This window comes from Haliotis asinina, chromosome 9, assembly GCF_037392515.1.
Source record: "Haliotis asinina isolate JCU_RB_2024 chromosome 9, JCU_Hal_asi_v2, whole genome shotgun sequence".
NCBI lineage: Eukaryota > Metazoa > Mollusca > Gastropoda > Lepetellida > Haliotidae > Haliotis > Haliotis asinina.
In genome coordinates, this window is record NC_090288.1 from 24,901,628 (window position 1) to 25,018,621 (window position 116,994).

The 116,994-nt window shown below is 39.7% G+C and overlaps 1 protein-coding gene and 1 long non-coding RNA gene across 11 annotated transcripts; one reads left to right on the forward strand and one right to left on the reverse strand.

Moving 5' to 3' along the window:
* Positions 1–1,059: 1,059 nt before the first annotated feature.
* On the reverse strand, positions 1,060–113,839 carry LOC137296931 (putative adenosylhomocysteinase 3). 10 transcript variants are annotated; one of them, XM_067828831.1, is made up of 19 exons: positions 113,661–113,799; positions 67,001–67,085; positions 64,968–65,036; positions 37,809–37,867; positions 36,156–36,243; positions 28,507–28,607; positions 20,173–20,244; positions 18,059–18,184; positions 17,661–17,837; positions 16,682–16,728; positions 10,553–10,616; positions 10,240–10,328; positions 9,875–9,945; positions 8,469–8,563; positions 7,933–8,031; positions 7,335–7,403; positions 6,235–6,313; positions 3,234–3,354; positions 1,060–3,095 (listed from the first exon to the last, which is right to left on the reverse strand). In XM_067828831.1, the coding sequence occupies exons 1-19, from the start codon at positions 113,766–113,768 to the stop codon at positions 3,089–3,091; spliced, it is 1,626 nt and encodes a 541-aa protein (XP_067684932.1). In that variant the 5' UTR covers positions 113,769–113,799; the 3' UTR covers positions 1,060–3,088. The 10 variants fall into 10 exon arrangements, with proteins under 10 accessions (XP_067684932.1, XP_067684937.1, XP_067684936.1 ...); XM_067828836.1 differs by lacking the exon at positions 113,661–113,799 and adding an exon at positions 83,770–83,936; XM_067828835.1 differs by lacking the exon at positions 113,661–113,799 and adding an exon at positions 70,343–70,479.
* On the forward strand, positions 83,960–110,501 carry LOC137296932 (uncharacterized). The gene is made up of 2 exons (XR_010957675.1): positions 83,960–84,348; positions 108,338–110,501. It is a non-coding gene; the product is annotated as an uncharacterized lncRNA (long non-coding RNA).
* Positions 113,840–116,994: the final 3,155 nt, after the last annotated feature.

Consider the following 116,994-nt stretch of genomic DNA (forward strand, 5'->3'; position numbering starts at 1 on the left):
TTCTCTGATGAAAGTTCTGTGTGGCCGTTTCCTAATACTCTGAAATTCTGGACCAATCAAATTGAAAAACGTCTGTATGAGTCCAAAATTTAACATGTGGAGTTACATATCTGCATTAGGGCAACGCCCCTCTGTGTATTTGAAGGGAATATGTACAGTGAGCAGTACACACATATTCTCAAGGGACATTTACTTCCATCTGCTCACATTTTCTATGGATATTTTATTTATTTTCCAGCTGGACCCAAAACAGTTCAAAGCCTTTACAGACCTGGTTTCAGACCCAAATATGGCATTAAAGGATTAGACAAGCTATTTCCCTGACCTAAATCCAAAAGAAAATGTTTGCAGATTTATGAAGGAAAGCGTCATTAAAAATAATCTGACAAATATTGCTGAAATGAAAGAAGAGGTCCCATATTGGGAAAGCATGGACTACAAGTTTCTAACTTCTTTGATCAGCAGTATGCCCAGCTGCACTGAAGCGACTTGACAAAATACTAACCTGTCTCTGAATCTGGAGTTATGTTCAGCAAATATTCACATTTCATACTTGAGTAATCATTAAATTCTCAATAATTTCTGGTCAGACTATATATATAAGCTTTTTTATATTATGACCTTTCTGATCTTAAATAATATTCCGTCACGATATCGCTGAAATATTGCTGATGTGATGTTAAATATTAACTCACTCGCTCTCTCACTTTAAATAATGTTCCAGAAGCTCAGTGGGCTGAGCCATGGGGCTCTATCAGTAATGTAATGTAAGTCACTGTTTGTCATAAAAAAACAAATGATGTATTTACAAACAATACAATAATTCCTAAACTAATAAATCTGAAGCAGTAAAGTCAGCAGTTTGTGTATTTCAAAGAACAAAGAACTCACATTGTCCTGCAAAACTGTTTTAATAATACTTTCAATATTATGATCACTTTTGTAGGACTTACTGAATCAATCAGATTTGTTCTTTTTATTTCATTCGGCATGGGGAATATGCCTTGAAATGAATTGCTCCACAGATCAGTAAATTTCAAAATAAGAACAACACTGGACAATGGTTTCTACTGTTTATTCTCTCATACTACAGCGTACATGTCTCCCGTACTCACTTTTCAGAGGATTATACATAATGAAATATACAGCTGCTGTAACACACTGGCGACCTGACTAGTGCCTCGCACGCACTACTTGACTGCAGAGAGATGGGAGGAGGGACAGACTTACTGGCCCTCTGGGTCTCGTTGTAGAACCATCTTAAGGCAGGATGAGCTAGTAAGTAGTTCAAAACAAATCCTATTCTGACATGAATAAATGTTATGCCAATAGTTAACAGGTCATCTGAATGCATTGTGTATGCTGTGGTGGAGGGTCCCTCCTCCCTGCTCCAAGCATGTGTTGGATTGTTGGAAGATTGTGAGAACAGGCATCTTACTAGTCCCCTTGTCACCACACATCTGAACATTTAGTATCTACAACTCTCCACATAGTCTGGGCGAGACTTGAGTGCATAGAATTGGAACATTGGGAACACAATCTGGAATCTGGGCTATGTCACGTCTGGGTTATGTGGTAGGTAAAAAGAGTTATTGTGAGCTGACTCCCATGCTGTGTACAGTATTGGGCCCAAACAGTTTACCAAATGTGGCTAGGTCATATACTCACGCTACTAACGCTCATGGAGGCGAGTCAGTGTAATCTGTCCTTGTTACAGATCAAACTACTGTTTTCATTTTCTCAACAATCTATTGTTTTGTACAACAATATCATCCTGTCTGGCAACCTGCTAGACCTCTTGTTACCTATAAAGTGGAGACAGGGGGCGGGGGTAGAAACAAACAGATCTATACATATTAATGGAATGGAGGAAACGGTCTGATACCTACTGATGGTTATCATCAACAGAGCTAGACATGAAATCTGCACAAGCAATCAACCCCTGCTGAACAAAGAATTGATGGACATGATAACGACGGCAGAATCTGTTGCTGAGGAAACAATGTGACAGCAGTATAAGGATACCAAGAAAATATATACAAGCCAACATCCATCTGTATCACAGCCCAGAGAAACACACTGTAGGTAAAATCCCGCTTTCTAAATAAAACTGGTCATTGATTTCTCAGCAACAAACTTTGCAAACATACAATTCCTATAGCTCCTTGAAAAATATTTTCAATTACGCTAGAAATCAAATTATACATAACCACATACACTGAACTAAAGAGATTATGTAATACTCGGAACATGCCATGTGTGATACAAGCAAATTAATACAAGTCATCTGAGTAATAGGTTTAAATTACGTGTGTTATATGCTCCAGTCGATTTTACATCTCATCTTGTCCTCAACCTTCTGCAGAGAATAGAAGCATAAATAGTACAGATAGTTCTTTATTGTTACAAATTTCAGGACCAGCCTTTTTCGTAAAACCATTCTTGGAATAAAAGAGCAACAGACATAAAGCTTGGGTTTGTCAAATCTCAAATGTACATCAATTTGAAGTTCATGGACAACTGTATGAAAACTACATGTCAGTGATCTAAAATCCAAAATTTTTCAAGATACTTAAAAGAATTTATACAACCAAATGAAGCACACTTGATATAAGTAAAAGAATGATTTCCATGAAAGCAATGGCAGATAACCTCCACACTATACATGAGGGTACCAGAGAAAGCAAAGACTTGAGTAGCACTCATCAAAGACTTGAGTAGCACTCATCAAAGAGTTGCATTTATTACACTGAGTATTACTCAAGACGGCTTCAACATGGTCCTTGTTTGTGAGAGACTGTGGAAGGTGCTTATTGTGGCGGTGGTTCGGCATCAATGAGATTATCAGTGATTGGCAAAAATGCTGAGATTTGTCGCAACACATTGATTCTGTTTGCGACACTTGTTTTAGAAACCTGAGTACTAGTCTAATAATTGATGTAGTTGGACATCACACTGAGGGCTGGTGCATAAGTATCTCCATGTAGATGTACAGTATTCCTGTTCAACTGCACCGTGTTGAAATGGAATGCTCTGAGGTTGATGACATCACTGGCATTGCCATCTTACTGATAAAGAGAGCACTGTTTTAATATCTGAAAAGAAATATAGTCATATTATGGATATAATTATAAGCCAGGTATATGAAGTAATTATTCATACATATATATTTTTGAGCATGCAACAACTTTCACAGTTTCTGCTGTTACAAAGAGTATAGCTGCTCCACTCACCTATAGTAATTTGGCTTGAAAGGACCCGCCTTGTTCAGTCCCAGATATTTGGCCTGTTCATCTGACAACTCAGTCAGGTGGGCATCAAATGTTGGTAGATGTAGACTTGCCACATACTCATCTGAAAATATAATAATATATCACTTAATTCTCAAAGAAATTTAATATGCTTCTTTGCCTGAGGACACTTCCTTGAGAGACAGAGTAAGGAGATTTCTGATTAACCAGTAAAGCTACACATGCTATTTGTCATCATTCACTTGATGGTCAGTTAATGAATTCATAACAGGTTTAATTAGTGGTGACACCACTCAGATTACTCGACAAAAGTTCCCATGTATTGTATGTTACGTAATATATGCATGTAAGTGATGCAAGAGGGTTTATCAGGTGAGTTACAAAAACAAACACTGATCAAAGGATAAACCTATAACACGCTGATTGATTAATTGCTCTTATGTTCTGCAGCTGATTTGTTAAAAGGCAGTGTGTGTAGATGTACTAATCTATTCTGACTACACCCTGTTGTAAAAACAACATCCTCCATTCAAAGAATTAACCACCTTAGTGTTGATTGATTGACTGCTCATTATTGGTTAACTAAATTACTAAGAATGGCAAACATTATACAATCAGTTGCCAGGTGTGATATCTTGGGTGACCAATGAGAGTTTTTTTCAGGTTTTCACCAATGTGAAAGACGTGAAACGATGTGTTACTTTTTCACAAATTAGAAACAAACACGACATACAGCAGGATTATTTACCAGCTTCAGATGAATGGAATATTGTTCTTTTATGTGGATTAAACAGGCTGAACAAGGTAGTAGCCTGACATGGTTGCTATAAAATTAGTCTGTTTTAAATTCATTATTTGCATTTTGTTTTAATTTATTTGTTGTAGCATTCAGCAGAATCTATATGACAGAAAACACACATTAGATCGCGTATGTGTGTGAAATAGGATCCACATTGGCAGTCCATACAATGTTTAAATGTTACAGGCATGTTAGAAATTTACTACAGTCGTGCCCCATTTATCCGAACCTCAGATATCCGGAAAACTCGCCTTCCGAACGAAAATACCTTAAAACGAATTCACAACGTTCTAAATTTACTCACATTACTGAGGGCCTTGCGTGCCGTAACAAAGAAGTTGGAGGTCTTTGAAGCTTGAGAACATTAATTACCTCTGAGTAGCAAGGTGACATTGAGTTAATTTTGAGGCGTGTCAATTTGTTGGTCACTATAATTAATTAATCTGGATGATCAAGCAAGCCTGGACAGCTGTGAGCGAAAAGACAATTGCTAACTGCTTTCGTCATGTGGATATTATCCAATCAAATGAGCACCCACAAGCAGACATGGCCTTGTCAGAACTTCGCGATGTACTACAATCCTGTACACAAGTTGCAACTGTGACTGCCGATGATCTTGTGAATGTTGACAGTGACGAACTAACCGACGAAAGTCCTCTCGCTTTTCTATACAGCCAGTGCAAAAGGCTATGACTGAGTTCTTCAAGCGAGCATAAATGCATGAACAGGTATGAGACACTGTATGTACTGATATTTGTTTATATGCACTCTAATCAATAAAGATTGTGCCTGATGCCTACTATGTTCGTTTCTTTGTACATCTCTTATACATATGGCCCGTGATTCAGATATCCGAAAATTCGCTTATCCGGACAATTTCAATTAAAACACAAGTGTTCAGATAAACGGGGCACGACTGTATAAGTATGAGCAGACCGTGTGTTCTTTTATTAATCTTCAAAATCATACAAATATGACAATAAACTAATTAGGGTTATGAGACAAAATATAGAGACATACAGTGGCTTCGTTATTTTTCCGTCCTAATAGTTTTTTTACCACTGGCAGACGATTAACCTTCCAAGTGTTTCATTTGTTTTCATAATACATTCGTAATGAAGTAAAAATAACTTCACCTTAGTTGATCTGTCTATAATTAACCTCTCAACTGCGCATAAAGATGGCACATCAGAGGTCACGAATGAGTCACAAATTCTGGGATATCATCCAGGTACTCATGGGAGAAAAACCATTAGAAAAGTTTCAACCAGTCCATGGAAATTGATCCGCATCAGTGCCTCTTTAAAGGCCTGACTGTACCCATGTGTACATGGAATGGCTGCTGAAGGCATGGATGATTTTTGATTTAGGTTACTATAGCAGTCTGTGGGAAAACATTTGGTGTTGTGTAACCTCATAAGGGCTGTGTTCCTGTCAGCACACCCAGGAACTCTTCCACTTCTGATTGTGAAGATACAAAATCCAAGCCACCCAAAACAATGGGGAATCAGAAAACTTGGTACTTAAAATTCAAGTGGACATTTTGTAAACAAGATCCACATATCTGTCAGATCTCTCCTAAGTTTTGTAAATCATATTTTATGTCAAATAATTTCATTAGTTTGTTGGCTTGGATACATCTGGGGCTGTATATGTCTACACCAGAGAAACTTTCAAAATGCCTCGCAAATTCTGGGTAAGATGTACCACATGAAGACAATAGTAAAAGGAAAGGGTCAGGCCATGACGTCACATAAGATACTGTGTTTAAGCAATGGGAATAGACCGATGTGGTGAATGGTCTAATTAAGTTTATTACATAATCTACGCATTATTAATTATATTATATATGTTTTGATAAAAGACATCTGTGTAGGCACACATTTGCCTTCCTCCACGTCATTTCTCAGAAGTCGGCCATACAACAACCACAGATTACATGATATCAAATTACTTTCTTCAAGTTGGAATTACCTATACATACTACCTTTAAAATACCATACCTCTTAAAACCTCAAACATGTCGACAAATTCATGAAGAAACACACTAACTGAACCACACCAAAAATGTCAACTATTTACATATTGTCCGTATTTGTTGAAGAAGTGTGAAGTGGTCACACCAATACCAGAAGCTGAAACAGTGCTTCCAGCAATATCTATGGGTGGGTTGAATTCACTTACCCATTTTCTTTGGCAACAGGTAGACATCCTGCTTGTATCGGCCTCCCGGGGCATTGAACAGCTCAATCAGAGCCAAGGCCTGCAACAAATCACTTACAGTCAATTAATGAGTTTAGTTTTATGCCAGACTCAGCAATATTCCAGCTATATGTGGAGGTCTGTAAATAATAAAGTCTGGACTGGACAATCCAGTGATCAAAAGCATGAGCATCAGTCTGCACAATTGAGAATTGATGACATGTGTCAACTAAGTCAGCTAGTCTGATCATCCAATCCCATTAGTTGCCTCTTATGACAAGCATAGTTGCCTTTTGTGGCAAGCATGGGTTGCTGAGGACCTATTGTATCCCCGATGTTCACTTACAGTCACTTATGGTCAGACACAGCAAAGCTGAACTGTTCTAACATTCACCTATCAGGCTTTGTCAAACCCTCAGTTGAATATATGATATAAATATCACTCCTAACAACACAACCCACTGGGCAACAAATGAAATGTGTCAGAAACTTGGTATTGTATGATTCACATGAACACATCACTGGATTAATAGAAACAGTCACATGATATGTTACAACTTGTTCAAACGTCATGAGGGGAACATGGGTTTATGTACCCTCGATGTTTGTTTATGTTCCTGAGTTCTTTACTAAGAAAGTGAAATCTCAAATATGACATATGTTCCTGAGTTCCGTACATCATACATGATTCAGTGTTATTCGAAGTAATTAGAATTACTATCACGAAGTACCAAATCAGTTCGGCACTGCAAGTGGGGTACATAGAAATGTTACTCGTTTGTAAGTGGGGTACATTGAAAAATAACATAAGAGCACTCAGCCAATCAGAAAGCAGCATTTATGTGTGAGGTAAGATAATGATGCTTATTAGGAGTAAGGTGATAAAAGAGGGACGAGCAAAAGATATTGTGTTGGCAGCCATAAGGATTATAGGCAACATATGCTACTGGACAAAGGATGTTGTGAATGTAGCCACAAGAAAGCAAGGACAACCAGCAGAAGACAACGCTCAGCAGACGTAACATATAGATAACAGTGTAAATGACTGTGATAAGGAAAGGTTGTTCTATACAAGAACCCACCTGAGTTGTGGCTGTGATGGACACAACAAATGATGGCACTGATGAACAGCTGAGGTTGACAAGACGGCCCTGCAAGAGTGACAGAAACAACATACCATCAACAAACTTGATCTGCAGCATTAGTAATAAGTCCAGTCCTTTATTACCCATGTATTTTAGGTCTCTTGTACCAATCCCGGAACATGTCATTCACCATCCCTTCTCTATACTCTTGCAGCACCAACCCTTCTATTTACCTTTGTGGTATCAGCCCTTCTCTCTAGTCTTTGCAGCTCCAGCCCTTCTCTCTACCCTAATAACACCAGCCCTTCTCTATACCCTCATAACACCAGCCCTTCTCTCTACCCTTGTAGCACAGCCCTTAAATCATCTGTAAACCCAAATCTATGACCCCTTAAACCCAAGTGAGTACCCCCTGTCCCCAAGTTCATACAGGCCTGTAGCTAAGTGTGAACCTCAATTCTGTACCAACCTGTCGCTGTGTACCCCTGTCCCCAAGTCTGTACCAGCTTGTAGCTAAGTGTGTACCCAATTCTGTACTCCGCTGTAGCTGTGTACCCCATGTCTGTACCCACCCGTATCCCCCGTAAAGACTGACCTCTGCAAGCAGTATGATCCTCTTCCCATCAGGCCAGATGATGTGGTCAACCTGGGATCTCACCTTCTCCCATGTGAGCTCAGGGGTTCGTAAGCTAGCCTGAAACAACCAGACATATACTGTCAAATACACATGCATAAATAGCACTGTGTGTGATTACGTGTTTATTAATACTGCAAAGCGAAACAGTGCAATGGTACTTTTGCGCACTTGGATATGCAGTATGTAACGATAAAGCTGCCGACAGCATTGCTATTCAAAATGTTTATGCCTACATACATATTGAGGATACAAATGTTAACAAAATATGAAACAAGTAACTGTCAATAATTTTTCTGTAGCTACAAGAATGAAGGTACCCTTCTTGGAAAATTTCAGATTTTAGAAAATAATATGCCATAATGTTTTTAGCAAGAGCCATAAAGGCCAAATGGTCTGCTTAAGTCTTGCAATGGCAGAGACGAAACTGCATTTTGTGAGAAATTGCTGATAAAGTCCCTTTGATAATTATAAAACACAAGAAATGAAGATCTTACCACGTCAATCTCCGTGTTAGAGTGACCCATATTACAAACGATACAACCATTCTTCAGCCTGTCCAAATGCTGGCGATTCACAACATTCTTGTTACCTGGAAGGTAAGAATATTATGTCTAGTCACCGTTCGATGGCGATATAGTGAAAGTAGATACTTTTTGTTACATGCCAGTTTACCTGTACATCATGAAGCAGTGTTACCCATACCTAACAGATGTTACCTGGTCATGATGTCACATGTTCTCAGCACCAAACATGCAAGCTTACCTGTACATCATGAAACAATGTTATCTGTACCTAACAGATGTTACCTGGTCATGATGTCACATGTTCTCGGCACCAAACATGCATGCTTACCTGTACATCATGAAGCAGTGTTACCCATACCTAACAGATGTTACCTGGTCATGATGTCACATGTTCTCAGTACCAAACATGCAAGCTTACCTGTACATCATGAAACAATGTTATCTGTACCTAACAGATGTTACCTGGTCATGATGTCACATGTTCTCAGCACCAAACATAAAGCTTACCTGTACATCATGAAACAATGTTATCTGTACCTAACAGATGTTACCTGTTCATGATGTTACATGTTCTCAGTACCAAACATAAAGCTTACCTGTACATCATGAAGCAGTGTTACCCATACCAAACAGATGTTACCTGGTCATGATGTCACATGTTCTCAGTACCAAACATAAAGCTTACCTGTACATCATGAAACAATGTTATCTGTACCTAACAGATGTTACCTGGTCATGATGTCACATGTTCTCAGCACCAAACAGGCAAGCTTACCTGTACATCATGAAACAATGTTATCTGTACCTAACAGATGTTACCTGGTCATGATGTCACATGTTCTCAGTACCAAACATAAAGCTTACCTGTACATCATGAAACAATGTTATCTGTACCTAACAGATGTTACCTGGTCATGATGTCACATGTTCTCAGTACCAAACATAAAGCTTACCTGTACATCATGAAGCAGTGTTACCCATACCTAACAGATGTTACCTGGTCATGATGTCACATGTTCTCAGCACCAAACATGCAAGCTTACCTGTACATCATGAAACAATGTTATCTGTACCTAACAGATGTTACCTGGTCATGATGTCACATGTTCTCAGCACCAAACATAAAGCTTACCTGTACATCATGAAGCAGTGTTACCCATACCTAAGAGATGTTACCTGTTCATGATGTCACATGTTCTCAGCACCAAACATGCAAGCTTACCTGTACATCATGAAACAATGTTATCTGTACCTAACAGATGTTACCTGTTCAGGATGTCACATGTTAGCAGCACTGGTAAAGTCACTTGTCACTACTGACACAGCAGCCTGTATGTATTAAAGGTAGTAAATGAGTGAGGGTTGAGAAAATTTACCTGTACATGTGATGAGGATGTCTATCTGTCTGACAACTTCATCCAGCTTCACAACACGAAACCCATCCATACTGAAAGAGAGAATATAAAAGGCATTCATCACAACTCATCATGCAGAACTCACCCTGTCTCCTCCCATGTATGACTGTATCTATGAATTATGCCAGTCACAGGGTACACCCTCTGTTATCCCCAGCATTAGGTCACAGTATCTCTCAGAAAAGAAAGAAGTGCAACATAACCTACACTTCATCACTCACCTAGTCATTAATTATGTCAACTATGCTGTCAACTCTAAAACAACCACGCAAGAAGACAATTGGAAACCCGCATGGTCCCACATATTCAGAACACTGTCAACCTACCATGCTTGTAGAGCACAGATGGGGTCAATTTCTGTGACCATGACGGTGGCGCCAAGACCCTTCAGTGCGGCAGTGCATCCCTTACCAACCTGCAAACAGAAACACTGGTTCTACAGTCAACCTAACACACAACTACTACAGTCAACCTTACAATCTGCTACAAGTCAACCTTACAATCTGCTACGAGTCAACCGTACAAACTGAACTACAGTCAACCTTACAAACAGCTACCGCAGTCAACCAACACACCATCACTTCAGACAACCCAAAATAGTTTTCAGCCACTATGTAGCTTTCGTACTTGAGCTCTCACCTCACCATAGCCGCAGACTAGAACCTGCTTTCCTCCGAACATGACATCTGTAGTTCGCTTCAACCTTAAAACAAAGAAACCCAGACTACAGCAGTGTATCAGTGGGGATATTTGTTGCTTGTGATACCACTGTATTCACATTTTGTGGAGGGAGTCCAGCATTTAACCATGTGGCAACCAACCATACACTTTACTAGCCATTTGCAAACAATGGCTATAACAAATGAAAGGGAGCACAAAACTCTGTTTACTACATCCATGTACTGGACTACACTACCAGACATCTGTTAGTTAAACACGTTTCCTATGACCAGTTTACTGGTCAACTCTTGCATTTAACTTACTGGCAACAACTTTCATGTAATCTCTAATTGGCAGCATACTTGCAAGTGTTTATAGATAATCTCTCACAAGTAACAAAATAATTAATGCCACCGTTAACAATATATATGGTTACATACCATACTTGCAACAGTTTACAAATGACAGGACCGGTAAGTTTTCATTGGCAGTGTACATCAAACGATTTACTGAGAATCTCTCATTGGTAATAACCTTGCAACAATTTAATTTGTTAAGCCATGCCATCGTGTATGAATATTCAATTAATCTTGTCTTGATACATAAGCAAATTATTATCAGTAGCTTTACATGCAGTTTTCCAGGTGACAACTGAACAAACATTTTGTTCCATCTTTTGGAAAACCATTGCAGAAAGTGAAATACTGTCACACGGACTACACATCATGTGCTGGGAATGATACACTAAGTAGTGACCCAGTGTTTGGAGGACTGAAAGAAAGGGTTTCTAATAATTCTGAAAAAAATATCCTGGAAAAAAAACCCAGATACATAAGAACAAATTCATTTAACTGTTCTCATTAGTCATTGTTTGTACTTTCACTGGACACTATAGTGGAGGATGGTGAGGGCTGAACTGAGGGGAAATAAGGTCCCATTCCAAGGTTGTAATACTTTTGCTTTCTTTCTTTGTGCCTCTACAGGCAGCATGGTAACAACACAGTATAAGTAAACTTTGTCTCAGTGTTATTCGTCAAACTCCACCACAGAGTCTAAAAAACCCCAGTAGAAGGTTGCGTCAGGTAACCTTTAAGCAGCCTATGACCATCCAATCAAATGCCAGACGGTTAAATAGATCTATCCAATCAGACATATTTAGGGATCGGAGGGACTTACAAAATATTCAGGTCACTGACACAGATCTCTCCACAAACAAAAATCTGCATATAACACAGTTATTGGACCTGCAGTATATACGCTTTGGGGTATCATAAGCTAATATTTCCGCAAAATGCTATCTTTGAATATGGCCCAAAACACTATTTTCAGCGACTGTTTACTCACCGTTGTCATGGTTGTAAAGTGCGCTGTGTGCATCACCCGGAAGTTAGCGTACGCTAAATAGCATTTGGAATCGTTCGGGTACAAGCATTTTTGAGAATAAAAAGTTCAAAAGGTATGTGCAAATGCCTGATTTCACGATTTGGTAAGTTTTGTTCTGATTGACAAATCTCAAGGGTTACCTGACATGACCTCTGAAAAGGTTCTGTTAGCCTCGGTAGTGGAGCGTAACGAAAAGTACTGAGGCTAAGTTTATTTAGACTTGGTAACAACAAGAACTATGTTGAACTGACAAGCATCAGGGTACATCACTATATCTGTAGTGTGTATGGGCAGAGTGCTGGTACAGAGATGGAATAGAGAGCATCAGTAGAGACTGAGAATACATGTAGAAAATATGGATAGAGCCTAAGGGTAGACAGCATGAGTAAGTGAGCATGGGGAAAGAATCTGGGAATGTGGGAAAGAGAGCATGACAAGAGAGCATGGAAAGAAAGGGTAGACAGAATGGGTAAGTAGTGTTGGTAGTATGTATGAGCAGAAAGAATGGTTAGGCAGTGTTGGTAGTATGTATGAGTAGAAAGAATGGGTAAGTAGTGTTGGTAGTATGTATGAGCAGAAAGAATGGGTAGGTAGTGTTGGTAGTATATATGAGTAGAAAGAATGGGTAAGTATTGTTGGTAGTATGTATGAGCAGAAAGAATGGGTAGGTAGTGTTGGTAGTATGTATGAGTAGAAAGAATGGGTAAGGAGTGTTGGTGGTATGTATGAGCAGAAAGAATGGGTAAGGAGTGTTGGTGGTATGTATGAGCAGAAAGAATGGGTAGGTAGTGTTCGTGGTATGTATGAGCAGAAAGAATGGGTAAGTATTGTTGGTAGTATGTATGAGTAGAAAGAATGGGTAGGCAGTGTTGGTAGTATGTATGAGTAGAAAGGATGGGTAGGTAGTGTTGGTAGTATGTATGAGCAGAAAGAATGGGTAAGGAGTGTTGGTGGTATGTATGAGCAGAAAGAATGGGTAGGTAGTGTTGGTAGTATGTATGAGCAGAAGGAATGGGTAGGTAGTGTTGGTAGTATGTATGAGCAGAAAGAATGGGTAAGGAGTGTTGGTGGTATGTATCAGCAGAAAGAATGGGTAGGTAGTGTTGGTGGTATGTATGAGCAGAAAGAATGGGTAGGTAGTGTTGGTAGTACACATATACAGATAGAATGGGTAGGTAGTGTTGGTGGTATGTATGGGCAGAAAGAATGGGTAAGCAGTGTTGGTAGTATGTATGAGCAGAAAGAATGGGTAAGTAGTGTTGGTAGTATGTATGAGCAGAAAGAATGGGTAGGTAGTGCTGGTAGTATGTATGAGCAGAAAGGATGGGTAGGTAGTGTTGGTAGTATGTATGGGCAGAGAGAATGGGTAGGTAGTGCTGGTAGTATGTATGAGCAGAAAGAATGGGTAGGTAGTGCTGGTAGTATGTATGGGCAGAAAGAATGGGTAGGTAGTGTTGGTAGTTCATATGGGAAGAAAGACTGGGTAGGTAGTGTTGGTAGTTCAGAATGGGTGGTGTTGGTAGTGCATATGGGCAGAAAAAATGACTAGGGATCATTGGCACTCAGCATGGACAGGGAGTATGAGCAGGTAGTGTTGGTAGTATGTATAGGCAGAAAGAATGGGTAAGTAGTGTTGGTGAGAAAGCATATTGAGAGTAAGAGTAGTGGGTATTATTTAGTATAGGTACATGATGAAATATGCAAAAAGTAGAGAGTATGATTTTAAGTATAAGGTGGTTTCTGTGTAATGTATAGCCAAAACTGATGCATCACATTATGTGAGTAGTGAGAAGCTGAAAGTAAGATTGTATTGTACATGTGTGAGTAGTGAGTAACTGAAAGTAAGGTGGTATTGTAGACATGTGAATAGTGAGTAGCTGAAAGTAAGGTTGTATTGTACATGTGTTGCTAGTGAGTAGCTGAAAGTAAGGTGGTATTGTACATGTGTTGCTAGTGAGTAGCTGAAAGTAAGGTGGTATTGTACACATGTGAGTACTGAGTAGCTGAAAGTAAGGTTGTATTGTACATGTGTTGCTAGTGAGTAGCTGAAAGTAAGGTGGTATTGTACATGTGTTGCTAGTGAGTAGCTGAAAGTAAGGTGGTATTGTACATGTGTTGCTAGTGAGTAGCTGAAAGTAAGGTTGTATTGTACACGTGTTGCTAGTGAGTAGCTGAAAGTAAGGTTGTATTGTACACGTGTTGCTAGTGAGTAGCTGAAAGTAAGGTGGTATTGTACACTTGTTGCTAGTGAGTAGCTGAAAGTAAGGTGGTATTGTACACATGTGAGTACTGAGTAGCTGAAAGTAAGGTTGTATTGTACACGTGTTGCTAGTGAGTAGCTGAAAGTAAGGTGGTATTGTACACTTGTTGCTAGTGAGTAGCTGAAAGTAAGGTTGTATTGTACACGTGTTGCTAGTGAGTAGCTGAAAGTAAGGTTGTATTGTACACATGTTGCTAGTGAGTAGCTGAAAGTAAGGTTGTATTGTACACGTGTTGCTAGTGAGTAGCTGAAAGTAAGGTTGTATTGTACACGTGTTGCTAGTGAGTAGCTGAAAGTAAGGTTGTATTGTACACGTGTTGCTAGTGAGTAGCTGAAAGTAAGGTGGTATTAAGTAGTGAGTAGCTGAAAGTAAGGTGGTACTTTTTTATAACTGTTTTATTTGTTTTTAGGCTATCGGCCCATGTACATCTGTGAACATTAACATTGTGATACAGCATTAGTGACAATGATTATGCACTGCGGAGAGACAAACAATGTACATGTGTTGCTAGTGAGTAGCTGAAAGTAAGGTTGTATTGTACACGTGTTGCTAGTGAGTAGCTGAAAGTAAGGTTGTATTGTACACATGTTGCTAGTGAGTAGCTGAAAGTAAGGTTGTATTGTACACGTGTTGCTAGTGAGTAGCTGAAAGTAAGGTTGTATTGTACACGTGTTGCTAGTGAGTAGCTGAAAGTAAGGTTGTATTGTACACGTGTTGCTAGTGAGTAGCTGAAAGTAAGGTGGTATTAAGTAGTGAGTAGCTGAAAGTAAGGTGGTACTTTTTTATAACTGTTTTATTTGTTTTTAGGCTATCGGCCCATGTACATCTGTGAACATTAACATTGTGATACAGCATTAGTGACAATGATTATGCACTGCGGAGAGACAAACAATGTACATGTGTTGCTAGTGAGTAGCTGAAAGTAAGGTTGTATTGTACACGTGTTGCTAGTGAGTAGCTGAAAGTAAGGTTGTATTGTACACATGTTGCTAGTGAGTAGCTGAAAGTAAGGTTGTATTGTACACATGTTGCTAGTGAGTAGCTGAAAGTAAGGTTGTATTGTACACGTGTTGCTAGTGAGTAGCTGAAAGTAAGGTGGTATTAAGTAGTGAGTAGCTGAAAGTAAGGTGGTACTTTTTTATAACTGTTTTATTTGTTTTTAGGCTATCGGCCCATGTACATCTGTGAACATTAACATTGTGATACAGCATTAGTGACAATGATTATGCACTGCGGAGAGACAAACAATGTTAAACATATTTTGCTACATTGAGTATGGTTTGATGATCTTTACTACATAATAGTTGCTTATATGAGTAAGCAGTGGGGTTATCGGAAAATAGAGATGGTATATATCTAGCCCTTACCAAATTATACATTGGGCACACAAATAAGAAGTGCATAACATCTTTAACTATCTTATCATTGCAATACTGACAGAAACACAATCGTTTATCGATACCATACCTTCATGGTATGTACATGTGTGAGTAGTGAGTATCTGAAAGTAAGGTTGTATTGTACATGTGTGAGTAGTGAGCAACTGAAAGTAAGGTGGTATTGTACATGTGTGAGTAGTGAGTAGCTGAAAGTAAGGTTGTACTGTACATGTGTGAGTAGTGAGAAGCTGAAAGTAAGGTGGTATTGTACATGTGTGAGTAGTGAGTAGCTGAAAGTAAGGTGGTATTGTACACATGTGAGTACTGAGTAACTGAAAGGAAGGTAGTATTGTACATGTGTGAGTACTGAGTAGCTGAAAGTAAGGTTGTACTGTACATGTGTGGCTAGTGAGTAGCTGAAAGTAAGGTTGTATTGTACATGTAAGAGTAGTGAGTAGCTGAAAGTAAGGTGTTATTGTACATGTGTGAGTAGTGAGTAGCTGAAAGTAAGGTGTTATTGTACATGTGTGAGTAGTGAGTAGCTGAAAGTAAGGTGGTATTGTACATGTGTGAGTAGTGAGTAGCTGAAAGTAAGGTGGTATTGTACACATGTGAGTACTGAGTAACTGAAAGTAAGGTTGTACTGTACATGTGTGGCTAGTGAGTAGCTGAAAGTAAGGTGGTATTGTACATGTGTGAGTAGTGAGTAGCTGAAAGTAAGGTGGTATTGTACACATGTGAGTACTGAGTAACTGAAAGTAAGGTTGTATTGTACATGTGTGAGTAGTGAGTAGCTGAAAGTAAGGTGGCATTGTACATGTGTGAGTAGTGAGTAGCCGAAAGTAAGGTGGTATTGCACATGTGAGTAGTGAGTAACTGAAAGCAAGGTGGTATTGTACATGTGTAAGAAGAAGGTAGCCAAAAATTAGGTGTCTGAGTTGTCCAAACAACAGTGTCAACACAGAAGTGAGTAGTTAGTAGTCCGAAACCAAGGTGCCAGTATACTTGTGTTAAAATCAAGTTCTTTTTGAGTAAAGTCAATGAGCGTATGAGATATGTACATGACAGTACATTCAAACACTTACGCATCCAAGATGGACTCTCTACAGCTGTACAGATTATCAAACTTGGTCTAGAAAGAAAAGAAACAATGGGTATACCACAGATGTCCAAGAAGCACTTGTCACCCTGACAGGTATTGATGTTACCCAGTAAAGCATTCAAATCTACAAGAGAATCCCTCAGTTAAACCTACTCCAAAGCCAGTATTATTAAACAAGTAAACACAGGGCAGGTGGAATGCGCTTATAAACTACTGATGCTGCACAAGGAAATGACAGACCTAGAGACATGAAATGCTTCATGGGCGAGTTGACTGCAGTGACCAACAGTTCCAGCACTGATTTACTGACAACGAGGAGTGACACTACTGGAAGTAAAGGACACGTTCCTCAAGCAACACAATTTTATAACCATCAGGACAATCAGCTGAAGACGTCTTCACTCTGGCCCAGGGAAACATACCAAATTGAACAGGACAAATTGAATTGATACTATTGAATTATTTCTTAGAGCGATGGTATGGACAAAGAGAATAGGTAGAACCTTACTACTTTCATATCGAGGACTGCCTTTCAGGTAGGTTTGTATCTACAACAACTTGGAGCATTTAAATATTCAAGGCCAGTCTAACAATCACACTTTAGCAGAACAGAAAGATACATTTAAGATCCAAATGCCAGTGAGTAGAGAATACACATTCTAAGGTCAGTGAGGCTTCAGCTGAGGACCAATACAGACTGTGTTTGAAGTGTGAACCACAATGTCTGTCCATCCAGTAACATCCCCTAATGATCTCACTTGCAGCATGCCCCAAACAATGTGGCAGTACATCTACATCAGGGTTGGACAGAACAGTCCCAGCAAAAATCCACAAGTCTGTAACGAATGTACCTGACAAAACATCAAGAACTACTGAGCCCCTATTTTCTTTTATAGTAATACCATTCAATTGTGATAATGTAGGTGATGTGAGAGGTCAAGGACACATGTAGTCATCATTACCTTGGTGACCGAGTCGTTGACATTCATTGCTGGCACAGAGAGTTTGCCAGATTTTGAGAGCTGGTACAGTCTGTGTACTCCAGTGACACTCTCCTCTACAATGCCCTTGATCATGTTGAACATGGCTGGGTACTTCTTCAGCATGAGGTGTGTGGCATCACCACCATCATCCAGGATCTATTAACACACAAAAACATTCCAATCCATCTAAAGCTTAAGCATATACTCATCTAAGAGAACACTGGCTGCAGAAGAACGCTTCAAGCATCACAGTCTCAGTGAGCAAAGATGCTTTTCCTCAATACTGTGTTATGATCTGTTGGGGAGATGACAAATTTCCAGAATGAAATGATGATGTTGCAAGCTACGAATCACTAACAAAGTGCACCCTAACTGACCATGTTTGGCTGCCACCCATCTGCATTGATACATCTGTCTATGGACCACCAGAAGTCTTCTTCAGTCTCTCCTTTCCAGGCAAATATGGAGAATCCTGCCTCCGCCAGTGCTGCAGCTACCTCATTCTAAAACAGAATCATCTTACTGCATTCTTCACATCAAGCAAGGACCTTTTCAAAATACTTCAAACATTTCTTCAAATGCAAAGTAACATAAAGTCATCTGCTCCTCCTTGCAATGATCATGCATTTGTCTGCCACCCCATGTGATACACCTGAGAGGACCTGACCATTGGGACAATGCAAAGTAACACCTTACTTTCCAAAATTCACTGACGTAATCTGAATCTGAATCTGATTCATCTGAATCTCCCCATGTACTGTTTTATCTGACATTGTTTAAGTCAGCTTATACAGATAAACTGTTTATAACATGTCAATCTGCAGTGAGTAAATGTGTGCAAGTGTAAGCAATAATCAGTACTGTGTAGAATCAAATATGCCATATAATTCCCCTGAGAAAAGCAGTGCAAACAAACAATGTAACTGCAGGAACAAGGTAGTATGTAGGTAGTGCTGGTAGTATGTATGAGTAGAAAGGATGGGTAGATAGTGGTGGTAGTATGTATGAGCAGAAAGAATGGGTAGGTAGTGCTGGTAGTATGTATGAGCAGAAAGAATGGGTAGATAGTGCTGGTAGTATGTATGAGCAGAAAGAATGGGTAGGTAGTGTTGGTAGTACACATATGCAGAAAGAATGGGTAGGTAGTGTTGGTAGTATGTATGGGCAGAAAGAATGGGTAAGTAGTGCTGGTAGTATGTATGGGTAGAAAGAATGGGTAGGTATGTATGAGCAGAAAGGATGGGTAGGTAGTGTTGGTAGTATGTATGGGCAGAAAGAATGGGTAGGTAGTGCTGGTAGTATGAATGAGCAGAAAGGATGGGTAGGTAGTGTTGGTAGTATGTATGGGCAGAAAGAATGGGTAGGTAGTGTTGGTAGTATGTATGAGCAGAAAGAATGGGTAGGTAGTGCTGGTAGTATGTAAGGGGTGAAAGAATGGGTAGATAGTGTTGGTAGTACACATATGCAGAAAGAATGGGTAGGTAGTGTTGGTAGTATGTATGGGCAGAAAGAATGGGTAAGTAGTGCTGGTAGTATGTATGGGTAGAAAGAATGGGTAGGTATGTATGAGCAGAAAGGATGGGTAGGTAGTGTTGGTAGTATGTATGAGCAGAAAGAATGGGTAGGTAGTGCTGGTAGTATGAATGAGCAGAAAGGATGGGTAGGTAGTGTTGGTAGTATGTATGGGCAGAAAGAATGGGTAGGTAGTGTTGGTAGTATGTATGAGCAGAAAGAATGGGTAGGTAGTGCTGGTAGTATGTAAGGGGTGAAAGAATGGGTAGATAGTGTTGGTAGTATGTATGAGCAGAAAGAATGGGTAGGTAGTGGCTGGTAGTATGTAAGGGGTGAAAGAATGGGTAGGTAGCGCTGCAGGAACAAATACTGACATATGCAATACAAGACACCCAGCACTAGGTGCTGTCATGTGGGACTCTGAATGTAGCCACTTCAGCATCTCTACAGGGCTTTGAAAGTAAACTCAATCAACTTAAGAATTATTCAGTTTTCACTGTTTTCTGTTGTTTTTCCAAACCAACAAGGCAAGTTTTGCATGTGTGTCCTATAGTATGTCACTATCCTCTGTACTATGCATCACACTCTGTGAAGGATCCAGTTTCACTACATCAGCCAGGACTATATTCACCAACTGTCTGCTCAAATTGGATCTCTGAATGCATGACTTCTATTTCCAAACACAATAAAAAGGACTCATGATCAATACCAAAACAAGTTTAATGCCTTTCCCTCGGCTTTTACTGTCATCACCATCATTGTTACTGGTACAGTAATGACTTACTCTGAATTAATCAATCCTTGTCCTATTCATCCATCAGTCAATTCCTACCCAGTCAAGCACCTGACAATTGCATATAATTTGTTCCACAGAAACCATGTCACACACGCTTCTCCTATATGGCCTATGCTGGAGTAGATGGTGTCAAAATACCTGAAAATAAACTTATTGACAATTCCAATGGCTGTACAACTGTACCTGTGTTGAGTAGATGTTGCATGCTGCCCATCTGACGGATGCCCCAAGAGCTGCCAATGTCTCTATCAGCACCTGAAACAGCCAAACAAGCAAGTCAAGCAGATGGACACATATCTGTAGCATTTACTGCCTGTTTGTTGAAGGATATCCTGCTACATACTCTCCCACTCATTAGGGTGATCACTAGGGCTGTCTGTTGACATATATCACAGAGATTGATAGCCATTCAGTAAACATGGACTGAAGTAACATCCAACAAATGAAAAAATTAGTCTGAGAAATTTACTGATATCATATTACTTGTGAGTGGAAACACATGAATGAATTACTTACAACAATAAGCAAGAAGTGTATTCAGCTGTAAAACATATTCAACAGATTGGATTCTGTTAAATGCAAAACCCTGTATGGGAAAATTACAAACTCTATATCATTACAATAGTTTATGTAAGACATTACCAGTGGCATAATTTTCATATTGACAATGTGTTTAATAATCATTCCCATTGATCATATTTCCAACTACTGATGTTTCTAGCCAGCTCTACATATCAGAGAATGTCTCAACATATAGTGCTCAAGACAAGAGTCATTCCACACTGTATAATATGATTACAAAGGTCGGTTTTCTGCAAACTGCCACACTTGATATTACAACCAGTGCCTCCCTTGGTCAGCAATACAGAGAGGTTGATAGAAGCAGCTGACTCATACCTTGGGGACATCCATACCATTACTACAACACTGAAAACAGGTAACAAATCTTCCAAACTCGAAAAACATTCAGTGAAACACAGGTCTAACAATATCTATCCTACTGATCTTGCAAAGTAACCAAAATACTAGCCCTAACTTCAAAGTCCCAGAGAACAAAAATAATCAATATGACAGGTTTTAGATATCAGGAAACTTGTGTACAACATATCTGATCTGTGGCAAATTGTCACTGTTGAGATGACCTTGCAAGAAAGCAAACATTTCACAATTGCCAAGGGTAATTACCAAGTTTGATAGGGAGCTAATAATAAGCCCCTTGTGCTTGACCAGTGCCGATGGAGCTCAGCCAATGTTACACATTCAATACCATCATTTAAAGCTACAAATTGTGGTCTGTCGTGCTGTAGCCAGACCAGTGAGAAGGAAGAATGGGCAAGGATGATTTGAGAAAGATGTGTGCGAAACAATCAATATATGGATCATTATCAACACATGGAATCAGGCCACAAGCGTACCACAACAAACCACAGGAGCTGACATCACATGAAAAGATGTGAAGGTAAAACCTCACTTGGAAACCATTCAATGAAATTGACAAAGTACCTTAAAATCGTGACTGCTTTAGGCATATTATTTACACAGAGTTCATGAGGACTTGCAAACAAAGAAGTGACTCCCTAAAGGCAACTGATCCTGACTTCTAATATCATTAGGAAGAATGTCTAACACCTCCAGTTTGGGGAAACACATTTCCAATGGAAGACAAATTGACAAAAGAAAGTTTTACTACCTAACAGCCACCCATGGAAGAACAAGACTATTTCTTGCTGAACATGAATGCAAACTATTACTAACATGTCATCATACAAACATGCATACTACGTGTGGTAGAGTCATATTTTTATATTTTATTTATATGTGTAAAAACGGTATCAATCTTTAAACAGTTTGGTAGCATTTTATTTGGAGTAGATTTTTTTATAGTATGTATGGTATTTGTTTCTAGCTTGACTGCCCCAAGCTGGATCTTGGCTCTATTGTGTCCTATTGTTCACAACTCACATGTGGCAATTTATTCTTTGATCTCCGCTTGGTTAGTTTAAAATTGTATGGTTCCTTTTAACTAAAATCAGCACATTCTACTTTGTCTACCACATACAGCCATATGAGAAGCACTTTTCATGACATTTCTCCTTATTTGACAGACGGCTAATCTCTGCTCTCCATTCTTGTCTGGCTACAACTTCTCTGTGTTTCAGGTTAGTAAACAATTATAAATATTTTATGTAGGATGTCAGGCCCCCCTAAGTAATTGAAGGAATTACAGCAAATTTGAAGGAATTGCATCTCAAATGTAAACAAACGCAGTCCACTCGCGAAACAATTGCAGCGATATCGGTAGTTTAGCGGTAATAACAGAAATACATCGGCCCTATCGGAAGCAATGTCGGTAATACTGGAAACACGATCGGCCATCTTCGGAGATTTTTCGGTCGCGAGCGGAAACTCACGCAGCAAAACATGGCGTCGTTGGAAGAAGCGCCCGTCTCGGTGAGATTTGTTTTTAGTTTCTACTATTACATTTTTATACTTATCCATCTTTGACCACCCGTGTTGAATGCGTTTAGGTATGAGGTGTTGTCGGGGCAATGTTTTTAGGAAAAGATAGTCACTCTAGGAGAGTGTCACAAGTCATGCCCCTGTAGTTTGTTTACATCTGAACATCGAAGTCGTGCCGATGATTACTAACGTGCGCCAGATATAACATCATTTTTTTGTAAAATGTGTTTAAATTTGTCAATTGCACTTCGTAGCAAGAAAAATTATGGCTCATAAACTTCTTCATGGCGCACGTTCATGATGTTCGTAATCATCGGCACGACTTCGATGTTCAGAAGTAAACAATCTCCAGGGGCATGACTTGTGACACTCTTCTGCAGTGACAATCTTTTACTAAAAACATAAGCTACTGCCCCGACAACACCTCATACCTAAACGCATTCAACACAGGTGGTCAAAGATGGATAAGTATGAAAATGTAATAGTAGGAACTAAAAACAAATCTCACCGAGACGGGTGCTTCTTCCAACGACGCCATGTTTTGCTGTGTGAGTTTCCGCTCGCGACCGAAAAATCTCCGAAGATGGCCGATCGTGTTTCCAGTATTACTGACATTGCTTCCGATAGGGCCGATGTGTTTCTGTTATTACCGCTAAACTACCGATATCGCTGCAATTGTTTCGCGAGTGGGCTGCGTTTGTTTACATTTGAGATGCAATTCCTTCAAATTTGCTGTAATTCCTTCAATTACTTAGGGGGGGCCTGGATGTAATATTTGTTAAATATGGTTATATTATAAATATCATTTATGCCTAGGTTACACTATTAATGTATGATGTGAAGGTATAAATGTGCAGTTTTAGTCAATGTGTGTTTATAGGCATTATGTTCATGTTTATTGAATCACATACCTGTAATAATTTATGAGATCAGGTGCCACAAGCATGTGTACCAACTCAGCAGTCATCTTTGTCGGCCATGTTTTGCACATGTTGGTGGTGCATGTAATGTTTGTATAATATGTTTTGTTAAGATAAGAATACGTTAGAATAATACAATTAATGGTATGTTATTATTTATAGATGGAACATGCAGCAAGAATATAATCTAAGGTAGACACTACTTCATCACTGTATATTGGGTAGGTATTTTATCCTTTCAGTGTATGTATATTCCATGTGTAATATTATCTTAAATATGTCTAGATACATGTGTTCCCTATCATGATATACATTGTGATAACTTAATGCCGGTCAGGTCAGTTTCCACAGAAGCAGGGCTATGTTATGGATGACCTTCCAGTGATCTAGACATAACCTAATCCCTAATAATAAACCTAATCCTAATTCCCCAAACATGTCCAAAATTTCACCCTTTTAAGATGAGCATTCCTTCAGTTTTCACAAACATTGTCCTAGAATATAACTGACTTTTGCAATATCTTGAGAAGTCTTTCCAGAATGTTTTGACATGAGATCTAGCATATGCTCTAAATGAGATGACCTTAACTGGAACCAAACAAAGACACCGAGGAGCATGCTAGATTACGACCCATCTTTACTACATGCTTGACTTGCCAAACCATAGCAACAGCTGGTACAGATGCCATGTACTTGACAAGGCCAGGGAAGAATGGCTCACTTTTCAGATCTGCATAATGTTGTTTAAGTTATTCCTTGGAAGCCTACATCATTTTGCAGGCAACCAGTTTGTAGCCATGACTTTCAAACCTCTTCATGATTTCTCCAAGGATTCCATGTTGGACTTGGATTTGACTGCAATAATGTGTGTTCTGATTTTGGTTTTGGAGAAGGCTGCAAATATAGACCGGAGTGGCGACCATACAGTATATGGTATGAATGACAAGCATGTTCCATGGAAGAAAAAGTTCTTTGGTTACAAGTCCCTTCGTGTTGCAGCTCTATGGAACTCACAGCCAGATTCTCTCAAAAATGCCCAGTCGGTAGAACATTTTAAGATTTTCTTTAAGACTCATCTTTTCTGTCTATATTTTTAAAGTGACCTTGTACTTCCACCAGTTTTGTTTTGTGTCATATAAATGGACATACATGCATCCATCCATCCATACTGTAAATAAAAATAACTTATGTGTGTATTAAATAATGCGAGCACCTATTAATGCGAGGAGACAAATCAGGACATGGCTGACCAGAATGGCTACACTCAATAATGACTACATTCAACAAATTAAGAAACATAATTAATCCGCCTCTAGTATAAAAATCTTTATCCCCCTGAACACATGGACGGTTTTCCTTTTAACTGTTAGTACTAGTAATCGAGAGTAGACAGGTGACAGTCTCAGTTTGTGACATTTCAAACTCAAAAGATGATAACGAAAGTGCTGATTTGATGATCAGCATCATGAAACCTGTTCATGCTTGCTGGATGGTAAGCAAGAAATCGTGACACAATCTTACGTGGATGGCAGGTGTGCTCGATGCAGTCCAGTGAGTCCAAACAATAACATTAACATCAATTAGTAATGACGATATCAAGTGCAAAACACAATAGATATAGCCACATTTTTTTGTTTTTTATAAGTATCTTGCATTGTTTTATTGATTTACAGAAACCATGGTACGTAATACTGACATACTTTACTAATAGTCTTCAATGTTTTCCTGACCATCTTATCAAGGCAGCATAATAAGGAAACACATTAAGATTTTCACGATCATCTAAGCAATTTTCTGATTGGTCAGAGAAAAGTTTGTACTTGTGGCAACCTGATTAATAGATTTATTATAGATGAATCTGACATATTCATCAGTATGAATATGCAGAGTGGCAAGCAGTACTACATGTAATGACAGTGGGGAACAGATGGCTCTGAGGTACAACTGCAGGTTCCATCAGGCTGCTGACATTTGCTGCTCACGAGGCAGTTCGTTAGGAGCTACATTCATGAATGTACATGATGTACCACATGCATCACAAGGACACATCTCAAGACATTGTACTTCATATATTACTGTAAACAAGATGAAAAATACTGGTGAATATCACAAACATTTCACTTGACAAACTAAATGCATTACTCCAGTTAAGGGCCATATGGGCATATGTATGGATAAAACTATGCACCATATGGTAGGAAATAATGTAGGAAACACAGCTGCATATATGCAGCACAGCAACAGTGTACGGTCTTAGAATCATTTACGGATATATTAATTTGAAAAAAAAGCATTGTTTTATTGTTTATTGACCTGTTTACAAAAGAGTATTAATGTTGGGGTGTATATATGAAACAAATGACTCTTAAACATGACACAATTACCACACTAGACAACATGTCTGTCTATGACATCGTCAATATAATTGAAACTTCCACATATCAATACTAGCTGCTACTGATGCCCTTTAAACTTCATGAACATATATCTGTCACAGTCTGAAATTATATTTCTATTCCTGGTAATCATCTCATTTAATAGCTCTGATAGGAAAACCTGCAACAGAGACGCCCCCTCATCAAATTAAGCTTCCAAGTAGAAGCTGACAGTGATATTTTTGTGCACCAATATACAGAGCTTCATTCAAGTCCTTGCTACTTCCGTTTGTTCACCTTGGGCAGTTACAAGTGACATTAATTCCCATCCGTTGGTATGTCTAATGAGCCCTCATCACAGCTGCTGAGGTTGGAGGGTCAAGGAGGGACTTCAGCTGTCCTTTTCTCACTGCTCACGTCAACTTAAAAAAAAGCACTACTGTGGTGACGTCAGGTAAAATCTAGATCGGCTATTTGTCATGATTTAGTAGCAATGTGATTTCCCCTGGACATCCTACTAAACAAACAAGGGTCTTGCTGACAGATTTAGACATCTCATTCCTCATGGTTCTCTGTAGTAACTGCTGGGTGCTCATCACTGGAACGCAGTAAATCAATGCCTATCTGTTAGATATGGAAGGCACAGGCAGACTCCAGAAAAGCTGATAAAAGGGGCAGGTAATGCCATAATGAAGGCCATGTCTTCTAATCAATTTTCTTGGATGGTAATGAAGGGATGTCATTCAAACCATAGTATGGCCTCATTATTTGGATGCAATTTAGTTGACTGTAGTCATTGCAGATGTAGAAAGAAATACTCTGTAACTAATATAGAAATTCATGTCTCATACTTTCATCTTCAGTGCTCTCATCATAAATCACAAGTGCTTTCTCCTAACCATGCTGCAACGACAGAGTCCGAGTGACATTACTTCCGCCTAATGTGCAACCACTGAATGTCACTTATTGATCCGTTCTATTGGTGGAGAGGTTGGAAGGAGTCAGCTAACTCCCAAATCCCAGCCAAGAAGAAGTGATGGAACCCAACTAGCGGCAATGTGATGTAGACACAGCTGCTGTGAGAAGACCCAAGTCATAGTTGAGCACACAGCAACACCTTTCATTGTCTGGCAGGCAGTAATCACTACCTCATCTATTCTCATTAGAGTCACTTACTGAAATGTTTAGATGAAGTATGTCCAACATACATCAAAGTCACGATTGTGTTTAATCAGAACTCCACCATGAGACATTTCCCTGGAAGCTTGAGTGAGTGAGTGAGTGAGTGAGTGAGCGAGCAAGCGAGAGACAATTTGGATTAAAAAGGTACTTTAAGTGATATCACAGCAGGGGACACCAGAAATGGAAGCTTGGACGATAGACATCAATGCAAATAGTTTGCTGCAATGACAGCATGTGTTCAAACAAAGGTCCAAACAAGCTGCCTACCCACGTAAAATATGCATAGAAAATTCTCAATTACGCATTGAAAATTAACTGTTGCGTACCAATTATGCATTTAAATTGTTAGATACGTAAAAAGTTTAAAACATGTGAGTACAGAGTACAGAATGAATTTATAAAAATCGCTTGCATAATAAAACAGACCTTGCTTGCTCTCAAGTTGTACTGTTAGTACAGGATGAGTGATTTTGTATGAACTCATTTACATTACATTATTCTGTGGACAACTCCAATTTAAAATGTTAATCCCTGTCAATATAAAGCTTTCACATATGCTTTTTGAAAGGTAGGTAGGGATAAAATTGCTAAGCGCAACATTTCACGCTATGTTGTTTCTATGAGGGGCGTTTCCATCATTATTAGTGCGAATTCAAGCATTTGCATGTCCTAGAATAGACACTGCTGGTTTAAAGAAAGTACCACATCAGGACAGTACCTAATTCATGAAAACAAAAAGTTGATAAAAATGCATTCATGAAAACTGTTATTTGATGATAGTACGTCCCACATTAACATGCTTCTCTCATGATAATGGATACTTCATGACAGTGCCTTATTCTATGTCATGAAACCGCTTACGTCACTGAAATGCCTATTTTATGCCAGTGACTTATTGTACGTCATGGAACTGCTTACTTCACTGAAGTGCCTACTTTATGATTTACCCATGCAAAGTTCAGTATAGTAGGCATAATGCCCACAAATCAATCCACTCTGATAATCTAAGCTGGTGTACCTCCCCTCAAATTCAATACACAATAGAACAACTGATCAATCACTGGGACATGCTAACCAGATAACCTTCCTCAACAGCAGAGTAACTTCTACAAATATTGATCTATAATTTCACATACAGCATGAAATCAGATAAACATTTTTTCCACTGTACAGTAATATCAAACCTCTTTATGATGCACCAAATTTACTTAAGTGTTTGTACAACAAGTATTACAGTCCATCATAGACGATAAATTTTCAAAATTGAATGTATGCATTTTAGAAAAACACGGATGAAGTACAGAGTTTGAAGAAACAGGACCTATGTTCCATTGACAGCTATATGTAGCTACATTATGATTTTAAAGCCACGGTAACTCACAAATCCTCCTCAATGTGAGCAAGCCTGCTAAACGATGGAAAAATGGCACTCAAGAAAAATATCAAAGCTGACTATATGTAGGGAAAGTAAGCCACAAGAATTAAACGAGATTAATCAAGATGTAAAGTCATATAAATACCCTTCTCCTCCATTAGGATGTTATTCTAGTAAAAGATCTGGAAGGCAAGAGGTTACTTACGGCAGTTTGCGCTGTGATATGTGTGCATCCAATTATTTTCGCTCCCACCAGAGGCTTATCTGCTTCAGCTCTTCTCCGTAGTGCCATAAGCCCTGGCATTTCTGAAATATCCAATATATCAAAACATGAATAAAATTCAAACCCCTTTGTTTCTGAAATATAAATATGAATGTACTGCCCCTAATGCTATGCAAAATGTGCTGCCCGTAACACTATATGAATGTACTGCCCCTAACACTATTACAAATCGGAAAATACTCTTGTTCAGGGCTTTTGAATGATACCCGCCATCAAACGAATTGCCGCCTCACATGTTATTTGTACAGAATTTCAAAAATGGAGCTATTTGCCAAGCGGAAAGCCATTGATACTGGGGAAAAGACAACCCTAGATGTTACTTGAGAAATCTATAGTAGCAATTTTCCATTTACGCGAAAGTGAAAATATAAAAGGGTGAAGGGAAACTTAGTGGTATCACATCGTGACTCTCAGCTGGGGGATATAATGACATGTTACAAAGGAATACCCCTATTCCAATAATCGCTCACTTCTTAAAAGTGCTTGTGCAAACAACAAAACAACAGCAATCAGGCCCTCTATCACTTGCGTGGCATCTACGAAACAACAAGAAGCAATCACAGTATGTGAAGTGACAGGAAAAAGCTGATCCAAATGGCACGTCAAATCCTGACTGGACAGGATTATAACTTTTTAAAAATTAATATTGTGTGTAAATGGGTAGGTACGGACCTTAATAATGACTAAGGGCAAAATAATTTGGAATAATGAAAATTGTATACTTCAATTTGTATTTTACTGATCATGTATAACAAAGTGGCTGTAATCGTCGTAAACTTCCTAGCAGGTGTACTGCTAACCTGTAAGATTGCCCTCACAGGGCAGTGACGACCAGAAAAATACTTTCGTAAAATTGTGCCTAATAGATAAGCCGATCCCCTTCTACAGACAACATTCTTTGGTCCTCAAAATTTGACTTATACATGGTAACATATGGTATATGAATGTACTGCCCCTAACACTATATGAATGTACTGCCCTTAATGCTATGTGAATGTACTGCCCCTAACGCTACATGAATGTACTGTCCCTAATGCTATATGAATGTACTGCCCTTAATGCTATGTGAATGTACTGCCCTTAATGCTATGTGAATGTACTGCCCCTAACGCTATGTGAATGTACTGCCCTTAATGCTATGTGAATGTACTGCTCCTAACTCTATGTGAATGTACTGCCCTTAATGCTATGTGAATGTACTGCCCTTAATGCTATGTGAATGTGCTGCCCTTAATGCTATGTGAATGTGCTGCCCTTAATGCTATGTGAATGTACTGCCCTTAATGCTATGTGAATGTACTGCTCCTAACTCTATATGAATGTACTGCCCTTAATGCTATGTGAATGTGCTGCCCTTAATGCTATGTGAATGTGCTACCCTTAATGCTATGTGAATGTACTGCCCCTAACACTATATGAATGTACTGCCCTTAATGCTATGTGAATGTACTGCCCCTAACACTATATGAATGTACTGCCCTTAACTCTATGTGAATGTACTGCCCCTAACGCTACATGAATGTACTGTCCCTAACGTTGAAGGAATGCATAGATCATATAGCTACATAAAAATATAGAGCCTAATGCTATATGAATGTTGACATCAAAACACATGATCACTATGCAATAACTTCCACAAGCCAGCATGGCCTCTGTGAAGCCATTAGCTAATGATGTACGTCAAGGCCTAGTGAAAGGTTGACATTGTTTTTAAATCTTGTACTTTGAATGGGAAGGAACTAATGGAATGTTAGCAGCTAGTGGGTTCAAAGAGCTGTCCTGGTCTGTCAAGGTTGTCTGGGTGTCCCTGCTTGTTCAGGGGTGTAACAGTTGTGTCCTGGGGTGTGGAGAACTGTCCATGTCTGTCAAGGTTGTCTGGGTCTCCCTGCGTGTTTAGGGGTGTAACAGTAATATCCTAGGGTGTAGAGAGCTATCCAGGCCTGTCAAGGTTGTCTGGGTGTCCCCATGTGTTTAGGGGTGTAACTGTAATGTCCTTGGGTGTAGAGAGGTGTCCGGGTCTGTCAAGGTTATCTGGGTCTCCCTGCATGTGTAGGGATGTAACAGTAGTGTCCTGGGGTGTAGAGAGCTGTCCAGGTCTGTCAAGGTTGTCTGTGTGTCCCTGCTTGTTCAGGGATGTAATAGTAGTGTCCTGGGGTGTAATGAGCTATCCAGACCTGTCAAGGTTGTCTGGGTGTCCCCATGTGTATAGGGGTGTAACTATAATGTCCTTGGGTGTAGAGAGGTGTCCAGGTCTGTCAAGGCTATCTGGGTCTCTCTGCATGTGTAGGGATGTAACAGTAGTGTCCTGGGGTGTAGAGAGCTGTCCAGGTTCGTCAAGGTTGTCTGGGTGTCCATACTCCTCTACAGGTTTAACAAGAAGGTGTCTACTTGCGTTCAGGTGGGCTCAGATGGGTGTTGTGTACAGATATCAGCTATCAATACATGTCAATCCAAGCAACAACATCAAATGATTGAACAAAGAAATAGGGGCAAAGAGTGAGTGAGTGAGTTAAAATTTAATGTCACATCGGCAATATTTCAGCCATATCGTGACGGGAACGGAACATTAAAATGGAATATATGAGTATTATAACAATCAGTCGACGAAGGACAGTAAAACAACTAGAACATCACAGAAATGAATGTAAAACTAGTAGCTATGCCTAAAACAATTTATCTATAGAGGACAATACAATATAAAACCGGGCTATAGATTGCCAACAACTGAAGGTAGATCACCATGCTAGGGACCATGGGGACTTACAGTACTTTTGCTACCTGCATGGACCCTAGCTGGATTTACATCATCCCCTCAGCCGTCAGCAATTTCGGAAATCTAGCCATACAAAAATACACTTATACTACCATTAAAAACGTGGAAATATAGAATTTACTTTGTATGTTTGTGGACTTACGTACCCTCTCAGGAGGACAATAATTTTACAATACTTCAACCCCCTTTGAGGGTACAGCCACCAACAATTCAAGTTACTAATTCAAACTACCAGTCATTAAAATACATCTATTTACAGAAACATATTATTCAAAATTCAACCAAAAAATCAATTTCTTTTAAAAAACCTATAATTAAATGAGAATTAACGCTGGTAAAAAGATCCTTAATTGTTTTAACTGTAAAATACTTATCCCTTGTGATGGAGAATTCAAAACAGTCAAGCAGAATATGCTTGACCGTGACACTCTCATCACAAGGGATACAAAATGGAGGATCTTCACCTTTTAACAGGTACGCATGAGTGTATCTAGTGTGGCCAACACGACATCGTCGCAAAATAACCTCTTCAAATCTGGACTGACAACAGAAGTGGGTATAACCAATGTAAGGTTTTGTCTCATGTAATTTATTGATACCCACTTGGGTGTCCCACTTCTTTTGCATCAGATCACGGATATAAGATCTAATGGTGGCTTTGTAATCACTATAAGGAATAAGAAGTGGTGTCACAGATTTGTTGAGTGCTGCTTTAGCAGCAAGGTCAGCCAGTGTGTTACCAGAAATGCCTACATGGCTGGGTAACCAACAAAAGACGATGTCGTATTGGCCAGTGGCAAGATCATTATACAATTCAATAATTTCTATTAAAAGTGGATGTTTGCAAGAAATATTTTTAATAGCCTGAAGGCAAGAAAGAGAATCGGAATAGATTATATATTGTTTACGTTGCGGGTGTCTTTGAATATATTTGAGAGCTGTTAATATGGCGTTAGCTTCAGCTGTAAAAATAGAACTATTATCTGGTAATCTAGAAGATATTGTTCTGGATCCAATGACAGTGGCACAAGCCACTGCGCCACCGTCCTTGGACCCATCTGTAAATAAGGGTTTGTAATATATTTATGCTTTAATTGATGATATTCTTGTTTATATTGTAAGTCATTTGTTTCTGATTTTTTAAAAAATGTTAATGTTAGGTCAACTTGTGGCCTAACCAACTGCCAAGGAGGAGAAGAAAGAAGATGGGAAGGCGATATACTTTCCAGCTCAATACCGGCAGAAGAAATAAATGGTTTAATTCTGTGCCCAAGAGGTGGAACAAGAGAAGACTTTTTGTTATACAAATCAGCATAAAAGGGATTGAACACACAGTTATAGGCAGGGTTAGATTCATTAGAATATAATTTAGTAATGTATTGTAAAGACAATTTTAAACGACGTTGAGTAAGAGATGGTTCATCGGCCTCAACGTAGAGACTATCAATAGGTGAAGTTCTGAAAGACCAAAGGCAAAGTCTTAAGCCTTGATGGTGGACAGAATCAAGAAGTCTAAGGTTGCTGTTGCAGGCTCCACCATATACGATGGAACCATAATCGAGTTTCGAACGTACGAGCGATCGATACAGGTGTAAGAGGGTTGCTTGATCCCCTCCTTGAAACGACTTTCAACAAGTCAAGAGCCTTCAAGCATTTAGTTTTAAGGGACTTGATATGAGGCAGAAATGTTAAATGGGAGTCAAAGATTAGGCCCAAGAACTTGGCCTCCTTTACAACTTTGATGGGAGTGCCATCTAGAGATAGTTCAGGGTCCTTATGTGGTTTATATTTTCTGCAAAAATGTATACAGCTAGTTTTGGATTTAGAAAATTTAAAGCCGTTTTCAAGACACCATTTATTTATTTTGTTTAAACACAACTGCAGTTGTCATTCAATAGTATGCATATTTTTCCCACGACAAGAAATATTAAAATCATCCACAAATAACGATCCATCAATTGAATCGTTTAAAACTTTTGATAAACTGTTTATCTTTATGCTAAAAAGTGTGACAGACAAAATACTGCCTTGTGGAACACCCTGATCCTGATTGTAATGATCAGACAGGGTAGAACCCACTCGAACTTGAAACTGTCTGTCCTTTAAAAAATTTGCTATAAATTGAGGTAAACGACCTCGCAAGCCGTAGTCATGTAGGTCTCTTAAAATACCATATTTCCAGGTTGTGTCATATGCTTTTTCTAGATCAAAAAAGATAGACACAGCATGTTGTTTATTAATTAGTGCATTTTTAACAAATGATTCTAAACGCACTAAGTGATCGACTGTACTTCTGTTTTTACGGAAACCACACTGTATATCAGTTATAAGGTTATTTGTTTCCAAGTACCAAACTAGTCGATTATTTATCATGTGTTCCATGGTCTTGCAAACACAGCTAGTTAATGAAATCGGACGATAATTGGATGGATCCGTATGATCACGTCCAGGTTTAGGTATGGGTACTACTATGGCGTCACGCCATGAGGGAGGAAAGTTACCCGATGTCCAAATATCATAAAAAATATTGAGAAGAGTTTCTAGGCAGGATTCTGGTAAGTGCTTCAGGAGTTGATAATGTATGTTATCAGCTCCAGTAGTAGTGTCATGAGCTTGATCAAGAGCAGTATGGAGTTCATGAATAGAAAACGTTTCATTATAATCTTCCCCATTATCAGAATTGAAATTAATAGTTTTCTTTTCTTCTTGTTTTTGATATTGCTGGAATTTTGGTACATAATTTGAAGAGGAAGAGTGTTTAGCAAGGGTTTCACCTAGTTTATTAGCAATATCTGATTTATCAGTAAGCAATTGATCTCCATGTTTGAGATGATGGACAGTAGATTTAGTACCTTTACCTTTGATTTTCTGGACCATGTTCCATACCTTGGACATGGGTGTCCGAGAATTTATTTTGGACACATAATTTTGCCAAGATTGGTGTTTGTTTTGTTTAAAAGTACACCACGCTTTAGCATTTAAAATTTTAAATTTATTTAAATTATGTACCATAGGATGGCGACGGAAATAATGTTCTGCCTTTTTCCTTGCCTTCCTAGCTTGTTTGCACTCATCGTTGAACCATGGTTTTCTTATGTGTGGAACTACAGAGGAATTTGGTATACACTCATCAGCTATGGAATTCAGTTCATCAGTAAAACATTTAATAGCATCAGGAACGTCAATAAAAAGTTCGGGTTTAAGTTTTTCAGCACACAGTGTTTCATATAAAGTCCAGTTAGCCTTTGTAAAATTCCGCCTTGATGATGGAGGAACATCAGATGGAGTTACAGCTTTTAATATAGTAGGAAAATGGTCACTTCCACAGAGGTCATCGTGGACTGACCATTCGAATTCATTTAATAGTTCTGAATTTGTAAGTGACAAGTCGAGAGCAGAATAAGTCCCTGTACCAGGGTGTAAATATGTGTTGGAACCATCATTATAAATACATAAATCATTGTCAGAACAAAAGTCCTCCAACAATTTACCTCTAGTGTTTGTATTTACACTACCCCAGAGTGGGTTGTGGCCATTTAAATCTCCCATTATAATACAGGGCTTCGGGAGCTGATCATATAGAGCTTGAAGATCGGTTTTGGCAAAAGCCGAAGATGGTGAAATATAAAGAGAGCATAGCATAAACGCTACATGTAAAATAATTCTCACTGCAACAGCCTGCATATTAGTATTAAGTGAAACAGGGCTTTGAATAACGTTTTGTTTGACTAGAATGGATGATCCGCCAGTGGCCCTATCACCCAGAGGTGAAAAACAATGATATGCATTAAAATGACAAAGGTCAAATGTATCTGTTTTCAATATGTCTCTTGGAGACATAACGCTGAAGGTGTGAAATCTTGGACTAATAGCTGTAATTCATGTAAATTAGTCCTCAAACCTCTGCAGTTCCATTGTACAATATTATTGGAATAAACTATCTTTTGGGGGGATTTTTTTGGGATCTACCTCGCACTCTTTTGGAGGGCGACAAGCTATGTGCCCTAGAATGGACGTTTTCAGAAACGTCCATATCTTCAAGAGACCCATGCATATTTATTAAACAACTGAATTTTATTTTGTGACCCCTTAGGAGCTCTGCCACTTTGTTGTTTTGAAGCATCAGACTTTGGTATGGGTTTAGTTTTAACAATTTGTTGTCTATCAGCTGTTGAATGAGACTCAGAGCGTGACTGAAGATGACTTATGATCAGAGGACTTTGATGTAGTAGGAAGTGATTCCTCAGTCTGGGATGATATAGCAGGGTATAAAACCTGTGGGGAGTCGGAACTGACCCAAGTCAAGGTAGTTTGGCATCCTGTGGATGATTTTGTTATTTTAGAGCTGGATTCAGATGATGATTTTGCTACTGTAGCATAAGTTTCTAGGAGGTCAGATCTCTTCACCAGTTTCTTTGCCTCAGAAAAAGAGATATTTTGGGTGAACTTTATTTTGTAAATCGCCATTTGCTCTTTCCATATTGGACACTGTTTTGACGAAGATGAATGGTCGCCAGAGCAGTTAGTGCATTTTTTAAAGTCACTGTCACAATCTTCTGTTGTGTGTGTCTTCTCACCACAGTGAGCACACACAACAGACAATGTGCAGGTAGATACACTAGGGGCAAAGATACAAACTGTTACAATGACAGAATATTTAGTAAAGAAATAATTAGAAACTCCTTGATAAAAGAATATTTTAACAGGAGAATGCAGGACTGTGATGCATTGCTACATAATCACACCCTCTATGCATGCTCTAACACAGCACATGACAGCACTGTCATTCAACTCTCACCTTGTTCAGCAATTTCAATCTCTCGCCTCCCAAAAGCATTGTGTTCCACATTTCTCACACAGAAGTCACTGAAACCTTTGGAATTTTTCTGAAATCACAAGAAATTTGGCATTAACACATTAATGATAAATACACATGTTTACTGTGAAAACATCAAAGGTTCTTGGCCTGTAATGCCATAACGTGTAGGATATATATATATCCTTCAGCAGTTGAGTCAGAGAAGGACTTTGTATCATGCAACTTTCAAACAAGCGACCTCTCCTGGGGCAATGTCAGTTTGTGTGTGTTCCAACACACTCCCTAAGATATATACTTGATCAATACAAGGACTTGCTTTCAGGCTGTTGGTGTAGATACATGATAAAACAAGACAGTGATCACACAGATATAACAATCCATGGGGTCATCTTTCAGTGCTTACTGCAGCAAGGGATCTAACTTACAAGACACAAAACAAACTGATGGAAAACTGACACTGATTGAATGACTTGAAGCAAAAGCTCCACCATCAAGATATTCAACGACAACAGCAGCTATTTGCCTGAGGCAGTGACAGTTGAATTCTAATCCAGTTCAGTTAACAACTTCTATTCATATTTTATTTGTTGATGGACCTGAGACAGCAATGTCATACATGAGATCTGATACTGTTTCCATTGGATCAATACATTGGAAATAGCATTCGGTATTAGTGGAAACATAAGACATTCATTTAGTTATGAAGTTTCCAGGTTATGATACGCTTGTTGGTGCAGTACACTACCTTGGCCAAAGTAGAGGCAGTACTCTTTACAAAAGATTCATTGGAAAACTACCAACAGAATCCTCGACTCTTTGGGAATGGTGTCCACGCCCACCTTGAAGCATGGCATTAAACCAATATGTGATGCTTGAAAATACAAAACGTTACACACAGGTACCATTTTATGGAGAATGTCATTCCTTTCAGACAAAAAATGAAGTGACAGACAGCAGTGTCACGGCAGCCTGTAAATACTGTCACAGCAGTGTCACGGCAGGTTGTAAATACTGTATCCAAACAGTGTCACAGAGCTCTATATAATGGACTGGTAAACCAAGGACAAGCATATCACAGAATCATCCTGACCATAATTCATACCCATCCCACTTTCATTTCAGTCTATCAAACAACAAGTTCCGCAACTGTCTTTTCCTGAGAATATACACAGGATGCACAATCAATAGCCCTGTACTATAGCCTTGTTCACACAGACAGGTGGTATTCAGAGGTCAGCAAACATCGCACATATTTAAAAGCAAGGAAGGGAGACTTGCCAAATCTTTCTGCACAAAAGGTACTTTAATTACAAAATACTTTTGTGTGTGTAATGGTATTTCACTTTCTGGATTTGATGCATTAATAAAACAATGATCATTATGAACATCTCAGTTCTGAAGTGTTGGTGATTCTGTCCACTCACACCTTACAACTCACACATTGTTACAGATATTCAAATGCCATGAAAACAAGTGAATATTTCATGCCAACAAACAACTGACAACTTGCTTCACTCATCAGGTAAACATTTACAGAGATACTGGACAATTTCTCTTCACAAGGAAATTCCATGCAGTATTCAGGAAAATGAACATTTCATTATTATCACCTTAATCAATCGGTTTACGTACCTGAGGTTTCTCCCTTGGACTGATATCTTCCTCATCAGATGAGCTGCCTGTGTAGGATGCTGAAAACCAAATAATTGCTTTTAAAATCTACATCCCTCAAGAAACAAGCTTGCTAAATTAATAAACTATCATTTGAATAGCTATGTGACGATGTAACATGTTGCCTCAGATCTCCAGAATGGAGATAACATCACATTAATTACACATGTAAAGCACAAGGCATCCATACATCAGCCATTTCCTTCAGATTGGATTCTGCTGGGATCTTTGACAAGATGAGATAAAATCCCTAAATCCTTGACATTTAGTTTGATGTAGTTTATCCTGCGTACTTTAAGCAGATCAAAGAGTCTTGAAATAAAGCAGCCTTGAACATTTGTGAGAAAAACAACACACAGCTTTGGGGTGTCCAAAATAGCATGGTTCACAATAAACATCAAAAACCCTTTTTTTACCAGTGCTTTTCATACCATACTAAGTCATAATTCAAGATGTCTGTTCCAAAGGGTACATTCCAGTTGCCAAAATATCCCTCATCCTGACAGATATAGTCTAATTACAGTAATAGAAACTCTACATATAGTCCTTACGCAGATTTGGTCCAGAAGGAACTGAATAGCCTAAGGGTCCCTGCGTAATTAATTCTAGTGGGCAGGAGAAGACTCAAGCAGTAAGTCTACACGCTCTGCAAGACAGAACTGTCAGGCATGACAAATACTCTGACTTAACACACACACAAAGGTGGAAAGATGAGGGCAGGTTATTTGTGTATGACAGGCAGCGTCTTTGGTTTCACCTTGGCAGAAGGGCGGTAGCCTATTCTAGCCCGATAGAGGACACAATTGACAGCCATTACATGTGTTGGGTTTCTTGTTGACCACAGGAAATTGGCCACCATATGAGTTCTTAAAGAGATGTCATCATTTTCCAAACACGTCTTGCCTTTGAATCAAATGTCAGTATATTTATCACAATCTAGCTATTATCCCCAATATTCTCTAAACTAATGACTTGACACTAATGACTTGTTCTCAAACAGTACCCAAACAAGATTCAAAGTATACCGCACAAAAAGAAAAAAAGAACAACCAAGTTTAAACGCTTTAGATTTTTTTGTTGACAAAGCCTTCTGCTGGGAAACAGAGCTTTACTACCATTCAACACACATGCTGAAAAACAACTAAATATGTCACTATGCCTTACAACACAACAGCAAGTAACATGATACACAATAATGATAAAAACTGTCCCAGTGCCATAATGCCTTTGGTAGATACTACCCCAAGACATTCCCATGCCAGCAGGGATATGAGGGCCCACTAGGTATGAGACTGGGATGGAGAATAGGCTCAGACAGTGGCTCACCACACGGCACCATCAATAAAACTACAAGCATGTGAAGGAGTATAACGTCACTATTTGATCACACAATATGCCAACACTAAAAACAGGGTGTTCAGAAACACTTTCTGCTTTAAGCTGGTCTAGCTAATATCCTTCAATGCACAATATGTGCATTGCATGATAATTCCGTCTCTAGTTGACACGAGATACTTACAAACACTATGGTCTCTCATTATGATGGGTGCTGATAGTGTACTCCGTTGTTAAAGAGTGTGACTGCTGTGAAAGCTGGATGACTGTCAGGTAAGTGTGGAATACCACTGTTGTCCAGTGACTGGCAGACAGCAGAGTGGACAACCTGTCTCTCCTCTACTGATGTCAAGCTAGACAGGGGTACAGGTCCAGCAACTCGGTTTGTATTTGTCATGAGTGATATATGAAAATATTAACGTCATTTCTTAGCTGACAGGTGTAATGTATGCATATTCCTCATAAACTTCTAACAGCCTTCAGGCACACACCTATAAAGGATTGAAAAGCTCCAAGTCACTAAGGTCATCATTCATAAGTGTCTGTTGTAATATCCTGATTTGTTGACAAGGGCTACCAGCACACAAGAGTTGGGACTGTTTTAGCAGGTAAAAGTATGGTCCAGTACGCAAATACAGCTTGAGGCTTGGCATCTCAAACACAGCTAACATCTCAATCTTACCCTCAGGGGCAATCTTACATGAGTGACGTAACAGGGCATTTATGCCAGATCAGACGTGTAGACATAGCTCCCCTTGAGGTAACATTGTTGGATAAAGGTCATAGGCCTTAACAGTTCATAAAGTATCTACAAAATGCTTGATAATGTTACTTTAAAAAGCAAGTATACCATGTGACTAATTCTGGTCAGTGTATTGACCTGCATCATTGATCAGTTTGATGGTGATGTAATGTGGTCATCAACCTCTGACTACTGCTTGTCTTGACCCTAATAACCATTTGCAACTATCCATTACCAGGACAGTGGAGGCCCTCTCCACATGCTCCAGCTGGTCGATTAATCTACATTTAACAGTGCAGGTCTGTATTAATCCCCACAATAACTTTACTGATCTCCAGTGCTCCAGAGCTTCTGACCAGGGTAAGGGCACAATGGTGTCCCTTCCAGTGCAACACAACAAATCAATTATGATGTCACCTACCCACAAAGTTGGCCTGAGGGACTGCTGATTGGATACACAATGTCAGTTAGATTAACAATGGTCATTCCCTAAGGTCAGTGGGTTACAATGTTGCTGAATGCAAGTCTAACAACTGACTGGCCATTTTGGTCTTTCTTAATCTCACCAGAGACCATATAATAGACACAGTCCTTCAGCCAGGTTATTTTCCCTTCTGCGCAACCCTATCTGCAATGCTGAAACTCAAAGTGAAGCAAGTCTAGATACCATCAGGTTCCTATCTCCATATGGCTTCTTCTCAATTTAAAAGAAATTATTTGTCTCTGTCCACATTAAGTATATTCAGGCATAAACATCTATCTTTTCATACTGTCTCAGTTTACTGTTTATGTATATTTTTTTCCAACAATAAAAGGCAGTTATTGAACCAGACAATACAGTGATCAATACTATGTCCAACACTGTCTACATTTGGGGTAGAGTAACAAGATATCACCCAAATCACTGACCCCAACCGCTCATTTAAGTCATCTCTTGCCATCAGTATTGGTTTATAGGAACAGGTTTCACTGTGGAATCCCATAGGATTCATACTTGAGACCCACATCAGCTGACTTTCCTGCTGTTTAACAAAAGACAGCTATTCATCACTAAACCAGCTTTTTACAAGTAGTGGAATATGAAAAAATTATCACTGGGAGTCATCATTAATACAACCTCTAGGTTCTTATATTACAACCTTACAGTTGGGCTCATCAGTGATGAGCTGACTCCTGTGTGTCTGCATTCACAACCATCAACAGACTGGCAGCTCTGGGAGTCTAACACTGCCATGACAACAGTCCATAGTATAGAGGGAATCACTCAGGGAGGTCCTATGTGTGCTCCAGTCAGTACATGCCACGGTCCTAGTAATCTAACACAGTGGCAAAACAGGGCATTTCTGCTAATGAGTTCCGTTTAAACAGTTATCATACAGTTATTCAATGTGCCTTAACTTCTGTCCACAATGGGCTCCCTGTGCATTGTGTTATATGTCTACATCATCCCTATACCAAGAGGCTGTAGGACAAGGATGGGTGGTTGGTCCAGTCATTGTATAGCGTTCCATCTCTTGAGCTTGCCAGAGGTCAAAATTTCTGTCAATTATGTTAGTAGGTTTCATGGGAGATGTAAATTCGGTCATTACAGACGTTAAATCAGAGGTCCCCTTGCAGGTACAAGAAATTTACATCTAGACTTGCTTCGGTATCCATGGGCTTGGCATTCAGTACAGCCTTGGAGCAAGGTATAAGGTAAGACATACATCAGTTTACTGTCACTAGAGACTGAACCCTTGTAACAATATCCACAATATGTCATACATTCCCAATGTAACTGAAACTGCTGGTGACTTAATTTCATCAATCTGTGGCTACATAAGCTAACAGTATTGACATCAATGTATGTTCAGGACTAATGTTTGCTTGGATTTACAAACATTATGTCATGACTGAATACTGACTTTTAGCTTCTTCTATATTTATGTAGTTATGTTATATTATGTTATGTTATGCAGAATTCATACATATTTGAATTTAGTATGATTCTGAATAATATATATACATTATTGCACTGCATTATGTTTTGGGATCCTGGGTTAGTAAACACCAGTGCTATTAAGCAGCCTTGGTGAGATAAATACATACTGTCTATTACATATACAGGAAACTTGTCTCAATCTCAAAATACACATGTGAAATAACATCTTTATCATGAAACTCCGAACAAGTGTCAAAAGAGACAGTTTTCACTTCCCAAACCTTAATTAAGTACTGCAAGTTAAGTTTGGATATGCCCAGTTTCTGGATCTCCCATCTCACATGGGCTCTTTTTCAGTTGACATGACTTTGTCTAAGCGCAATCACAGTACACCAAGTCTTGCCATCCCATCTATATAGTCACCAATCAATCCACATAGTCAGAACATACCTAGTCCATACAGAGTCGCCAACCATCCAGCTACCCACTCCATATAGATTTGCCATTCTGTGGGTACACAGAGTTGCTACCCATCCACCCAGTCCATAATATCTGCCATCCACCCAGTCCATATAAATGCACCATAACAAGGACTAATTGCTTTGAACCTAATTTAACCCAGAATTCCAATCTGAATGTCTTATATTTGATGTGCCTTACAGAAATATCAAATGGTTCATAAGTTTACAGTTCAAATGCAAGCTCCAATTGGAGATATAACTTGTTATTGTCTTAGAAACAAAATGCAGCAAATGCGTATACAAAGTTTCAAATCCAAGTCTTGAATGTTTAATATTAATGTTCCACACAGGTGGAGCTAGTAGCCCATAGGAGCAGCATTTAATGACTTGTTCACATAGCTGGAAGCATGGCAGGAACAACCAAGGCTTCTTGAAATGATGTGAATTATTCAGTATTCAGATGTGTTCAGCCTCAGAGCCAGGGAGCATAAAATCTACATCAGAATCCACATCCAGCTTGAATCAAGGTACATCCTCCAGTACACCTTTACTCTGCACAACGCTGATCTAGTTTCTATCCTGATGAGTTCACTTAACTGACTGATAGTGACAAGCTGTTAATGGCCTCCATTTCACAGATGTCAGCCCCTATTAACCAGTTGGCCATAACGAGACTGATCGTATGGCCTCTCATGACCCCTGGTCCTCATTCCCCTCTCTGCTGCCTTGAGGACATCTAAACCCTAACTATGACAATAACCAACACCACCATCAACATTGCATGGTCACTTATACAGGACTGTACAATGTCAAACTGAAGGTGAATGTCCTGAATGAAAGACATTCAACTGTTGTTGACAGCTGGTTACATGCAGATGCCGCCAAGAAAGGACAGTGTCTACACATTGTGTCAAGAAGGAAACTACAACCCCTGTCAGACAGCAACTAGAACCCCCTTGTCATATAGCAACTAGACCTTGTGTGGGACTGACAACTACTACAGCCTGTGTCAGACAACAACTACAGCATGTGTCACACAGCAAGCACACCCTGTGTCAGAAAACGACAGCCTGTGTCAGGACATGAGCTAATGCCACATGAACAATGTCGCACTTACACAGGTTGATCAGCAAACTTGTGTCACAACAGTTACCCAACATTTTTATTTTTTATCAGTCTTCTATTCACTTGGTAGTGAGATGGCCCATGGACCTACTTTCATAATATATGCATATGCAACATATGCAATGTAATTAATAAAATATTTCTAATAAACTATGTGATGAACCCAACCACCTTATCAATATATATGACAAGACATCATTAAGAACATCAGTCACTCAGGACTCATGTGTTTCTTCCTCTGTACATGTGTTGTGAGAACAGTTTGTATGTCAGAGGTGAGTGGGCCAAGCAACACATGTTCCATATCCTTGGAACCTTGACACAATGGCTCAGTGGAACAGTCTCATAGTACAACCAGCCTTTCTTCACGATTCTCAAGTTTAACATGCCTGGATATTAATAAGATGAAAGTTGGAATGTATTGGCTGCCATAATGTGCTACATCCTGTGTGATATACAACCATAAACATTTCCATGCCTGGCCTCTCAGTAGCCATGATCTATCTGCATTTTGGTTTATAAGATATGAATCAACAACAAAGTACAAACTATGAAACTGACAACTGGATTCTTTTCCTCCATATAACTTGTGCCAAGATGTGAAGTGAATAAAGATATTGTTCAACCATAAATGTTCATGCATGTGATGTTCTTAGGAACAGTATGTGGACTGCAAGGGTACAGACAGGGTACAACGTGAGGGACAGCGAGGGGACAGCAAGGGGTCTGCATGAGGACAGCAAGGAGACTGCAAGGGGACAGCAAGGGTCAAAATGAGGGACAGTATAGGACAACTAGGGGACAACATGAGGGACAGGATGGGGTCAGCATGGGACAGAAAGGGAGAGAAAGGGACAGCATGGGGACAGAAAGGGACAGCCAGCCAGGAGACAGCAGGCAGCATCCTTGATGTCGAAACAAACTTACTCTCACTCAGCAAGGTCACACAATGACAAAAGTACAAGACTTTTTCACCATAAAAAAAAGATGACGTGCAGTACCCTGACTGGAATCTGCTGAACTACAGATACTTCTACAGTGTCAGTTGTACCATAATCTATTTAGCTGGTATTTACACACAGTGTTATCTCTCTAGCAAACAATCTCAACTGAATGACTTGCCAGATCCTGTATACCTGCTGTCTTCATAACATTTTGTCTCGTTTAACAGCGGCAACATTTCCAACACCTACGTACCACTGACATTACATGAATATTGCAGTATGACTGCGGGAAATATGGGGCATTCAGTTACATCAGACCGAACAGGGCATATTTCAGCATTGTGGGTTGGCTTCGGGAATCTTGAAAACAGCCAGTTGTACTACATGTTCCTTAATGCAAAAAAAAAACTATTAATATTATGATGACTGATAAGTCTTCAGAGTCGGGTTTGCAACATCACGCACTCGATGGCCCTATTGACTAGAGTCTCATAAATATGTATGTGCATAACACTGTTCTTAGAATTCTTTGAAACATTCAATATACATATATTCCAATAATTCTTGTATACTTACTTTTTTACCTTTTGTTACCTATGATACCGATATGCCCCATATGCCCTTTCAGTCTATCTATACTGGATGTTTCAGGCGAGTCATGCATGAGGTATTGTACAGAGGTGAAATAGGTTGGTACAGGTCTCTCAAGGGTGTAGCTGTGGTGGAACACGTTCTATGTCAAACTGCCAGAGACTGTTACTTGTGTACACAGTGCACAGTGTATTGCAACATGCATGTAATGTAGCACCTAAAACAACTGTTACAAACATGACATCACCCAATACAAATATATAGTGGTCCAATGTGACTGCAAGCCTCAACCTTTTTGATATTTTAGCCAGGCTGAAAAGACTACTGTCAGTGAAGGTGAAGGTGTTTATCTCATCTCGTCTCAATGAACTCTGGTTTCAAACAAATCCTTCATGACTGAGTACGGCATAACTAGAACATGTAGACCTCACATTTGTCTTAACTGTACTGGCAACAGTCACTATATAACTGAGAATGGTTTCATGTACTCTCATGTTTGCATGTTTGTTTCCCTCGTAATTCTGGCAGGTGCGCTAATGACTTTCTTCATCTGCATCATGGCTAACAAACATTTCGACCAACACCTGTAGAGAAAGTGAAGCAGCTTCCATGGAGGTGAAAACCTTTACATTGTCAGCATCATACCAATTATTACATGTTTTTCAGTCAAAAGGGTAATGGGCATCCAATTTCCATGGTAACCATGAACAGGGTGGAACATAATACATAGTAACAGTCTGAAGGTTAATGTATGGTAAAGCTGAGTGACTGTGCACCATGGCCACGTTTTCCAGTCAGTATGTTCTCAAGGCAACCATTATCTCTGCATTCTGTATTTTCCCAGCAGACCTGATGTTCATCCACAACCAGTAATAATGTCCTTATGGACATGAGTGGTTGCATGTTACAATCGCACATTAGCACATGTGATGGCAGGTTCTCTAATAGAACACACTACTGAGACCCTTATCATCACTGTTACAAAGCTGAGCAAAATATTAATATACTTGACAGGCATATGGAAGTTGGTATTCATACCTAAGACAGCATATCATGGATGTTGACTTATTCTTTAATGTATGTACAATACAGAAGATATTGTAATCAATAATATTTTGTCTTATACCTCTTGGACTTGTATCTTTGGCCAGAGATTGAGCAAGTCATACCATGATAACTTAATCCATGAAGTCACAATACAGTTAGTCTGTGATAAGACTCATATACACCATGAAGCAAGTACATCTAAAAAAAGCCATGAAGTCTGTAAATTGTGGCAAATCTAGATTTCCAAAGCTTCTGAAAATGAAGACAGCCTAAAGGCTCCTTTTCATTAATATTTTTTACTATAGACTTTTTTCATGTAAAATATGTACACTTCAGTGACAAGTTGTTGGTAGAGCTGTGACAACATATTGTGGTAGTGACAATCTTGATACTTTATTTGATATATATATATATATATAGCTACATTTTCTGTAATACAATATGTATCGCTAATCTTGTCAAGAGTTATACTGTTACTTGATGTATGTTTTTACAGACAGCATATTGTGATGTATATCAATTCGATTCGTATTGTTCCAAGATACGCATCATATCATGAATTTTCTGTACAGGGGTTAAAAAATCCCATCGCCTGGTGCACACCACTCAATCAATGCTCATTTTGTGCAATCAAATAATGGTATCAATTACTTGTCCATGGACTACTAGATAATTTCCACTTATGGTTTCAAACTGCAAATAAACTTGGATTTCATTTCATATCTGCTCATAATGAAGCTATTACAGTTAGCACTAATAATAAAGTAGAGTTAGTAGAGAGTGATATCATCACTCTTCCATAAATAGTCCAGTAAACATTAACATCGTGCATTGTGTCATAAAATCATGGCAAGTGGAAAATTAGTCAGGACAAGTGGCTTTTCAACCCCTGCTGTATCATCACACCTCTAGTTGTCAAATATCAAACAATACAGTGTACCCCTGCCTGCCACTGATTCTGTGAACATACACTCCTAAAGCCAACATCAAGACACGATGGCCACATTATCACCTCCACTGGCCATGGTGTCAAGGTAATCCACACTGAACCATTCCAATGTCCTTACTGTACTAATCAAACTAAATCTTCTGATTAGCAGATTAGGTTAGTGGAACAACAAAAGGCTACATAATGACACCCCCTGTATATTGGAGGTGAAGATGTATGGTCCTCACTCTCACTTAGTATATTTCCTGCTGTTGTTTCCTCAGTGTGAATGGAATGTGACCACATCAGTGCCTGTCCCCCACACACATCCCAGGAAACAACACAGCCATATCCCAGGGACACGCCACACATACACCACTCAATCAATGCTCACAAATATGGCTATTGTTACCTTCATTAGAGAGAACAATGGGTTGCCGTGCAGGTATTTCCCACGGGATGAAGCTCAGATCTATATCATTTACGTCAGGAAACAAGAAGCATCTCTGCCTATGTTTAGTGCTGCAAACGGCAGTTTCATCAAACAATAACTGTATCAAGAATCACAGGAATAGCACTATTGTGCATTGTTGAACTGCAGGTGAGTGCAAAATGCAACCAGGGGTCAAGCACCACGTGAGAGTCCTGGGGACTTGATAGCCATTTCTGATGGCATTACGGGTGCTTCTGAACATAAACAGGAAATTCACTGACTGAGTTTGGTAGGAAAACAGAAATTAACCTCAACAGTACCAATCACACCATTACCAAACTAAAAACTCATGGATGTTTAGCCCATCACAACCTACACAACAAGCACAACAAACACTCAGGTGAGATAACAGAGCTTTGTTCATAGTAACACATCAAATCAGTAACTTCATTACAGTGACAAGTGAAAACACCTGTGGGGTGATGACTAAGGTGGCAGGTGACATGGGGAACACTGGTGGAAGTTGGGGTGATGACTACTGTGGCAGGTGACATGGGGAACACTGGTGGAAGTTGGGGTGATGACTACTGTGGTAGGTGACATGGGGAACACTGGTGGAAGCTGGGGTGATGACTACTGTGGCACGTGATGTGAGGAACACTGGTGGAAGCTGGGGTGATGACTACTGTGGCAGGTAGGGTGGGGAACACTGGTGGAAGTTGGGGTGATAACAACTGTGGCAAGTGATGTGGGGAACACTGGTGGAAGCTGGGGTGATGACTACTGTGGCAGGTGACATGGGGAACACTGGTGGAAGTTGGGGTGATAACAACTGTGGCAAGTGATGTGGGGAACACTGGTGGAAGTTGGGGTGATGACTACTGTGGTAGGTGACATGGGGAACACTGGTGGAAGCTGGGGTGATGACTACTGTGGCAGGTAGGGTGGGGAACACTGGTGGAAGTTGGGGTGATAACAACTGTGGCAAGTGATGTGGGGAACACTGGTGGAAGGAAGGATATGGAGTACAGGTGTGGTGAAGAGTACTGTAAAAGGTGACGAGATGAGTACAAGTGGCAGGTGGGGTGGGGAGTACTGTGGAAGGTGGGATAAAGAACGCTGGTGGTAGGTGGGGTGAAGAGCACTGGTGGAAGGTAGAGTGGTGAGTGCAAGTGGCAGGTGGGGTTAGGATTACTGTGGCATCTAGGGTGATGAATAGGGTGGTGAGTACCATGGCGGAAGATGTGGGACAGTACAGTAACACAAATGATCATTTTCCAGACCTATAGTACTGAATGTAGTTCACAATGAAAAAGTACACTACAAAATCCACATAATATGAGTAAAAGTGAATCAGATCAAAGCTGGTCAAATGTTGACAATATTGCCACAGTATGGGCTCACTTTAAGATGTCCATACAATACAACATTTGCAAGATCAATCACAAACATATGCAACAGCAAACTGAATTATCAGTGTTTGTATTGATCTACCGTGAAGCATGACAGTATATACAATAACAATGGCCCTAGGTGAGGTGACTTACAGAGAGAATCAAGTGTGCCTGTGCTGGTGGTGCTGGACCTCCTGTCCTGAATGGCCATCAGCTGCTGGGTGAGGCGCTTGTCCAGCTGGACACTGTGACGTTTACGTCCAGCACGAGCACGGTATGCGTCCTCACCTTCTTCATCCACCATGTTCTGCATCTTCTCACCTTCATGAAACTTGTCAAAGTTCTCACTGGAGTTTGTCTTGAAGCTTAGGAACTTCTTTGCTAGAATCTCCGACATAACTGTGAGTATTTACAAGGTTGAACTATACAGCTGAAATGCAATATACAGCTGGTTCAGGCGTATGCCTCAGTACTCTTGTGACAGCAGCACCCAGACAGGTAAACACAAGCTTGTGGGTACGTCCTCTATATGGGCGGAGGGGTGACTAGGACTATGACACTTGTCTTGCCATGACACTGGTCCCCTTCCTCTCACACCTCACACAGTGTCAGACAATAACAAATCTCCAATCAATTGAGTTGATCCCCTCAGCAGCCACAGCAGCAGAGAGAGGGAGGCTACTGCATGGAGGAATCAGAGGGCACCTTGGCTAGCAGAGCCAGTCTTCTCCCACTCACTGAGCACACACTGCCTTTCAGATGCCAGCTGACGTAGGGGTGGCCACGATCTGTGTTGTGGTTGTGAGCTTGCTTCAACTCCCTGACTGACTTCCTATAGCAATAGATAACAACCTGCACTCCACAAAGCAGGATCTCTCCCATCCATCTATGGTGGATCTCACACAGCCATGGAACAGTCCATTCACACACAGGGGGAAAATAACTAAGCTCTCAAATTGGCAGAGACGTTATGTTTGATCACATTAGTATTGTGAGATTAGTCTCGCCTTTTTTAACCTGTAAGGATTTGACGGCCTTTCATCACATAATACACATGATTAAGGCAAGCAAACAATGAGCTGTGGGTACCTATTTGACAGCCAATCAGCAAGACCGGTGATCGCCCAGTACACCAAACTCGGAATTTATTAGTTTATCAGTCTACACCAATTTCATCAGTACTCGCATTTAATCAATAACTTTAGGCGTACTGAGGGTTGAAGTCAAAGCTGTTTCCGTTAATAAACCATCCCCTAACAAAAATAGACAAGCACAAAAATAAACTTCTAAAAAAGGTCAGAAATAAGGTAAAATCAATATTTCACTGGGCAAACATTTCTGATGTAATAATTGTCATTCCACACCTGATCAAAGCCAAAGGAGCCTGTTGAAAACTGCGCTACCCACAAAACCTTGTTTGATAGGCACTGAAGAATCTACACTGTCATAACCATGCACCAGCTATAGCCTATTTCAATCTCTGATGTAACTGAGATAGTGTGACGAGATAGCTCACTCACAGCAGACATGATTACCTGCGTCCATTGTTGCCACTTTCCTGTAACCCTTGCCCAGACTTCCTGAACTGTACTCCTGTGTCATGAACAGTCCAGAAACACATTGACTTCCTGTACTCCTGTGTCATGAACAGTCCAGAAACACATTGACTTCCTGTACTCCTGTGTCATGAACAGTCCAGACACACATTGACTTCCTGTACTCCTGTGTCATGAAGAGCCCTCACACACTGACGCTCTGTACTCCTGTGTCATAATGAACCCAGAGACACTTAGTCCTGTACTCCTGTGTCATGAAGAGCTGAGACACACCAGCTTCCTGTACTCCTGTGTCATGAAGAATGCAGACACACACCAGCTTCCTGTACTCCTGTGTCATGAAGAGTGCAGACACACACCGACTTCCTGTACTACTGTGTCAAGAAGAACCCAGACACACACCAGCTTCCTGTACTACTGTGTCATGAAGAGCCCAGACACACACCGGCTTCCTGTACTACTGTGTCATGAAGAGTGCAGACACACACCAGCTTTCTGTACTCCTGTGTCATGAAGAGCCTTCACACACAAACACCCTGTACTCTTGTTCCATAAAGAGCCCAGAGATACTTAGTCCTGTACTCCTGTGTCATGAAGAGCCCAGACATACTGACTTCCTGTACGCTCTGCACAAAACAACCACTTGCTAAACCTACTGATCCCAAATCAAAGAACTTCAAACACAACTAGTGTCATTGTTTAATGAATCCATAACAAAAATGAAAGCTATTAATATCTCTGTTCACCCAAGTATTCAGATATTTGAAAAAAAGTGCAATATGCAGAACTTTCATGGGCACAATTTGGGGATTTTTTATGTTAGGGTCATTCTGCAAACTGTGCAGAGTCAAAATTACTCAATACAATCAGGAACATTACAATACAGATGCTGACAAAATTATTCAAAGGAAATGTAAACTTTGAAAAAAAACATCCCTTGACATTGATTTACAATGTAACTGTACTTCCTGTTCTGCCTGGCATTGAGTTATAAAAGATGTTATAAAGATTGTTATAAAGAGTGTTATAAAGATGTCTGAGTGCAATATTCTCTCCTAAATATGCTGGTAAGCCAGATTCAACTATCAGCGGAACACACAATATATTCTTGATCTTACTTGTGATTATACTAATTGTTATAAACGAAAAGAATGAGCAGAATTATGAATCTGTGTTTGGATATTCCGTACCAGCAACAGTAGGTTTTAATAGAAATTATATATTCTTACATTGTTTTTTAATTGTAGCTTTCATAATAAAATATTTCTGACAATAATAGTTTTAAGTGTAGCTGATTGGTACATCTGCTGTCCATTGTTTACATATGTAATAGTTTGACAAGGCTTACTTTGGAAGCTTCCTTCCGACTTCCTTCCTTCACGTAAAGTTATGACATACAATGTACACAGGCCTAGATTCACCTGTTCAGTACAGTGTTGCTGGCATGTTACTTTTGGTGTTAAATGCTCACGCATGCTAGCAAAACTTAGCCACTTGTGAGACAAATGATTCGACAGGTAATATTAAAGATACAACATCTTTTTCTTTTTCAAAGACACAACATCTCTTTATGTGGTAGATACAGGACAGAGATACAACATCTCATTATGGTAGACACTGGATACTGTGTTCACTCCAAGCAAGTTTTGGTAGAACATGCACTGCTACAGCTCCAATATGAACATTAATCATTAGCCATGGTGTAAGCATACAGTACTCATTTGGAGCATACTCTTTGAGGAAATACATTCTATCAATACCTGGAATAGTTTCTCAAGGGTCAGGAAATACATTCAGAACATGAAGCATTCAAACTATTTCATAATGCTGGACAGATGTACTGGAGCTCACTGATGATATGCTGTTCAAGGTTTCAGATTGTCACATCACCCAAATAGGCTGTCCATTTATCTACACAATACTATTCCATTGCCTGTATTGTAGAAGCACCATAAGACAACTGCAATGACTGTGACAGGACTGACTCACACTAGTACGCTGGTTATCTATACACGACACACAGGGATCATAGGAGAGATATTATTGTACTTGCTCTGTTGGGCATACAACATGCTGGAGACAACAATCATAATAATGACATCATGAAAATGACAAACAAACCCATTTATCATGTCATATGGGTACTTTACTATGGAAACATTTTTCTTGTGTATAAAGCACACGGTGAATTGCTTATTTCATCAGAAAAGAAGACAACTAAAGATAGACTTGAAGATGATTTAAGATCAAGAAAACCTTTACATTACATTATATAAGATATATCCTCTGTGAGGATACACAACCAAAGTCTTGTTTAACTGTAATATTTATGTAATGTGAGCTATCTAATGAGGATATACTACTACCAAGGACCTGTCTTCTGATTGTGTTAAATGCACAACATTTTTCACAAGCTATATACACACACTGTACAAATATTTCATGTTTTGATAAGCTATGCGTCACTAGAAGCATTAATAAATGCATGTGGTCTGTCTGACAGACTGTCACTGAAGGTCATGGGCCAGTCACTCTAATTGCCTGCTTTGAGGACGTCCAGCCAGAAAAACTACATACCAAACAAAAAATGGAAAGAAGCACATTCCTATGCCTGCTACTTGCACAAAACTTCCATACCAATCGTTGTGAAGTCAGGTGAATGATATATGTGAGTGGATGATAGTGTTTGTTCTGTCCACATCACTGGTTTATATAGCTGCTTTATTTGTACATCTGCTGGTGCAGCTGTAACTAGTTGCAAAAGCCCAAACTAGGTAACAGTTTGCAGGTGGGGCAATGTGGGACAGGGGAAACAGATGTGGCAGGGCCTGGCAGGAAGGGACAAGGTGTTGCAGGGCCTGGGCAGAGTGGAACAGGGCCTGGCAGGATGGGACAGGGTGTGGCAGGGTCTGGCAGGAAGTATCAAGGTGCAGCAGGGCCTGGACAGAGAAAGAAAAAGGGACAAGGTGTTGCAGGGCCCGGGCAAAGTGGCAGGAAGAGACAAGGTGTTGCAGGGCCTGGGCAGAGTGGCAGGAAGGGACAAGGTGTTGTAGGGCCTGGGAAGAGTGGCAGGAAGAGACAAGGTATTGCAGGGCATGGGCTGAGTGGGAGGAAGTGGTGTCAGCTACACAAAATAGGGCTTAATGTTACAGTTTATGACATCAACACAATGAGATCAGTCAAGCATGGACCCATAAGAATCACAGACAGATTTGGAAAACAGTCGCATATGCTTATGGCAAGTTGCTGCCTGTTGATATTTGCTGATCAATTGCTGATTTTGTTTCAAATTTCAAGGCAATCATGTCAAGGACAAGATAAGTTATTCACAGGTCATAGCAGTTCATCCATACCAAGCTGGAGTGTGGACACCAGATTACATGACTACAACAGTGTGCATACAGAACTTCTTACACCCAAACCCCCATGCCCCGCTGCATGAATCAAACACATTCTGACTGCCAGTAACAATTTGAAAAACAAAACATGAAAATTACATGTTTTCCTACTTGCTCAAAGTCAAAAGTTGCATATTTCTATTTTGCATTAATCAAATGGGAGCCTTCAATCTGTAGGTGAAGGTCAGAGTGTGACTTGATGGAACAAAGCAGAAGTGTCAACAACAAAATACTTCCATGACCTGAAGTGACAGAGACTGATCACCTAAATTGTTTGGGATATTTGCAACATTACATCATTACATCCTAATTACATGACCTGGGCAAACAGAAATGTTGAAAAAATAAACTGACCTTTATACTTAACAGGCATCCTAACTACATGAAATTTCACTTTGATAATTTAATGCCTGCTGAGTGGAAGAATGTGCATAATGCCAATGTTTCCCATAGCAGGCACCGTGATGAAAGGTCAAAGTAAAGGTCATGTCAAGTTGTGATCAAACAAACAGTACCAGGTTTTGAAACATACCACTTACTCAATGTCTCGATGTATATCAAAATTTAAAACATTATGACATAAAGAACACTACTAAATAAAGACATGGCTGAGTAACAGAGGCTGGGGGAGGAGGGAGGAAGAAGAGAAAAAGCTGTTTTCACAATGGCTTAGAATTCAACCAAGTCTAGAATTAAATCAGAATTCAGAGACTAACTGATGAAACCATCAATACAGATGCATTATTGTTTCTGTGGTGTTGACAATGTTAAGGATTATGACTGGTGGACAACAGACAACAGTCCATGACAAAACTTCTCTTGAATTGTATCTAACAATGCAATTTTGTGTCATAACTATCAGCAACAGAATACCAGACCATCAAAATTGTAGGACATATCCAGCTGATGATATCACAAAGCCAACAACCTTAGCACAAAGCTGAACACGCACAGTTGGGTGAACAAAGATTCCTTTTGAACTTTTTGTACCTTTAACAAAGGTAATCTTAATATCAACTTTAAACATGTAGTTACTCATGGCTTTTGGGGTCAATTCTTTACACAAAGCCTAATTTTGAGTGAGTGAGTGAGTTGAGTTTTGAGTTGAGGCGGCGGTCTGTAAATAATCGAGTCTGGGCCAGACAATCCAGTGATCAACAACATGAGCATCGATCTGCACAATTGGGAACCGATGACATGCGTCAACCAGGTCAGCGAGTCTGACCACCCGATCCCGTTAGTCGCCTCTTACGACAAGCTGAGTCGCGCCTAATTTTGAGGACCAGTATCTCTTATGTAAATCTGACTTGGTATAGCCATGTCCATGAGTGACAAAATGTTTCCTTCAGTGAAGATAAAACGTATTGTAGGAATTGAGTCTCCTCTTATCTGTACCATTAATCTTCTGCACAATAAACTACAATCCAAAGCTTCCATCAAATCTTGGTAATGATGCAGACACCTTGGGAAAATGAGCTGACCTAACAAGTCCCACACAGACAAATCTTCTGATACATGGATCCTTTAACATCTATTCATATTCTGTCTCTCTCTTTTGCATTAATCTTATTTCAAACAGCAGTATGAAAATGTCCCCAAATCCAGCCCACATGACAACCAAATGTTTTACAATAACCTCATCTTTCAACCTAACAGTGGTAACTTATATGTCTACAATACAACACAACATAACCATTCTAACTCAAATGGAAAATGGAAAACTTGTTCATTCTGTTATATTCCCTGGTCCTAATGAGCAGTTCTTTGTCAAAAACAAAACATTTTGCTGATGTACAAGCCATATATTTTGACAATGATAAACTGTTTGAAAATATGTAAAATAGGTACATGGGACTAGTTGTCTTGAAGCACAATCTCTTAGGTGTTGTTTATGGCTCTGGAAGAAGAACATCGTATAACTATAAACACCTCAATCACCATACCAAGAGCAGAAAAGGGGATCACCTCCCCAAATCAATCAAAAATATAGCTGCGAGCAGCGATGAGGGCTTCTTGGATGTTATGCAATACAGCCATTTGCATCTGTGACGTACTTCCAATAGTAGTCATGGCTACAAATAATATAGATACATGCTACTGTCAGTAATGGGAAATGTGTCATTGTTTAACTCTGAATTCATATTGGCTTTAAATACAGATGCTACCCGTATTAGGATATCAATCAAGCAAACATAATGATTGTCGCTTTCAATTCTTATAGGCTTTGAAACAGATGCTACTTGTAAAATAACATGAAAAGAGAAAAAACTTAGTGGTTGTCCATTCAGTGATCAAAGGATGCACACTTCACAACAATCTTTTCAAAATGTCTAAAACATAAAACTTGGTAGCTTAAGGTGAATGTGATTCAAGTTATGTTACTGAAATATATATATAATATATGTTGTATTAAGTAAATCTATATCAATGAACATAACAAACACGTCCAGTGATCTAACTTCAATAACATACAGGAAAAAACACCATTGATCTTGTTGACATACTCGTACTTGAATTGTTCCTGAGCTTGTGATTAATCTTGGAAATTTCACACTACCAGCACAAACGTAGTACTAGTCTAGATGGATGGACAACGCCATTCAGTGTGTTCACTTTCGTGGTTCAATTGATGTAAATTTGACTTATAATATTCATAACATCATACCAGTACCAGCTGAATGCTCAATACCATAGGACGATAGCACGTTACTATAGTCCAAATGATACTGGTTGTGATTGTGTATGAATTTAAAAACAAGTTAACAGCAGCTATACCTGCTTCAGTGACAATATTTCGCTAGATCATGAGCGCAAGATACATCAGGTTGTAGATATGCTAAATCACACAGAATATTTTAAATGACTAATAAAACCTGAACAAAATGGCTATTTAATCTTTCTATGGTTGATGTGGCGTAAGTTATGGTTGTGTATGTTTGAAATGTAGCTCTTCAGGCTGTGCCGTTAAAACCTGCTTTGTGATTTAAACAGGAAACCATAACTATCAAAACAAGACAGGTATATGGAACCGAAGGCAAAATACCGCGGTTCCACTTATATCTCGGTTTATTGTTTCACAGATGAGGAATTTCGAGAATGAACGCATATATGCTACTCCATGTTACACTAAAAAGTCTATGCATTAAGAGGTAACAATATCAGTCCAAACAACGTAAGATTTGGTTGGAGAAGTACTGCCAGACCTAGTTAATTTGCGTATTTCAGCGCCTTCTAGCACGTCGACCTGGCGCAACATTTTATTTTTGCCATTTTCAAAAGGATGAATGAAAACTCTATGGGACCTGTAAAAAATGTTATTTTACTTCTGTTACGATTCATACAATTAAACAATCACAGTACATAGATAACATGCATATATGTTATGCACCTTTAATACATTTTTAGACCAGCCACTGAGTTGTACAAATTGAGGGATTTTCAAAAATATATAATCTTTTGCGAGACGCATGGAATTGTTCCCTACATCTGTTGTTCTTTAAAGTGGAAAATAATTGTAGTTTAGGTTCGCAAGCTTAGAAGCGCCATCTTCGTAAGTTAACTTGTCAGAAGTTTAATAAACGCTTATATATCATAAATTTCATAGTGTGACACGCTACACAGTGTAAATTTGCTAACATGTGTGAACTCGTTAATTAAAGCATGGGCTGGAACTCAGTGTGAAAACAATGCCATTTGTGATTAATTACTTTAACTGACACCAGCAAGTCAGTCTATCGCATCGGTGCTTGGCGAGACGCTCCCGATTTGTCACCTCCCGGCTTGGAATGAATTTCACGTGCATTTCATGCTCATGCAGAGACAATGAGGGTGAAAAGGAGAGAGATGGAAGTAAACTTATTTTCAATAAGTCTTGATCTTGAAATCCAATCAAATGCATGTAAAATTATTTATAATATTAATAGAAAACGGAAGCTCGACCGAAAATATAGTATAAGTAATCATAAGTTACATTCATGGTTTCCTCGCTGCATCGGTAAATATCCACACTGTTTTAAGCAAGGAGACTCATCGGAGGCCCCACGCCAAGAACAGAAGCGATATTGACCGATACACTTCGGCCTTTGCTTGTTGATGAACGTAATTCTATAAATCCACGTATCCACTACAGAACACACAAAAACCTTTAACTTTTTCGCATTTTCAGTTTGTTGTCAGATAGATTCATAGGCCTATAAAAGGCATTTCAACAAATAACTCTACTTAATTTCAATTGAAGCTCAGATCAAATGTATCTGCTAAGCGTTAGTACTTTTGACATACACAAAGGCAGGTTATACTTATATACACAGAACTCATACATATCGCCAACTTTGAACGAAACGACTGAACTTAGAGACAATAGTGAGTGCTGGTGTGCGGTCCTGTGAGACACATGTTTGAAGGAGCGGCCGTCATTGTCCTCCCGCTTTCCTTCAGATTTTCGTGCTCTTTCCAATGGTTAAACGTTAAATGTTGCACCAACTTTTGACACATTCCGCCGCGTATTCATGGGCCGTCGGTGATAAAAAGAAGTGCCTATTTCCTTAATAAGCAGAAACTTGGGGATTTTGATGGCTAGTATTGTTTATGGTGATGTGTACATAGAGGCAAGCACTTTCGGTAGATATTTAAAGCGGTCTAAGCAGAAATATTAGTAAATTTGCTTCGCACTCTTTCCTTTCATTAGGGGGCACGTCTCAAACGTTGTGTCTTCGTTTTAGCTAATACAGTCTGTATCACCGTCAAAACGGAGCATTTTAACAATGATGTCGTTGCGCAGGGAGGTGCCTAGAGACAAAGTATGGCAAGTTTAAAAGCGGTAGCTGTTGTAGTTGTAGTGCAGCAGATTTTGGGAGCAAAGTAGTCAGAATTGGGCTGAAAAACAGCAGCAAAAACTTCAATCGCAAATAGCGGCCAAACGGTGCATTTTAGCGACTCGACCCGTCCAGGCGAAATTGTAGACATTTTGATTGCGCATCTGCTCAGTTTGGTAGTCATTGCAGCAGTAGTTTCGGAGATATTTGCATTTCAAATTGAAAATTTCGAATTAATTTTGATTTATCTGCCCTTTGCTATTGGGCCCACAGCCTAGAGATTTTAATGGGGAATATCTACACCTCGGTGCGCATCTGCCTGATTTTTTTCAAGCGATTCTGTCCACTGGTGCTCTTTGTAGCGCTGGAACAAAATCCGGCGGAAAAATAAATAATAATAATAATAAAAACATCAGTAATTACAATAGGTCTTTTGCCTTATGTCAAGAAGCCCTAATTAAACCCTTTACCTGGGTGAACTACACTTAAGGTTTTATCAGTAATAGTGGAATGGTTGATCAGGCTGGTGAGTATACAGATGGGAGACATGGTGCATCCAGGTACTACTTGCCAGCACTGAGGAATCAGTGTGTGAGGGATTCCTCCAGCTGGAAATGGGAAACAGAGTATAGGTAGTGCTGAGACTGACTGTCCAACCAGGATCTTCACTACAGCAGTATGCTGTGTGGGAGGCTGAGGAAGGAGGGGGAAGAGAGAAAGCCCAGGGCAGTGATCAGCTGATACTGGGGGTTCCAGTTTCACCCCCTCACCTTGTCTCTTCCCTGCTACCTGGGGCACCAGCCATCGAGGTGAGTCGTTCATTCTCACTCATACATATTGCATGTTTACATTTTCCAGGGTCACCTTTATTGCAGCAGGTAAACTTGATGTGATGTAACAATTCAATATTTATATCCCAACAGAAAGTAAGAATGATTATAGCCTGATATTAGATTATCTCACAACCACATCAGGCATTTATAAAGACTATGGCAGCACAATCATTGTGAACCCACAGTAATTCCCATACATGTTTGTCAAGTGAGGAGAAGATGGGGGATCAGATGTCTTGGCCATGGGTAAGAATGGGACGGCTGTCATAACTACAGACCACAGTTGTCAGCCAAACCTGTCACTGATTGCCAGAGATGTGCCCAGCTGATGGGCTGTCACTGAAAGACATCTTCCTCACACCAACCACACAAGAGCCATAGACTATTAGCAGAAAAACCACAGGGAAACTTTGATTAACTAATCAATAATTCACGCCCTGTTATTGGTCTGAGTTTGAGAGAGTTACTCTAAACACAACAAACTGACTTAACATGTACAATCAATGTGTCCTACGTAAACACAGTATATGACTGTATGCATATCAGGTGCACTTTGTATGTGATGTATTTTCTCGACAGTCTGGAGGTAATAAAATGAAACTAATATGAAAACTAATTCCCACTGATCAGACCAAGAACAGATGAGAAATAACACAGCTTGTTGTCACTGAAATGGGTCCAGAACAACCATTTATCACCATGTACTCAATGTTAACAAGTCAGCTAATCTACAATGTGAACAATCAATCACTCCATACTGAATATTGATATGGTCACAGCCTGTGAACACCGACCTCATCATCCATGAGGCTCTATCAAAACAACAGACATGTGACCTATAAAACACATGAGCTCTCATGGCACCCTTGATTTCACACACAAGCTGAGTGTTTAGGGAAACCAAGCAACAAGACCATGTACTTGCCAGTGAAGTTTGTTAGTGATCAATATTTGGAAATATGTTAGCATAAGAAACATCGTCATTTTAATGATGATAAAGTATGAATAAACATGACTGTCCGCAGGTCTGGCTTGGTGTTGACTTGCTCTGAGTCACTGGATGCACTTGAAATACATTTCCCTTGTGTTCATAAAGAAACACCTTGAACTGCTGTGATCACTGTGCAAAACATCTATGCAACTTGCAGAAAACAAACAAAGCAGAATTATATGACAACTCATTTAAATGGGTTACAACAAGAAATATAATTGCAGAAACACAGTTGTGTTTGTTGTGTTAACATCATGTCAGTATTCCAGCTATACGGCTGGCAGATGCTCCGTGCTTATCTTGAATCACAACAGTCACAAATACACAGCAACAATATCTGAAATGAACTATTTCACAGTGTAAATATGTGAGCCACTGCTTGCAGACATTAGGGTGTCTCCAGGAGGGGTTGGTTAGGCAGTTGCTAGTGGCTGGGGAGGAGTAGGTCAGAGTTAGAGAAAGAACCATGTGTTAGAGTGTAGCAACGCATAATATGATGATGTCACAATGAGATCAGCCAATCAAATAATTTGTTCATCCTCAAACAATTACAGGACTCAGTGATAAGACATTAGGCTGGACAAAATCATCACTTGAAATCAGAGTAATTGCTTTCAGTTGAAAAAATGTTGCATTATTATAATGTGTTTTAATGTTATGTTTACAGTGTGTATGATATATAAGTGTGTGTTATAGTCATGCATCTTGTTTATACTGGCTGTGTTTTCATGGACATGGCTGTGAACCTCATGGTCAAGAATTAGTGAACAAAACATTTTGCCTTACATACACCTTTCACATTAATGTGAAATGACAGGGTACTTTCACATTCCTTGGAATGTTAGCACAAATTCTCGTCATTAGGACATATGACCTTGAACTTAGCTTTTTATACAACATTGGGATAAGAGTCCATGACACAATTCACATATATTCTGTTGTCACCCACCCAGCGAACAAAACGACTAACAGAACATGTAGACAACTGACTCAACCCAGCAATCCTTGAATATGCTTCATTATCTTCTTGTAGGGTTGTTGATAATCATCTTTCAATGATCGACCCACTGATCACTGATGACCAACACTTGTAATCAGCACCCTTTCATTAACAAACTGGGAAATCTCTCTCATCAAGCCTATCCTGTCAGACATTTTGACATCTTGTACTTGATATAAATGGAACTGACTTAACAAAGTAGCTGAAGACCTTTATCCTGTAATGATGTTATTATGGGTGTAAGTGAAGTACAAAAGATCATACTGTAGGGCAGTTTGAAGAAACATATGCTTGTGTCAACTCTCTTTTTGATAAACATTACATACAGTCTGTAGTATTGCTGGTAGTTGTATGGCTCTAAGGCTAAAAATGGAGTCATCCAAACAAATGATTCTGTGTACACCATCCTTCAAGGTGTAACTAGTCATATCAAAATGACTTCACGTTCATGCAGCTCAGGCATGTCAAAACTCAAGTTAACTGACACAAACTGAAAGTCTACTTTAAAACAAAACTGACCACAAACCCTGTATTTGAAATATCTGCTAGTTAATATTTAACAAACATTTGACATAATGACGACTTCTGTACTGAACTTGAACTCGGTCAGGCTACAAAAAAAATCCTTAAAGGTCGCATGCAACGTAAAACACAACTTTGCAGATTCTGATAACTTTTGGTATGCACTTACCGAAATAAATCACAAATGCCAATTCAACCTAAAAAGTTGAAAAAAGAATGTGATGAAAAAAGCCTGCGAAATCAGAGTTCAAATGATTCATTAATTTTCCTCCAGTGCTGCGGGAAAAAGTGGTTTCAACAACTGTGCTGTGCTGTGCACCCATATACAGTAAATAGATTCGCGGAGCTTGAAACGGTATGAATGCCCAGAGTTTGAGGCCGTGAGCAGTAGTCTAATCTTGGTTGTGTAAATAATGTACTTGTTACCAAAGAATAAAAAAATATGTTGATTGTGACAAGCAGCCTCTGTCACAGAGAAAACTCAGTGTCTGGTTTATTGACACCTATATGTCTGCCATACCTGTCTGCTAATGACTGTGCAATGCGTAACTTCAATCATTGACCACATCCTATCCGGCTTACACGCCATAAACAGACAGCTTGCTCATGAGCCAGCCAATGATACACTTGAGTGCACACCCAACGGTTTTGACTGGGTTCGATACCCCAGGTCCATCGTTTCAAGCTTAGTAGGCCCAAGTACAAAATATTCTTTATTTGTCTTTTCATAATCGGCAATGCATATTATATGTCATGAATAAGTGATAATTGTGTTTTAATTATGTTTGATTTTTCAGTTGCATGTGATCTGTAATGAGCTACACTTAATCTTTTGTTGTTATTCACTATGCAAAATATTTTTTTAAAAACCTGCATAAACAGCAAATGATTTACCTTTATTATTTACTAGACTGTTACTGTATACATTCAATGTCCAGCATAAACAAGCACAATGTGCTTTAGACACCATTACAAACTTGACTGGTAATTACCACTGAGAAGGCTTGCTGGACACCATGTAATGGAATTGTTATGGTGGAAGGACTACATATCAGTCTACAGACTAAAGGTCTGGAGAACAGGACAGGGAGGAGCCTGGTGTGATCTGAAGTATGTTCTCATTTACATACAACTAGATGGTCACTTACTCTGAACATGCGGGACAGATGGAAAACCTGTACTGAGATAATTCTTTCATAAAAATATTACACATAATTAAACAAAGTCTTGTTAAGGAACTGATCTTTCTGGAAATGTTATACTGTTAGTAACCAGGTCTATTTTCAAAAAAGTAATCAGATCATTTATTATTTAATACATACACTGATATCTTCAGCTCAATGACATTCCAGCCCACTAGATATCTGTTTTATTACACTAGAGGTAAACATGCTCCTGTTTGAACAAACTGGGTATGCCTCCTACCCATACTATCTTCCATGCCGTTCTTTACTGTGCTATGTTTCGGAGTGATTCAGGCTATGTATGTAGACAAGAACCACGTTTGCTGGGCTAAACCTGAATAATCAGTATTATGACAAGTATAACTGCATGAAAACTGAAAAAAAGTTGTACTTTTACTATAAATATGAGAATGAAAAATTAAAGAAAAACAAACAAGCCAAAAATTGAATGAAGTCAAAAAAGCTTGTCAAAAATTGCCTGCAAAATGTAACAATCAGCCCCATGCAGCATGCAGCAACAAGTCTGTGTTACCAACACTAAGCTCACACCTCATTACATCAGATCATTGTGAGCTGGCCTGTCCCTGACCCCTTTAGTTCAGCTTTACCACCAAGGACTTGAATAGGTCACTGGGAATTTGTCATAACAGAGGCCATTGTTCTGCATGACTTTATTGCATATACTTAGTGTTTTATCAGCAATCTGCCTGTTTGTATTTTTGGTTGACCAAACCAAATGTGACTAAGATAGGTTCCAGTTATTATATAACCTTTGGGCACTTCAATATAATGGCTGAACCAACGTTTAATGGTGTGTAAATGTAACTGTTACAAGTTAGGTGTGAAGATACTGTGAGTTTGCACTAACAGTCTAAAATTAAAAAATGATGAAAAGGCTAATGGAGGGACTACGAACAAAAGCTGCAATGGAATGAACTACTATAGATTTGTGTGATGGTTAACCAGTCCTTCAGTTTGACACTGTGTTTATAAAGGCAACAACAGCCATTTGTGTGATTTTAGTGCAAAGTAGGAGAAGAAGTAGTGTTTGTGTCCATTAAAAAACAGAACTCAGAAACAACAAATGAGCACAGACAGGACAAAAGATCTGAGTAAGTATAAGGGTATTGTCAGGGTACTCCACATGTCAGGGTACTGTCTCCCACATGACAGGGTAATGTCTACAAATGTCATGGTATTGTCTCCCACATGTCAGGGTACTCCACATGTCAGGTTACTGTCTCCCACATGTCAGGGTACTGCCTCCCACATGACAGGGTACTGCCTTCCACATGACAGGGTACTGTCTCCCACATGTCATGGTACTGTCTCCCACATGACAGGGTACTGTCTTCCACATGTCATGGTACTGTCTCCCACATGACAGGGTACTGTCTTCCACGTGTCATGGTACTGTCTGCCATGTGTCATGGTACTGTCTTCCACATGACAGGGTACTGTCTACAACATGTCATGGTACTGTCTACAACATGTCAGGGTACTGTCTACAAGATGTCATGGTACTGTCTCCCATGTGTCATGGTACTGTCTCCCACATGTCATGGTACTGTCTCCCACGTGTCATGGTACTGTCTCCCACATGTCATGGCCCAGTCCAATACTTCAGCATTATCATTAGACTTGTGTCTGTGATCAGCTTCCTGTATGGCTAGTGTCTTGGACATGACACTCCAGTCTATGGGGTCAACTGTTGAGAAGTTCCATGGTTTAGCACAATGTGAATACCATGCAAACAGTAGCATGTAAGCTTGGACCACACAAACAATTGGGGAATTGGCTCATCTCAAGAAAACAGGCACTACAGAACAGCCAGAACTACAAGTACCAAAGTAAGTAGTGATAGGCAGATACAGGCGGAGCAGGGAGCAGACATATACAACCTGAATCAGAGTCAGTGATGGGCTCGAGTTGCCCCCCACGCCCTCCTCGCCCTCCGCCGCCCCGCCCTCCTGGAACAACAAGACTACTACTGGCTCACCCACATCAACACCACATACAACACCCCACTGACATCTCCAGCCATACATCATGCATTCTTGACGAGCAGTCATGATATAGTAATGATGCCTTATAAAGAAAAGAAACAATGAGAGTAACTACAAAGTAACTGTAAACATAAAATGTGTCAACCATTTATTATACATACATAAAAGTGACATGAGATTAGTCCAAAGTTTGCATGGGCATACTCACATATTTACGTACACTGCATGTCCATGGCAGAAAACACTGAGTACAGGCTTTCACTTCTAAAATCTATGTGCATATATATCTATCAAAATCAAATAGATATATCCTAATCTGTGCCAGCTGGCCCGGCAAGGGAAATCAACAAGTATGCAAGAGTTACATCCCTTTGATCAACAAATTGCTTGATTCCAACATATTCCTTTTATCAGCCATGCCTGAATATTTGTAACTAGTCACTACATAACAGTAACTGAAGATGTCAGCTGTATTAATGAACAATGCAAAACAGTAACCATTCAGATCTGTTATTATGTGACCTTCCAACTGCTGACGTTACCTCCCTTGTATAAGCGTCCCTAAAATGCTCCAACAAGTTCAAGGTTTATCAATGCATTGGAATAACTAATCTCCCAGTATGAAGATGAATATTGTTTTAAAATCCTGGCCCAACTATACACATAAATCTCCTCATGACATCCTGCTTCCCCAACTATAGCCACACACCACCTGATGACATCCTGCCCCAAACTATAACCTCACATCACCTGATGACATCCTGCCCACCAACTATAGCCATACACCACCTGATGACATCCTGCCCCCAACTGTAATCACACATCACCTGATGACATCCTGCCCACCAACTATAGCCACACACCACCTGATGAGATCCTGCCCCCAGCTGTAATCACACATCACCTGATGACATCCTGCCCCCAAATGTAATCACACATCACCTGATGACATCCTGCCCCCAACTATAGCCACACACCACCTGATGACATCCTGCCCCCAACTGTAATCACACATCACCTGATGACATCCTGCCCACCAACTATAGCCATACACCACCTGATGACATCCTGCCCCCAACTGTAATCACACATCACCTGATGACATCCTGCCCACCAACTATAGCCACACACCACCTGATGAGATCCTGCCCCCAACTGTAATCACACATCACCTGATGACATCCTGCCCACCAACTATAGCCACACACCACCTGATGACATCCTGCCCCCAACTGTATCCGCACATCAGCTGATGACATCCTGCCCACCAAATGTAACCACACATTACCTGATGACATCCTGACACCCACATATCTCATGGTCAGAACCGTTAAAAGTAACCAAACATCACCTTGTTAGATGCATCCTCAACTATACCCAAACACTGCAGCATTTTGACCAGCCACATGGCAAATCGCTGCTTTTCCAGCAACAATGATTTCATGTGTGTAAATGTATTAAATCAGCTGCTCACCTGAGCATGGTACATGTTTAAGACCATATGCTCACCGGAGCATGGTACATGTACTAGACCAGCTGCTCATCTGAGCATGGTACATGTATTAGACCATCTGCTCTCCGGAGCATGGTACATGTACTAGACTAGTTGCTCATCTGAGCATGGTACATGCATTAGACCTGCTGCTCACCTGAGCATGGTACACGCGTTAGACCTGCTCCTCATCTGAGCATGGTACATGTATTAGACCTGAGGCTCACCTGAGCATGGTACATGTATTAGACCTGCTGCTCATCTGAGCATGGTACATGTATTAGACCTGAGGCTCACCTGAGCATGGTACATGTATTACACCTGCTGCTCATCTGAGCATGGTACATGTATTAGACCTGAGGCTCACCTGAGCATGGTACGTGTATAGACCTGAGGCTCACCTGAGCATGGTACATGTATTAGACCTGGGGCTCACCTGAGCTGTAGCTATCTGTTGATGACTGGGATACTGAGCGGCTGTGGATACGTGGCCTGTTCGGTGTTAAGTTGTATTTAATTTCCTGAAATTGAAATAAAGACCTTTTGTAAAATGCATCAAAGATAAATATCTGAACCTATGCTCAACCTATGCTTAAGACTCATCTTAAAGCAATACTTGCATGATAAATTCAGTGAATGCTACAAAGAAATTATAATTTAGGCTTACATAGTTAAGATCACTATAGTCTATGAACAAGGTAAAATGGTGTGGGAGATAGAGCCTGTTCTGAACAAGAGTCATCAGAAGATCACATATCCCCCTGCCCCCACGTTTGAAAGGACAAATCATCAGACAGTTACTTATTGTGTTTTTAGACCAAATCTGAATTGTTTCCATTGAATTCATGAAAAATATAAATGCCATATATCTGTAATCAGAAAAGGTCACCATTTCAAGATGTGTCTCGTATATCTGCCAAGATCTTTTGAAAGATATGAAATGGTTTTCGAGTTGTGCTCCGGAAACGAAGTCAGCAACGTGTTCATGGAACCGAGAAAATAATGCATCATAAAAACCTGTAAATAGCAAAAGGCACCACTTATGGGTCTGCCACACATATCTACCAAGTTACACTGACAGATATTAAGAGTTTTTTTTAGTTCAGCTCCAGAAACCAAACACACCTCTCACTTTTGAGAAACGCTTGAATGGAAAGCAAGAAACTAAATGAATCACAAAAACCTGTAAGTAGCAAAAGGCACCACTTTAGGTTCCGACTGGTATATCTACCAAGTTTTGCAGCAAAATATTGAATAGATTTTGAGTTCTGCTCCGGAAACGAAACCCAGTCGAAACATTTCCATGGAAACTGAGAAAATTATACACCACCATTTTGGGGTCTGCCATACATATCTACCAAGTTTTGCAGGAAAATATTGAACGGTTTTTGAGTTCTTCTTTGGAAACAAAATGATTATGGGTGGACGGACGAGGTGTCGACTATATCCCCTCGCATTACATGCCGGGGGGATAATAAATGTACCCATTTTACTTTCATATACTGACATTTCACTGAGATTCCAATCAACACTGGACACATAAAAGAAAGACTGTATATTTAACAGCAGACGTACAGTCATGATACTGACTAGCATAACTACTACTTATGAATCGTCACGATATGGCTGAGATATTGCCGATGTGACGTTAAACATTAACTCACTCACTCACTACTTATGAAGAGAAAGCCATGATAAGGACAAACGAGATGATATCAATGTTAATCCACCACACAGAACACCAATACATGAAATTATGTGAAGTTTTTCTTTTGTTTATAGTAACTTATGGGGAAAAGGAAAGACATATTTGTCAATTTATCTGAACCAATTTGTTTCAAATCCTTCAATATTTGACTGGGTGAGTATCATAATTTATTCTACTGTTTGAATACACATCCAGTTGTGTGCTTTTACAGACATCAAGTTTCAGATGACTGTATCTCTACCATTTTAGCTAAAGTTGTGATGAGGCATCCAAGTCATCCTACAGTTATAGTGTTTACTTCAGGACAGCCATGTCCAAATATTTCTACAGACCAAAAGCTATGTAGCCAGGCTATTTGATATTTAGTTATTATTATTCAATCTACAACCTTGATCTTTATCACTACCGCAGAGTACATTGTTTTGTCAGCTACCTTGTTCCTCTTTGTCACTTCCATTAATTAATGTCTGTCATCACATGAACTGTAGAAGGAAGTGCTATAGTTTCTCTATCTATCCATTGTTGAATCTATGCCTGTCTACTGTTGTTAAAAACTATATATATGTATGCTCATATCTATACTGTAGGTGAGATGTGAGAGTGGAGACTGGCATTCCGACTGTCTTTGTATGGACGACCGTGTGCAGGATTATGCCGCTCGCAGGAAAGGCCCTGGGGATGAGCTGGAAGTCCGCTCATCTCATTCATGTATTCTTGTTTGACATGTCTTGTGAAACCAACTAAAGAAGTTTGAACAACTAAACTATGCCTTCCTCTTCATCAACGTATTCATTCGTCTTCGTCAACGTAATGTTCATCTTAATCATGAGCTAATTCAGCCCGAGCCGATGACCTCAGGCACCCGTTGACACTACACTCATACACATCAAACACCCAAGTTCAATTCTCCACATAGGTACAATGTGTGAAGCCAATATCTGGTGTCCCTTGTGGAGACATTGCTGGAATATTGCCAAAAAACTCTTGGATACCAGTCAACATCCTCAATATCTCCATTACAGAAAACACTGAAAACTTCAACCGGTCACAGTGGAAAATATGATGCAGTTTGATGAAGACAACAACACAGACCACTGTTGATTGTTAGAGAAACTTATTCTGCAGAATAAAAGCATTAGTTTTTAAATTTATCACATATAAATTTATCCAACAGTGTTACAAAATTTATCACCACCTCCAGAGTACCAACCTTTGGTATAACCTTATATGTTACTGTTAATGTCAACAGACATCAGTTGTGCTTCATTTCATGCAATGCAAGGTGTAAGGGAGATAACTCTTATGGTACTATCATATTTCAAGTCAAGGTATATTCTGCCTACAATTTTCTGTTTATTCCTTTCTTGGTGAGGTATTTAAGTGAGAAGGTCTAAAAACAGATTATATAGGTTTAGCAAGCTTAACTTATGGTTTTTGCAGATTCAACTGGCGTGACTGAGGAAATGTGAAACTGCTACAGTCCACTAACAACTGAACCTTCAGTGGTGTAACATCTTCTCAGGTAAGATCACTACTTGAAAATGTTGCCATACACTACAGGAACTCTAATGTCACCATTACTGTATTTCAAAGAAAATGAGTAACCTGCTAAACAAAAACAAGTTCGTTAAATAGTGCTGTACAACATTACTGAATGTTCTCAAGAGAGTGACAGTCCCTAAGTTTGACTATACTTGACTAGCATTTTGTATTTTTTCTGAGAAACAAGATAAGTAGGAACAATTTGGCCTGATAAAGTACAGACTTTTCAAGAAACATAGCTTAATGTCAACCTGTCACATAACAAGCTAACCAACAAATTACAAGCTAGTCTGCAAACGTTCAGAATAATCAAAGCCAACAAGCTCTTCCAAGGGTACTTATTTGAAAGATTTTCATTACGTTTCTTAACAACAGTACTTTCAAGTGACACACAAAACAGCACTACCTACATTAAACTTTACAGATTGAAGGCTGGACATACATGTGTGGTATAGGAAAGTACATGTAGTGCCAACACTGTTTTACATCATTACAGTGACAGTATCTTCAAACAAGTGTACACCTTACCTTCCCATTTTCCTTAGCCTCTCCATTGGCATTGCCATTATCACCATTCACAGTTGTTCCATTGATATCAGAGATGGTCTTCATTATGAAATACTCAGTTGTGAATATAATTCTTCAATAACTTGAGCAGATGACAGAAATCACAATCCTCCCCAAAACACAGTTCTGAACATAACAGTTAAGCTTTTCGATAGCGTCTGTCTTACCTTTCAGTGAATAAACGATGTGAATAGGGACTGAGTAGTGACCAAAAGCATCAAATTTCCTGTAGCACCCATGTTGTTTTGATGAAGCTTTGCTTCCCAGTAGTGCTGAAAACCATCACAATGCTTTCACCTCAGCTGAGGCAGCAGTGACAACTGACAGTGACAAGGAAGATGCTACACTGAGTCTGCAGTTTCCAGCAAGAGCAGCCATGCAGAACTGTCATTTCAGTTCCTCCACACTGAGCACAGCCACACACTACAGCCGTGTAGAGTTCCCATTCCCTTATTGGCAAGAAAACTTAGCCAGTAGGAGCTCCCCTTCCCCGTACAGGAGCTCCTTGTATCTGTACAGGATGGTACAGCTGTGTAGAGTTCCCTCTCCTTACTGAGGAGCCAACAACCAGTAGGAACTTCCTATCCCCATACAGGATGGTAGAGCCGTATCAAATTGCCCTCCCCTTACTGCGGAGATAACGCAGCCAGTAGGAGCTCCCCATCACAGTACAGGATGGTACAGCTGTGTCGAGCTCCCTCCCATCATTGGATGGGATGTCACATTCCTTCCCCTTACTGGAGAGACAGCACAACCAATAGAGGCTCTGTACAGGACATATAGAAAGTAGTCGTCTCTCATTACAGGATGACCCCCCCATCTCTTGCAGGTCTGAGAGACACATCAGCTAGGTGGAGCTCTCCCTCACCTTAAAGAGGTCTGAAACACATCAGCTAGGTGGAGCTCTCCCTTCCTTACAGAGGTCTGAGAGACACATCAGCTGGTTGGAACTTTCACCCACCATACAGAGGTCTCGGCAGGGTGGCCAGTACAGCCGATTTGTGCCGCAGTTACTTTACAAGACAGCTAACCAAGCTTATAGTTACCCCGCCCTATGCCTACTATTGTTTCCAGTTGCATATGAAGAAAACATATGAACAACATGAAACCTTCATCTGAGGCCTCACCACAAAACATCCCCAGAAACAAGTCTGTGAAGTATTGATCATCAACATTGACATAATTCCTCCATATTAGAACCTCTGCTATCATACTTCCAATGCAAAGACATTGACATAAAGACGTTTATTATGATGTAAATTCCCAATGTCACATTTTGTGTCATCGATGGTCAGAGCATGGTGAAACACTATCCAAATATATGACCCACAATGTGGAAATATGACCATAACACTAGATATCAGGCTAACATACTTTGATGGTCCACATGTGAAGATCTACTGTTTCAGTTGGCTCTGCACATAAAAGCTGTTCAGCCATACTGTACACACTACACTATATCTACTCATGTCATTCATGTGTGGTTGGGGGCGGTGGGGTAGCCTAGTGGTTAAAGCTTTCGCTCATCACGCCGAAGACCCGGGTTTGATTCCCCACATGGGTACAATGTGTGAGGCCCATTTTCTGGTGTCCCCCGCCGTGATATCGCTGGAATATTGCTAAAAGCGGCATAAAGCCAAACTCACTCACTCACTCATATGTGGTTGGCACTCGGTCACGGCCAGGTAGTCTAGTAGTTTGTTACCCTAACTACAATTTACAGTGGGGTGTGACTGAGAGGCTGATGGAGACAGGTGGAGGGGGCGAGACTGTGTGGCAGGTAGGCGGTGATGGAGATGTGTGAAGGGGATAAGTCTGTGCGGCAGGTAGATGCTGATGGAGACAGGTGGACACGGTGAGACTGTGAGGCATGAAGGTGCTGATGAGACAGGTGGAGGGTGAGACTACTGCTACCTGATGAGACGTGTGGAGGGGGTGAGACTGTGAGGTAGGTAGGTGGTGATGGAGACGTGTGGAGAGGTAACAATGAGAAGCATGTAGGTGTTGACGAGACAGGATGAGGCAGGTAGGTAGTGATGGAGAAGTGTGGAAAGGTGAGTCTGTGAGGCATGTGGATGCTGATGAGACAGGTTGAGAGGGTGAGACTGCGAGACAGGTAGGTGGTGGTGGAGACATTTATCATGGAGGGGTAAGACTGAGGCACATAGGTGCTGGTGAGACAGGTGGAGGGTGTGAGACTGCGAGGCAGGTATGTGCTGATGGAGCTATTTAACACAACAAAACAACACCCTCATCACAGCTGGGTTATATCAGAGTCCCACTTAACACTGTTCACATGGTTTATTGCAGGCAATATGTTTCCCAAAATACAACTACTTATATACTGTGATTGTGTAAGGTCACCTTACACCTGAGCATAACTTCAATTCACCATTTTAAAGGAACAATATTGAAATGTTCCTCATGATTTCATTTAACTAAACATAATGCTAATGGGAGATAGAAAATATGTTATTCACAGTCCGCATATAAAAGACAGGTTACTCTACCATGCATGATATGCCAGTACAAAGTCATGTCCAAACACGTTTCTTCTTACCATTTCAGTCAAACTCATAAAAGTGCCAAGCCATTAAAATGCCATTAATAACACGATGTAGTGGTCTCATGAAGGGAATTACTGTACTCCTCACTAATACCTCACTCATGATACAATATCACATAGAGTGATAGTAGTAGTGTCAGGGGGTGTTTGGGGTGGGGAAGCTATGTGAGGGTAGCAGTAGTGGGAGGAGGTGTTTGGGGGATAAGGGATGTGAGTGTAAGCAGTAGTGGGAGAGTGTGCTTGGGGTGAAGGCATGCGAGGGTAGCAAAAGTGGGAGGAGGTGTTTGGAGTGAAGGGATGCGAGGGTAGCAGTAGTGGGAGGGTGTGTTTGGGGTGAAGGCATGTGAGGGTAGCAGTAGTGGGAGGAGGTGTTTGGAGTGAAGGAATGTGAGGGTAGCAGTAGTGGGAGGGTGTGTTTGGGGTGAAGGCATGTGTGGGTAGCAGTAGTGGGAGGGTGTGTTTGGGGTGAAGGCATGTGAGTTTAGCAGTAGTGGGAGGAGGTGTTTGGAGTGAAGGGATGTGAGGGTAGCAGTAGTGGGAGGAGGTGTTTGGAGTGAAGGCATGTGAGATTAGCAGTAGTGGGAGGGTGTGTTTGGGATGAAGGCATGTGAGGGTAGCAGTAGTGGGAGGAGATGTTTGGAGTGAAGGCATGTGAGGATAGCAGTAGTGGGAGGGTGTGTTTGGGGTGAAGACATGTGAGTTTAGCAGTAGTGGGAGGAGGTGTTTGGAATGAAGGGATGTGAGGGTAGCAGTAGTGGGAGGGTGTGTTTTGGGTGAAGACATGTGTGGGTAGCAGTAGTGGGAGGGTGTGTTTGGGGTGAAGGCATGTGAGTTTAGCAGTAGTGGGAGGGTGTGTTTGGAGTGAAGGGATGTGAGGGTAGCAGTAGTGGGAGGGTGTGTTTGGGGTGAAGGCATGTGTGGGTAGCAGTAGTGGGAGGGTGTGTTTGGGGTGAAGGCATGTGTGGGTAGCAGTAGTGGGAGGGTGTGTTTGGGGTGAAGGTATGTGAGGGTAGCAGTAGTGGGAGGGTCCCGGTATTGGGAGTCATGGCATGTGAGGGTAGCAGTAGTGGGAGGGGGTGTTTTAGCATATACATATGCAAAAACAAGTGTAGAATCTTCACCGCTGTATCCTGTGCCACTGCCATGAAAGGAACAGCAATCTGCTCACAGTTCACATTTGCTGATACAAGATCATCAAACAAGCATCTATGCCATATAAAGCAACAATAATATAACTTTGCAAGAACCAGGATTCCCCAAGAAAGATTCACTGCTTTATAACAATGACAACCTTGTTTGGAGACCTGAAATGGAGTAAGGTATTGTGGTCAGTTCTTGGCCATAGAAGTGCATGTTGTCAGATAGTACCTGTGTACTGAATTACTTCAATGTTTCTAACATTACTTTGGAAGCCAGAAAAGCCATTTTCCTGTACACAATTATTGTGCCACTTTACACACGGCACTGTGCCAAGCCACATATGCTGCAGACACAGAAAATTGAGCCTGAGGCTTCTACAGACACTCTGAGCCACACACTGTGGCAGGAAGGGCACAGTGAGCAACAGACAGGGCACAGTGAGCAACATGCTGTGGCAGACAGGAGGCATACTGAGCCACATGCTACGGCAGAGAGGGGTAGTGAGCCACATACTGCTACAGACAGGGTATGCTGAGCCATATATTGTGGCAGACGGGGCACGCTGAGCCCCATGCTACAGCAGACCGGGCACACTAAGCCACGATGCAGACATGGTACTTGTGTGTTGCTGCATACAAAACACCCATGCCATCTAGAGATATTGCAAAATGCATTCTGATCTGGACTATCCATACCGCCCCACTCATCAACCTTCACTCTGCACTACACACCCAAATACACTTGCTTCAACATCTAGGTGTTGGTCCCCACATATACAAATCTCTACAAGCAACAACAACTGATCACAGAAACCTAGTACTGCTGCAGTGTTGAAACAAATTCCACTGCTCAGCTGTCACTGAATACAATAATAGAAAAACAAACTCTGATTCAGATTTGTAAGAAACCAGTACATTTGATGACCACTTTCTCACTACTAACTCTCAGAAAACTAGGACTTTCCAGCAGACCAAACCAGATGATGTGACAAAGCCATTTTCTAGTCTACATCAATTACAGTCATTGTCCTGCAGCAACATCAATGTGGAAGGAGGCAATTAAACTTCCTCCGGAACAGGCTGCCTTATATGTACTAAAGTAGAGTTAATTGTCTCTATCTAACATAGTACATCTTGATAGTATCCATAGAGTGCATAATAGTACTACTAACATTCACATTCATCTACACATCCAAAAGAAGATCGGTGAATACTTTAAACAGCCAAATTTTCATGACTGCTTGATTTTTGCGGATTTCACGTCAGACTTTATAACGCGAGAATAAAAACATGTGATAATATAGATATATCATTCACACTTTTCAGATAAGTCAACAACATAAAACAATACTAGGGTTATTGCTAAATCACGTGTCAACGCTGGGCTAATCTGGATTATCATGGCTCAATCACGCTTTTTTTCACTGCTCTAACACCCAATTAAAAGGGACTAGTTTTAAAATCAATTACATTTGTCTTAGATCACTAAGCAAATCTGTTCATTCTACAACAACTCAGTGGTCACGCACCTGCGTGTTATGTAAAAACATTCAGAGATGTGAAAATAAGAAGGCTTGAAAAGGTTTAGTGACCATCACTTGCAAAGATGGTCACTTAAAAACCTTGTATTTAAAGCAGTTGTTTTCTTAAATGATGTTCCAGAATCAACATCATTGATACCTTGATCAGGTCTAAAATATCATGAGTATGCATATGTTAGTGTCATTCATGGGAGCGAACAGTCATCTGCAGGAGAATAGTTTGCCTCTCGATCGTTTTAGAGAAAAAGTGTGATGACTACAATTATACTGATCCACATGTCTAAGAATATTTTTATCTGTCCAAGTTACAAACAAAAATTAATTTTACATGTCAAATGTATAAATACTGGTGATTAAAATGAAATATCTGATAATTCCTAACCTAAATATACTTTGACTGATCCTCTTAAATAGCCATTTGAAATATTATTGTAAGGAAACAACATCCAAATACATATCTTCTTCCAGCTTGTGAGCAGTTGTGTGAAAATTCTGTACCTCAAATCCATATGCATAACACATTTAATGCTTAGGAAAATGTCAAAGTACACACATAAAGAAATAATACTTTTTCTGTTGAATGTACATAGTTTCCAACAATGTATTAAGTAGGTGCATTTCAAATTAGGAAAACATATTTGTGGGAATATTATTCACCTGATTCACCTGCTGCCGCAGGTGCCAAGTTGCAGATGAGATCAGACTTGGGAGATGTATTCCTACATGTGTTGAGTTCCAGTATGCATGACATTGCATCTCAATGTCCTTTGTCCTAATATTGTTTTATCACCATGGTTGCAGTGGTGCTAATATTATGCTCATCCAGCCTTTGCTTATGACGCTACAATCTTTCCCTGTTCTTTACCTGCTAGTGCCCAAGTATCTGCGTCTAACCTTACCATGCCCTCAACTGTATTCCAGCATTGCCATAAAGATTACCGATCGTCGTTTATTAATCTAAAGTCACTGTATCCTGTAAATCCTGTTCTGAAATGTGGTAGCCATTTTCCATGGGCCTGGACACAGTAGGGAGAAGATCTGAGCATGTCCTCCAGCTAAGCTTAACTCCATAATCCTCTTACAAGACAATCAATACATATGCTATGACATGGACCCAAACTCATCAGCAATCTCACTTACATGGGGAGACAGTTGCCCAGTAGACATATTCATCATATTCACCATTACTTCATGCCTTACAATATCACACTCATGTGCCTCATCAACGGTTGTCCCAGCTCTACATCTAAACCAGTGTGGGTAAACTCAATCTTCTACTCAGAAACAAAAACAGTAGCACCAACACCTAAGTGTATCAGCAATGTTAAGAGAGGCTACATGCTATTGGATTTGGATTTATCTGATGAAATTCCATGTAAGTCAAGGAAAAGTTGTGTCTTGTTTACAGAAAGCATCAGATTTCAAAAACATTCAATGACCTGTATTGGTGTACTAGTATGTAACATTAAAGATGCCTGGGTAGGACTCCAGATCTTGAAACCTATTTAGACATACAGTATGGTTCAAAATTATTGAGAATAGCTAAAGCATTTCATATTATTAAACGAGAACAAATCAGATAAAATTGAATGTATTGTGAAAGTGAACTGACCTTTTCATGTTGTGTAGGTAACAATTTAATATTTTATCAAGTCTCCTTGAGCTTCACGGCACAGTCTAAGACGGGTAGGCATACTTCATATCAGAGAGGTTAGTGTCTCGTGAGTTATGCTGTCCCAGTATCGGACCACTTCTCTCTTCATGTCTTCAATTTTTGTCAACCCCTTTTGATTCACACATTCCTTCATCATCCCCCAAATGTTCTCAATGGGATTTAAGTCAGGACTATATGCAGGAAATGGTAATGCAGTCACATTTTTCTCCTGAAAGCACTGCTTGGCATGTTTTGCGGTGTGTTTAGGATCATTATCTTGCTGCAAAATCCAGTCATTTCCATAAAACACATGTGCACTTGGAAGGAGAAAATGATCTAATATGTTAGTGTAGCATTGACTTGTCAGATTTCCCTCAAACACACACAGCGGGGTCGTTCCTAATAAGGATATCCCTCCCCATACATGAAACTTTGGGCTGTATTTAGGTCGTCGATTCAACAGTGCTGACGCACACTTTGTCCATATTTTCACATTATTGGGATATACCCATATTGAGCTTTCATCAGTAAAAATCACATTTTCCCAGTCAAAGTTTTCATATGCCAAACACCACTCAACATGCCTGTCTTTATGTTCTTGTTTCATGAGAGGAGAAGGAATTCCAGTCTTTTTCTCCCATCCAAGATCAATCAAATTTCTTCTAACTGTAGATTTTGATACAACTGTTGATCCCCTATCTATCATTTCATACCTGATGTTGGAGATGCTTGCCCTTTGCTTTTTAGTCGCTAAAATTCCCAGCCGGACGCGATCTGAGAAGTCCAATTTTCTGGGTCTCCCTGCTCCTTTCTGGTGCCCAAAATCCTTTCCCTCTTTAAAAGTCTTCCTAATCCTATACACAGTAGAAAGAGGAGTTCCTGTTCTCCCTACCAATGTATTTACATCATCAATTCCTTGATTACACAACTCAAAAATCAACCTTCTTTTATCTTCAGCAGACATTGTTGACAGTACTGAGGAAAATGACGTCTGCTACAAATTCAGGGGAGGTAACTCTAATTGTACTATACTCAGTAGGCCAAGATGAGTTACCTCCCTTATACCATTACTTAGTTTTAAGTATCAGTGAATCAGTTGAGGTGTTAGGATAGCTCAAAGTAAGAAGAAAAATTCTCAATAATTATGAACCAGACTATAGTTCAGCAATAATCATACTTTTATTAACTACCCCAGTAATGTCCACAATGTTAAAATAAAAAAGTACAGATCATTCAAGAGTCATATCTGGGTAAACTTGGGAAGGATTAAGTGTTTTTCCTTATTTGTCAGACAGCAGGGATTTGAAGTGTATCATCAGTCCCACAGAAAGCAGTACACAACTGTCCTTTGTAACCTACAGCATAAAGAGTGTGAATCTCATGGGCTACATCGCATGACAAACAATTTGATCACCTTCCAATCAAATGAAAAGGTGGAGATGGTGATTAGCATGATTAGAAAATCAAGCCCTATACTTCCATCGCACCAATCATCCAACCAGTGTGTGCAGCTCATCAAGCATGCAGCAGCAGGAGTCCTCACAACTTCTATCAATTGGGATCATTTAAACAAATGGAGTTCAGTGTCATAGCATGGCCAAGCTCATCAAGATGGTGGAAACAACAGATGAATCATGGAACATAGCTGTAAAGTTATCATGCTCTAGCTGACTGGTTGAAAGCAACATACACTGAAAATTCATACATATCGCTCGAGTTATCACTGAAGTAGTCTTCTAGGGAAGGAAGTCTAAATTAGGCATGGATATATGCCTGGAACTGCTTATGTTTACAGTTTAAATTTTCAATATAATGACACCCTCTTGAATCTGACTCAAGTTAAAGACCCAAGCCTTGGAACCTTGGAGTAATTGACAAAGTTCTTTCCTTGATACTGAAGTGTTCCATTTGAATGATTATTGGTCAGTTGTTCCACCTGTAGTTCCAGTTAAACACAGATGCTCATCAACTGCAGCGTATGAGCAATGTCCACACCATTACACTGCAGTTTTCTAAGGAATGTATTTCACCGGTTGGTCTTGTGAAGTTCAAACTTTTCTGTAAGACTGTCTTAATAATGTGAGTGAAACCTGTGTCAATTTGTGTTCAAAATGTTGCAGACGATGTTGGATGCCAGCACTCTATATCTCACCTGCTACCCTATATGCAAGACCAATGCCGTGACCTTGTGAGGAATAGAGATGGTGGCTACAATGATAAGCCATTAGATAACATAATATTGGAATAAGGTAAATGTCTTCTCCAAAGACACAAACCTCTGCTGACTGTCCATGCTGCCATCATTAGTAATTATCTTATAACAATATGACAGAACCAGTTTACTAAAAGCTTTTACCAGAGTGGAAATGAAGAGTTTGTCTGTGCCAAATGTCACACGATATTGTTTCCCGTACATTTTGGTGTTAACATACAGACATTTATTAGCAAAACTCACTTGATCAAAAGTGACGTGACTAGAAAATCTGTTTACAGCAGTACAAACCTGTTGCTGCACGCTGTGAATCATAAATACATTCCAGGCCAATGAATTTACATCCCAGTGTCACCTGAAGGAGGTGAAGATTTGTGACACCAGTAATTCCCTGTGAGACTGTACAGAGTATAAATATATCTATACTGACTGAACTAACAACTCAAAGATTACAGACTCTCAAATCCTGATAAAAGTAAGCAAATACTTGTTAATTGTTTGATCACCATTCTAGAAGTTGGTGACTAAAAAAGGAAAGTACAGCTTTATGGATGACATCTTATGTATTGTAAAAAGCAACATTTTGATGTGGGTTCTCACATTGTCACTTTAAGCTTGATAACAATGTAAGAACCTACATTGAAATGTCACTCCCTGCAACACATACAAAACTGTCATCCATAAAGTTGTAGGTTTCACTTTCAAATACTCATTAACAATATAGGAACTGGTGTTACGTCTGATTGGAACATGTGCCTCTAGCAACCTGTACTACACTCCATTAATTTTGATTTATAAATTAATCCTTACTGTGCAGAAGGTAGTTAGTCGACAGCACTTGCTGGACCAGGGAAATGGTAAGGTGCGAGGGTGGAGTGCAAGTCTATTGTACAGTGCACCTGTTGTCATTATGGTTGTAGGTCACGGCTTCGCTGTTACCACAAGTCACATTTTGAAGAAACACAGTGGTGGATTTCCCATCCAAAATACATGTAACAATGTTTACATTTCAGATACTTTCAAGTCGCACTTATACTGCTCTCATATACTGCTAATCCTGTCTACATATTACCCATCCAGATTTGTAAATCTATACTTTAATTTAATATCCTTTATTTCATAGACTAAATCTGCAATAAACAAACCTACCAGCACATCTGAGTGAGTGGGTGAGTGAGTGGCCTGTTTACATTCCAGCCATGTAACAGCTTCATGGGATGCAAACCCTAAGTCAACATGGTCAAGTCACTTTATCAGCCTGCTACCCCAATATCTCTATGATGTCTTGAATCTATACTGAGGGCTTTTTGGACAGGTTGTGTGTGGTGTTGACAATGAGCAGTTCATAGGCAGTACAATCATGACAACACTATCCTGGTAAAGCTGAAAGCAGCTGGGCACTACCCAATTTTCAGTCTCACATATCAGATGCTTGACTATACTTGAGAAGCTGCTGGAAAGGGCAGGAATCAAATGGATCTTATATACTATCTTAGCCATCAAGAACACTGGTAGTGGTCAACAAAATGTTCCATGGAAAAACAAAAAAAATGTAAATGCCAAAAATCTGTAAATAGCAAAAGGCACAACCATAGGCTGAGATTACTATATCTATCAAGTTTGGTCTAAAAATATTGAACGGTTTCCGAGTTATGCTCCAAAAATGATTATGGACGGATGGACAGATGGACAGACGAGGCGTCGACTATATCCCCTCGCATTACATGCCGGGGGGATAAAAATCACAGCATAACTGTTTCATACAAGTTATAACTAAATGCATGCTTCCACACAGCAAATATTACACACAGCAAATATTACAGAGTTCATGATACCACACAACACATAGTATTGTAATTAACACTACTGTGATGACATTAGTGAAGGTATGAAGTAGCTCACTATGACTTAAATGTTATATTTCCAATTTTACTAAACTTATGTTCAGCAGAAGGAAGGTAAGATGATACCTGGAAATAGTGAAGTACAATCAATAGTTTTTCATGAATAACATTTTTTGCAAATTTTACACCAAAATTTGTAAAAGTCCATTCTCCAATTCATGAAAATTCATGGACCCATTCCCACAACTGATCTGCTGCATAGTCTATACCAGTCCAAACAATTGAAGAAATTAGTGTTTTGAATGTGTATTTAATAATACAGCCCAACCAAATTGTTCACCAGTATGAGCTACTGATGGCATCCTGTACATAATGGAGTGTGTAGAAACAATGGTGTATTTGTTAGCTACAGCATTACAAGGACTCTGAGAAGGCTATTGTCCCGCCGTCTCCTTCCCCTGTACTGGATCAGACAGCACTAAAACATAGCCACTGGCACGCACATCACTTTCATAAATGGCAGATTTGGGGAAAAAAAGTACATATCGATCTTTGAGATATGTGAGACTATTGGCTTTGTCAGTAATACAATTAACCATAATCCATCCTCATCATCTTCAATCCCTAATGCAAGGGGACTGTCATAGAAACACATACAATCACATTAGTGATGAAGATGTTCTCGCTCCTGCTGCACCTCAATCTCTCCTTTCATCTTCCAAGCTGAGGTGCCTCTACAGCACACTCGTACATGATCACTGACACACACAAATTACCCACACAGCAACTGCATCAAGTTCCTCAACTGTTGATGCAGGAGAATTAACACCACATGACTTCTGCAGCTTGTCAAAAGTATCAGTTTTAACTTAATGATAACTTGGCAGAAATGTAAGTTTTAAAATCCTTCTCTTGATGTAAAGTTGGTTGAATGGAATGTAATCTTCTGAAATATAGCACTCAGTTGAAGGATTGGGTGGTAGGAAATACATATTTTAACACTTTCCAAAATAAACCACTTTTTTTCACCAAGTTAATACAAAAGAATGTTGGGATATGTAGATATTGGTTGTTATGTTGATGGAAGTCAAGACCAAATCCTTGAAATACTCCCCTGAAAATTACAGAAAGTGTGTGAAGTAGCATAACAACCTTCCTTGCCTTTTGAACCACACAGCTCAGTTTACTGCATGTCCATTTTAACCACGTCGCAATACACAACTGTTGTGATGCTAACCTGCTTGTCCTATATAGTCTATATATAGGCTAACACAGATTTATTTGTTTCAGGTCCTGTCTCAAATTGAGTAATGGATGAGAAACACATGAATATCTACTAACTGTACATCACTGACTTGCAGACAGGCTACTAACCATACATCACTGACGTGCAGACAGGCTACTAACTATACATCACTGACGTGCAGACAGGCTACCAACTATACATCACTGACGTGCAGACAGGCTACCAACTATACAGCACTGACGTGCAGACAGGCTACCAACTATACATCACTGGCTTGCAGACAGGCTATCACCATAGACCTCTCATGCATTAAATTTTTCTGCCAATTTGCATGTCAATAGCATATGTCACTTTAATTTCGATTCCACATCTTATTTATCAGTGACACCATTCTGTAGACTTTAACAATCCATGTTCATATTAGACAAACATAGTTTACTATTAAGGCAATTCTATCTTTAAATAAACACAGCGTTTGTATGGAAACCTCTGTTGATGTTACAATACAGATGCCTGTGTGTGTGCGTGTGTGCATGTGTGTGTGTGTGTGAACGTTACCAAATGTGAGTGTGTGCGTGTGCGTGTTTGCGTGCATAATACACTTGGACAGGTGTACGTCGTCTTTTGTAGACTTACATGCACTAGCTACTACTCTAGCAAGGGAATGTTGTATGTGAATGTAGTGTTCATCATATGCAATTACCTCATGACAAACAACAAATCTGTGAGTTGAACATTTGTATCCTTGTGTGTGTCAGGGTGACACAGCTTACAGTGTTCTGACTGGAGATCACTGACTGCTGTTGTGGCTCACGAGTCACTGCCATGTTGCAATGTGAAAAACATATTGTCTCAATAGTGCATGGCTTCAGAACAGGGAAGGTATGTAAGAGCAGTCACAAGGTGCTATTCCAGAGTGATGGACTCCACAGACTACAGTCTCACACAACACCAACGTGTACAAACAATAGAGTCATCAAAGTTCACCACATCTGCTTCCTATATAAAACAGAGGAATCAATATGTGTATGCACTACTTGATCAGAGACACACTGTTTACAAAATGTACTTTATGCAGTCAAAATACAATCAATGTAATTGTCCCATGACAGAAAGAAGACAGATTTGGTAACATGTGGTGAGTTGTCATGATTCACACTGAGAAGTGTTGGTGAGATTCTACTACCTGTACGACTCTTTCCTCTATTGCATGTGACGGTCTACGAGATCGGCTCAGCATAGGCTGTAAGTTGGCCATCTTGTATCCTCCTCTCCAGTAACAACAGTCCCTGCGGCATACAACGTCTGTCTGCTACACCTGAGAGAGGCAACACTGGAAGACTAGCTGACTGACTGGCGGGCCCCACCGTCACACAGCTGGCTGGCAGAGAGAGACAGATGACTGGGACACTCACTCACTGGATGTGCGCGAGACTGTGTCCAGGCAGGCTGTGTGGGAGATCACAGCTATACAGTGTGTACATAGATAGGACTGACCTGGCTAATCTAGCCACGAGGTGAATTTCCTTCTTCAGGTAGAGAGATTAAACCTTACAGCCACCTGCTGCTACACACCAGTCCAGTAGAGGCACTGCTGCCTGGGTTCAGATCCTGGCCCTCACGATAGCAATAGGTCGAACGAGATGATGTCTGGCAAATCTATTTGTTCCCAGACCATACCAAGGCTACTCCAATATTCATCTGTCAAGTGGAGATACTTCAAAAACTCTTCCCACTACTGAGATACTTTCAAATCCAGGACAAGGTAAGATTATCAAGTTTGCCTATTTCTAAACTTGTGAGGACTTAGTTTATGGTCATCTCCTTGAAGTATACCCTTATTTACTTCCATACCTCTTACACACATAATTGTTGGGGATAAACATCACATGTCATGCTGTTCATCTTCAACTGGCAAATTAATGTTCAAAGTAAAACTAAAGTAGGCTAGCATTGTAAATTGCTGGTACTAGAAAGTGGCAAGGTGGAACTGATTAATTTATGACCTATCACACCATACCACAGACAAACATGTGACTGCATAGACACAGTCACATGATGGGGTAATGGTCCTCACAATGCAGCTGCCTGGGAACCCCAGATTTTGGAGGGGGCTACAGAGTGGCATCCATTTTCATATCAGTTACACATGTATAGCAATAACAATCTGGGGACTTGAAGGAGATGCCCATATGTGTAAAGTATGTGTACAATTTTCTGCACCAGTGTGAATTTTTTATGCCAAAGACACCCGATGTCCACATGACAATGGCCATTCATAAAGTAGATGTCCTTTTGGTGGGAAATTACCTTAAAGCTACAAAAATTTGACCATAATCATACTAAAGTGACTGTCACAGGATATTGTCATTAATGTCAAGTGCATGAGTACAGATTCACATCACATCACCCATGGCTACAGCTGTACCACTATCTGTCTTCCTGTCTTACCCATGGCTACAGCTATACTACTACATGTCTTCCTGTCTTATCCATGGCTACAGCTATACTACTATGTGTCTTCCTGTCTTACCCATGGCTACAGCTGTACCACTATCTGTCTTCCTGTCTTACCCATGGCTACAGTTATACTACTACATGTCTTCCTGTCTTATCCATGGCTACAGCTATACTACTACGTGTCTTCCTGTCTTACCCATGGCTACAGCTATACTACTACATGTCTTCCTGTCTTACCCATGGCTACAGCTATACTACTACGTGTCTTCCTGTCTTACCCATGGCTACAGCTATACTACTATGTGTCTTCCTGTCTTATCCATGGCTACAGCTACACTACCATATATAGTTCTGTTTTATCCATAGCTACAGCTGTACTACCATGTCTTCCTGTCTTACCCATGGCTTCAGCTGTGCTATCATACGTCTTCCTGTCTTACCTATCACAACCTGTGTATTGCCATATGTCTTCCCATCAAGTGCTTGGCTTCATCTGAAAATAGTATTTCCAAATTGTGCCACCACAGCTTTTTTGCACAATAAGTATTTGGAAAAACTATGTATCATCACAAAGCCTGGAGCAGAGCTGAATGAATGAAAGGACATCCCACATTCCAAAAAGGAAATGTTGGACAATAGGAATGTTATGTAATGAATGTATCAAAAGTGTCGTAACTATTCTTGTAGAACCATGGGACTGTTTATCCATTCTGTCAGATGTTGATTGGTCACATGCAAATGCGTATAGAGAAATGGTGATTGACTTGGCAAAATGCTTGGTGTTCTGCTGATAACCATGACAACCTTTCTGCCTCCACAATTCAATGTGCAGACAGGAGATTCTATCCTAATTTAGCCCAAGTCAGACAAAAAGAAATATTACAAAGCATTTATAAACTAAAATAAAATACCAGGCTGACCAACTGAAAGGGACATATGCAGTGTGTGACTTGGTGTGCTGCCACTGCACAGTAGACAGATGGGCTTGATACACACATGTGGTGCGTTGCCACTGATACAAGGGCTTGATACAGACATGTGGTGTGTTGCCACTGATACAAGGGCTTGATACACACATGTGGTGTGTTGCCACTGATACAAGGGCTTGATACACACGTGGTGTGTTGCCACTGATACAAGGGCTTGATACAGACATGTGGTGTGTTGCCACTGATACAAGGGCTTGATACACACATGTGGTGTGTTGCCACTGATACAAGGGCTTGATACACACATGTGGTGTGTTGCCACTGATACAAGGGCTTGATACACACATGTGGTGTGTTTCCACAGATATAAGGGCCTACCAGGCTGACCAACTGAAAGGGACATATGCAGTGTGTGACTTGGTGTGTTGCCACTGCACAGTAGACAGATGGGCTTGATACACACATGTGGTGTGTTTCCACAGATATAAGGGCCTACCAGGCTGACCAACTGAAAGGGACATATGCAGTGTGTGACTTGGTGTGTTGCCACTGCACAGTAGACAGATGGGCTTGATACACACATGTGGTGCGTTTCCACAGACACAAGGGACTGATATACATGTGGTGTTTTGCCACAGTTACAAGGGACTGATACACATGTGGTGTGTTGCGACAAATAAAGGGGCCTGATACAGACATGTGGTGTTTCCACAGATACAAGGGCTTGATACACACATGGTGTGTTGCCACAGATACAAGGGATTGAAACGCAAATGTGGTGTGTTTCCACAGAAACAAGGGTTTGATACACTCGGGGTGTGTTGCCACAGATGCATATACAGTGTGTTGACACAGAGGCGAGGGCCTAATGCCTACATGTTGCTGGGCTAAACATGACTGCTGTTTGTCAGTGTATTGTCCCTGCCCACCTCCATACCCCCTACAAAAGCCCACAGTAACTCAAATCAAAGGGTCCTTACAGGAAACCAGGGAAATATAATAGTGCTGTAAAGTAATTAAACAGCACAGTCTACATTACTGTAAGATGTAATAATGTTTACAACACATACTTTATAATTACTGTCCAGAATTACACACAGTATTTTTGTTTATGTCCGTTTGTAAGCAACATACATGTAAATGTTTACATCCATTTCATGCATTTGTTCTCACTGGTCACATTTCAAAGACCTACGGCAGACATCTACATACATATGTAGAGTGTGGGTACCTGATACAGTTGTTGCCACCATCAGTGACACCAGTAGATGGCAATCACTCCAGCATAACAAAGCATCTCCAAAGTGTAACTGTTACAGAAAACTTTCAGGTCATTCCTTGTTCAATTCCCTGTTAGTTTTTTTCCAGCAATCTGATCTGGGTAACAATTACTTTGACAAGCCATCAGGGGTTACACATGGACCAGACAAACCACCTGTCACCTATGACAACGAGTTCACATTTGACGATGACCAGATGCGCTTTCAAGTCTGGACTTGGAAGCTATATTCCCGCTATATATTCCAGCTATATATTCCAGCTATACATTCCAGCTATATTCAAACCTGTCTGTGCATAATAGTCTGACCAAGCAATCCAGTTATTGAAATCACTGAGTTACTACAGGCAATCTACCTTCTACCATAACTATGAAATACTTGAATTTGATTGGACACCCAATAAAATTACGCACAATTTGGATTGAAAATGACTTTTTAAGAACAATTCACTGCGCACCCATACAACACTGCTGCAAAACTTCAGTCTAACCACCAACATATCAGCACAACAGACATGATAGAAATGTTAACGATAACACATTTATCATAGAAGTACTGTAAAACCACCAAACTATAAAAAAAACATTTTTTATAAATTCCTCCTCCACAGTTACTAGTGAAACTATCATATTACCTACTAATACAACAATATTCAACCTCAGTTACCTGGTACAAATAATATCCAACATATGCTGACGTATACCATAAATCCCTGTACCAAAACCATATATAGTTGCTGCCCCATTTAAGTGGTTGTCTGTGGTACTGGGCATCACGAAACATTGTCATGTTTGGTTTCAAATGAAATTTAGAGACGATCAATTCAGTCTAACATCCATCTAATTACCATAAGACAATTATTACTTAAATCAAACAAATAAGCAGCCCAAGTTCCCCAGTCGACTAGTTTGCCACTTAGGACATAGTTTGGCTGTAATCTGACCTTGCAACTGTGTTTGTCCAACATAAACTCTGTCAGTCTAATATTCATCTTCAGCAAGAGTTTCACAACCCACATCCATGCACATTCCATACATACATGATTGAAGAAAGGCACAACACAAAGTTGGGGGCTGAGGCCCAATTACAACAATTATTAACTAAGTAAAACCACAATATAAATTTCTGCAACATGGCAGCAGCCTGGGAAACATTGCATGCGACGGGAAGTTGGGGGCACACCAGTTTGATGCACACTATTATCAAGCACCTGGGCACAGGACACTGGTGGTTGACAGTGTGAGCACCAGGGAACACTTACAAGTGTCATGCCTTCACAGTATTGATCATTCCCTTCCAAGTTTATCCGGTCAATACAGAGTTATATGTCTTTTCAATATTTTCTTCAAAATCTGAATTAAATTTTGAAAAAGTAACAATGGAATGACCAAACGACTGGGAGACCATCTGCTTAGTTGTAATACGAGCAATGGATGCATAAGCAGTAACACAATCAGTCACAGTGTCACCGCCCACCAGACAGGATCACAGCTAGCCAGACAACCTAACTCTTGTCACCATTTCACGATTGCAAAAGATAATGACTGTAATTGACCTTCTTGGTGGCAAGTGGCCATGAAGGATTTGTCACATGGAACTTCAAATAGGCAAAGGCACTGCAGGAGATTCAATACTTGAGTACCAACAGTTGCGGCAAAACTGCTCCTTCATAGGCACAAATGGCTGAGTGCTTCACATTTTCAGCTTTCAATCTGTCCCACAACATAAAGTGTGCGATTGAATGGGTCCTTGATTGGACAAATCTTTACTATTTCACTCATGCATATTTATGATAAAGTAGGAACAAATATTGACTTCAATGATCAAACAGGACCACCCATCAAATACTGTGCTATATTACTCATCCATTAAAGATACAACTGTTTAATATTCATACAACTCAACACAGGGTGCACAACAGCACTGTGCACCCCCTGAAAGCATAACAATACCTGAGTAGCAACTCCCAACAATATCAACACAACACATACAAATAGAAAATTTGTGTACATTTCTTATGTCAAATTATAGAAATAAAACATCTTACAGCACAAATTAAGATTCGATAGACCTGGAGGTCATGATTTACAATTCGCACATGCCTTTTAGGTGCACACATTTATGTTTTTACTGTAGAGCCTGGCCTGTACCAAGGACCTAAATTGAGGAGTCTGGCCTGTTCCAAAGAGCTGCAATAGAGACACTGGCCTATTTCATGGAGCTGCACTGAGTAGCCTGGCTTGTACCAAAGACCTGAATGGTGTAGTACTGCCTGTGCTATGGAGCTGCATGGTGTAGCTCAGTCTGTACCAAGGAGCTGCATGGTGTAGCTCAGTCTGTACTAAGGACCTGCATAGTGTTGGTCTAGTGTCATGGAGTCACATAATACAGTACAACCTGTACAAACCTGCATGATGCAGTCTTTCCTTATAAAAGAATGTCATCCTTAGAACCTTATGCCTCACAGCTCTTTTATTATTTTACTGTTAAATTCATTGAGAAAATCACAGTGGGAATAGGATCATGACAGGAATACATGCCTTACCAATACACCATGAATGGAGATTAACAGTACTAATGACTGGCTAGGACAAATGACTGTTTATCTGTGGCCTGGTGTACTGAGATAAGAAAGTCAAGCAGTACCTGTGACTTGGGATCTGCATGGCATATGTCAAGAGTATTATCAGGAGACTAAACTGATTAGATAGCTTTTCAATAGGCAGTATTTGACTGGCTACAATAGCTGTCCTGTAGACCTAGGAGAATATAAATCCATATTCACAATGGTCATATTTTAACAGTAGGAAAGTAAAGGAATATGTCCAACATTATTCATTGAAATGTTGCCTCTAATTTGCATCTAACCATCCTAAAGAAACGTCTATCAATATCTATAACATAACATAATGTTGAGTCTTGAGGGCAGCTGAAAATGTCGAAGTCAAATTTGATAAGGAAGAATTGCCTTTAGGCTTAGATGTAAGTCTCGAAAGGGACATGAATATACCATCTACCAGGAAGCAAAACTTAGAAATGTTTTGTTTTAGATTTTGTATAAATATGGATGTATTGAACATAGTTTTCAGATAAGTTAGATATTGTTTGTTTATGGTTGGGGCAGTGTAATTGAGTTCCTTATAATAGAAGGTAACAAAATAGTGAGGTTTCCTAATAACTGTGAATTCATGAGTTTTAATAAATATTATATTATTAACATTTCCACCATTTCAATCTATTGTACAGATACCAGTCATGTTGGTGGTGAAGCTGAAGTAGTGTGACATTGTTGCGCATTATGTGTGCAGATAAGCAGTCTTAAAAACAATTTTCAGTGAAATTTACATGATTGTCCAAACAAATACGAGTATTTAAATTTTCATGCAGTCATGGTAGAATCAAGCATGTTGTTCCTATTTGTATGAAAGGGCAATCAGATAGTGTTTTTTGGTTCCGTGCTTTGCATGGATTAGATGAAGATGCATCATCCGGACAGCTCACATCACAGCATGCTCTTTCACATTGGCTCATGGCAGGAACACAGAATAATTGTGTTGAACTTTGCAATTCACTGTGAACCTTTTGACTCCAAAACAGTCTCTTCACAATGTGTCTAGCATAAGTAACACGAAGCTATCCACTGTTCATCAACATATCCACCATGTATATTGGCTATGCTATTTCCTAGTATTTGTCCACTTTACTGTGATTAGATTGCTGATAGCTGCATGACACTGGTAACAAAAAAAATAGAACAGTTTCACATCCTGTAATACATGATACAAGGAAAGAGAGGACAGGAAGCTTGCTTTCACACACTAGTGCTTTAACATTTAGAAGTCCACTTCACTGACTACCATGATGAAAGTGACAAAAGACCTTTGGGTCTTAGTTATTTCTCATGAACAATCATCTTGCTCACCTAATGACAATGACATCCAATTCCTTTCCTGTGAGATCAGAAAGTATGCCATGTGAGTATTTGACTTTAATGCCAGATGAAAACTGATTTTGCTGTCTGTAGGTTCCATCTCCAGGACCATGAAGACTATATGGCAAATTATCTCATTTTACTTGGAACTCAACCTAAAACTCCAGACACATTCAGTTCAAACAAAATCCAAGGTAGTCACACTGCCATTTATCAATATGATGAGTTATCACAAACTAACATCAATGAAATAAACAAAAACACATTAGTACCCAGACAATCCCTGAAATAAAGTAATACTGTAAACAGTGCAACTCAATTGCACTGATAGTAATATAGTTTGCATTACAAAAGTGTGTAATACATGTTCAAGATATGTTGTGCTAACTAAGACGAACAATATTTATGCATTGATGTCTTTATTCCAATAGATGTGATAAGTGGGTAGTGCAGGGTATTTTTTGTTTGTTGAATGCATGGCTGACTGACAGGATGATGACGTGTGGATGTGTCCCCTGACAATAAACACTGTTACATAGTTAGTGTGATAGAGAAAGCTGGGCAGTGGTGGACATGTATTGTGAGAAAGAATAAGTCCACTAGAATGTTTCAGATCATTTCCACCTAAGATCTTAAAAATTACCCTGTAAAAGTGCCAGATAGATGTACCTGATACTGCAGGGATTGACTTGGGCCGCGATATCGCGATTTTCTCGCACCAGTTGCTTTAAAATCGCACTCAAATCTACCTGCAGCGATTTAAAATCGCATCCTGCTTACCTGTATGATAGGAAGTTTTTAAATCTGTTTTACTGAGAAAGGATTTGTCGTTATTTTGTCCTGTCAAAGATATTCCCGTTGCTTTCTACCTAATTTTAATCTTCGAAACATAACTTCTGGTATGGAACACCGAACATCGTTACACAGTGCTGCACAAAATGAGCTGCGCTGCAAGGAGTATGGCAAACTCTGAACCCCGCAGTACTGTGTTGTTTATGCACAGTGCGACGGTGTACAGAGTTCGCATTTGGAAGTTGTGTTCTGCAACGTCACACAAAGGGCAGCTTCTAACGAAACCATCTTATTCGATATAAAAATCTTTAAATTCTTAAAGACTACGAATGAAAACGAAGAAACAACTTGACCCATTCAACACCGTAGGCCGAAAAATTGGCCAAGACATCGCCAGTCCCCAGGAGCTGTAGGTCGAAAAAACGACCAGTCAGTAGTTGCATCAAAATGATTTATACTTTTCGGAACCTAACTAACATATGATTCATTTATCAAATCTATCACTCTTCATAATGCCTGTCAACACTTATTACATTTAAGATAGCCATATTTATCGACAAGGTTAGAATTGAAAACTATTTTCTTTTTCCGTAATGTTATTTTTAAAAAAAACTATTCTCACACACATGCTTCGGCAACGGGTCCACATCCGAGTTCTCAGTGAGCAAATCAACAATGCGTAGAGGATATAATTAAACAAATCACATAAACTGAAGAATAAAAGCAACAACAGTAATCATAAAAATTGTCTAAGAACATTATAACTTACTATTTCAAACGTTATTGTGCGATCGTGTCATGTCATTCTTTCTCGTTGGGGGGGGGGGGGGGGGGAAACAGTATCCATTGCTGTTATCTCATTGGCTGACTTAGGTCACTTGTCTGAATTTGACCGATCACGATCCTTACTGCAGGCTGAGGCTAAAATGCGTCATTAGAAACCAATGTTTATCCAATAAACGCGCTTCTTACAACTATGAAAATACTCTAGGCAAGGATACCGTCATTTTGTTGATGTTCAGAGCTTTCGAATGATACCCGCCATCAAACGAATCGCCTCACATGTTCTTCATTATCAGACAAAGATTTTAAAACGGAGGTTTTTCACGCTGTTGTATCACGTTACCAAGCGAATTGCCACTGATATCGGGAAATACACGACCATACATATTACTTCTGAAATCTTTCTAGAATAATTTTCTGATCGTGTATAAATGAACATATGAAAGAAAAAGTGAAGGGGATGTCATGACTTGTTACAAACAGAAAAAACGCTCCAGGTTTTTGTTCCTCCGTGGTTCATCTAGACATACAAATGTCTATGCCTGCATTTTCATTACAAATTAACTTATTTAAGTTGTAGTCGTATTACGTGAAACATATGATAAAAATAACTTTCAGATTTACAAACAGTAAGATTAGTCCTTTCAACTGGTGTATGATATGCAGTAGCAATAATGATTTATAAGTTGATATTTTCTCTTGATAAACATAAACTTCATCTATGACCTCAGAGTTGCTAGGAACTCGGTGTCATGGCAGTTTATGCCGCTGGTTGACTGGTGTTGAAAGAGTTAAGTCGTTGACCTTGATGACAACCAGAATGCAGACACCAATGGTGATGCTAGTAGATCTACAGACTTTTAATTCATTGCAATTCAGGATTGCTTGACTTGAAATTGATTATGACAATGTTTTATTTGTCTCGTTATCTTTTTCTTCTGAACGATCATGAACAGTTAAATCTCATAAGACTTTAAAAAATCTCATGCTTTTGATCCCATGTGAGATTTTATCTCACATGTTTTCTGAGCCAGGTTTATCCCTGTACTGGTTTGTTGAATCGAGTCTTCCCACCCATCCCACCTGCCGTGGAGGTCAGCGTGTCCAACAGTGATTTCTTACATGTTATGGCCCACTCTAGGAGCCATAATACCATTCAGTTTGGTAGGTTTTAGAAATATTTCCTTTAACTCTACGTTTCTATTAGCTACTTTTCTATAGTATTGGTGAGAAATACTGTTTGAAAACATAGCTAAAGAGCATACAAGTGTGTTTGCTTGAAGACAGAGCCAGTACACTGTTGACATAGGATAAATTCACAATACAGTCAACAATGGTTAGAACACTTCCGGACCACTAACTGTATAACAATTATTCATCACACATATCTGGAGTACAAGATACAGAAAGCGGTCAAGACAATACAGTCAACAATGGTTAGAACACTTCCGGACCACTAACTGTATAACAATTATTCATCACACATATCTGGAGTACAAGATACAGAAAGCGGTCAAGACAATACAGTCCTAGTTCATCATATCCAATATGTATTTAAAGCTTCTTCATTAGAAACATAGTTTACTGCAGTTAATTGCTGTGATTCATCATTTCGTTCCTCTTGTTCATTATTTACTTTACGCCTATACTTAATCTCAAAAGACAAGCATGAAACTCCAGTTGGCTGTAATATGTCAGAAAATGCTGTTGGACACACTTCCAATGAAGCTGGGATGGGTGGGAAAATGTCAAACCATCTCACCAGTATCAGGCAGATGTAAACAACACCAGATAAACAACACAGAGAAACAAGATACTGTTAAGAGACCATTATGCTTTTGTTATGTCTGGATATAATGTTGTACAGTGGTCACTGGATGCCATATTTTGCAAGTTTCGAATGTCCAGATCTAATATTGTGCACTCATATTTTTCTAGAAAATAATTTTTAAAAACAGTATAACCTACTTACATTTTTATGTGAAACAGACAACTTTCCTGACCATAACCACTGGTTTGTAGGGGCAAAGGAAGCTAAACAAAGTGAACAATACCATTTAGCTGATGAAGTAGATTGATAGTTTTACAACCAATGTGACTAACAATGCTGCATACAATATTGTTTAACGGTCACAGATGGGAATCTGTAATGGCAGAAGATGTGATATCCATCAAGCTACTGTTCCTCAGCAGGTAGTCATTATGAAACAAAAGTGGAACTCAAATCAACTTCAAATAAAGTCAAAGGTCCAAGGATGATGCAATGTCCACATTTCCATATCAATCAATATTGATTAACATTGTTTTGCAAATACACTTTTTTGACTAAACCTGTCTTCCCTGAAAGTTTTTGTAATTTCTAAACCTAAAGGTTTCAAAGCAAGAACTTCTTTGTTTTCATAAAGCCAGGTTTGGGAGATAAGATAGTTACTGATTTAGTTCACATCACTGTTCAGCTGAGAATGTCAAGAACCTGATGTAGTGATGGAAACAGACCAGGAACAGTTTCACGAATGAATGGAGTAATTATAATTAAGTGAACCAGCGGTCTCAGAGACATCAAGCATGCACTTCTCATCTACAGCAGACTATTGCTTGTCTATATTTATGCTGACTGAACTTTGGTGTTCAGACTAAGCTTTTGTATGGTCTTTTATAAGTAGGAAAACCTTAGCTCACTACTGAGCTGGGACTGCCCTTGAATTTAGGATAATTCTGTTAAACATGTACACCACCTATACTGGAGCTGGTATATTCTAATGGAACTCTGACATGAACCTCCCTGATTTTTTGTCACCTTCAAAAAACATGCATTTCCTAGATTAATATTATCACCTACAAACAAAGAAACAAAACCATGGTTGTATACTGCTGTTGTAGACATGTCAACCAGTTGCTGATGAATGAGGTTTAGAACAATCTCACTATCTTCAATGTCATCCTCTTGTCTTGAAAGTAAATCCCATCTTAACTTTTTATATTTATCCAAACCTAACTCTAGCACTGTAGATACTGGCCAGTTTCAGCACAGATTTCTACTTTCCACAAGCCAGCTATTTGTGAAAATATGCCCACTACTACAATCACATGTGCAAGTGTTTTACAAACACTGAAGAGCCCTGTCATTACCTATCACAAGTTTCTATGACCCCAGCATAAATTTCTCCAAATCTGTCATACTGTCAATAGTCTGGACAAAGGTTTCCTCCAACATGTATTCATGTTCTCCATTCGTGTCACAGGTGCGTATCTCAATATTCTCAACTGCTAATACATTATGCGACTGCTGCCATACAGATGGCATATTGGCATGTGTGGCATAAAACAAAACTCAATCGCTCACATACATTATCCCTACATGTCTTCAGTTTCTCCTCCTGTTGGACCTTTCTTAACACATTTTATTAAATATTTTTATGTGTATTTCCTCTTACCCTGCCTCACATGTAAGGCAGTTCTTTGACATTATAGTTTTCAAGTGGATGTATTTTGACTAATTTTTCTCTGTAAATAACAGAGTACTTGCCCCAAATATTACAGTACAGTTGACATCATGGCTTGTTTTACGTATTTTGTGACATTGGAGAAAGACAACACTGGTCTGTTGATTAGTATATATTTCACCTTACTTCCATTATTTGTAGAAGACCTTTCAGACATTTCCGCTTCAACAGAAAACGAAATGATTGATTTTACCATTTAGATAACGTCAAGAGTAGATAAACTGTCAGCTGGTTTAAGAGGTGCTCCCATGTAGCTATACTGTTTTTTAAGTAAATTAAGCACCGAAAAAAGAGAATGTTTCAAAGCACTTGTTTATGATCATGCATCTATTTCTGTTCATAAGTATAAAATGAAGGATGCAAAAAAGATAGCCCCCTCTGTATGAACTGTCACAATAATGATGAAAGGTTGCCCAAGAGTTAGACATAGCATTTATACCTGGTTTATATTTGTTTTACAACTTTTGTCGAAACATAGTTACAGTTTGATATCCTGTTATCACAATATTTTTATTTTTTTGATAATGAATTGATTATCTATCAAACACAATGATAAAGAAACCATTGAGTTATTTCTTCCAAAATGACACCTTCACTGACATGGGTACACAGGATTTTGAATAGACCCTCCCTTGATTCGAGGATTATTTTCACATAAATATGTGACGTAAGTAATCAGAAATATTCAGAATATCTGCATATGGATATTTGTGTCTATTGTTTTCATTTTAAGTAAGATAAGCCACAATTGTTGATAATTACTGTTGTTGTTCTGCATGTTTTTGCATCAGTCATGGCATCACACTGCCGTGAAACTTTGACAGTTTGGGATAATTATCTCAATTAGCGTATAGTGCATTGTATCTATTCTTAATTTCCCATTTCTTACTACATTACTCTTTCCATATATATTAAAAAAAATCTGAGCTAATGCATGCAATGAACAGACAAATGGATGTCTGCAATTTTGCAAAAAAGTGCTCCTCAATGAAAAAACTGGTTTTGATAACAGACCATTTGTTATCTAATTCTAAGTTGATGAGGAAATAGAGATGTGTATGTTGCAGCTGAGTGTGAAACTTGACACTTCTCTGCTTCCCACCAGTATCAAAGTAGCTCCTCCTTACTGTCTGTAGCAACAAGGTTTCTGGCTCAATCATAGGAATCATTCAATACCATTCTGAAAGAGGAAACTAGAACCAAAGTGATCTGAATCCACTGAGTCCACAGATTTGGTAAAAAACTCACCAGTATACTGGCATCTCCTATTCTTGCGGTACTTACGAATATCAGCTGAAAAAATAATATAAACAGTTCTTTGTGTATGTATGCTTGTTGTTTTTAAATGAAGAGATTCTCCCTCTAACATCTGCATCAATCAGCTGCTTGATCCATCATGTGTATTATCTCATTTGAGCTCGATGAAAAACATTGTCATCCGCCGCTGACTTTTCGAGGCGTTTCCTATTCTCGTGGTACAACGAGAAAGTAATGTTATTACCTGTAAGAAAGGGGAATCTTATCGGGAAGGGCGGGGAAAAGCTATGATTTTTCCAAGTTGGTTAAAACTCACGAATATTCGTTACATTGCAAAATTTTGATAATTCACAGACTTGGGCCACTTCCTACTTACTGGTCAATGATGTAAACAACCGGTAAGTATCACACATCGGCGACCTCAGCAGAAAATGTGTTTACCGCGAGAATAGGAGACGGCCCTATACAGTTTATTTAATTGATTTGTTAATCCACAGGCAAACTGTAGCGCAAATGGGGTTGTGCAGCATAATGAAAATGACCAATCTTTCTTACATGGGAGCGAAGCGAGCATAGGTTTGCAATGTACTTTCTTCACTTCAGTTCGTAATATATTTTTCATGTCAAAATGAAAATATTGCCCCCATCAAAATTATACATCTATTTCTTCACTGGGTTGTGTTCTCACATTTCCAACCGCATACTGAACAATTACTCACATAAAATATTTTTTAGTCAACATTTAAAGAGAAACTCTTGGAATATCAGGCTGTTCTTCACCTCCATTCCCATTTCCAGCTTCCGGTTCAACGGAGTGAAGGCACAGGGGGGTATTATTCCATATGGAATACTCCCCTGCTTCATTCGCCCATTATGCCAAAAGTGGTTTTATGCAGAGTAAATGTTGCGAAAATTCTAACAATAGCGATAACAGATAAGACAAATAAACCCCAACTGGTTTACCAAACTTCACACACATGTTAATCATTAACCCTTGATGCTTTTGGTATTTAAAACTTTTTTTTCAGTTTTTTTTTTTATGTTGTCACCATGAAAACGTGACCTGGTGCAAAATGAGTTGGATGGTTACCTGGCCACAGTGTATCACAGAAACTATACATGCCAGGCTCATCAAACTTAATACACAAGTTAATCATGACCCACAGATATTCCATGTGCTATTTCTTTGATTATTCAAAGCATGATGTGAACTTTTCACTTTTCATTTTCTTTCTTCATGTCATCATGGTCATATATACCAGTATGTGGTTTATTCTCTGAATCTAGATTAGTTGTTTCCTTGATTTGATCAACATGTGATTTATTTTCTGTATCTACATGGGTTGTTTTGGTCATGTCATAAGAACAATATAGTTCTGATTGATTCTAAATAGTTAATTCCTTCATTTCATATGTAAAAATAAAGGGGTACATAGCAAAACTATTATCTAACATCTATATAAAGTTTAGTCATGGAGAAGTTCTGTGGGAAGCGGATGTATGTGAGTTGTGTTCACTTCTACACTTGTTAATACTATGTTATAATATTATTGCAATTCAGTCACTGTTATTGTATTGTGTATCATGATCATCACAGTAATGAAACCAGAAATGGTACCATACCCTGGCTAGTAGCAGACTCAGTGATAACTTATAGTTACTTGATCAACATTTTAAAAAAGCCTATTTTGACTTTTTCTCGCATGGACGCCCTAACCTAATTGGATGCGTCCGTAGTCGCATGTAGGATGCAGGAATTTGCAACCTGTAAATCCACGATTCAGTGCTAAACATTGGAAGGCTTGACTAAAGGGAGGTAAATCTATTACAATAGCCTGTAGCCTCTAAAGATAGTTGAAGCACTATAAAATCTTTAGTGTTTGTATTGATTTGTGGAACTGTAACGCCGATGCATTCTGACATCTTTTCTTACATAAAACAGTTCATTTTGCTCCAAACATGATCAATGTTTACAGAATATTTGTTCATGTTAGGCCATTATTACACACATGAACCACTGATTACTCCATGTCTACCCCCATGTGCACCATTGTCATTGCCACTCACTCATGGAAAATGCTACTGACACAAACACATTTGAATCACTTAGATTAACTAAACTGGCAATGTCCAAAATTTGGCCCTTGTCAAATGAGGAAATACATCTTACTATCATTGCCACAATATTGAAAACTTTCACCTGTTTTCTTCTCCAGGGTACTACTGTGTTGTGTAGTATTAGCTGCAAAGGATGGTAGTGTCATCGGTTGAATAATCAATTAACCGTTCAATCGATCTGGATATTCAAAATGATTATGAACAAGCCCCAAATAACTATTCAATATAGTTCTGCTTTATAGATTGAAGTGAGACAGCATGTTTTGGGGTTCGGTGGGCAGGGACATAGCAACTACATTGTACTGCTGCATGTTTTAACTGAACACAAACTGGAGACATAGAGTTTGGGGTTTATTCAAGGTAAACAGATACCTTGTTAATGATACTATGAGTCTGATCATGTCTCACCCCATCACTCATGCTAGTGGGACCATCATTTCACCGTTCCAAATACATATTTTCACATGGCACAAATTCTGATCCTGATCAATCTGAGAGGTCCAATGATCAATATGAATATTCAGAGCAATAACAAAGCACACCCAAGAAATAAAGTGTGCTGAAACAAATCAGGGTTATCTGATAAAGTACAAAAGAGCAAGAACAGGGGTATGTTGGATATGATAGATTCACTTCCTTCCCCAGTTTGATATTCCATGTATTGTACGACACAGTTTTATGTAAACTTACATCATAGTGACCAGTCATGTGATCCACTAGTGACAGACGTCGCTAGCATCAGTCTCGCTCTCTGTATTCCTCGCGAGGAGACGAAATGTTGCCTTTGTTCATTCAACATCAACTCGGGCGGCAATCTTATACGCTGAAGGGAGTCCTTTATTGCTTGGAACTGCCCCTCAATATCTAGAGAATCCACAGAATCAGGGTTACCTTGAGACTGGATGGATTCGCGTCTGTACTACCAACAGCTGGGGTCAATTCAGCGGAACCGACGGCTGACGACGTTTGACAGGAAAACAGTCAAGATTGTTGCTCAAAACACTGCTTTAAAACACTGATTTTGTTTTGCCGGAGAAGAACTGTATTTAGTTTGTTAGCAATTTCATCTAACAAGACTGATTGTGCTCTTTGGTCTTTGTCCGACATTTCATCTCCTCACAGGGAATACACAGAGCGAGACTTTCGCTAGTGGATCACATGACTGGTCACATGATCACATTCAAGACGCTACCGGCACCACTGCCATTTCATTCTGTCAACTGGATGAACATGGCATCACAAAACATGCACAAAACAATTTTTTTCTTTCAATCTCACTGAAATTTAGCTTTGCAAACTTCTGACATTCACCTAATTTTGAGGGTGGATGAACATGACATTTCGATTGGATCATGCCATAATAATTCTAAAAGATGTAGCCAAACATCTTCATGAGTATCACGTAGCACTCAGAAAGAGAAATATTCTATGCCTACATTTCAGCTGATAATTGGGTAAAAAGTCACTTTGATTACATTCATCATGGTATACACTTGCACATTTTGTACACAACTCTTTAGACCTGCAGGTGGTACAAGAATTGGATGAGCTAATAGAAGGGTTGCGTTCCCATGTAACAAACTGGGTCTTATTTCAGTGGCCAGCTGCAGTTTCAAGGGAAATGTTTGCAAGCATGATACTGTCAACATGTAAAACAGTAATACTGTAGTTCCTCCCGTGGCCCCTGCCTGAAATGCATTCCTTTTATTAAGATTATTTCGGGGAGTTAGGGTTAGGTTAAATGTCAGGTTTTAGGTTTAGGTTCAGACTTTTTATCAAAAACATAGGTCTATATTCTTTGGCATAGAATGATTAAAACAACTAGGGGGGTTACAAGCAGACATCTTTCCTGTATGTTTAAGTTATGCAGCACAAACTGAACACATTTCAGAATGGAGGCAGATTATAAGAAATAAGCATGATGGGCACCTCTAAGACATAGTGACTTGGCCTTGACATGTCCGCACAAATGTTTCCCATTGACAGTGCTGCAGTTCCCTGTCTTTCTGTCTACCACTGGTCCCCAGAGTCCCACAGTGGGGACACACATCCAGAAAGCAAAATATCCTGTCATGGAACCTCCCCAGTCACACACAAGGTCAGACAATACACCTGTATGAGTTAACAATGCCCAGTAGCGTTACGTAAGACTACTCGCTGCTTTGAAAGTGTATCTTCTAATTAGCCTGTCCAATGAAACAACAATGAAACCTTTCTAGATTTGTTAGGTAATCACTAATTGTTCAAGTTATACAATGGAGCCAAGCTGACTCAAAGACCTACTCTCAAGAAAGCCTTTTGAAATGTGTGTTCTCCTCATACGGACACAACAGACCTTATCATCACTCTGGAACCAAATTTAGTGTGTATACAAGTATATAAATGATACATAGGCTTTTCAACTTTCAGGTTAAATTAACATAAAAAATTACAAATAATCAGAACTGACCATACTGTACTCGCTAACTCAAGTGAGTGAGTTTTATGCTGCCATTAGCAATGTTTCAGCAATATCATGGCAGGGGACACCACAAACAGGCTTCAGATATTGTACCCAATCGATAACTTGAGCAGAAAATAGAAAATTATCACAATGGACAGCGAGTACTTTCCAGGACCTCAATCACGACATTGCACTGTCACATACATTACAAAATCACCAAGTCTTCATCATACACAGTACAGTAACTATGTCACGGTGACATCATATATCCCAGTGTTAGGGGTTTTCAACGGTATAAGACAAAAACGTAATTTGTATCTTTAATATCATTTTAAATTTTGATTTTGCTAACCTTGAGTGATGAAGGTATATTCATCTATTTCACAAAAAGTATCATGTGTTTCCAACGAAAAATAGCATTTATAACATCGTATCGGCGAAACTGCAGTCGCTTGTCACATCCGGGTATTTTTGTATGTGTTTTCCACGGTGAGCCATACTTTTTCCTCTGCACTGCGAGAGAGTGTTTTGATCACGTGGCTTCCTGTTTCATACATAACCTGTCACTAGCAGATGACTGATCTTGTTGAATCTTGCTCGCTATTTTTTGTTACACAGACAACTGACTTTGCATCTGAAGTGGTATTAACGATCGAGGGTAAATGATATTGTTGTTTATTTGCTCTTTGCATAACTTAATTTCTTGATTTCAATTGTCAATAAAACATCTCACAACAGGAACTGGGCATCCGCCCTACCAATGAAACTGTTTGTGGACTCGGATCGTGCACATACTTCCTCAATATAGCGCCAGCAATGCAATCGTCGAAATCACCAGAACGTCGAATTCAGCTCGCTTTGGGATATAACACAATCACAATGTCACAGTGACATCATACATGACAAAATCACTACTAAACCATGACACCATATACAGCACAATCCTCATGTCACTGGAATATACATATTCTGACTTCTGGACTAAGTAGGTTGATAAGCAGCTCAGCAACGCTGTAAACATTCTATTTGAGAAAGGCTTCTCTGGAGTAAGTCTTCAGGGAAGAATGGAAGATGTCAGGATTCGTGAAGTGCTGAAGATATTGGTGATCTTGAATGTCAATGTATGTAATGTCTTGCTGCTGGAACTTTTCTGGAAGTTTAATTGGTACCAAAGAAGTGTCCATGATCAGGCTCAGCTTGTAAAGTTGGAAGGTGACTACAGTCACAGCAATGAGAAAGTAGTATCCCCAACAAAGCATGTAATGTTATATGGTGATGATGTTGATAAGTCTTCTACTTTAAGGAGTATATGTCCAGCCTGCCATAAGCTACTTAAATAGACTTTGTGTTAGATACATTTTTTGTTGCATATTTCCCATTGCAAGATTGTAAAGATTGTTTATCCACTTCATTGAATGTATGGCTAATGACAAAAACATGAGCATGGTAACTCTTTACACCCTTGAAACAGCTGTAGTGACAAGTGAACAAGCAGTTGTATCCACGTATGGAGTTCATATCAACACTGACCAGAAAATGAAAGCTTGATTGTTATGGGCTGCGAATAATGAAGATTGCAAATCAAAAACAATACTCTAAATTTGATACGAGGCTAAATATGGTTAAACGTTACAAAACCAAAGCGAATCCAATTTTTGATTATTGAATATGAAGGTGAGTACGGAATGTTGTTTGGTTTTATCTCCCAGACCACTTGAATTTCCACCATTTCCAACTCTATACAGTCAGATAATGGTACATCACTGCATGTGATCATTGAATGCTAAGCTTATCGCAGCTCATGTGTTCTTGTAGTGTTTTGCTCCTGAAACCTGGATAAAATGCCATACTCATCAATTAAATCAGTCTGATGTATTTTACCACCATAATAATTGTATACTGTGTGCAGCAGCTGAATGTAAGGAAATGCCATTCAATGGTTTGCAAGCTGTTTTGAGTTCAGAGCAATTTGAATACTGGCAACTTTTTGGGGCACAGTTCCTCAAGTGATGTCTATCACAGAGCAGCCTTTGACAATGACATTGATTAGCAAATTGCTTTTATTCTGGATAATGTACACGAACATCAGAAACTAGCACTGGCAGAAAGAGGCAATCAGACATGCTCCTGGAGGACTGTTAATGGTTTGAGTTGTTCCAAGAGGGATCAATAAGATTGTCAGCTCCACACAGGGCACTTCATAACCTTCACTCTCCTCTCCATGACCTACACCAGCTCACTAGCTTGTTCCTGGGTGGCTTTCTTCATAATTAAATCTCGACACACATGTAGTCTTTAAATACAGTGTACATGAAGGATGTAGAACAACTGTCCACTTCATCATGGTCCTCTTCACAGAAGACTGAAGACTTCCACACGTAATGCATCAAACACCTTTCAGAGTGAAGCTCTGAATATGTCATACTGAGTAATGTATATGGAACCAGTGTGCAAAACTGCTACTGGCCTGCTAGCATGTGGCTAGTAAAAATACAGTCAGGCCAGTAAATCTTCTTGAATTATCTGAGTAACTTTCAGGCATGACTTGCAAAATTTGGAAAAGTATGGCAAAGTCCCAAGAATAATGCAGCAATAGATATTTTTGTTCAGTTACAGATACTGCAAATTGTGCTTATTTGGAAATATTGACATGCTATGAACATCATCTGTGGTCAGGTGTCTGTCAGCAGTTCAGATATGAAAGCCCATATCATTATTAGAACTAATTCCTGCATGTCACACATGTATCATCATTGATTAGGGTGAAGCGCTTCAGTTACTTCCATGGAGCACACCAATGTCACATAGAGACTGATCATAGAGACTTCTTTGGTTACCAATTAAGAGCATTATATATGCTCAGGAAATTACATTGGTGATGACTGCTATTAAAACACCCAGATGACATGGCACATTATCTGTGATAAGTTACTGAAATTTCAAGCTGACGTCTTTCAAGTGACAATCAAAAGTCCTAACACTGAACAGTGTGATTGTGACTGATGGCCTGATTGATTCCGCTGTGTAAGCAGATAGTGACAGCAGGCCACAGACAGACTTCCCATGTTATCTGCCGTACAGCTGGTCTTGTTGAGGAAATCTGTATTGATCACTTCATAATCCACTCCTTCCTGTGCCCACTTGCAAACAATCTTCTTAATGTGATTAGTAGAAAGGTATCTTTTCTTCACAGCACCCTGATTTCTACTCCATACAACAGTCAGAATGACTTCTGTGACTTCCAAGTGTACTTGGGTATGAGTTGAACCAATCTTCTTAATGTGATTAGTAGAAAGGTATCTTTTCTTCACAGCACCCTGATTTCTACTCCATACAACAGTCAGAATGACTTCTGTGACTTCCAAGTGTACTTGGGTATGAGTTGAACCAATCTTCTTAATGTGATTAGTAGAAAGGTATCTTTTCTTCACAGCACCCTGATTTCTACTCCATACAACAGTCAGAATGACTTCTGTGACTTCCAAGTGTACTTGGGTATGAGTTGAACCAATCTTCTTCTTTGGTGCTGATGGTAGAATAAGTAATTTATGCCTTCACCTAATGAAGGCCATGTATTTGTGGATGAACCCTAACATGCCATCACATTGATTACTGCCAACAGTCAGGATGGATGACAAGTAGAGGGAACTTGTTGACACTGTACTCCAGCACACACGTAAACTCCATTAACTCCAACCTGAAGCATGTACACCAACTGTTTATTCCATATACACAACACTTGTCTTTCTTACATTCAATCATCAAAACAAGTGCAGTCATCAGCACTTGTCCCATTGGTCCTTGGTCAAACCATTTTGAAACTGGTATTTCTGCACGTTTCCCTCTCATTGGTTTCTCATCAATAGGATTGATGTTATTATTACATGAAAGGGCGTTAAACACACTGACGAATCAACAAATTGATCAGTTGAATGCATTGTGATCTTTGATGCTTCATTTTGTCTTTTGCTATCTTGGACAGCAGTGTTTAACAATGTGAATGTCCTTGTTTGGCACATGTACCATGCGAACATGGCTATTAACTTTCCCCAGTTACAACTAGTCATTTGTTACAGTCTACTGGACACCAAGGTCCTATTATATACTGTCAACACTACAATACACATATACAACAATGTGATTCTGAATTCAGTTGATAAATTTATCAATTCGTATTTCTTCAAAACCTTTATAAGGGGCTGCTGCGAATGGACCGATGACGCAACACTATAAAGAGACTTCATCTTCATACCATACAGAGTAAGTTAAATTATCACCCTGTATTCACCAGTCTCTGTGCAAAAATAGTCCCATATTTCCCCCATATAAACATTACTTTCATTATTGATTCATAATAAATCTAAAACAATTGGGACAGATGATCGTAATGTGTTTTAAAAGCTAAAAAAATATGTAAATTTGGGCAGGACACAAAGATGACACATTGTAAGACCATGTATCTTTAGCATTGCTGATATATAAGTTATCACATTGTGTCAAGGGTAATAAAGGGTTTCGTAAGTCCCGAGTAAGGTTGTATTCCCAAAGCTGGAGGATTTTATCAGTCCCGATTACGAGGGACTGATAAAACCCCATATTTCCCAAGATGCGATGTGATAATGCACTTATCTAGCCGAACGTTTTTACTAAATCAAATTAAAACCATACCCATCAAATTGGCTTATTGTTGCGAAACGTTTCCTTGACACCAGCTGATCGATTGACCTCAATCAGCACACATTATGCTAAAGCCTTGGCGATGCACCCTTCTCTCACTTCGCATGGTCACCAAGGCGTGGCGGGATGATGTCACTTTTGTACGCCATGCTCACGGATGATGACTGCTGTACATAGTATTTTATCATTTATCAGAGTCACTTGAACCAATCAAAACTCCACATTCTTACATGAGGCTGGATAATAACATTTATCAGAAAGCACAGAGCATGAAACAGGTGGGTCACATGGTCAGAAGATACCACACATCCCTAAACTTACATCAGTGAGACAGAGTTACTCCCAGTGCACATCTTCCCTGCTGTGTATCATAGCTTTATAACCTATGTGCAGCTTTCTGTACAAGTGCATGTCATATTGACAGATGTTCCATATCTGTAAACATGGCAGTACACACTACCAGATGCCCTCCTGTATACCCTTGCCCTCACCCCAACAGCATGCCAATACCATGTACACTGCAGGACTATTGTATTCTCAAAGGTTCTGTGTGCTATCATGTATGACAATTGACATAATTTTTTAGTCTGATTTTCACACCTTTAGCTTAAGTCTGATTTAATTTCCAAAGCAAAACAATAGAGCTCCGCACAGCAACACCCACAATGCAAGCCTTGCACAGCATTGACAGGCTTTAGTCATGTTTTAGTCATGAGGCACATTACAGAGAAAGCTTGTGAATTTTTCTTGCAAATGTTGCACAAAAGACTAATTGTTGTTAGTATGATCAGATCGAAGCTAAGGTATATTGAAGCCAGGACTACAAGATAAATATGTGTTATCTGTATAATGTCAATCCCTCTCTCCCCACCCCTACCAGGCCAGGTTCCCTGCTGTCAGTTGAGTAACTTGTCACATCGTCACTTTTCTCAACTGATTTACTTTGGATCAAACTACCCACAGATGATACATTTGTCATTTGTCCATTTGATTTGTGATCCTCCAAGTGTTATCTTCGAACGCCTAATGGACAGCAAGCAATGTTTTGATGAGTAAAGTTATATCATCATGCACTTCACTGTTGCAGTAGCAGTTGTATATCCATAAAATTATACAAGACAATCTTTGTAGCACATCAATAGGGCTTGCATGAAACTCATCTTCCCCTATTTCAGAGTTAGTGTGTGTTTATACACGAGAGAAAGGTCTGGTAACAAAGGCATGTGATAAGTCAACATCTGCCGAGTGCAGAAACTTGCATATTATGAACAGAAATCAATTGTAACCAAAGATCAAAAGGCCATATGCTACAGGAGTTAACACCAATCCTCTTAGTTGTTTACATTCTAAACAATTTCATTAACATGCTTTATAAACCAGTGAAAAATACTACCTGAAATCAATGTTCAAACACTATGAGGGCATGAAACCTATGAAAGCATTGAAACTAGAACGGAAAAGAAGCACCTGAATCTTTGGAATGTGCAATGGCACCCTACCAATGATCGTAAGAAACAATAATTATTTCATGTTATTTAAAGTTCAGAGTACATGCTTAATTTTCTCATATTCATATTACAGGTAATGGCAGCTTGCTCTTCACTGTTTAAACAGAAGGATAACTACATGTATTGGTGATTTGCCAGCCCACTTTTTCCTCTGTCTTTACCTTGGTAACAGAAGGATAACTACATGTATTGGTGACTTGCGGGACCACTTCTTCCTCTGTCCTCACCTTGGTAACAGAAGGATAACTACATGTATTGGTGACTTGCCTGCCCACTTCTTCCTCTGTCCTCACTGTGGTAACAGAAGGATAATTACATGTATTGGTGACTTGCCGGCCCACTTCTTCCTCTCTCCTCACCTTGGTAACAGAAGGATAACTACATGTATTGGTGACTTGCCTGCCCACTTCTTCTTGTGTCCTCACTGTGGTAACAGAAGGATAATTACATGTATTGGTGACTTGCTGGCCCACTTCTTCCTCTCTCCTCACCTTGGTAACAGAAGGATAACTACATGTATTGGTGATTTGCCTGCCCACTTCTTCCTCTGTCCTCACCTTGGTAAGAAGGATGATTACAGAAACTGGAGACTTGCTATCCAACTTCTCCTTGTGTCATCACCATGGTAACAGAAGGATGACTATAGATACTGGAGACTTTTGGGGCCCACTTCTCCTTGTGTCCTCTCCATGGCAACAGAAGGATGACTACAGATACAGAGACTTGCTGGACCCACTTCTCCCTGTGTCCTCATTGTGATAACAGAAGAATGATTACAGATACTGGAGACTTGGTGGGCCCACTTCTCCCTGCGTCCCTCACTGTGATAACAGAAAGATGACTACAGATACTGAGACTTGCTGGGTCCACTTCTCCCTGTGTCCTCACCATGGTAACAGAAGGATGACTACAGATACTGGAGACTTGCTGGGCCCACTTCTACAGATACTGGAGACTTGCTGGGCCCACTTCTCCCTGTGTCCTCACCATGGTAACAGAAGGATGACTACAGATACTGGAGACTTGCTGGGCCCACTTATCCCTGTGTCATCACCGTGGTAACAGAAGGATGATTATAGAAACTGGACACATGCTGGGCCCACTTCTCCCTGTGTCCTCACCATGGTAACAGAAGGATGACTACAGATACTGGAGACTTGCTGGGCCCACTTATCCCTGTGTCATCACCGTGGTAACATAAGGATGACTACAAATACTGAAGACTTGCTGGCCCACTTCTCCCTGTGTCCTCACCATGGTAACAGAAGGATGACTACATGTATTGGTGACTTGCCAGCCCACTTCTTCCTCTGCCCTCACTGTGGTAACAGAAGGATAACTACATGTATTGGTGACTTGCCGGCCCACTTCTCCCTGTGTCCTTACCTTGGTAACAGTAGGATGATTACAGAAACTGGAGACTTGCTATCCAACTTCTCCTTGTGTCCTCACCATGGTAACAGAAAGATGACTACCAATACTGAAGACTTGCTGGGCCCACTTCTCCCTGTGTCCTCACCATGGTAACAGAGGGATTACTACAGATACTGGACACATGCCCTGAATTATACAATTATATTCTTTCCAGGATGGGGAAGACGAGATAGTGAATGGAAGATGTACATCTCTATCAAGTCATGGTAAGACAAATGTTATCTCAATTATATTCTCTCCGTCATTGTAATATTAGATTTTCTTTAAAAGGCAATTACATTGATTCAGATGATCAAACTCAAAATTGTACCAAACAGTAATCCATTAATGAATGCTAAACGGTATCAGACTCTGGTTTGTCGGGCTTAGATACACATATTCATAAGACACTTTCAGATAGCTGGAATACGTCAGAATGCAATATTCACTCGTCACCAGTGTATGTGAAAGGGGCTTTACATCAGGGGTGAGTTGCCAACTTGGGAAGCAGGGTTTACACAAAAATACTTCTGCCGAATAACTTAAAACCTGAATGCAGCTCAGGGAGAAAACAATTACTTCAGAATGTGTGTCTTCTTTGAGATAAACATGTGTGCAAGATTTCCACTATGTCCTATTCAGATTAGAGGAGTTGATCCTATATATTAGCTTTAGGGAATATCAACACTGACCTGGCAAGGCCAGATGTTTACAGGTATAAAACATCAATTGTTTTTAATCATCAATTGTCTTTTTGCAGTTAGCAACCATGATTTCAAATGTAAACAACATCCAGGTTGAATAAAGTATTTATTTTCACAATTTACATGTATTAGTTTCCACTGAATTCAACATCTACATGCCCAGTGTTACAGAATTACAGTCAAGTTCAAGTCTTGGATGATCCATTCACATGTTTGTGGTTACCTTGAATAGCAACACTGTTCTTATTGCTAATACTGTATTACACATATTTAGCTATGAATCATACAGAAAAACTTCAGCATATCTCCAAACACCATGATTACACAGATTGGTGTGGTTTGATGCAATAGCAGTTAACACATCCTAATGAAAACAGATCTTCAGGTTAACATGTTTGAATTTTATATGTCATTCATTAGGGTCTAATTTCTTAATATAAGTCATCATTTTTTTAAGAGTATTTCTATTATAAACTTTAAATTGACATATTGTCAAGATGGCAATCAGCATTTGGTTACTATGGTGCGGATGTATCTGTTTGGGCTTTTTGTCTTCGTGTATTCCAATGTTGTGAAATGTAGGTAGTGAATTTTACATGGACAGTACTCATGGAGTGTCACAACTCTAGGGAAGGTCTCATATATATAGAATACTCTCCTACACTAAGTTAAAATCGAGCATTACAAGCTTCAAGAAACTTTTCTTTTATAACAAAATGAGTCAATATTTACATAAGAAATCAGGTTTGCCTTTTCCTGGTGAACAAATGTAATTCTGTAACTGTACCTGCTATATCAGTGTTTGTTTACATATTAAGATGAAAAATCATCATCAAATCTAAATGAAAACAGCACACTGTAAGCACTGTACAACAAACTAACCTGTTTACTGATTCAGTATTTTATTTCAGCTTTACAGTAGGGTATGTCAGAAATGGACTTCACATTCTCTTTCGGAGAATCAAACACTGGGGTTTATCATCAGGAGGAAACGATTAAACCATTAGACTATCTATGTCCCCATTATCAAGACACGAATGGACATGAACAAGTAACAACGTCATTAAATAAAGTTTAACAACATGATGATGACAGTGTAACTGAAATCAATGCACTTAATATAAATATTATTCCAATCAACAAGGATCTGATCATATCCACATAATATATATGTCCAGCATCCCCCATCTATCAACATCTGGCGCAGTACAGGTAACACAACCGACCACAAATGGAGGTAACCAGTACTGTTCACATTGTGATACTTATTTTCTGACATGTGAGAAGGATTGCAGTTAATATTCCTGAGACACCGATTGATAAGGCTGTAATTCCCTGACTATGTTCCTAATCCTGCCAACCTCTGTCCTATAGAGCTGCTGAACTGATATAATTACATGTCCCTGTATGTCCATGTTTTATTGAATTAAATAAGTAGAATATGCCCCTCTCCCTGGATTGGTATGTACATCTAAACCAAAGTATTTATCCTTAAAGTGAATGTACTTGCCCTGGTGTGGTCATGTTTAACCTATCATGCATCACACTGAGGTATTAATCCTTGACTTGTGACATCAATAACTGGTCAACCATCCGTTCATCCCCATAGAATCTCATAACTTGCAATAATTATGTAAATGCTACCTTTCCATCTGCTAGAAGCAAAAGTAATTTTTACTGCAAAGTGCTGCACTGTAAGATTTGAACAAACACTGTTCAATCTCATCCATATTGCATATCTAAATTACAACTCATGCCGTTCTGCATAAAGATCTGTGGTTAATGACTTTCTTAGACCTAACATTTAATCCTCAGTCTAAATGAAGGATGTGTGGGTAGCACTGAGTTCTACAATCAATCAGATGTCAGCTTTCAGAAAGAATCTGGCTACATTCCTTAACATCAATTTGAATTGTCTCAATCTGACAAAAGAAAGACAACCTAAACTGCACACAAATGTATTTTGCTTGAACTTCAAGGACAATACATTGGCACAGTGTTTTTATCTTCATTCGGAACTGCTCATTTTCGGTTCACAGTCAGGGTACAAAAAGCATATATGCTTGTGTCTGATACACTCACTCATACTGGGGAAAGCCCCAAGACTGATGAGAAAGTTCACCCAACGTACACAAGAGAGGAAATGATGTGGAGGAGTTTGACCATTGTCAGTAATAGTAGCATGCATGCCAGTAGTCCCTGTACAAAAGTATAATTTTGATAGTAACAAATAAACCCATTAAAATTGAAAACAAGCCCCACAAAGTAGAGATTCCCAATCTGTGGAACTGTAGACTTGCTTCATTCAGAGCTTAGTTTAGCTTGCTTCAGGGACTGAGAGAGAGATTAGCATGTCAGTGATAGTATGTATCCCTTGTGGGAGCCTTTGAGTGATGCACCCTGCTATTTTAAAGTGTAAATAACATAAACAAAACCATGGACCTTTTTAGCTGGTTTTCCCACAAAAACTGGGTTGGTGAACAAACAAAACAAACTAACCCTGTAATAGACATGTGTCTCAGACACAGGGCCAATTCATGCTATGGATGGCTGCAAACTTCTAACATCACTTGCAAGACTTTAATCACTGTTTCAGTATCTTCATTTAAAAACAAAGCTTTCAGGAATTTATGACATTACAGTTTTTCCTCAGCTTAATGACACAACCTGGATGGAAATGTCCTGACCACAAGGCCTCTGTCTGGACTGAAGTCAGCTGATTTACAATATGACATGTCAGTATTGGACCCTGTCCTGCCACTTTGTGTAACCAACCATGGCGTTCACCAGAGGATGAACACTTTCAGGTGGATGACCATGGAGCGGCAGGCAGAACAGTAAGTCAGAGTTCAGAGGTCAAAGAGGGCAGACAGTACCCCCGCTACAGGGCCACTGCCGTGGGAGGTCGGCTGCTCGTCCCCCGCACACAATCATCTTACTGGAGTTCAACGCTACATGGAACCGCGGGGAGAACACGGGAGTTGTGGTGGTACATCGATTATCTGGAGTTTTACTGACAGCCGCTGTCACTTTCAACCCATATATACACAAACACAACACCCCACACTGACCAATGTGGATCTTCAAAAATAACACAGAGCTTACCATAAGTCTTGATCGCTATGCACTAATAGAATGGTCCATGGTTTGTTATGTGAAACACGCACGGCTCCACCAGTCACTATTCGAACACGTGAAGGAAAAACGATGTTCACTGGCTCCCATTCACATAGATTGTACACGATTATTGAAAAAAGAACAGAATCATAATGAACTTACTCTGTTGGCTATATCCGTGTCGCAGATTTTTGGATCTATCCTCACATTTCTGTCTCGCTGAGATATGAGCCCAGCTGTTTCGCCGTTCTCCACGTCTCCCTCCGACATTTTGACTAAAGCCAAGTCACGTGATTTTGCTTTCACGTTCTGGGAGCCTGCCCGCTAGATGGCAGTGATCTATTTGTAGTTCTCGCTTAAAAAGTCAGGTAAAATATTCCCATAAAATTCAGTTGAGCGCCTGAATGTGACGTGTGTCACTGACTGTTATATCGTATTTCCGTGTGTATTCGTGATGTGGTTTATAATTAATAAATGCACTGGAACCTGGATTAATGTAATGGTTTTCAAAACGTAGGAGATAATTTAAGAGACAGGCCTCTCCTGACGTTTTACTGACAACTTAATGAATGAAAGCCAACCCCTATTCGGTGGCGAATGTGATACGTCCTTTGTGCGAGATTAGATCTACTCTAAATTATCGTAGAGACAGGTATTACTTCAAGCCAGGTGTTTGTCAACCTCATAAATTAAGATACATCGAAATGAAATCTCATGGAAATCATACAAATGCACACGTCACATCTCGAATCTTATTAAATGATACCACACTGCAAACTATGGCCTGGATCGATATTCATGCAAGGTGATTTCAAGGAGACACTTTAATACTGCATTTACCAATCCTCTGTGCTGAAATTACCCTGAAAATGAGCGGAGTTTGTTGGATAACTATGCCACAAGTATGTATGGATATTGCAGCGATATCACGGTTGTCTGTTCATCGAGTAAAACCCCGGCAAACCATGACTGAAACAGACACAGCATGACACATCAAATCAGACAAGTCACAGAACCTCAGCCATATCAGTTTTGTTGTGGACTGACGGCATGCATGGGCAATTACCATCCGTGAAGACATTGTGACATATTCCTTATTGCCTTTGCCACGGAGTATCATCTTAATTGTATCTTTTGTTGTAGGAGACAGTAATGGCAGGATACATGTGTGTAAGATGTGACCAGCACACTCATCTGTTGTATATGCATCGTGATATACTCAGTTTTAAAAGGAACGATCCCATACACCTGCGATTCGCCGCCGACAACTTTGCTGACAACAGAAGTCTGTTCTTGGTTCCAGCTGTCTGGGTGGCAGTAGTTGACGCTAGTAGGTGGCGTTGACACATTGGCAAGAAGCTCCTTTCCGACCAGCTGGAGTGTAACACTCTCATCACCTTCCTGGTATCATTGCTAGAAAAACGTCAGGTAGTGTCCAGGAAACGCTAGGCAGTTCCTGGGAAACGTCATACAGCACTGGGAAACGTCAGGTAGTGTCTAAAAACGTCAGGTAGTGTCCGAGAAACGCATATTAGTGTCTGAGAAACGCCAGATAGCGTCTGGGAAACGTGTTGTGGTGCCCAGAAAAAGTCAAGTTTTATACGACAAAATGCCAAGTAATGCCTGAGAAACATCAGGTAATATATGGGAAACGTCAGATACCGTCTGGGAATCGCCAGGTAGTGTCTGAGATTCGCCTGTAAATTGCCCAGGAAACGTCAGGTTTTGTCCGAGAAACGTCAGGTATTGCCCAGGAAACGTCAGGTATTGTCCGAGAAACGTCAGGTATTGCCCAGGAAACGTCTGGTATTGTCCGAGAAACGTCAGGTGTTGCCCAGGAAACGTCAGGTATTGCCCAGGAAACGTCAGGTATTGTCCGAGAAACGACAGGTATTGCCCAGGAAACGTCAGGTTTTGTCCGAGAAACGTCAGGTATTGCCCAGGAAACGTCAGGTATTGTCCGAGAAACGTCAGGTATTGCCCAGGAAACGTCAGGTAGTGTCCGAGAAACGTCAGGTATTGCCCAGGAAACGTCAGGTAGTGTCTGAGAAACGTCAGATATTGTACGAGAAACGTCAGGTATTACCCAGGAAACGTCAGGTAGTGTCCGAGAAACGTCAGGTATTGCCCAGGAAACGTCAGGTAGTGTCCGAGAAACGTGAGGTATTGTCCGAGAAACGTCAGGTGTTGCCCAGGAAACGTCAGGTATTGTCCGAGAAACGTCAGGTATTGCCCAGGAAACGTCAGGTAGTGTCCGAGAAACGTCAGGTAGTGTCTGCATTGGAAACGTAATAATGTAATCGTGACGATAAGAATTCGTCTTTAAGTGAGTGAGTGAGTTTAATTTTACGCCGCTTACAAAAATATCCGAACAATATCAGACACCGGGGGACACCAGAAATGGGCTTCGCACACTGCACTCATATTGGGAATAGAACCCAGGCCTTCGGTCGTTTTTAAGTCATTATGGCGAATGTACCATGGTTACAATCCGGTTAATGCTGAGTGCTGACTTGGTGTTTGAATGAGACTATGTTAAAAATACATGAAATAGATTTTATTGTTCATAGAAAATTCATAATTCATACATACCACCATGCAGTCCCCAAATGCTGTCACGTAAATATAGTATCTTGGCTGATACCATCTGAACATATAAAATTGTAAATTGAATTAAATAGAGCTCCTTTTTTCTATCAAGATTATGTTTTCCATTGACAAGTTAGTCACCAACTGGCAAACAAGCAAGCAAACTGAAACGATGCTCCAACTGTCAACAACGGATGATTTGAACTGAACGTGCCCACACAGACAATTAATCCACAAAAGAGCTCTTGACCAATACGCTTCAGGTTTCCCTTATTTTGTGTAAAAATGGAAAAGAAATAGTATAAATACTTTCACGTACGAAATCTGAATCTAAAGATATATATTTACGTATAGCTAGTTTTCCAGTTAATAACGTCTCAAAGACGTTTTCCTGATAAATCGATATCTATCCCCTGGAAAGATAGATCCCAGTTAGCTAGACCCGGTATTTAACATTTGTATTTTAACATTTAAAGTCCAGTCATTTAAAGGAACTGGGGAAAAACATCTACCGCCGACTATGTAAGAGTCTGGCTCCCAAGCTTCAAGATAATAAAATGAAAAAGGGCCCTAGTGTAAAATTATTTAGCAAGGCTAATTTGTCTTCCGCTTCAGACTGAAATGCGGGACACGTGGATTAATTATATTTGTGTATTTTGACATTCGATGCACAAATATCCAATCTCAAGCAATAATGACAAGAAACGTTATTTTGGCTGCGACCGACGAATTTAAGAGCTCTCCGAGGTATAGATATATACCCATTAGATTTCAGTGACAAGGATTTTCATATTAGGTTCCGTTTCCACAAAATTGAACACATTTGTTGTCCGAGGCACTGAAACCCGCTACTCACCACAATAGGTGTCTATCAGTTACTCTGACCTGTGAAGGTCCGGGGTAGAAT

Coding starts and splice junctions, on each gene's coding strand:
- LOC137296931 (XM_067828831.1), bottom strand. CDS start 113,768: ATGTCGGAGGGAGACGTGGAGAACGGCGAAACAGCTGGGCTCATATCT. Junction 67,086..113,660: donor ACACGGATATAGCCAACAGA/GTAAGTTCATTA, acceptor TTTCAATTTCAG/GAAATTAAATACAACTTAAC. Junction 7,404..7,932: donor GGATCATACTGCTTGCAGAG/GTCAGTCTTTAC, acceptor TCACTCTTGCAG/GGCCGTCTTGTCAACCTCAG.